The sequence below is a fragment of the Hemitrygon akajei genome, unplaced genomic scaffold, assembly GCF_048418815.1.
Source record: "Hemitrygon akajei unplaced genomic scaffold, sHemAka1.3 Scf000096, whole genome shotgun sequence".
In the NCBI taxonomy this organism is placed as follows: domain Eukaryota; kingdom Metazoa; phylum Chordata; class Chondrichthyes; order Myliobatiformes; family Dasyatidae; genus Hemitrygon; species Hemitrygon akajei.
This window is the reverse complement of record NW_027331982.1, coordinates 2734944-2846164: the sequence shown is the minus strand read 5'-3', so window position 1 is coordinate 2846164 and position 111221 is coordinate 2734944. Positions and strand designations below refer to the sequence as shown.

The 111221-nt window shown below is 44.8% G+C and overlaps 1 protein-coding gene across 1 annotated transcript; it reads left to right on the top strand.

Annotated features, from left to right (window-relative positions):
• The first annotated feature begins 31050 nt into the window (after positions 1–31050).
• On the top strand, positions 31051–97087 carry LOC140722974 (NACHT, LRR and PYD domains-containing protein 3-like). Its single transcript, XM_073037597.1, has 14 exons — positions 31051–31147; positions 36840–37007; positions 41474–41660; positions 73171–73339; positions 74637–74735; positions 77669–78010; positions 78568–78734; positions 82245–82416; positions 82512–82577; positions 90315–92052; positions 95460–95546; positions 95702–95872; positions 96028–96195; positions 96360–97087. Exons 5-14 carry the CDS (start codon positions 74726–74728, stop codon positions 96460–96462), a joined length of 3024 nt encoding a protein of 1007 aa, XP_072893698.1. The 5' UTR covers positions 31051–31147; positions 36840–37007; positions 41474–41660; positions 73171–73339; positions 74637–74725; the 3' UTR covers positions 96463–97087.
• The last annotated feature ends 14134 nt before the right edge of the window (positions 97088–111221 follow it).

Below are 111221 nucleotides of genomic sequence, written 5' to 3'. Positions count from 1 at the left end.
GCAAAACTGGTATGGTGTGTTTTAGATTCCCGTAGAGAAATTTCTTGTCATTTGTAACCTGTAAAAAGATTAACAAAATGCATCAGTGGGTGAAGGACAACATTTCAGATGAGATCACAGGAGTTGTCAAGCTGTGAACTGGCATCACACAGTTACAGTGAAGTTCAACACATGTTGGAGAGAGAAATCATCATCTAACTGGGCACAGTGCTGGTATCTGGAATGACCATCAAACTCTCTGATGTTCTTCCTATCTCTATAAGAGAGGAGCATTTCTGCCATCTCCAATCTGTGACCTGGTTCAGTTTGGAGAGACATTGGTATTATCCCTGTTCCCACTGAGCTGCATGGGTTCCTGGCCCCACAGTAACTGAAACACTCTCAGTCAAATAGCCGGCAGTGCATTCCACACACCCACCACTCTTTGTGTAAAAAACTTACCCCTGACATCCCCTTGGTATCTATTTCCTTGCACTTAAAACTCTGCTCCCTCGTGTTAGACATTTCAGCCCTGGGAAAACAAACCTCTGGCTATGAAGACGATCAATGTCCCTCATCATCTTATACACCTAAAAAAGGCTCTAAACATAAACAAGGAAATTATACATTGCTTTGGGAAATTGTTATAAGTATACAAGATTATGAGGGCATAGATAGGGTAAATGCAAGCAGCTTTTTCCACTGAGGTTGGGTGGGATAATAACCAGAGGTCATGGGTAAGTGGGGAATGTGAAAATTTAACGCAAACATTTGGAAAAGGTCTTTACTGAAATGACCGTGAGAGTGTGGAATCAGATGCCAACACAAGTGGTGAATATGAGCTCAGTTTCACCATTTAATAGATGTTTGGATGGGAGCCTGGATGGTAGGCATATGGATTTGTATAAAAGGGGAACAAAGGTTATCGGGAACCAAATTCACCACAACCACAAACTGTTCCTGCTGCTACCATCCAGGACACAGTACCACAGCAGAAGGACCAACAGGCTGCGGGACATCATCTTCCACCAGGCCATCAGACTGAATAATTGATTTCTCTGCTTCCTTGATTGTCCTATATACAAACTAATTATTATAAAACAATTTAAATTACACATTGCACATTTAGATGGTAACGTAATGTAAATATTTCTACTCCTCATCTATATGAAGGATGTATATAATAAAGTCAATTCAATTCAATTCACCATCTCCACGATCTGTTCTGTCATTCTGGCTCCCATTCCCCCTGCAACTTATTTTAACCACATCACCCCCTCCCCTGTTCACTACCGCTAGCAAGCCTTACCACTAGGATATTCGTCCCCTCTTGTTCTGCTCCTCTAACTAACAAATCCCCTATCAGTCTTTTGACTTTCCTCTGCCAGGTAATCCCTCCCTCCCCAACAGCTTCTAAAGTGGTCCAGCTGTTGTTGTTGGGGATGGCCACGAGAGTACTCTGTGATGCCTATTTAACCTCATTCCCCTTCCTGACTCTCACCCAGTTTCCTGTGCCCTGCACCTTGGGTGTAATTCACCTCTCTGCATGTGATATCTATCAACACCTCCAACTCCTGGATGATCTGGAATTCATCCATTTCAAGTTCCAGCTCATTCAAGTGCAGGGTTACAAGCTGCAGCTGGATGCACACGCTGTAGGTGAGGGCATCAGGGCCACTGGAGGTCACCCCTCCTTCCCTCCAATATTCCTTCTAATTTGTAATAATCAGTCTGCAGATACTGTGCATTTTTTACTCAGTGACAAGATGTGCACAGTGAATTTTATATAGAGATGTATTCATTTTCACAGCTGGCAAATCACTGTCAATAGGAACTTTGATCTCCTCTGGGTTCAATCCAGTTCATCTGCACTCTCACACAACCTATGTAGCAGGCCTGGAACGGGTAATGAAGGATTTTCTCACCAAAGCTTTTGCATATTGTCCATATGTGGTTTGCTTGCTAAATTACACTTTAAAAAGTCAGATTTCCAAATATCACTCCACTTCTTCCCACTTGCAAATTCTCCAGCAACTTTAGCACCACCACATGCACACAGGCATCACTAGTTTCTGTATTCTACATAAATATTCCCTCTGAACCCTCCCCCAATGACTGACGGTGGTGAACTCAGTGAATGAAATCCCAATGTATATGAAGGGAAGGGCAGTAGTCTGTCTCACTGGAGTCTGGCACATTTGTGATCTGAAAGCTGCTTGTTGCCCAGGACAAAGGTGTTTGATATCATTATATGCCCAGAGAGAATGGGTCAAAACATGTTCTCACCGGTAGGAAAGTCCAGAGCAAGAGGAGGTAGAACAAGCAACACACACAAAATGCTGGAGGAACTCAGCAGGCCAGGCAGTATCTGTGGAAAAGAGTACTAATGCTGAGTTCCTCCGGCATTTTGTGTGTGTTGCTTGGAATTCCAGCATCAGCAGATTTTCACTTATTAGTGATTGGAGGTAGAACAAAGGCAATTTTCTCAACTGGTGATGTAAAAGATTTTGTTCCCTTTCTCCGAGTTCCTAATCCTTCAACTTATATAGCTGGAGCTCAGCTCTGTCTGAGAGATCCATCCGTTCCGATTATCTCATCAGCCGGAAGCTCCCCGGAGCCCGCTTACGGATCGTGGGCTGAGAGTGAGGGACGAGAGCAGGACTATCCCGGGATTGCGGACTACGGTGTCCGGATTTCACAGGAATTGTCCTGAAGTCGGTGTTTAAGATAAAAATACAGAGAAACGTTCTTACCTGCTCCCGATATTTACAAGGCCTTCAGTGTACTGCGCGCATGCGTGATACTCGGAGATGTCATCAGCGTTGACGCCTGCGCATTTTATCGGTGCTTCAGCGCCGGAGAAATTTTTAACGCAGCGCCTTATGGGAAATCACGGTGCCATTAAACATTTTTGCAACCACCGGTTCAATGTCGAAACTTCATTTTTTTTTCGTGTATATAGAAAAATCAGCAGCTGTTTTAACGCAGATAGCGGCTCCCATAAACAATATACTCAATATCAAAGTGTATCTAATGCCAAAGTAAAATGCAGGTGTAAAACACAGGAGATTCTGTAGTTGCTGGAAATACATGGACGCACACATACAAAATGCTGGAGGAACTCTGCAGTTCAGGCAGCAAATAAGCAGAGGGGTACACACTCGGCATGCGGAGCGGGCTCGGTCTAAACTTTGTCTATTCCTCTCCACATCTACTGCCGGATCGGTTGATTTCCAGCAGTATTTTGCAGAAATTAACCACTTTTTTTCTCGGTCAACTAGTTTCCAAATGTTTCTGATCTTTCTTTTGTAGCAATATCCTGCTGGTCTGATTCCTCCTCCGCGTAAACTCAAGACCCCATCTCTCTCTGGAGCCCCAAAGCCTGACTCAATCTGGCAACTCTTTGGTTTCTGATTCTGCACCAACGAAGATTCACTCGCTAGTCTGCTGTCAGACTTTAGAGGTGCATTGTGTTATAAGACCGCAGTTTCGCTTACTGTGAGTGCCGCTTTAAGTGCCTGAGTGAGGCGCGACAGTGACGTCAGACACAAACAGCGGCAGCCTGTTTGAGAGAGAGAGGGAGAGAGAGAGAGAGAGAGAGAGAGAGAGAGAGAGAGAGAGAGAGAGAGAGAGAGAGAGAGAGAGAGAGAGAGAGAGAGAGAGAGAGAGAGAGAGAGAGAGAGAGAGAGAGAGATCAGCTTGTCACTGCTGTGCCCAAAAGATTGGGTTGATCATCGGCACGCAGTGCACAACGGATGTGTGACTGTCACTTCGTATAATTCATTCATGCAGATGTATAAGATGATGAGAGGCGTTGGTCTTGTGGATAGCCAGAGGCTTTCTCCCAGGGCTGAAACAGGTAACACGAGGGGAAATAGGTTTAAGCTGCTTGGAAGTAGGTACAGAGGAGATGTCATTGCTAAGTTTTTTTTTAAGCAAAGAGTGGTGTGTGTGTGGAATGCTCTGCCAGCGACGGTGGTAGAGGCGGATACAATAGGGTCTTTTAAGAGACTCTTAGATAGGTACATGGAGCTTAGGAAAATAGGTGGCTATGCGGTAGGGTAATTCTAAGCAGTTTCTAGTGTAAGTTACATGGTCGGCACAACATTTGTGGGCCAAAGCGTCTGTAATGTATTGTAGATTTCTATGATTCTATGAAATTCAAGAGAAATCTTCTATCCCACGGAGTGGTGACTAGTTGCAACCTGTCATCTCAGGGAGGGTGAGAGGGGAACGGCTGGGGTAGATTTTCATATACTGATATGGAACAGAAACATTGGCAGGAACCAGATGGGCCGAGTGGCCTTTCTATTTGACATTGTGAGTGTGGTAGAGACAGTAAGTACTTGAGACACGGGATTTGATAGAGAACTGTTTTACGTTTCACAGATCCACAATATTAAACGCCAGTCTAGTTTAAGGCTAACATCAGCAGAACAGACTCTTCCAATGCTCAGTGACCAGGATTCAGTCCTGGGTGCGATGAGCAGCCGCAAGAACTGCAGAATCTGACAGTTACAGTCCCTCATGTACCTGCAGCTGCCTTCAGTCACCGTGATGGTTAAACATTTAACACGGAGCTGATTTGAACTTCCTCCCTGATGTGAAGTTGCTGGTGTTGCAGCAGCTGGGATGATTGAGTAAAACTCTTTGCTCACTCCGGGCAGAAATGTGGCCTCTATTTATTGTGAACTCACCGGAGCATCACAAGGTGGGTTAACTGAATGAGTCCCTTCGCACACACGGAGCAGGTGAACGGCCGCTCCCCAGTGCGAAGCTGTTGGTGTATCTGCGATTGTCGACTGAATCCCTTCCAAAATGAGAGGCAGTGATTGACATTTCACTGCTGTTAACGTCATGGCGATGTATCCAATCAGATCACCGATATGGACTTTTCTACACTGTTAAAAGCTTACAAAGCACGTCAGTGGGTAAAGGACAACATTTCAGACTGGAAGGAGGTAGTGTTTGGAGTACCCCAGAGATCAGTCCCTGACCACAGTTGTTCACAGTTTAATGTCCTGGCGGAGGCAGCGAGATGTGAGATGTCCCAGTCTGCTGGTGACGCAGAAAGAGTGGAGTTGGGGGAGGGGAGGCTATTCATATGAAATTTCGTAGCTTTGCAATCAGTACAGAGTGCACTGTGGGGCTGCAGTGGCGGGTTCCATTGCTGGGATCAGTGCACAGTCACTGTGGGCTGTGAGGATTTTGTGAATAAAGCGCCATTCTCCAACTTAGAATCTCAGGCCGCGGAGCAAGCCTATCGTTTGTATATTTAAGTTGTATTTATGCATTGTGATAACCAGATACTGCAGCCCTCCACGACCTCTCTATCCAGTCCTTTCAATATTCGACTTCATTCGTAAATTTGGCCACAGGACCATCAATATTTGTCATCCGATGCATTGACACAGAACGTAAAAAGAAATGTTGCCAACACAGACCCCCGTGGACCTCTGAGGTGGTAACCTCAGGATTGCTGCCTGCGCTACGTGCTAGCGATGAAAGAATAGCATGATCAGGGGTATTAATGTGTGGCTGAGAGACTTGTGTAAGGGGCAGGGCTTCAGATTCCTGGATCACTGGGAACTCTTCCCGGGGAAGTATGACCGGTACAAAAAGAATGGGTTGCACCTGAACCCGTGAGGGGTTCAATATCCTAGCAGGCAGATGTAATAGACTGTTAGTGAGAGTTTAACTGAATTTGGCAGGGGAATGGGAACCGGAGTAATTGGGCTGATGAAGGGGAAAACAGAAATAAATCAAAGATAGCGTGCAACGGACATTATAGAAAGAACAGACAGGAGATAAAGTTTTATCAAAGCTAGTGGCATGAGTTACAGGGCAATAGAGTCATGGGGCAATTAAAACAGAAAGTAACAAATGCTGGACTGAGATTATTGTATTTGAATGCACGCAGCATAAGGAATAAAATGGACTATCTTGCAATTCAGCTACAGATTGGCAAACGTGACGCTGTGAACATCTGTGAAACGTGGCTAAAGAATGGCTGCCATTGGGAGCTGAACTTCCAAGGATTTAAGGTGTATCAGTAAGATAGGTGAGTGGGCACAGGAAGTGGTGTGGCCCTGTGTACAAGAAATAATATTAAATCATTGGAAAGGGATGACATAGGACTGGAAGGTGTAGAGTCTCTACAGGCTGAATTAAGAAATTTACGATGCGTGTGAATGCTTTGGACTACGGCATAAATGGATTTGTGGCTAAATTTGCCAATGATATCAAGATAGGTGGAGGAGCGGGTAGTGTTGAGGAAACAGAGAGCCTGCAGAGAGACTTAGATAGTTTAGGGGAATGGGCAAAGAAGTGGCAAATTGGTGGAAGGAGTAAACGGACAGTCTATTGTTTAGATGGGGAGAGAATTCAAAATGCAGGGATGCAAAAGGACTTGGGAGTCCTTGTGCGGGATGCCCTAAAGGTTACGTTCCACGATGAATCTGTGGTGAAGAAGGCAAATGCAATGTTGGCTTTCATTTCTAGAGGTATAGAATATAAGAGCAGGGATGCGATGGTGAGGCTCTATAAGGCACTCGTGAGATCACACAGAATATTGTGTGCAGTTTTGTGATCCTTATTTTAGAAATGATATACTGACATTAGAGAGGGTTCAGAGAAGATTCACGAGAATGATTCCAGCAATGAAAGGTTTGCCATGTGAGGAACGTCTGGCCGCTCTTGGGCTGTATTCCCTGGAGTTCAGGAGAATAAGGGGGATCTCATAGAAACATTCTGAATACTAAAAGGCCTGAACCGATTATATATGGCAAAGTTAATCTCCCATGGTAGGGGATACTGGGACAGGAAGGCCTGACTTCAGTATTGAAGGACTGTAGTGGTATGCTACACGCAGCGTTAAAATAACGACACGGAGTCGGTAAACTGCAATTAAAGAAGATTTTATTCGAACTTCACAGCCTTGCTTTAAAGCCGCCCTGATCCCGCCCTCCCCGGGCGCGGATGCTGTAAGGGGCACGTACTCACAAACCCCCGCAGGCTTTTCACTTTGTTGCGGACCTGGCCTTTGTGCCGGCGCGCTGGCTATTTGTGAGCCGGTTCGAGTGCGCTAGGAAGTGGGTCGCCACAGGACGTTCATTTAGAACAGAGATGCGGAAAAATTACTTTAGTCAGTGGGTGGTAAATCTGTGGAATTTGTTGTCATGAGCGGCTGTGGAGGCCAAGTCATTGGGTGTATTTAAGGCTGAGATAGATAGGTTCTTGATTAGCCAGGGCATCAAAGGGTACGGGGTGAAGGCAGGGGAGTGGGGATGACTGGAAGAATTGGATCAGCCCATGATTGAACGGCGGAGTAGACTCGATGGGCCGAATAGCCAACTTCTGCTCCAATATTTTGTGGTCTTATAGCCTATTCCACTGTTTCGACCTGACAAAGTGCAGCCAATATTTCTGGGTATATGGCCCATTCATATGGGAATTTAGGCTTTTCTCTTTTTCTGAGCTCCTCATCAACGTGTACACTTTAGTTAAGCTTTGCTCCAGAATTTCCACACAATTAAAAGAGTATATTACAGTTTTTATTTTTATCTTTGCACTACTTACATAATTTAACGATTTAATGTGTATATTTTTAGTAATTCATAATTGTTAAAATTGACTGTTATGAATTAGGTTCTACTGCTACCACAAAGACAAAGAATTTCATGACATATGCTGATGCTATTAAACCTGATTCAGATATTAATATGGAGACCCACCACCGGTTACCTGTTCCCAGTTACCGCGGATCGTAATGCGAGATTGAAGCCTTTGCTATTTATTTGCATTCCTCAGAAATGACAACAGTTCAGTTAAGATTCCTTCTGATGTTCCAAAGCAGATGCTCAGTCTGTCTAATATTTCCACACAATTAGAATGGGCAATTTATTTATTCTCATCATGTACCGAGATACAGTGAAAATCTTGCCTGACATACCATCCACACAGATCGATACATTGCAACAGTACATTGAGCTGATATACGACAGAACAATAACTGTAACAAAGCATTATGGCTGCAGAGAAAGTGCAGTGCAGATAGACATATGGTGCAGGGTCACGTCGAGTTACATTGTGAGGCCGAGTCCATTTTATCATTCATTTGGCTTATAACCACAGACAGGAAGCCATCCTTTAGCCGGGTGTTACGCGCTTTAAGGCTTTTGTATCTCTTCCCCGATGGGGGAGCGGGTTTGCCGCAAGAATGTCCAGGTTGTGAGGATCTTTGAGTACATGGCCTGCTTTTCCGAGGCAGGGGAAGTGTAGGAAGAGTCCATGGAGAGGAGGCTTGTTTCTCTGATGTTCTCTGCTCTCCAAAGTTCTCTGCAGTTCCTTGCAGTCATGGGCAGAGCAGTAGGCATACGAAGGCGTGAAGTATCGACAAGGATAAGTTCCTTGGCCTTCACCCTGCCCTGTGTAGCTGGAATCTGGATTTCCTGTCAGATCGCCGGCAGGTGTTAAGTGTGGGCTCCCTCACCTCTCTCTCTCTGACCCTCAGCACACATACCCTACAGGGTCTTCTCCTTAGACCCCTTCTTTACTCTCTGTGCACCCATGACTGTGTTGCCAGCCACAGCTCCAAGCAGCTAATCAGATTTGCTGACGATAGTACACTGATTGGCCTAAGCTCAGATAACAATAAGGCCCTGTGCAGGGAAGAAGTCATTCACCCTGACACACTGGTGTCAATGAAACAAACTCTCCCTTAATGTAGCAAAAGCAAAGGAGCTGGTTGTGGACTAAAGGAGGAACGGACAGAGGGAAGCCCCAGTTGATATCAATGGATCTGGAGTTGAGAGGGTGTATAGATTTAAGTTCCTTCACACATCACCGAGGATCTCACGTGGTCTGTACATACCGGCTGCGTGGTGAAAAAGGCACAGCAGAGCCTATTTCACCTCAGGCCACTGGGGACCAGAGTCACCCCAAACAGACACTATTCCAGTTACTACCATCCGGGAAACGGTACCGCTGCATAAAAGCCAGGACCAACAGGCTCCGGGACAGCTTCATCCACCAGGCCATCGGACTGATTAATTCATGCTGACAAAATAGTATTTGCATGTTATATTTTTGTACATACTATTTATTATAAATTATGATATTGCACATTGCATATTCAGACGGAAACGTAAAGATTTTTACTCAGGTATATGAAGGATGTAAGTAATAAAGTCAACTCAATTCCCTGCCCATCTGGGATAATCACTGTCCAGCCTGTATCCCATCACCTCAATGATATATATCAACCATCTTATTCAACCTCTGTCCAGTCTGTAACCCACCACCTCAACGATATATATCAACCATCTAGTTCAAACTCTGTTCAGCTTGATTCCCACCACCTGAATGATATATATCAATCGTCTTGTTCCACCTCTGTCCAGTCTGTATCCCATCACTTCACTGATGGGTTACAATATCAACCATATCAACGATCTTGTTCAACTCCTGTCCAGTCTGTATCCCACCACCTCAGTGATATATATCAACCATCTTGTTCAGTCTCTGTCCAGCCTGTATCCCACCACCTCACTGATATATATCAACCATCTTGTTCAGCCTCTTTCCAGCCTGTATCCCATCATCTCAATGATATATATCAAATATCTTGATCATCCACTGTCCAGCCTGTGTCCCACCACCTCAATGATATATATCAACCATCTTGTTCAACCTCTGTCCAGCCTTTATCCCACCACCTCAATGATATATATCAACCACCTTGTCGATACTCTGTCCAGTTGTATCCCACCAATTTATACATCAACAATTTATTTTCTACCGTTGTCTTCATTGTGACGTATTTTGCCTTACTGAGTTATTTCTGAAATCAGTGTTTGTTACCTGGGTCTACCAGAGGATTTATTAAATGAGGCACCAGGTAGTGTAAAGACACCATTACGATTTTAGCTTCAACGTTACCAAGCGGCCGCCGTGTTAATCTTTATCGGGAGGGGGTTTGGAAGCAGAAATAACGGATTGATAGTGGGACGGGGAGGATGTTGCGTGTATTAACTGCTCATCCCTGTATTGGATTGAAGAGAAAATTAATGAATATTGGCATTATATTTGTGCAACTTTGTTCAGGCCATCACAAGTATCTTGTAATCTCTTAATAGTTGTGCATCATATAAAGTGGAAAGTGAAAATGCTATATCCGTTCAGCAGATCGGGCAGCATCTTGGACAGTACCAGTTCCGACACTGGATCTTCCACAGTTTCTTCTTTCCACAGATCCAATCTGATGTACCGAGTTTCCAGCACTTTAATTTCAATTTGATATTAAACTCGTTTTATTCCTGTTAGCCTACAGGAAATGCGATGGTCAATTGTGCTGGGCAGGATCTCATTTAACAATAGGATAATGATAAATTGCGTTCAGTTTAGCTGGTGGAGACAATGTGAAATGTGAAACATGCCTGCTGGTGCCCCGCCCCAGGTTTTCCAGCCCAACATCTGACTCAATCAGAAGATCATCAGGTTCCCGTTCTGCCACAGATTGATGTCGGAGTGTTGGTGTTTGAGCTCCGAATGGCCGAGGCACTTCAGAATATTACTGGCAACAAGGAGTCCTGGGCGAGTTGCTGTTTGGGTTGTAATCCTGGGAAACACTGGGCAGATAGACCTGTCAGTATTTGGGATTTGGCCCAGGACAGTACTTCCACAGATGGGAGTTGAATGTTCCTCCTTTCACAATGAATCAACATTTTTGGGGTGCTGGGCATTGGTTTTGGGGAAATCCCTGATTGAACCACGCACTGTGAGATGTGGGGATGATGTACGAGGATTACAGGTTCGCTGAGTGGCAGATTCAGCTGTGTGACTCTGTGTGGTTGGATCCTGGAATATCGCAGTGTTAGATCCAAGTACAATAGACTCGGGGATAAACTGTCTAGGGTTATGATGTGTGAGCGAGTAATTCTGGTCTGGGTTCAGATATTTGTTTCTGGAGTTCCTTTGGAAACAATAACTGCGATACTGAGGAGTGGATGAGTTCCCATTCCATCCCTCACAGAGAGAGGCTGTGAGTAAATGGGCTGTACCGTGTTTGCAACAGAAACAGACCCGTGAGTTTGGTGTTCAAACTGTGGTTGGAAATCGCCCCTCACTGCCACCTGCCTGTCACTCGGTGGAAAACAGGCAGAATCTGAAGATGCTGGAAATCTTCACTGAAACGGGAAATAGTTGACACCACTCTGAGGAACGGCTGTGAATCCAAATCGCTAACTTTGTTCCTCAGGAAATGGACCTGTGCACAGGCGCCTGTTTAGTGATACTTAGTGGAACAGTAAAGAAACCACAGTTTTCCCCTGTGAATTATCCTGGTACCACTTTCCCTGTTGTTCATGGAAATGTGTTCAGTACAACTGTTGCTCACATGGTTTACAAAAAGTAATCTCAGGAATGAGAGGGTTTATGTCTGACAAGCACTTGATGACTCTGGGCCTGTACTCTATGGATTTCAGAAGTATAGAGGAGGACGGGATCTTAATTAAGCCCACAGCATGCTGAACAGCATTGTGACAGTGGACATGGAGAGGATATTTGCATCAGAAGGAGAGCCTGTTATTTGAGAGGACAGCTGCAAAATAAAGAAGTTTCCCTTTAAATCTGAGATAAGAGAAATTTCCTCAGCCAAAGAGTGTTCGACATGTGGAGTTTGTTGCAACAGATTGTGGTTGAGGCTGTCATTTGGTATATTTATGGCAATATATTATTGATCACTAGAGTAGAAATCATGTTTTATTAGCCAGAACTACTATACAATTAAATCAATACAACACGAGGCATGGTTAAAAGCAGCCTTTACAATTTAGAATCAGCATTTCAAAATGGCTGCCGTGTTAACCTTTGTCACAATGTAACTCATAGGGCGTGATGTTGAGTTTGTTATATCCTTTTTCAGTTACTTTTGTTGAGCCACTTCCTCAGTTTCCATGGTAGCAAACCACTAGCAGTGCAAGAAATGTTACATAATTTCCTCGCTCTGTGTTCACTTCCACGCAGCGTAGAGACAGTAACCTCGGGAGCAAATGCAACAGAATGATAGAGAGAGTAAAGGGTGCTGTGAGCATTGGCTATATGGAATGAACTGAGAATATAGAAATATAGAAAATCTGCAGCATAATACATAGGCCCTTCGGCCAACTGTGTTGTGCGAAACATGTACTTACTTCAGAAATTTCTTAGGGATACCCATAGCCCCCTGCTTTTCTAAGATCCACGTACATATCCAAGATGCTCTTAAAATACCCTACTCTATCCGCCTCCACCACCGTCGGCGGCAGTCCTGTCTACGTACACATAACTGTCTGGGTAAAAGAGAGGACATAAAACTGACATCGCCTGGGTACCTAATTCCAAGGATCTTAAAACTGTGCCCTCTCGTATTAGCGATTTCAGCCCCGGGAAAAAGCGTCTGACTATCCACACGATCAATGTTCATATCATCTTATACACATCTATCAGATCACCTCTCATCCTCCGTCGCTCCATGGAGAAAAGGCCAAGTTAACTCAACTTTCTCCTCAGAAGGCATGCTCCCAAATCCAGGAAACATCCTTGTGAATCTCTTCTGCACACTTGCTATAGTTCCTACATCCTTCGGGTAGTGAGGTAACCAGAACTGAGCACAGTACTCCAGGTTGTGTCTGACCAGGGTCGTATATAGCTGCAACACTAGCACTCAGCTCTTGAACGCAGTCCCTCTGTTGATGAAGGCCAATGCACTGTATGCTTTCTGAACCACACAGTTAACCTTCGCAGTAGTTTTGAGTGTCCTATTTACTCGGACCCCAAGATATCTTAGATCCTACACACTGCCAAGAGTCTGACAACTAATACTATATGCTACCATCATAGATGAACTAGCAAAATGAACCACCTCACACTTTTCTGGATTGAATTCCATCTGCCACTTCTCAGCCCAGTTTTACATCTGATCGACGTCCCGTTGTAACCTCGAAAGCCCTCCACACTATCCACAATACCCCCAACCTAAGTGTCATCAGCAACTTTACTAACCCATCCCTCCACTTCCTCATCCAGGTCATCTCTAAAAATTGCTAAGGGAAGGGTGCCAGATCCCTGAGGCACAGTACTGGTCAGCAACCTCAATGCAGACTACAACAACTCTTTGCCTTCTGTGGACAAGCTAGTTCTGGATCCACAAAGCAAGATCTCCTTGGATCCGCTGCGTCTTTACATTCTCAATAAGCCTTGCATGGGGTACCTTATCAAACGCTTTGCTGAAATCCATATACAATACATGTACTGCTCTAGCTTCATCAAAGTATTCAGTCACATCATTAAAAATCAATGAGGCTCGTAAGGCACGACCCGCCTTTGACATACCCATGCCGATTATTCCTAATCATATTATGCCTCTCCAAATGTTCAGAAATCCTGCCTCTCAGGATCTTCTCCACAAATTTACGAACACTGATGTAAATTTCTTTGGTGTATAATTTCCTGAGCTATCTCTACTCCCTTTCTTGAATAAGGGAACAACATCCGCAACCTTCAGATCAGTTAATATCTGTGCATTAAAAATCAACAAAAACAGTTGTTACAGCTGGAAACATTCAGCAGATCGGCAGGATCTCGGACAGTCCCAGTTCTGAAACTGGGTCGTCCACCATTTCTCCTTCACTGATGTACCCTGATGTACTGAGTTCCCAGCATTTTCTATTTTATAATTTTACAATGTGTTTCGGCTACCCTGAGGTTACCTTGCATGTTCTCCAGGCTTACATGTTAAAAATCCACAACTATTATCATAACATTGCCCTTCCTACAGGCGTTTTCTATTTCCTGCTCTAATTTCTAATCCACATTCCGGCTGTTGTTTCGAGGCCTTTATAAAAATGCCATTAGGGTCCTTTTATTCTTGCCATTTCTTAACTCAACCCATAAAGACTCTACCTTCCGATACTATGTCATACCTTTCACATGATTTAATACTAACCATATAACCATATAACAATCACAGCACGGAAACAGGGCATCTCGGCCCTCCTAGTCCGTGCCGAACTCTTAATCTCACCTAGTCCCACCTACCCGCACTCAGCCCATAACCCTCCACTCGTTTCCTGTCCATATACATATCCAATTTTACCTTAAATGACACAACTGAACTGGCCTCTACTACTTCTACAGGAAGCTCATTCCACACAGCTATCACTCTCTGAGTAAAGAAATACCCCCTCGTGTTTCCGTTAAACTTTTGCCCCCTAACTCTCAAATCATGTCCTCTCGTTTGAATCTCCCCTACTCTCAATGGAAACAGCCTATTCATGTCAACTCTATCTATCCCTCTCAAAATTTTAAATACCTCGATCAAATCCCCCCTCAACCTTCTAAGCTCCAATGAATAGAGACCTAACTTGTTCAACCTTTCTCTGTAACTTAAGTGCTGAAACCCAGGTAACATCCTAGTAAATCGTCTCTGCACTCTCTCTAATTTATTGATATCTTTCCTATAATTCGGTGACCAGAACTGTACACAATATTCAAAATTTGGCCTTACCAATGCCTTGTACAATTTTAACATTACATCCCAACTTCTGTACTCAATGATCTGATTTATAAAGGCCAGCGTTCCAAAAGCCTTCTTCACCACCCTATCTACATGAGACTCCACCTTCAGGGAACTATGCACTGTTTTTCCTAGATCTCTCTGTTCCACTGCATTCCTCAATGCCCTACCATTTACCCTGTATGTTCTATTTGGATTATTCCTGCCAAAATGTAGAACCTCACACTTCTCAGCATTAAACTCCATCTGCCAACGTTCAGCCCACTCTTCTAACTGGCATAAATCTCCCTGCAAGCTTTGAAAACCCACCTCATTATCCACAACACCTCCTACCTTAGTATCATCGGCATACTTACTAATCCAATTTACCACCCCATCATCCAGATCATTTATGTATATTACAAACAACATTGGGCCCAAAACAGATCCCTGGGGCACCCTGCTAGTCACCGGCCTCCATCCCGATAAACAATTATCCACCACTACTCTCTGGCACCTCCCATCTAGCCACTGCTGAATCCATTTTATTACTCCAGCATTAATACCTAACGACTGAACCTTCTTAACTAACCTTCCATGTGGAACTTTGTCAAACGCCTTGCTGAAGTCCATATAGACTACATCCACTGCCTTACCCTCGTCAACATTCCTCGTAACTTCTTCAAAAAATTCAATAAGGTTTGTCAAACCTTATTTCTTAAATATTATTTCTTATATACAGGCCACACCTTCCCCTCTACTGACTAACATATCTTTCCGACACACCGTATATCTTTGGAGGGATTGCCTACTGAATCTCTGTGGTTGGATGTTAGGAACAGGAAGTGGTCAATAACTCTACTGTGTGTGTTTTTGTGGACAACTTAATAGTAACAGGGATATCGAGGAGCAGACAGGGAGACAGATTCTGGAAAGGTGTAATAATAACAGGGTCGTCGTCGTGGGAGATTTTAATTTCCCAAGTATTGATTGGCAACTCCCTAGAGCAAGGGGATTATATGGGGTGGAGTTTGTTAGATGTGTTCAGGAAGGTTTCTTGTCATAATATGTAGATAGGCCGACAAGAGGAGAGACTGTACTTGACCTGTTATATAGAAATGAACCTGGTCTGGTGTCAGAACTCTCAGTGTGAGAGCATTTTGGAAATAGTGATCACAATTCTATCTCCTTTACCATAGTATTGGAGAGGGATAGAAGAGACAGGTTAGGACAGCATTTATTTGGAGTAAGGGGAAAAATGAGTCTACCAGGTGGAAACATGGAAGCGTAAATTGGGAGCAGGTGTACTCAGGGAAATGTACGGAAGAAATGTGGCAAATATTGAGGGGATATCTGCATGGGATTCTGCGTAAGTACGTTCCAATGAGACAGGGAAAGAATGGTAGGGTACAGGAACCGTGGTGGACAAATTCTGTTGAGAAACTAGTCAAGAAGAAAAGAAAAGCGGACGAAAGGTTCAAAAACTTGGTAAAGATGGAGATCCAGAAGATTATAAGGCTAGCAGGCAAGAGCTGAAGAATGAAATTAGGAGAGCCAAAAGGGGCCATGAAAAGGCATTTAGGGCAGGATTAAGGCATTAATAAAGTATGTGAAGAGCAAAACCATAAGACATGAGAGAATAGGAACAATCATGTATGACAGTGGAAAAAAATGAGTCTGGAACCGAAGGAGATAGCAGAGGTATTTAATGAATACTTTCCTTCAGTATTCACTGCAGAAAAGGATCTTGGCGATTGTAAGGATGACTTGCAGCTGACTGAAAAGCTTGAGCATATAGCTATTAAGAAAGAGGATGTGCTGGAGCTTTTGGAAAACATCAAGTTGGATAAGTAACCGGGACCGGACGAGATGTACCAAGGCTATTGTGGGAGGCGAGGAAGGAGATTGCTGGGCCTCAGGCGATTATCTTTGCATTATCAGTGCGGACGGGAGAGGTTCCCGGTAATGGGAGGGTTGCGGATGTCGTTCCCTTATTCAAGAAAGGGAGTAGAGATAGCTCAGGAAAGTATAAACCAGTGAAATTTACCTCATTGGTTTGTAAGTTGATGGAAGATATCCTGAGGGGCAGAATTTATGAACAATTGGAGGGGCATAACATGATTCGGAATAGCCAACATTGCTTTGTCAAAGGCTATCTGCATAATTGAATTGTTTGACGATATGACTAAACGCATTGATGAAGGTAGAGCAATAGGTTTAGTGTGTATGGATTTCAACTAGGCATTTGATAAGGCACCCCATGCAAGGCTTATTGAGAAAGTAAGAAGGCATGAGATCCAAGGGGATATTGCTTTGTAGATCCAAAAATTGGCTTGCCTACAGAAGGCAAAATGTGGTTGTAGACGGGTCATATTCTGCATCGAGGTCGGTGACCAGTGGCGTGTCTCAAGGATCTGTTTTGGGACCCTTTCTCTTCGTGATTTATATAAACGACCTGGATGAGGAAGTGGAGGGATAGGTCAGTAAATTTGCTGATGGGTCAGTAAATTTGCTGTGTATAATCTGTTGGGGTTTTGTGGATATTGTGGAGGGATGTCGGACGTTACAGCGGGATATCGATAGGATGCAAATCTGGGCTGAGCGGTGCCAAATACAGTTCAACCCAAATAAGTGTGAGGTGGTTCATTTTGGTAGGACAAATATGATGGCAGAATATCGAATTAATGTTAAGACCCTTGGCAGTGTGGATGATCAGAGGGATCTCGGTGTCCGAGTCCATAGGACACCTAAAGCTGCTACACAGCTGTTCAAAGTTTGACTCTGTGGTTGAGCAGACATATGGTGCATTGGCCTTCAGCAATTGGGACCTGATAGAGGTGTATGTGATGATGAGAGGCATTGATCGCGTGGATATTCAGAAGCTTTTTGCCACAGCTGAAATGGCTAACTGTCACGGTCCGGTCACTGAAGACCGCATTCCGCTTCACAGTCCGGTCCGTGGATTCCGAATTGCGGCTATTCTTTTTCTCCCTTGTTCCGTAGGGCGCCTTAATTGAGGCACCCGTTTCTCGTTTTGGGCTGGCAGCATAAATTGCTGTGTGGTCCAGTGATTCCTTGCTGGACCGTCCTCGTCAGTAACCGCGTCGGAATTCCTGTCAAGTTAACCTGCCGGAGTGAGACTGGAGCCGCTGTCTGTGGTAACTGGGCGGCGTCAGCGGCTTGTAGTCACTTGGATCATCTTTTTGTTTTAAGTTAAAGAAAAGTCTATCTTTGTGTGGTTTTGTCTTTCCGTGTTCTCTCCTCCGCTGGGTAGGTCCGGCCGTTTTCCGCTACCCTGAGTGTTGCATGCCCTGTGTCTAATAAGAGTCTCTGCTCTATGTCCTGTGTCCAAAGAGGAGCCCCGGATCAGTGTTCCGTGCCCTGTGTCTAAGAGGAGTCCCGGCTCTATGTCCAAGGCGAAGCATCGGCTCAGTGTTCTGCGCCCTGTGTCTCAGTCACGTCTAAGCCTAGTCCAAGTCAAAAGTCAAGGTCCAAGTCCAAATCGAGAATCAAGTTCCAAGCCGCAGTCGAGAGTCAAGTTCCAAGTCCAATTCGACAGCCAAATCCGAGTCTAGTCCGAGTCAAGTCCAAGCGACGTCCGAGTCAAACCCAAGCCAAGACCGAGTCAAGATGTGGCAGGCTGAAACTATGAGTCTGCCGCCCTGAGTCTCGAGTTACGACCTGAGTTCCCTGTCAACATTTAGTCCCAAGTCCAAGTCCATGTTTCCAGTTTGTCACTCTTCGTGTACCTTCGTGCTATCATTTTGTCCACGCTTCTTGGCTTCACTAGCATTCTTAATAAATATAGTTTAGTTCCCAGTATTTCAGTGTCTGTGTCTTCTATTTGGGTTCGTTTCCATCGGCCCCGTATAACACGAACAAAAGAGTTTTAATGTGCTCGGAAGTAGATTGAGAGGAGTAGTCAGGGGTAATGTTTTTACGCAGAGAGTGGTGAGTGTATGGAATGGGCTGCCGGCGACGGTGGTGGAAGCGGATAATATAGGGCCTTTGAAGAGACTCGTGGATAGAGGCATGGAGCTTAGACAAATAGAGGTCTATGGTTAACCCTCAGTAATTTCTAAAGGAAGTAGAGATTCGGCACAGAACTGTTGGCCTGAGATATCACCGAGTCCTGGGATATCACAGTTTTAGATCCAAGTACAATGGACCCGGGGATCAAGCTGTGCAGATATATGTGGTATTGAGTGAGTATCTATTTTCTAAGCTCAGATGTTTATATCTGGGGTTCCTTTGGGAGCAATGACTGCTATAATGAGGAGAGGATGAGTTTCCATTTCATCTATCACAGAAAGAGTATGTGAGTAAATGGGTTGTTCCGTGTTCACAACAGTAGAAATAGATCTGTGAGTTTGGTGTTCAAACTGTGTGTGGAAATCCACCCTCACTGTCATCTGTCTCTCGTCGGTGGAAAACAGGCAGAAACTTAAGATGCTGGAAGTCTTCACTAAAAACATGAAATAGTTGAAGCTATTCTGACGTACCGTTGTGAACCGAAATCGCTAACTTTGTTCCTCTGGAAATGGACCTGTGCACAAGCGCTTGTTTTGTGATACACACTGGAACAGTAAAGAAGACACAGTTTTCCCCTGTGAATTTTCCTGGTACCACTTAACCTGTTGTTCCGGGAAATGTGTTCAGTACAACTGTTGCTCACATGGTTTACAAGAATAATCTCCGGAATGAGAGGGTTTATGTCTGACAAACATTTGATGACTCTGGGCCTGTACTCTATGGATTTCAGAAGTATAGAGGTGGACGGAATCTTATTTAAACCCACAGAATACTGAACAGCATGGTGACAGTGGACATGGAGAGGATGTTTGCATCAGACGGAGAGTTTATGATCTGAGAGGACAGCCTCAGAATCAAGAAGTTTCCCTTTAAACCTGAGATGAGAGTAACGTCGTCAGCCAAAGAGTGTTCGACATGTGGAGTTTGTTGCAACAGATGGTGGTTGAGGCTGTCATTTGGTATATTGGTGGCAATATATTATTGATTACTAGAGTAGGAATCATGTTTTGTTAGCCAGAACTACTAGACGATTAATCCAATACAGCACGAGGCATGGTTAAAAGCAACCTTTCCGATTTTAGATTCATCATTTCAAAATGGCTGCCGTGTTAACCTTTGTCACAATGTAACTCATAGCGTGTGATGTTGAGTTTGTTATTTCCTTTTTCAGTTACCTTTGTTGAGCCACTTCCTCCGTTTCCTTTGGAACAAACCAGTATAACTGCAAAATCTGTTGCCCAATTTCATCACTCTGTGTTCACTTCCTCCCAGCGTAGAGACAGTAACCTCGGGAGCAAATGCAACAGTATGATAGTGGGAGGAAAGGCTGCTGTGATCATTGGCTGTATGGAATGAACTGAGAACATAGAGATATTGAAAATCTGCAGCAGAATACACAGGTCCTTCGACCAAACGTGCTGTCCGAAACATGTACTCACTTCAGAAATTTCCTAGGGATACACAGAGCCCTCTATTTGCCAAAGATCTATGTACGTATCAAAAAACACTTTAAAGACCCTACCCTATCCGCCTCCACCACCGTCGCCGGCAGCCCTAACCACGTAAACAACACTGTCTGCGTAAAAGAAAAAAAAATCATACCCCTGACATCGCCTCGGTACCTACTTCCAAGGACCTTAAAACTGTGCCCTCTCGTGCTAGCCATTTCGGCCCTGAGAAAAAGCCTCACACGATCAATTCCTCTCAACATGTTATACACGTCTATCAGGTCACCTCTCATCCTCCATCTCTCCAAGGAGAAAAGGCCAAGCTCACTCAACCTATTCTCAGAAAGCATGCTCCCCAGTCCAGGAAACATCCTTGTAAATCTCCTCTGCACACTTTCTATAGTTTCCACATTCTTCGGGTAGTGAGGTAACCGAACTGAGCACAGTACTCCAAGTTGTGTCTGACCAAGGCCGTATATAGCTGTAACATTACCTCTCTGTTCTTGAACTTAGTCCCAGGGTTGATGAAGCCCAATGCACCGTATGCATTCCGAACCTCACAGTTAACATACTTTGTGTGTCCTATGGACTCGGACCCCAAGATCACTCAGATCCTCCACACTGTCAAGAGTGTGACAACTAATACTATATTCAACTATCATTGTGAGGTGGTTTACTTTGGTAGGGCAAAGAGATCATGGCTGATCATCTACTATCAATACCCGGATCCTGCCTTGTCCTCATATCCCTTGATTCCCCTGTCCATAAGATACCTATCTAGCTCCTTCTTGAAAGCATCCAGAGAATTGGCCTCCACGGCCTTCCGAGGCAGTGCATTCCACACCCCCACAACTCTCTGGGAGAAGAAGTTTTTCCTTAACTCTGTCCTAAATGACCTACCCCTTATTCTCAAACCATGCCCTCTGGTACTGGACTCTCCCAGCATCTGGATCATATTTCCTGCCTCTATCTTGTCCAATCCCTTAATAATCTTATATGTTTCAATCAGGTCCCCTCTCAAACTCCTTAATTCCAGCGTGTACAAGCCCAGTCTGTCTAACCTCTCTGCGTAAGACAGTCCAGACATCCCAGAAATTAACCTCGTGAATCTACGTTGCACTTCCTCTACAGCCAGGATGCCCTTCCTTAACCCTGGAGACCAAAACTGTACACAGTACTCCAGCTGTGGTCTAACCAGGGCTCTGTACAAATGCAAGAAAATTTCCTTGCTCTTGTACTCAATTCCCTTTGTAATAAAGGTCAACATTTCATTAGCCTTCTTCACTGCCTGCTGCACTTGCTCATTCACCTTCAGTGACTGATGAACAAGGACTCCTACATCTCTTTGTATTTCTCCCTTATCTAACTCTACACCGTTCAGATAATAATCTGCCTTCCTGTTCTTACTCCCAAAGTGGATAACTTCACACTTGTTCACATTAAACATCATCTGCCAAGTATCTGCCCACTCACCCAGCCTATCCAAGTCACCCTGAATTCTCCTACCATCCTCATTACATGTCACACTGCCACCCAACTTAGTATCATCAGCAAATTTGCTTATGTTATTCTCAATGCCTTCATCTAAATTGTTGACGTAAATCGTAAACAGCTGTGGTCCCAATACCGAGCCCTGTGGCACCCCATTAGTCACCACCTGCCATTCCGAGAAACACCCATTCACCGCTACCCTTTGCTTTCTATCTGCCAACCAGTTTTCTATCCATGTCAATGTCTTCCCCCCAATGCCATGAGCTTTGATTTTACCCACCAATCTCCTATGTGGGATCTTATCAAATGCCTTCTGAAAATCGAGGTATACTACATCCACTAGATCTCCCCCTTCTAACTTCGTGGTTGCATCCTCGAAAAACTCCAACAAATTAGTCAAGCATGATTTACCCTTGGTAAATCCATGCTGGCTCGGCCCAATCCTATCACTGCTATCTAGATATGTCACTATTTCATCCTTAATAATGGACTCTATCGTTTTCCCAGCACCGACGTCAGGCTGACAGGTCGATAGTTCTCTGTTTTCTCCCTCCCTCCTTTCTTAAAACGTGGGATAACATTAGCCATTCTCCAATCCTCAGGAACTGATCCTGAATGTAAGGAACATTGGAAAATGATTGCCAATGCGTCCGCAATTTCCAGGGCCACCTCCTTTAGTACCCTAGGATGCAGACCATCTGGACCTGGGGATTTTTCAACCTTCAGTCCAATCAGTCTACTCATCACCGTTTCCTTCCTAATGTCAATCTGTTTCATTTCCTCTGTTACCCTATGTCCTTGGCCCATCAATACATCTGGGAGATTGCTTGTGTCTTCCTTAGTGAAAACAGTTCTAAAGTACTTATTAAACACAGACAGCGGCTCCAGTCTCACTCCGGTGGGTAAACTTGACTAGAATTTTGATGCGTTTGCTGACGAGGACGGCCCAGCAAGGAATCACTTGACCACACAGCAATTTAAGTTGCGTGCCGGAAAAGAGAGTTGTTTGGGTTCGGCAGCGTGCCTTATGGGAATTTGTTAAGTGAATTCGTTCTTTTCTCCTTGGAGCACCGGAGGATGAGAGGTGACCTGATAGAGGTGTATGTGATGATGAGAGGCATTGATCATGTGGATAGTCAGAGGCTTTTTCCCAAGGCTGAAATAGCTAGATAAATCTGACGGTCCGGTCCGTGAAGACCGCATTTCGCTTCACAGTCCGGTCCGTGGATCCCGTATTCCGGTTATTCCTTTTCTCCCTTGTTCCGTTCGGCGCCTTAATTGAGGCACCCGATTCTCTTTTCGGGCTGGCAACTTAAATTGCTATGTTGTCCAGTGATTCATTGCTGGGCCGTCCTCGTCAGTAACCTCTTCTGAATTCCCGTCAAGTTTACCCACCGGAGTGAGACTGGAGCCGCTGTCTGTGTTTCCTGGGCCACGTCGGGGGATTGCGGTTATATGGAGCCTTTTCGTGTCAAGTTAAAGAACAGTCTATCATTGTGTGGTTTTCTTCCCCATGTTCTCTCCTCCGCTGGGTAGGTCTGGCCGTTTGCCGCTACCCTGAGTGGGAAACGGTCACAGTGTTTTGTGCCCTGTGTCTAAGAATAGTCGCGGCCCTATGTCCTATGTCCAAGGAGGAGCCCCGGATCTGTTTTCCATGTCCTTTGTCGAAGTCAAGTCTAAGCCTAGTCCAAGTGAAGAGTCAAGTTCCAAGTCCAAGTCCAGAGCCCAGATTCAAGTCCAAGTCGAGAGCTCAGTTCCAAGCCAATGCGATAGCTAAGTCCAAGTCTAGTCCGAGTCAACTCCTAGTCAAGTCCAGGCCATGTCCGAGCCAAATCCATGCCAGGACGTGAGTAGCGAGTCATGATCTAAGTTCCCTGTCAAGTTCTGGTCCCAACTGCAAGTCCAGGTCTCTGGTTTGTCACTCTTCGTCTACCATCTTGTTATCATTTTGTCCTCGCTGATTGGCATTCCCAGCATTCTTACAAAACATAGTTTAGTTCCTTGTGTTTCAGTGCTTGTGTCTTGCATTTGGGTCCGCTTCCATCGCCCCCGTATGTCACTAACATGAGAGGGCACAGTTTTAAGTTGCAGGGAAGTAGATACAGAGATGTCAGGGGTAATACGTTTACGCAGGGGGTGGAGTGGCATGGAATGGGCTGCCGGCGACAGTGTTGGAGGAGGAAACGATAGGCATTTTGAAGAGATTCTTGAATAGGGACATAGACCTCAGAAAAATAGAGAGCTACTGGTTACTAAGTAATTTCTGAAGGAAGTAAGAGTCTAAAGGACAGCCTCAGAATCAAGAAGTTTCCCTTTAAACCTGAGATGAGAGGAACTTCGTCAGCCAAAGAGTGGTGGAACTGTGGAGTTTGTTGTAACGATGGTGGTTGAGGCTGTCATTTGGTATATTTATGGCAACATATTATTGATCACTAGCGTAGGAATCATGTTTTATTAGCCAGAACTACTGTACGATTAATTCAATACAGCACGAGACATGGTTAAAAGCAGCCTTTACAATTTTAGATCAATCATTTCAAAATGGCTGTCGTGTTAACTTTTGTTACAATGTAACTCATAGCATGTGATGTTGTGTTTGTTATTTCCTTTTTCAGTTACCGTTGTTGAGCCACTTCCCCCGTTTCCATGGTAACAAACCACTAGAACTGCAAGAGGTGTTGCACAATTTCATCGCGCTGTGTTCACTTCCTCTCAGCGTAGAGACAGTAACCTCGGGAGCAAATGGAAAAGAATGATAGTGGGAGGAAAGGGTGCTGAGAGCATTGGCTGTATGGAATGAGCTGGGAATATAGAAAACCTGCAGCATGATACACAGGCAATTCGGCCAAAAGTGCTGTCCCAACCATTTACTTACTTTATTAATTTCCTAGGGATACTCGTAGCCCTCTATTTTTCCAAGCTACATGTAGGTGATTGATATGTTCCTTCTAAGTTAGGCCACAAACTTATCAATCACTCGTACTGGCGACCACTCTGGAAGTCCAAGACGCTGACTTCTACAATGAAAGGAACCGTATGCTCCACGACCGCTGGACTAAGTGTTTACATGTAGGATGGGACTATGTTGAAAAGTAAATTTGCTAGGTTTTCTAAAAATGACTTCTACTTTAGGCCACGAACATATCAATTACCCCTCTTACGTATCCAAGTTTCTCTTAATAGACCCTACTCTATCCATCTCCACCACCGTTGCCGGCAGCCCATGGAACGTACACTCCACTGTCTGCGTAAAGGAAAACCTCACCCTTGACATCGCCTCTGTACCTACTTCCAAGCACCTTAAAACTGTGATCTCTCGTATTAGCCATTTCAGCCCTGAGAACAGTCTCTGCCTATCCACAGGATCATTGCCTCTCATCATCTTATACACCTCTATCAGGTCACCTCTTATCCTCTATCGCTCCAAGGAGAAACGGCCAAGTTAACTCAACCTGTTCTCAGAAGACATGCTCCCCACTCCAGGAAACATCCTTGTAAATCTCTTCTGCACACTTTCTATGGCTTCCACATCCTTCGAATAGTGAGGTAACCAGAAATGAGCACAGTACTCCAAGTGGGGTCTGGCCAGGTTCCTATATAGCTGTAACATTACCTCTCGTCTCTTGAACTCAGTCTCGCGGTTAATGAAGGCCAATGCACCGCATGCCTCCTGAACCACACTTAGCATACGCAGCAGCTTTGAGTGTCCTATAGACTCGAGCCCCAAGATCACACATATCCTCCACACTGCCAAGAGTCTGACAATTAATAGTATATTCTACTATCATAGATCACCTAGCAAAATGAACCACCTCAGACTCATCTGGGTTGAACTCCATCTGCCACTTCTCAGCCCAGTTTTTCAGCCAGTCGATGTTCCGCAGTAAACTCGACAGTCCTCCACACTATCCACAATACCCCCATCCTAGCAAATTTACTAACCTCTCCCTCCACTTCGTCATCCAGGTCATTTCTGAAAATTGCGAGGAGAATTGTTGCAATAACAGATCCCTGAGGCACTCCACTGGTGACAGACATCCACTTTGCCTTCTGTGGACAAGCCAATTCTGGATCCAGAAAGCAAGGTCTCATTGGGTCCAATGCCTCCTTACTTGCTCAATAAGCCTTGCATAGGTGTACCTTATCAACTGTCTTGCTGAAATCCATACACACGACAACTTCTGCTCTACTTTCATCAATGTGCTCAGTCACATCCCCAATAAAATCATTCAGGCTCATAAGGCACGACCTGCCTTTGACAAAGCCATGCTGACTATTCCTAATCATATCTTGCCTCTCCAGATGTTCATAACTCCTGCTTCTCAGGATCTTCTCGATCAGCTTCCCAACCTCTGAAGTAAGTCCCATTGGTGTATAATTTCCTGGACTATCTCTATCCACCTTCATGAATAAGGGAAAAATATCCGCAACCCTCCAGTCAGTTAATATCTGCGCATTAAAAATAAACAGAAACCGCACTTGCAGGAAATTTAAAGTAGAAAAGAGAGAATGCTGGAAACATTCAGCAGATCTGCAGCATCTCGGACAGTCCCAGTTCTGGAACTGGGTCTCCCACCATTTCTCCTTTCACAGATGTACCCTGATGTACTGAGTTCTCAGCATTTCCTATTTTATTATTTTACATTGTGTTTCTGATACCCTGAGGGAAATATCGCAGCCAACTATGCTGGGCATGACCCCACACAGCAAGAAGACAGTGATCAAAGACAGATACGGGAGAGAAGCTGGTGTATCCGTATGCTCTCACAATCGACAGCCTGATAAACCAGTCTGAGCAACAGTGCAGGCAGAAGATTCTTAGTTTCCCGTCCCACCTTAGTTTGTGAATCGAAAATGGTAAATCTCCGCAAACAAATTTTCTGTGTGTCACTTATAATATAGATGGAGTCTCTCAGAATACAGAACTAGCAGTGTTCGCGCTTCAATCCTGGTTGTTAATTTTACAGCTGGGACTGGAATTTATTCTGTCTGTAGTGAGGCTGAAGTCTCGGGTGGTTAGACATGGGTTATGGAGAAATCGCCATCTGCTCCACCCAGTGGATCAACACACCTGTCAAGTATTCTGGAGACTTTTGAAGAGGTCACTGTGGAGATAGATGAAGTAGGACAGTGATTTCGTCCACAATAATAATTAAACACACACACACACACACACACACACACACACACACACACACACACACACACACACACACACACACACACACACACACACACACACACACACACACACACACACACACACTACATATGATAGCTTAATACATTGACTGTATGTCCACGAAATGACGCTAGGCAGAGAAGTGTCTGGACATAGAACATAGACCATAGAACGTAGAATAGTACAACACATTACAGGCCCTTCGGCACACAAAGTTGTGCTGACCCTCAAACCCTGCCTCCCATATAACCCCCCCCCCCCCACACCTTAAATTCCTCCATATACCTGTCTAGTAGTCTCTTAAACTTCACTATTGTATCTGCCTCCACCTCTGACTCTGGCAGTGCATTCCACGCACCAACCACTCTCTGAGTGAAAAACCTTCCTCTAATATTCCCCTTGAACATCCCTCCACTTACTTTAAAGCCATGCAGTGACTGAAAGGAACTGTTAAACTAGTGGTGATGGAGGTTGCATAGGGTGGGTTAGATATATATATCCTTGATGGGGGTTCGGCTGGAGCCGGTGATGTGTTGGGAAATTTCACTACCCATTGTCCAGCCTTCCTGGCCGCCACAGTGCCGTTCCCGTACCATGCAGTGATGCAGCATGTTAAGATGCACTCGACCGTACATGTGTTATAAGACATGAGTACATGTGTGCAATACATGGTCCATCTGCTTTCCGCCTCCTCGGAAAGTCGAGATGTTGGTGAGTTTTCCTGATTGTGTGGAATGTGCTCTGGGCCCATGACAGGTTGTGTGAGATGGAGTTTGAAACTGCTTCCAGCTTCGACAGCTATGCTGCTGATGTAAAGATGTGTGTGAGTGATGCAAGTTCTCCCGAAGTTGATAACCAGCCTTTTGTCTCGTTGACATTGAAGAAGAGGCTAGTCCGTAGTCATTTGCTACTGAAAGAATGGATTTGATGCCTGCATGAGTGAATTATTGCCGATGGCCGTGAAGTCATCAGTGAGCTGGTGTCCACACTGCTCGAATATTCGGCCTGGGGTGTTTTCTGGCCCGGCAGCCTCACAGGGGTTGAATCTCTGCAGAGTCCTTTCATCTGCTGTTGTTACATTGTGTGGCTGTTCTCCTCAGAGAGGGTAGCTTTCGTGACTTGCTCGAGTTGCGGGCCTCGAAGCATTGATTAGAGCGCCAGGGAGAGGAACGTGACTGACCAGTCAGAGCTATTTTTCGTAACGTAGTCTGCAAAGCCGTTGATGCCCAGTCAAATATACTCGGCCCGAAAAGTTGACAGCGCGCCTCCCTATAGATGCTGCCTGTCCTGCTGTGTTCCAGCAGCATTTTGTGTGTGTTCCTTGAATTTCCAGCATCTGCAGATTTCCTCGTGTTCAGCTGTCTATGACAACTGGAAATTAAAGAAACACTCAAGTTGTTGGAGACATGAATTCAAATCAGAAAATGTTTGAAGCCATTCCGACACAGGTTGCCGGAGCTGAAGCATTAACTTTGTTTCTCTCTCCGTAGATATTCTTCATCTGTTGAGTGTTTCTCGTATTTGCGGTTTTTTAGAACATTGCGTTGGAATGGTTTAAGTCTCCTGGGAAATGGAATTGTATAGGACACACAATATAATTCATTCTCTTACAGAAACAGGGCTTTCAGCCAATCTAGTCTGTGCCATTCTCTGCTCAGTCCCATCCACGTGCACCCAGACCACAGCCCTCACTACCTCCTTTATCCGTGAACCCGTAGAAAATTCTCTTAAATTTTGCAATTGAACCTGAATCTGCATTCGTACCAGCCTCTGAGTGAAGCAGTTCCTCCTCAGATTCCCCTTAAATATTTCACTTTTTGCCCTAAACACATGACCTCACCCAAACTGAGTGGCAAAACCTTACATGAATTCACCCTATTTATACCATCATTGTTTGTATACCTCTAGCAGGGGTATCCTTTGTAAACCTCTGGCAGGGTTTCGCATTCTGGGGGCCACGGACACCACTGTTAATGGTAGGGGTCCGTGGCATAAAAAAAGTTTGGGAACCTCTGCTTGCATCACAATCTCTTGTGCTTCACGGAATCAATTTCTAACTTGATCAATCTTCCCCTGTTACTCAGTTCTTTAAATACCAGCAACATCCGTTTCTGCCAGGGCTCCTGCCGTCTCTACACTAGCCTGCCAAGAGCTATTTAGTGTAAGCTGTTCCATCTCTGACACATCCGTGCCCTTTCCTGATCTCTCCATCTCTGCAGACAGGTTGTCAACCAAGATCTTTTATAAACTTACTGATTTCCATGATAATCTCGACCATACCTCTTCCCAGCCTATCACCTGTAAAATGCTCTACCCTTTTCTCAGTTTTATTACCTCTGCTGCATCTGTTCCCGGATGTGGCTGTCCTCCCTCCGTTATTGATATTCTCCTCACTCACATTTACCGTACTCCGTGCTCACCCCATCTTCCATCCACCGTAATAGTGATAGAGTTCCTCATGTCCTTACCTACCACCCCTTCAGCCTCTGCAACTTCCACCATCTCCAAAGAGATCTTACAACTAAACATGTTTTAACCTTCCTCGTCCATCCCACCCTCTTCTTTCAACAGGGATCACTCCCTCCACAATGGCCTTGTTCATTCATCCCTCCTCACTAATCTCCCTCCCGCCACTTATCCCTGCAAGCGGCCCAAGTACTACACCTACCCGTACACCTCCTCCCTCATCTCCATTCAGACGCAAAACAGTCCTTCCAGATGAGGCGACACTTCACCTGCGAACCTGCTGGTGTCATCTATTTTGTTGTGAGCTCCCCATGCGGCCTCATTTACATTGGTGAGACCCGCCATAAATTAGGAGACCATTTTGTTGAGCATCTCTCTATCATCTGCCACCAGGGAGACTTTGCAGCGGCCAAACATTTTAATTCTGATTCCCATTCCGACGTCGCGATCAATGGCCTCCTCTTGTGACAAGATGAGATCGCCCTCAGGGTGGCGGAACAACATCTTATATTCCATCTGGCTACCCTCCAACCTGATTGTATGAATATTGAATTCTCCTTCCAGTAAACAAATCCCACCCCTCCCCCCCATTCTGAACTTTCATTTCTCCCTGGGTCCCCTCATTCCCTTTCTCCTATTGACAACCCTCTGATTCTTTCCTCTCCAGCCCTTGAACAGACCATCACTTGACTTCACCTATCACCTTCCAGCTCCCCTCTTTATCCCCACCCCCGACCTTTGTATTCGGATCACTTCCCCCTCCTCCTCAGGAATGAAAAAGGCTCGTGGTCCAAAATGTGGACAGATTACTCTTTTCCATACTCACTGCCTGCTGCGCTGAAATCCTCCAGAATTTTGTGTGTGTTTCTCTGGATTTCCAGCATTTACAAGCTTTCTCGTGTTTACCGTAAAAATTATTTGGGCTTTGGTAAGATTGTACCAGGAATATGGTGTAAAATCCCGCTCCCCATACTAACATGGGTTATACAGACCAAAGAACAAACTGCCGGAGGAACTCAATGGTTCGGGCAGCATCTGTGGAGGGAAATGGACCGTCAACATTTCAGGCCGAGACCGTCCCTCTGGACTGAGAGTGGACGGGAAATAATCAGAGAAAAGAGGTGAGGGGTGGGGATGGGGCAAGAGCTGGGGAGTGAGAGGTGGATCCAGGTGAGGGGGGGGGAGGTTTAAATAGCGACGGGGTGGGAGGTGAGTGATTGGGACAACACGGGGCTGCAGAAATGGAATTCAATTCTATGGAGGATTATCTGACAAGTAAGAGAGAGTTTGTTTTAGAGATTGACCAGACTGATTCCTGAAGGACGATGAAGTCTCAGGGATGGTCTTCACATAAATCAGAGGCCGGCAGATGTGTGGAGACCGAAGGGATCGAGGAAATGAGGATAAGGCAGAAACATGTGGCTGAGATGGGACAGCAGCCGCCATCTTGTTGATGGTTAGAGGGGCTGAATGGCCACCTCCTCCTGTTTCTCACTAGATGTTTCAGTGTTCCTGTCCAGTGAGGCTCCGGAGGAATGTGAATAGAAATTAGTGTTTATTAACGTAGAAGTGATTTCAATGAAACCTGCACAATTCTTCTTCGGGTGGGAATTCAGTGTCGGACCGGGATGAGAATTGATCCAGTAACTCTGAGAACCGGGTGGTGGAGCGATGGGGGCCGGGAAGATGCAGAGGGAGAGATTAAAAGTGTAGCTGGGCTAAATATGAAATAATATGTAAAATGCGGCTTGTAGGTCGGGCAGTGTGTGAGGAGCGAGGAGCAGAGTCACCGGTTCAGGTGGGAAACCCTCCACTCGTCACGTGATCCAGGTCCTCACTCCCATTTCAAACGCAGATCGGCAGCATCCCAGGTTTTCGCTTCCGAGGCCCCGCCCCCGCTCTCACAGTCTCCGGAAGGGCGATGGTTTTCGTTCCGTTCTCTGTAGAAGCGGGTCGTCGGCTGGGAGCCGAAGGACCGATCGCTGTCTGCGGGAATAATTGATCAAGTTCTCATCGGTGAGTATTGATAACCGGTCACTAGGGGTAAACGCGACCGACATTTTCCTATCGGTGTGTACTGAAGCCGATCCCGGGGGAAGGGGGGCATCTGATGATGGGCAGGGAGTCCCGTTAACATCCTCGAACCGCTGGTCTCGTACCGCTTCCTGGACACAACCTGTCGTGGTCGGTCCGGTTTATGGGACCTTCACACCGAACCGCCTGAGATGAGCCGCCGCTCAGCCCCCGGAGTTCTGGTCCCAGGAGCGGGAGGAGGTGGTGATGCCGAGACTGAACACATCCATTAAGATGTACCTGGTGAACTTTACCTCCATCACCCGGCCCGGTATCGGATCCAAACTTCAACTGGATCGATGCCTGGGGTCGATGATTATTTTACATATTTCCAGCACATTGGAAGCGGCCGTTCGGCCTGATGTGTTCTTGCAGACAGAGAGGGTTAAACAGAGTAATCGCACCCTCGGGACACTCCTCCACGTGTATGAGTAGTTCCATCTTTCCCAGTTCAGACAGGACAGTGAGATCCAGATATCTCATGTCCTCTCGGGGGACTGGGAAGTTTATTTCCATCTTCTTTCCATTACCACAACTTGCCGAAATGCTGACAGTGTTTCCCGATATCTGGCCCTATTAATGAGAGAATTAAGTCTTGTTCATTTATCTGGGTTTCTCGGAAATGTGTACACTCCCTCCGGAATTTCCAAAGGAGCAACCCAGGCTGTCTAATATTCCCACACGATTGAAATGGGGAATGTTTTCCATGTACAGAGGTAAAGTAAAAATCATGTATTTGGAATCATCCATACAAATCAATACATTGCAGCAGTACATTGAGGTAAAACAAATCATTCTGGTTACAGAGAAAGTGCAGTGCAGGTAGATATGTGGTGCAAGGTCACATCGATTTAGACTGTGAGGTCAGGAGTCCACTCATCACGCTGTTCGCTTCTAACAGCAGAATGGACACCGTCCTTGAGCCCGGTGGCACGTTTCTGTTCTATTTTAACTTCGCCCCTATGGAGCATTAGAAGTGAGAACGTTCAGGGTTGTGGGGATCTTTCATTATGTTGGCTGTTTTACTGAGGCAGTGGGAAGAATAGACAGAGTCCATGGAGAGGAGGTTGGTTTCTATTACGTACTCAGCTCTATCACTGTTCTCCACTATTTCATTCAATTAAAGGAAGAGCAGTAGCCATATGAAGATGTGAAGTTTCGGATGGGATACTTTCTGCGGTGAATTGATAAAGTGTGTCGAGTAGAAAATGACATATACCAAAATTCTTATTGTTTGTTCTGGTTTTGTTATATTGGAATCTGTTACCTACTAGTGCGTACTATTATTTCAGGATCTGTGTATTGCGGGAGGAACATCAGAGATCGCCCTTGATCCCATTCTCCCATATGGCTCCATCTGCTCATCCGCTGCCGATCTGGGTCAACCTCTGTCCAGCCTCTGTCCCACCAACTCAGTGATATATATCAACCATCTTGTTCAACCTCTGTCCAGCCTGTATCCCATCACCTCAATGATATATATCAACCATCTTGTTCAACCTCTGTCCAGCCTGTATCCCATCACCTCAATGATATATATCAACCATCTTGTTCAACCTCTGTCCAGCCTGTATCCCACCACCTCAATGATATATATCAACCATCTTGTTCAACCTCTGTCCATCCTGTATCCCACCACCTCAATGATATATATCAACCATCTTGTTCAAACTCTGTCCAACCTGTATCCCATCAGTATATATCAACCATCTTGTTCAACCTCTGTCCAGCCTGTATCCCATCACCTCAATGATATATATCAACCATCTTGTTCAACCTCTGCCCAGGCTGTTCCCATTGCTGCAATGATATATTTCAGCAATCTCTCTTTCAAACTTCGTCTTCATTGTGAAGTTTTGCTTTGCATCTTTTCCAGAATTGTTTTTTTGACAGTTAGGACTACCAGAGGTTTAATTGAACACAGCACGTGGCAGGGTAAAAAGCAGCCATTTCAATTTTAGTTTCACCGTTACAAAATGGCTACAGTGTTATCCTTTGCCATAATGGAACCCATAGCATCTGATGTAGAGTTTGTTATTTCCTTTTCCTCTGTTTCCAGGGTAACGGCCCGTCAGAGCTGCAGCAAGTGTTGCAGTTTTTATCGCTCTGTGGTCACCGCCTCTCAGGGTACAGACAGTGGCCCCAGGAGCAAATGTAACAGAATGATAGTGGGAGGAAAGGATGCTGTGAGCATTGACTGCATGGGATGTGTTACACCAGGGTCAGAATGAACTCAGAACTAACAAATTGGTTGGGGTGGGGGTGGCATTTACAGTTTAGGGTGGCAATCAATTACTATCTGTGCATTAAAATGAAGAGGGAGAAAATACTACAGTTGCTGGAAATTTAAATTTAGAAGGAGAAAATATTGGAAACGCCCAGCAATACGGTAGCAGCTTTAACAGTCACAGTTCTGTGTTCTAGTTCACCGTTTACTTCATTGAACTTTTCTATGCCATTTGCCCCTACAATTAAAGAAAGGGTCCATAGACCCCAGGTTGGAAACCCCCCTAGAGATATAGAAATCTATGATGGTATAAATAGGGTGAATGTAGGTGGGCATTTTCCCCTAAGGTTGGGTAAGATCATGGATTTAGGGCAAAAAGTGACACATTTAAGGACAATCTGAGGGGGAACTACTTCACTCAGAGGGTGGTACGAATCCGGAACCAGCACCCAGCAGAAGTGTGAGATGAAAGTTCGATTGTAGTATTTGAGAGTTGTTTGGGTAGGTACATGGATGAGGGAGGTATAGAGGGCTATGGTCTGCGTGCAGGGGGATGGGACCAGACCGAACATGGCATGTACTTGATGGCCTAACAGTCCTGTGTCTGTGCTCTAAGGGCTCTGTGAATCACCATTGAAACTTCTACACATAATCGACATTTGTTGCAGACAGGTCGTATCCGACAATGTGTTTTTATTTTGGACCAGTGTCTACATTGCTGTAAGTTCCGTAGAGCTGGAACTACCAGGAGATTTACTGAATGCACCTCGAAAGGGTAAATACAGCCACTGGAATTTTAATATCACCATTACTAAATGCTGCGGAGAGAGAGTGGCATCAGATACGAGGATGCCTTGAGCATTTACTGTACGGGATGGAATTAAGAAGATTGTAAGGATTGCACCTATGCAATTCTGTTCTGAGTGTCAAACATCTTGCAGTCAGTCAATCGTTTCTGCATTAAAAGAACAAAATGAAATCTCCTGTAGTGAGTTTCCAATGCTATATCATTTCCTGTTACACAACGGGGAAAGTGGCTGCTAATTGACCTGGGCTACACCGCACTCAACAATAAAATAATGAACCACTGTGTTCAATGTAACTGTGGAGGCAAGTTGAAATGTATCAGCACCCTATTTGTGACCCAGTGTTCATGTTTCCCAGCTGATCCCCGTCCAGACAAAGGATCATCAGGCTCCAGTTCTGTCACGGGTTGGTGTGGGAGTGTAAATTTTTGAATTGGGATTAGCTGAGACGCTGCCGCATATTACCGGCAGCAAAGAGCCCTGGGAGAGCTGGTGCTTGAGATACAATCTTGGGATGGGGGCTCCAGGAATATGGAACTGTCAGAGTTTGGGCTTCGGCCCACGTTGGTGCTTTTAAAGATGCGGCTGGATGTTCCTCCTTCCGCAATGAAACAGACGTCTCCGGTGGCTGGATGTTGGTGGCGTGAATCTCTCAGTGTGAGATGTGGAAAAGATGTGCGAGGCTCTCGGTGTGGGCTGTGACCCTCTGAGGTTGGATCCTGGGATACCACACTTGTTTTGACCCAGATAAAATGAATCAGGGGATCAAGTTGTCCGGGTTTATGAGATGTTGAGCGAGTATTTCTGTTCTGTGTTCACATGTTTGGCTCTGAAGTCTCTTTAGAAGCAAAGCAGAGAATGAGTTTCCATTCCATCCCTCACAGGGAGAGGCTGTGATTAAATACGCTATTTTGTGTTTGCACCAATAGAAATAGACCGGGGCTTCAGAATTCAATTCACTCAACATCCATGTTTGGAAATTCCCCCTCACTGACACTTGTCTATCTGCCAGTGGGAGTCAAAGAGAAACTCAAGATGCTGAAGATAGAACAGAACATGGAACAGTACATCACAGAAACAGGCCCTTCGGTCACAATGGTGTGCTAAACCAGTTGAAAAGTAAATCAACGCTCCCCCGCAAAAAAACTAATGACTCCTACCTGCACAATGTCCATATCTTCTCAATATTCCTCACACCCTGTGCCTATCTAAACGTGTCTCAAATGCCTCCAATGTATTTGCTTCCACCACCATAACAGACAGCGCATTCCAGGCATCCACACCTCTCTGAGTAAAACAACTTACCCTCACATTTCCTTTGCATCTACTCTCTCACACCTTCATTGCATGCCCTCTGGTATTAGACATTTCAAAACATGGAAAAGATACTCCCCGTCTACTCTATCTATGTCTTTCATAATCTTATAAACCTCTATCAGATCTTCCCTCAGTCCACACCGCTCGATGGAGAACAACCCAAGATTTTCCACTAAAACCTGGATGATGTTTGAATCCATTCTGACGAAAGGTCAGGAAACCGAATCGCTAACATTTTCCTCTCCCCACAGCTGTTCCTTACCTGCTGAGCGTTTCCAGTGATTCCAGTTTCTCTTTATTACATTCACCTGGAGCATTTTAAATCTCCTACGAATCGACCAGTGCACCAGCGCTCGTTTGACATGATTGAAGAGTAAAGAAACCAAAGCTTTTCCCAGTACATTATCCTGGTCCCAATTGTCCCGTTTTTCCCGGAAATGTATTCAGTACAGTTTTTGCTAACAAGGTTCACAAAATAATCTGAGGAATGAAAAGCATTATGCATGAGGAGCACTTGATGGCCCTGGGACTGTGTTCAGTGGAGTTCAGAGGGATGGTGGTTGGGGGTTGGTGGTGGTGGGTGTGGAGTTAGGGCGGGGATGATTATTTACACCAACTGAATAACAACAATGTAGAGGATGCCTTCATTAGACGGAGAGTCTGGGATCTGACAGTATTGCCGCAGAATAAAGAAGCTTCACTTTAAAAGTGAGATGAGAGATATTACTTCAGCCAAAGGTTGATTGATCTGTGGAATTTGTTATCACAAAGGGTGATGGAGACGATCGCTGGGTATATTAATGTTCTAAATAGGCTGAGAATTATAGCAGGGAAGCCAGAATACAGTGTTGGAAAATAATCCACCGTGATTGATTATGGAGCAGACTAGAATGACCGAATCACCTAATTCTACTCCTATATATTATGACTTGTATCTTATACCATGACTAAGTGATGACTTCTTTGTATCCCATCACAAACAATAGAAAATCTTCAGATGCTGGAAATCCAAGCAGTACATACAAAATGCTGGAGGAACTCAGCAGGCATGGCAGAATCTATGGAAGAGAGTAGTGTCGACATAGAGATGCTGCCTGGCCTGATGAGTTCCTCCAGCATTTCGTGTGTGTTCCTTTGCATCCCATGTCAGGCTTTGTAAAGTGTGAGGGATAGTTCCAGATTTCTTCACTCGCATCATGATATATGCGTTCAAGATTTAAATGTCAGGTTCATGCTTTGTTCTCGTTTGTATTAGTAACATACTTCATTATCTGTCTGGTTAAAGTTAGATCTGCAGTGAGAGGTTTATTGGAAGAAAACTCCACGACTGGAAGCAAACCACAACTGAAGACGAGGGAACAGTAACAATGAACCAACCCGAGGACTGAGAGCACCAACTGGAGAGAACCCTTCTGACTCGGAGATTCCAGTGATTCAGTCAGGAGAAAGTTTAGTGAGTCTAATTTACTCTAACACTGGTCCTTTAGACATTACATTTCTGTACCAAGGAAAATAGGAAATAGCTGGATCGGGACTGAAAAAATGTAGAACTGACAGTTATGCCAGTTGCAATCATTCTAGATCTGCTAATGTGCTGTCAGCATCCCAGCTCCGTGAAGCAACGCACATTCCCTCATATTGTTTGCTCATTTCAAACGTGTCACTCCTGATGTTTCCTTGCTTGGCTGTGTTAGGTCATAATAATCTCAAAATGCGTTGACAATTTCCTCCCTTTATTAGATGCCGCGGTTGTTTCCAGCTCGAGTGATTGTAGAAGTGTGGAATTACCATGAACTACAGCAACATGTCATTGACTCCTCTGTCTATTGCAAGCTGCAATGATATACTTGTCCTCGAGTATATCGTCGTGCAAGCCTCTGCTAAGAGCAAACCCTCTTGAAACCAAATGTCCCGGCACCACATTTCATTCAGTCCTAACTAGCAAATGTCAACGAATAATTTTGATTTACATACCCTCTAGTCATCAAGTATTTTTCTACAAATAAATTGTCAGAACCTATGAATATGTGATTAAGCAGCAATAGGTTTTGCAATGTTCCCATCTTACCATGGATCAAAGGCACGGGTTATATCTGTACTTGAGATGAACGAACGTCCTTGCAGCCAGGACTGCTGGAGCTGCCGGGGTCGATTTAAACTCAGTGATTTCGGGATGGGAAGCAGCGTGTTCGGTCAGGTGATGGAGGAGTTGATGTTAAGGTAGATGCAATGTTAAGAGACACTTTGGAAGGGTTGGCTGTGGACAGGGCATCATGTAGTGAAATGCAGCAACAGTTTCCCCTTCCTCCCTCACTCCCATTCTCACCCTCCTATTTTTTGCCGGTTTTAATTGCGGGAGTTGTGATCTCTTTATACTCACTGACCAGGGAAAGTAAAGCCTGTGATTCCATTCAAAGCCCAGTTTCTTTATAAAGAGTGGGGTTGAAGTTTATCGAGATGAACATGGGGGAATGCGTAAAGAAAGTTTAAATCAGATCAGTAGTAGTTTCTGAGGGCCGAGTGGTCCAGTTATGCATTTGTTGTGTTGATTAGAAAAGTTCTGACAGTTTAATTAGTGCAAGCCAATACAACTTCTGCATATCAATTATATTGTGTAACTGAAAAGAAATATTACCTTGATTAAGTATATACATCGAGATTTGTGCGTTAATGTTGTACCCCAGCGGGTTGCAGATCGACCATAACTCATTCGGTGAGCTGGCCAGCGCGGTACGGGACCGAGGGACGCGCTTCCCGTTCCCTGTTACTGACTCTACAGTCTCCCCATCTACCGCGCGCTCCAGCTCACCGCCCCGCCCACTGCCCCACGCGCGCCCTCTTGCAGAGCTTCGTCTCCCTCGCTCTCCCGGGCTGACGTTGAGACGATTCAAGCATGCTGAGTGTGCCCGGTATGTCTCGTGAAGTGACGTGAAATTTACTTGTCTCTCATTGGTGATAGCAAATGCCAAATTAGTATACCAACCAATGGGGATATGGGCATTCCTAACCCGACTCCCGGGAAAGATACAACGAGCTCGTTTATTTAATGTCACTTTTCCTCGCCAAGGAGTTGGCGGAGCTGCAAGGGTGACGCATTGAAGTGGGAGTGCAGGGGGGTTATCTCCTCTGAAGTGGCGAGGACGAAGAAGGCTTCAGTATATTTGCAGCGGACACTGGTAAAGTGTTGCCCTGCAAGTGCGCTGTGGGGGTGATTTTGAGAGCAAGTCACGATCATAATATATGACACAATGGGCTGGGGGGACCCAGTGGCTGTCTTTTGTTTAACGTATCTGGGTTTAAACAACGGAGTAAACAGACCCACCTTAGGCCAGCAGGCTGTCCCAGTGGGTGCTGTGTGGACAGACACCTGGAGCATGGCTGATCCTTGTCTGCATTAGCAATTTATCTGAGGGACAAAATGCAATATTTACTAGTCTGATATTGACTGAAAACATCTATATTTATCATGTATTCTGTTTATGATATAATCATTGTCCACTTTATGTTCAAATTTAATAACCCCGCCACATGCTTGATGTCATGTGTGGCTTCCCCACAACGGGATCTGACGTCACGTGTGCAGTTCCGTACGTCACACTGGCGTTGAGACGGTCGAACTTTACCGCCTAAGGTAACAATTACCTGACCCACCCACCCCACCCCACCCTGCAATCAACAGAGGAGTTACACTCTTCACATAGGTGTGAAGCCATGTTTATCACTGGTTACACCCAATATCAGAGACAGAGCAGCTGAGAGGGCGTTACCTCAGCTGCCTTCATCTCCTGCTCCCGCATCGAACTCCCCGTCAAAGCGGAACAAACCTCAAGTAAATGTCCTGCTTATTGATTTATTTCCACTTCCCTTCCGAGGGAAGTTGGGGGCGTTTGTGAAGCGTCTCCTGCGGCCGGAGTCTGATGTATTGCTGAGAGGTAGGAGGATACCGCTCGGTTCATCGGCTTGATGCTAGCCCCATATGGAGGGATCTCGGCAGAAGGGCGAGTGTGAGGGATTTTACTGAGAGGATAAAGAAGGTGTGTGAGGGGGTGGACAGGGTGGAGTCTGAGAGGATGTTTATTCCAGTGGTGGATCCAGGCGGAGGATGGGGGAAGGAGCCCATTGACAGTGGGAAAGGGACATGAGTGGCTCGTCTGTGGAAATGTCTGAGTCCACGGTGGTGGCGAGCAGAGATGTTCACCACTTCGGGGGGGGGGGGGATGGGGCAAGCACCGGCAGACTGAGCTGCAAGTGGGTCTAATGGTCTGGGCAAAGTGAATTGGAGTGGTGTTGGGGGCAAGGAAGGACTGGTCTTGGGTCCTATTGAATGACAGGATGGACTGGATGGGCTGAGTGGCCTGTTCCTATTCTTGTTGTCTGTGTATTTAATGAGAAGGAATAACCAGACTCTTCTTGGGTCTGCAGGATATCCCAGTGGGTGTAGTAGGGACCGCTGCTTGGAGCCCAGTTTTTCCCAAACTGTGTCAACAATTTGGCTGAGGGACCAAATTCAACATTTCCAAGTCTGTTCTTGAATAAAATGTATATTTGTACATTGTTAATGACAGAGAATGTATATTTATGATTATTGACACAAAATATATATTTGTATATTGTTAATGATATAAAACTTGTATTACTATATTGATAATGACATAGAATTGTATAAATTATGTTCCACGTGTTATCTGAATGTACTTGCCTGTGATGTTGCTGCAAGTCAGTGTTATTCTGTACCTGCATCTTCCTGTACATGCACACTTGTCAATAATTTCAACAGTCCCTGCGAAAACTCTGAGATTTGAATAGTGAAGATCATCTTGGCATCTCGGTAGATCAATTATAAAGAGATAATATACTGTTAAGTACAAGACCCTTAACAGTGTCAATGAGCAGAGGGATCTTGGAGACCCAAGTTCATCGCTCCCTCAAAGTGGCTACACCGATTGACACGGTGGTTACGAAGGCAAATGGAATGCTTGCCTCTATTAGTGAAGGTATTGCATTCAAAATTCAGGAAGTTATGTTGCAGCTTCATAAAACTTGAGTTAGGCCACATCTGAAGTGTTTCATACAGTTCTGGTTGCCCCCATTCTCGGAAGGATGTCGGGGCTTTGGAGAGGGTGCAGAAGAGGTTTACCAGGATACTGCCTGGATTAGAGGGCATGAGCTATAACGAGAGGCTGGACAAACTAGTGTTGTTTTCTCCTGAGCGGCGCAGGAATAAGAGGATGGAGGTGTATAAGATTATGAGATTTCTTCGACAGTTTTCTCTGGACCCACGCAGGCTAGGGTGAGACGATGGAGGTTTATAAGGTTACGAGACACATAGATAGAGTAGACAGAGAATAACTATTTACCCGGGGTAGAAATGTCAAGATCAAGATGCATGCATTTAAGATGAGGGGGGTTGTTTGAAAGGAGATGTGAGGGGAAAGTGTTTTTTTTACACAGAGGGGTGGTTTGGTGGAATGTGCTGCCTGGTGTGATGACAGCGGCAGGTATATCGGGGACTTTTCAGAGATGTTTAGATAGACACATGAATGTGAGGGGAAATTGTGCAGGCAGAAGGGATTAGTTTAGTTGGCAATTTGATTAACTGAATAGTTTGAATACAACATTGTGGGCCGAAGGGCCTGTTCCTGTGCTGTACTGTTCTATGCTCTGTGTCTTTTGTCGAAAGGTTTCGCGATTATGGAGGCAAAATAAGTGAATGGGAACAACAGGTCAGCTGGAGCCCAATGTGGGAAATGTGAAATCACACACTTCTGTAGGACAGACCGCAATCCTGAGTGTGATTCAATGGGGATGGACTGATGTGCAGTTGGTAGGGAGGGAGGACAAAGGTGCATTGTATTTATTGCAAGAGTTACTGGGTATAAGAATGAAAATAACTTTAACAATTATTTGTGCTTTGTTGAGATTGTACCTGGAATATGGTGTAAAATCCCGCTCCCCATACTAACACGGGTTATACAGAGCAAAGAACAAACTGCCGGAGGAACTCAGTGGGTCGGGCAGCATCTGTGGAGGGAAATGGACCGTCAACATTTCGGGCCGAGACCCTCCCTCTGGACTGAGAGAGACGGGAAATAATCAGAGAAAAGAGGTGAGGGGTGGGGATGGGGCAAGAGCTGGGGAGTGAGAGGCAGATCCAGGTGAAGGGGGAGGTGGGAAGGTGGACAGGAGTGGGAGGTGAGTGATTCGGACTGCAGTCCATGGAACTTAATTCCACAGAGGATTAACAAAGACGTCAGAGAGTATTTGTTATAGAGAGTGCAATGAAGATTCACCAGACTGATCCCTGGAGTGGTGGGGACATCATATGAAGAAAGATCAAATGTAATAACCCTTTTATTTAGAGAATCGAGGACTGAGAGGTGAACTCATTGAAATGCACAACATCATTATCGGTTGAATCAGGGATCCCAGTCTCAGAAAAAGGGGGTGGACTGTCCCGGACTGAGATGAGGGGAAATGTCTCCACTCCAGGGTTAGTGAATGTTTGTAAATCCCCACCACAGAGGCGGTGAAGACTCAATGATCACCCTCACTGAATAAAGAGGCTGGGAGATGGGTGGAGACTGAAGGGATCGAGTCAATGAGGATTGGGAAGAAATGTGGCTGAGATGGGAGAGCTGCTATCATATTGTCATTGGTTAAAGGGGCTGAATGGCCTCTTCCTGCCGTTTCTCACTTGATGTTTCAGTGTTCCTGTCCAGTGAGCTCAGAGGATGTGAATAGAAATTAGTGTTTGTAAACATAGAAGTGATTTGAATGAAAACTGCACAATTCCTTTTTGGGTCTGAATCATCTGTTAGACAGTAATGGGAATCAAACCCGTATTTCAGTGACCTAGTGGGTACAGGGATGGGATGGGAATGATACAGAGAGAAAAATTAAAAACGTAGCTGGTGTTAATTTGAAAAGTGGAAAATGTGGCGGGTGGATCAGGTAGCGTGTGAGGAGCGAGAAGCAGAGTCACGGGTTTAAATGAGAGAACATGGGTCCATCACACGATCCTGTTTCCCGCTCCCTTTTTACCGCAGATCGGCAGCATCTGCAGGTTTTTTTTTCTGAGGCCCTGCCCCCGCGCTATGAGATACCATCACATTGCGCATGCTCAGTCAGGCGACGGGCAGTGATTTTTTTTTGGATGGATGTGGGGGATCGTGTGGAGTTGGGATCAGGAGAGTGACCTCGCCCCCTGAGGCGGGGAGCCGGGGGAACGATCATTCTCTGTGGGGCGAGACCAACGAGATCCTGCAGGTGAGAACTGAGGCCGGTCCCGAGCTACATTGGGCAGTAATCCCTGTTATGTCCCTGAAAAGCCGGCTTCCCACCGCTTCCCGGCCAGAATCTGCTGGGTGGGTCCGGGTTGTGGGACTTTCACACCGAAGCTCCTGAGTTGAGCCGCCGCTCAGCCCCTGGTGCTGTGGTCCTAGTAGCGGGATGAGGTGGTGAGGCTGGGACTGAACCCATCCATTGAGATGTATCCTGGGAACTTTATCTCCATCACCTGCCCCAGTAGTGGATCCAAACTTCACCTGGATTGATGCCTGGGTTCGATAATCGTTTCCATGTATCTGGGCTCCTAGAAAAAAATATTCCATACTTCACTTAACTCTCCCTGGAGAAGATCCAACCCGGCAACGCAGGTTGTCTGATAATATCCACCGCATGAAAATGGGAAATCTGTTTATTATTGTCATGTATAGAAGTTCAGTGGAAAATGTGGCAGGTGGATCAGGCAGCGTGTGAGGAGCGAGAAGCAGGGACACTGTTTTAAATGAGAGACCCTGCACCCATCACACGATCCTGTTCCAGCTCCCTTTTCACTGCAGATCGGCAGCATCTGCAGGTTTGTTTCTGAGGCCCTGCCCCCGCGCTATGACGCACGATCACATTGCAACACGCTCAGTCCCGGGATGGGCAGTGATTTCTTGTGGATGGATGCGGCGGATCATTTGTGGGGTTGCGATCAGGAGTGACCTCGCCTCCTGGGGCGTGAAGCCGGGGGAAAGATCATTCCCTGTGGGGCGAGAGCAAAGAGATCCCGTAGGTGAGAATTGAGCGGACCCAAGCGACATTGGGCAGTGATTCCCGTTATTTCCCTGAACAGCCGGCTTCCACCGCTTCCCGGGCAGAACCTGCTGGGTGGGTCCGGGTTGTGGGACCTTCACACCGAAGCTCCCAAGGTGAGCTGCCACTCAGCTCTTGGTGCTGTGGTTCTAGGGGTGGGTTAAGGTGCTGAGGCCGGGACTGAACCCATCCATTGTGATGTATCCCGGGAACTTTATCCCCATCATCTGAACCTGTAGCAGATCCAAACTTCACCTGGATCGATACCTGCGTTCGATAATTGCTTCCATGTGTCCGGGCTCCAAAAATAATTTCTACACTTCAGTTAACTCTCCCTGGAGAAGATCCAACCCGGCAACCCGGGCTGTCTAATAATTTCCACTCCATGAAAATGGGAAATCTGTTTATTATTGTCACGTATAGAGGTTCAGTGGAAATCTTGTCTTGTGTAGCAACCACACAATTCATTAAACAGTACATTGAGGTGATAGAAGGTAAAACAATAAGTATTACAAATCATTATGGTTCCAGAGAAAGTGCCATGCAGAAAGTGTAAGGTCACTTCAAGTAACAGTGAGGTCAGCTGTCCATCGTATCACACTGGGGACATTCAGTTTGCTTATAACAGCAGAATGGAAACCGTCCTTGAGCCTGGTGGTACATGGTTTCAGGTTTTTGCAGCTTCTCCCCGATGCGGAATGGGTGAGAAGTGAGAATGTCCCAGGTTGTGGGGATCTTTGAAGTACAAGGTCTGCTTTACTGAGGCGGTGGGAAGTGTAGACAGAGTCCATGGAGGGGAGGTTAATTTCTATGATGTGCTCAGCTGTGTCCACAGGTCTCTGCAGTTCCTTGCACTCTTGGGCAGAGCAGTGGCCAGACAAAGGTGTCAAGTCTGGATGGGATCCTTTCCATGGTGCGTTGATAACATTTGGTTCGGGGAGATGTCAAGTATCCAGTTGTTCTGTTTTGGTCATTTTAGAATCTTTCATACAGTAGTATCTACTATTAATTCAGTAACTGTGTATTGCTGGAGTACCATCAGCGACCGTCCTTGATTCCTTCTCCTATCTGGTTCCATCTCCACATCCCCTGCCCATCTGGTTCAAGCTCTGTCCAGCCTGTACCACACCATCTCACAGATATATATCAACCATCTTGTTCAACCTCTGTCCAGTCTGTATCCCACCACCTCAATGATATATATCAACCATCTTGTTTAAACTCTGTCCAGTCTGTATCCCACCACCTCAATGACATATATCAACCATCTTGTTCAACCTCTGTCCAGTCTGTATTCCACCACCTCAATGATATATATCAAACATCTTGTTCAGCGTCTGTCCAGTCTGTATCCCACCACCTCAATGATATATATCAACCATCTTGTTCAACCTCTGTCCAGCCTGTATCCCACCAGCTCAATGATATATATCAACCATCTTGTTCAACCTCTGTCCAGTCTGTATTCCACCACCTCAATGATATATATCAACCATCTTGTTCAACCTCTGTCCAGTCTGTATCCCACCACCTCAATGATATATATCAGCCATCTTGTTCAACCTCTGTCCAGTCTGTATCCCACTACCTCAATGATATATATCAACCATCTTGTTCAACCTCTGTCCAGTCTGTATCCCACCAACGCACTGATATATATCAACCATCTTGTTCAACCTCTGTCCAGTCTGTATCCCACCACCTCAATGATATATATCAACCATCTTGTTCAACCTCTGTCCAGTCTGTATCCCACCACCTCAATGATATATATCAACCATCTTGTTCAACCTCTGTCCAGTCTGTATCCCACCACCTCAATGATATATATCAACCATCTTGTTCAACCTCTGTCCAGTCTGTATCCCACCACCTCAATGATATATATCAACCATCTTGTTCAACCTCTGTCCAGTCTGTATCCCACCACCTCAATGATATATATCAACCATCTTGTTCAACCTCTGTCCAGTCTGTATCCCACCACCTCAATGATATATATCAACCATCTTGTTCAACCTCTGTCCAGTCTGTATTCCACCACCTCAATGATACATATATCAACCATCTTGTTCAACCTCTGTCCAGTCTGTATCCCACCACCTCAATGATATATATCAACCATCTTGTTCAACCTCTGTCCAGTCTGTATCCCATCACCTCAATGATATATATGAACCATCTTGTTCAACCTCTGTCCAGTCTGTATCCCACCACCTCAACGATATGTATCAACCATCTTGTTCAACCTCTGTCCAGTCTTCATTGTGAGGTATTTTGTCTCACTGAGTTATTTCTGAAATCGGTGTTTGTTACCTGGAAGTACAAGAGGATTTATTGAATAGAGCATGAGCTAGGGTAAAGACAGCCACTACAATTTTAGTTTCAAGGGTACCAAATGGCCGCTGAGTTAATCTTTATCAGACGGAGACTCTCAGCTTTTAAAGTTGAGTCTGTTATTTCCTGTTTTGGTCATGTTTGGAGAGTCACTTTCTCTGTTGCCAGGAACAGCCCACAGGATCTGCAGGGAGTGGTGCTCATTTTTCTTTCTCTGGTCACTGCCCCCCACTGAGAGTTAGTGGCCTTGGGAGCAGATGTAACTGACTGATAGTGGGGCAGGAAGGATGTTGTGTTCATCAGATCGGGGAGCAACTTCGACAGTCCCAGTTCTGATACCGGGTCTCTTTCCACAAATCTAATCTGGTGAAACAAGAGTCCAGCACTATTACTTCAATTTTATATTAAAAGCGTTTTATTCCCGTTAGCCTACAGGAAATGTGATGGCCAATTGTGCTGGCCAAGACCTCATTTAACAATAAGATAATGATAAATTGAGTTCAGTTTCGCTGCTGGAGAATATGTAAAACGTATCCACGGTATCTGTTGACTCTCGCCCTGGTTTTACAGCCCGATCATTGGTCCAGTCAGATGATTATGAGGCTCCTGTTCTTCAATGGGTTGATGGAGTGTTAGTTTTTGAACTCTGATTGGCCGAAACACTGCATCATATTACCGGAGCAAGGAGTCCTGGGAGAGTTGCTGTTTAGGCTGTAATCTTTGGAAACTACTTCCGTGTCCTCATTCTCAAGTATTTTGCCTCACGATCGGTGTTTGCTACCAGATGATTTGTTTAATGCAGGAAAAGGTAAGGTAAAGACAAACATTACAAATTTAGTTCAACGTTATAAAATAACAGTTGTTTTAATTTTATATTAAGACACTTTACAATAGACTCTCAGGGTAGCAGTCTGTCAACTGAAGTTTTATTCAAGTTGGATAATGCAACAACACAATGTTTCGAAAGACAAGAGTAAATCGATGGGAGAATGATTTCAAAAGAGAATTTCGTTGTTGGAATGTCCAAGTCAAAATCCTGTTGTTAATCCCATAGGAATGTTGTGGAATGGCCTGAAACAGCAGTTCAGGCAAGGAGTCCCAGCAACATGCCAGAGTTGAAGCAGTTTTGTAAGGCGGAATGGCCTAAAATTCCTCCAAGCCGATGTGCAGGAAGATCAGCAGTTACCAGAAGCACTTAGTTGAAGTTATTGCTGTACGGGGTGTGTGTCGTGGGGGAGGGGGGTGGTGGTCACACCCATTATTTAAAACCAAGGTTCACAGACTTATTTTGAACAAGTACATGTAATATTGAATCATGTTAATCTTGACATAACGAGACTCAGAGCATTTCAAATTGAGCCCGTTTCTGACTTTTTCGGTCATATTTGGATGGCCTCTTTCTGCATGCCAGAATAACAGCCCATGTGATCGGTAGGGAGTGGTAAACATTTTTATCGCTCTCTGGTCTCCATTGCTCAGTGAGAGTTAGTGGCCTCAGGACCAGATGTAACAGACGGATAAAGGGGTGGGGAGGATGTTGTGAGCATTGACTGTGTGTACTGAATTATTCCTGTGTTGGAATGTAGAGAAAACTAATGATGATCCCTTTTCCCATCTGGTTCCATCTGCGCATTCCCCGCGCATCTTGTTTAAACTCTGTCCAGCCTGTAACCCACCAACTCAATGATATATATATCAACCATTCAGTTCAACCTCTGTCCAGTCTGTATCCCACCAGTACAATGATATATATCAACCATCTTGTTCAACCTCTGTCCAGTCTGTATCCCACCACCTCAATGATATATATCAACCATCTTGTTCAACCTCTGTCCAGTCTGTATTCCACCACCTCAATGATATATATCAAACATCTTGTTCAGCGTCTGTCCAGTCTGTATCCCACCACCTCAATGATATATATCAAACATCTTGTTCAATCTCTGTCCAGCCTGTATCCCACCAGCTCAATGATATATATCAACCATCTTGTTCAACCTCTGTCCAGCCTGTATCCCACCAGCTCAATGATATATATCAACCATCTTGTTCAACCTCTGTCCAGTCTGTATTCCACCACCTCAATGATATATATCAACCATCTTGTTCAACCTCTGTCCAGTCTGTATCCCACCACCTCAATGATATATATCAGCCATCTTGTTCAACCTCTGTCCAGTCTGTATCCCACTACCTCAATGATATATATCAACCATCTTGTTCAACCTCTGTCCAGTCTGTATCCCACCAACGCACTGATATATATCAACCATCTTGTTCAACCTCTGTCCAGTCTGTATCCCACCACCTCAATGATATATATCAACCATCTTGTTCAACCTCTGTCCAGTCTGTATCCCACCACCTCAATGATATATATCAACCATCTTGTTCAACCTCTGTCCAGTCTGTATCCCACCACCTCAATGATATATATCAACCATCTTGTTCAACCTCTGTCCAGTCTGTATCCCACCACCTCAATGATATATATCAACCATCTTGTTCAACCTCTGTCCAGTCTGTATCCCACCACCTCAATGATATATGTCAACCATCTTGTTCAACCTCTGTCCAGTCTGTATTCCACCACCTCAATGATACATATATCAACCATCTTGTTCAACCTCTGTCCAGTCTGTATCCCACCACCTCAATGATATATATCAACCATCTTGTTCAACCTCTGTCCAGTCTGTATCCCATCACCTCAATGATATATATGAACCATCTTGTTCAACCTCTGTCCAGTCTGTATCCCACCACCTCAACGATATGTATCAACCATCTTGTTCAACCTCTGTCCAGTCTTCATTGTGAGGTATTTTGTCTCACTGAGTTATTTCTGAAATCGGTGTTTGTTACCTGGAAGTACAAGAGGATTTATTGAATAGAGCATGAGCTAGGGTAAAGACAGCCACTACAATTTTAGTTTCAAGGGTACCAAATGGCCGCTGAGTTAATCTTTATCAGACGGAGACTCTCAGCTTTTAAAGTTGAGTCTGTTATTTCCTGTTTTGGTCATGTTTGGAGAGTCACTTTCTCTGTTGCCAGGAACAGCCCACAGGATCTGCAGGGAGTGGTGCTCATTTTTCTTTCTCTGGTCACTGCCCCCCACTGAGAGTTAGTGGCCTTGGGAGCAGATGTAACTGACTGATAGTGGGGCAGGAAGGATGTTGTGTTCATCAGATCGGGGAGCAACTTCGACAGTCCCAGTTCTGATACCGGGTCTCTTTCCACAAATCTAATCTGGTGAAACAAGAGTCCAGCACTATTACTTCAATTTTATATTAAAAGCGTTTTATTCCCGTTAGCCTACAGGAAATGTGATGGCCAATTGTGCTGGCCAAGACCTCATTTAACAATAAGATAATGATAAATTGAGTTCAGTTTCGCTGCTGGAGAATATGTAAAACGTATCCACGGTATCTGTTGACTCTCGCCCTGGTTTTACAGCCCGATCATTGGTCCAGTCAGATGATTATGAGGCTCCTGTTCTTCAATGGGTTGATGGAGTGTTAGTTTTTGAACTCTGATTGGCCGAAACACTGCATCATATTACCGGAGCAAGGAGTCCTGGGAGAGTTGCTGTTTAGGCTGTAATCTTTGGAAACTACTTCCGTGTCCTCATTCTCAAGTATTTTGCCTCACGATCGGTGTTTGCTACCAGATGATTTGTTTAATGCAGGAAAAGGTAAGGTAAAGACAAACATTACAAATTTAGTTCAACGTTATAAAATAACAGTTGTTTTAATTTTATATTAAGACACTTTACAATAGACTCTCAGGGTAGCAGTCTGTCAACTGAAGTTTTATTCAAGTTGGATAATGCAACAACACAATGTTTCGAAAGACAAGAGTAAATCGATGGGAGAATGATTTCAAAAGAGAATTTCGTTGTTGGAATGTCCAAGTCAAAATCCTGTTGTTAATCCCATAGGAATGTTGTGGAATGGCCTGAAACAGCAGTTCAGGCAAGGAGTCCCAGCAACATCCCAGAGTTGAAGCAGTTTTGTAAGGCGGAATGGCCTAAAATTCCTCCAAGCCGATGTGCAGGAAGATCAGCAGTTACCAGAAGCACTTAGTTGAAGTTATTGCTGTACGGGGTGTGTGTCGTGGGAGAGGGGGGTGGTGGTCACACCCATTATTTAAAACCAAGGTTCACAGACTTATTTTGAACAAGTACATGTAATATTGAATCATGTTAATCTTGACATAACGAGACTCAGAGCATTTCAAATTGAGCCCGTTTCTGACTTTTTCGGTCATATTTGGATGGCCTCTTTCTGCATGCCAGAATAACAGCCCATGTGATCGGTAGGGAGTGGTAAACATTTTTATCGCTCTCTGGTCTCCATTGCTCAGTGAGAGTTAGTGGCCTCAGGACCAGATGTAACGGACGGATAAAGGGGTGGGGAGGATGTTGTGAGCATTGACTGTGTGTACTGAATTATTCCTGTGTTGGAATGTAGAGAAAACTAATGATGATCCCTTTTCCCTTCTGGTTCCATCTGCGCATTCCCCGCGCATCTTGTTTAAACTCTGTCCAGCCTGTAACCCACCAACTCAATGATATATATATCAACCATTCAGTTCAACCTCTGTCCAGTCTGTATCCCACCAGTACAATGATATATATAAACCATCTTGTTTAACCTCTGTCCAACCTGTATCCCACCACCTCAATGATATATATCAACCATCTTGTTGAATCTCTGTCCAACCTGTACCCCACCACCTCAATGATATATATCAACCATCTTGTTCAACCTCTATCCAGTCTGTATCCCACCACCTCAGTGATACATATCAACCATCTTGTTCAATCTATGTCCAGCCTGTATCACACCACCTCAATATTATATATCAACTATCTTGTTCAACCTCTATCTAGTCTGTATCCCACCAACTCAGTGATACAGATCAACCATCTTGTTCAATCTCTGTCCAGCCTCTATCACACCACCTCAATGATATATATCAATCATCTTGTTCAATCTCTGTCCAGCCTGTGTCACACCAACTCAATGATATATATCAACCATCTTGTTCAGCCTCTGTCCAGCCTGTATCACACCACCTCAAAGATATATATCAACCATCTTGTTCACCCTCTATCCAGTCTGTATCGCACCACCTCAATGATATATATCAACCATCATTTTCAACATTTGTCCAGTTTGTACGCCCCCACCTCAATGATATATATCAAACATCTTGTTAATTTCTTGTCAGTCTGTATTGCTTCAATAATTACAATCTTAGTTTCCACGATACAAAATGGCAAAATGTTAATCTTGACAGCATTTATATTTGAGTCAGTTACTTTATTTTTTGTCATTTTTGGAGAGCCACTTTCTCTGTTGCCAGGGTAACAGCCCATGTGACTTGCAGGGAGTGGTGCTCATTTTTATCGCTCTCTGGTCACTGTCACTCAGTGAGAGACAACGGCCTCGGGAGCAGATGTAACAGACTGATAGTAGGGTGGGGAGGATGTTGTAAACCTCGACTGTATTAACCCTGTGTTGGAAAGCAGAGAAAACTAACGAATGTGGGCATTGCATTTGTGCAACTTCGTTCAGGCCGTCGCAAACGTCCTTTAATCAGTCAAAAGTTGTGCATCATTTAAAGTAAAAGGAGAAAAAGCTGGAAACGTTCAGCAGATCGGGGAGAAACTTGGACCGTCCCAGTTCTGATACCGTGTCTTGCACAGTTTCGCTTTCCACAAATCTAATCAAATGCAACAAGAGTCCAGCACTATTATTTCAATTTTATATTAAAAGCGTTTTATTCCTGTTAGCCTACAGGAAATGTGATGGCCAATTGTGCTGGGCAAGACCTCATTTAACAATAAGATAATGATAAATTGAGTTCAGTTTAGCTGCTGCAGACGATGTAAAACGTATCCTCGGTATCTGTTGACTCACGCCCTGGTTTTACAGCCCGATCATTGGTCCAGTCAGATGATCATGAGGCTCCTGTTCTTCCATGGGTTGATGGAGTGCTAGTTTTTGAACGCTGATTGGCCGAAACACTGCATCATATTACCGGAGCAAGGAGTGCTGGGAGAGTTACTGTTTAGGCTGTAATCCTTGAAACTACTACTGCCTCCTCATTGTCAAGTATTTTGCTTCACTATCGGTGTTTGTTACCTAGAAATAGCAGAGGATTTGTTTAATGCAGGATAAGGTAAGGTAAAGACAAACATTACAGTTTTAGTTTCAACGTTATAAAATAGCCGTTGTGTTAATTATATATTAAGTCACTTTACCAGAGAATGTCAGGGTAGCAGTCTGTCAACTTGTTTAATTCAAGTTGGATAATGCAACAAGACAATGATCCGAAAAACAAGAGTAAATCGATGGGAGTATGATTTCAAAAGAGAATTTCGGTTTTGGAATGTCCAAGTCAAAATCCTGTTGTTAATCCCATAGGAATGTTGTGGAATGGCCTGAAGCAGCAGTTCAGGCAAGGAGTCCCAGCAACATGCCAGAGTTGAAGCAGTTTTGTAAGGCGGAATGGCCTAAAAGTCCTCCAAGCCGATGTGCAGGAAGATCAGCAGTTACCAGAAGCACTTAGTTGAAGTTATTGCTGTACGGGCTGTGTGTAGTGGGGGGTGGGTGGGGTGGTGGTGGTCACACCAATTATTCAAAACCAAGGTTCACAGACTTATTTTGTACAAGTACATGTAATATTGAATCATCTTATTCTTGACGCAACGAGACTCAGAGCGTTTAAAATTGAGCCATTTTCTTACTTTTTCAGTCATATTTGGATGGCCTCTTTCTGCATGCCAGAATAACAGCCCATGTGACCGGTAGGGAGTGATAAATATTTTTATCGCTCTCTGGTCACCGTTGCTCAGTGAGAGTTAGTGGCCTCAGGACCAGATGTAACGGACTGATAAAGGGGTGTGGAGGATGTTGTGAGCATTGACTGTGTGTACTGAATAATTCCTGTGTTGGAATGAAGAGAAAAATAATGATGATCTCTTTTCCCATCTGTTTCCATCTGTTCATTCCCGGCGCAACTTGTTTAAACTCTGTCCAGCCGGTAACCCACCACCGCAATGATATATATCAACTATCTTCTTCAATCTCTGTCCAGCCTAGATCCCACCACCTGAATGATATATACCAACAATCTTGTTCAACCTCTGTCCAGTCTGTATCCTACCATCTCAATGATATATATCAACCATCTTGTTCAACCTCTGTCCAGCCTGTATCCCACCACCTCAATGATATATATCAACTATCTTGTTCAGACACTGTCCAGCCTGTATCCCACCAACTCAAAGATATATATCAACCATCTTGTTAATTTCTGGCCATTCTGTATCGCATCAATAATTACAATTTTAATTTCAACTGTACAAAATGGCAAAGTGTTAATCTTGACAGCATTTAAAGTGAGTCTGTTCCTCATTGTCATTTTTGGAGAGCCACTTTCTCTGTTGCCAGGGTAACAGCCCATGTAACTTGCAGGGAGTGGTGCTCATTTTTATCGCTCTCTGGTCACGGTCACTCAGTGAGAGACAGCGGCCTCGGGAGTAGATGTAACAGACTGATAGTGGGGTGTGGAGGATGTTGTGAGCATTGACTGTATCGACTGTATTAGCCCAGTGTCAGAATGAAGAGAAAACTAATGAATGTGGGCATTACATTTGTGCAACTTTGTTCAGGCCGTCACAATGATCTTGTAATCAGTCAATAGTTGTGCATTATTTAAAGTACAAATAGAAAATGCTGGAAACGTTCAGAAGATCGGGCAGCATCTTGGACAGTCCCAGTTCTGATACTGAATCTTCCACAGTTTCTCCTTCCACGCATCCAATCTGATGAAACGAGTAAAAGTTTTATATTAAAAACATTTTATTCCTGTTATCCTACAAGAAATGTGATGGCCAATTGTGCTCGGCAAGACCTCGTTTAATAATAAAATAATGATAAATTGAGTTCAGTTTAGCTGCAGGAGACAATTTTAAACGTATCGCCGGTATGTGGTGACACACGCCCAGGTTTTCCAGCCCGATGATTGGTCCAGTCAGATGATCATCAGGTTCCCGTTCTGTCATAGGTTGATGGAGTGTTGGTTTTTGAACTCTGATTGGCCGAAACACTGCATCATATTATCGGAGAAAGGACTCCTGGTAGAGTTACTGTTTGGGATGTAATCCTTGGAAACTCCGGCCTATGGAGATCTCAGTATTTGGGCTTTGGCCAAGGCAAATACAGATTGGACACAATGTTTCTCCTTTCAAATGACTCAGTTGTCTCGGGCATCCGGACATTGGTTGTGGGTATATCCCTGAATACACCACTTGCTGTGAGATGTGAGGACGATGTGCGAGGCTTTTAGCGTCGGGAAGTGACACGTTCAGCTGTGTGACACTGTGAGGGTGGGTCATGGGATATCATAGTTTTAGATCCTAGTAAAATGGACCCGGGGATCAACCGGCCCAGGTTTATGAGGTGTTGAGCGAGTATTTCTGGTCTGGGGGTTCAGTGTTCAAACCGTGTATGGAAACTCCCCCTCACTGTCACCTGTCTGTCAGGCAGTGGAAATCTAACGGATTTTAATGATGGATGTCTGCGGTAAAAACTTAAAATGTTTGAAGTAATTCTAACGAAATGTGTGAACCTGAATCGTCAAATTTGTTCCTCTCCCCACAGCTGTTCCTTACCTGCTGAGTGTTTCTGGTAATTCCAGTTTTGTTTTTATTACATTCACCCTGGAATGGTTTAAATTTCCTTAAATGGGCCTGATTTAACCTGGGAATGGAAATGGCTCGTTCAGTGATAGAACTGTAAAGAAAGCACAACTTTTCACACTAAGTTATCCTGGTACCAATTTGCCTGTTATTTCTTGGAATGTGTTCAGTGCAGTTGTTGCTAACAAGGTTCACATGAATAATCTCAGGAATGATCGGCTTTATGTAGGAGGAGCATTTGATGAGTCTGGACGTGCTCAGTGGAGTTCAGACGGTGGGAGTGGTGTGGGGAGGTGAAGTAAACCTACTGAATGCTGAAACGCCTCGATACAGTGGACATGGAGAGTCTGCAATCTGAGAGCACAGTCTCAGAGTAAAGACGCTTCCCTAAACATTGAGATGAGAAAAATCTCTTCAGCCAAAGGATGGCTGCTGTGTGGAAATTGTACCCGCAGAGGGTGGTGGAGACTGCGATTTGCATATATTTATGGCAGATTTAAATATGATCTTGATTGATCAGTAGCTTCAGAGTTAAAGGATGAAGGCCGGAATATGGTGGTGGAATAAAACTTATGGTTTAATGGGTAGCAGACTCGTTGGACGGAATCATCTCATTCTCCTCCTACACCTTGTGTCTGACCATAACTGAACGATAAGTCCTTTGTATCCCATATCAGGCTTTGTGACGTTCGAGGGGCAATTTCAGATTTGTTCATTGAGATCGTTATATTTGTCTTCAACATTTAAACATCGTTAAGTGGACATATTTTGCTCTCCTTTGTATTGTTAATGTGTTTTATTATCTGTCTGGTTGAAGTTAGACCTGCGGTGAGAGGTTCATTGGAAGAAAAACCCACAACTGGAAGCAAACCACGGCTGAAAACCAGGGTACAGCAACAAGTGAACCAGCCCGAGGACTGAGAGCACCGACTGAAGAGAACCCATCTGACACGGAGTTCCCATTGATTCAGTCAGCAGAAAGTTTGATGAGTCTCATTTACTCAAACACTGGTCCTTTAGACATTACATTCCTGTACAAAGGAGTGTAGGAAACAGTTGGAGTGAGACTGAATATGCCCAGAAGTACCAGTTATGCCTCTGTCAGACCCCGTTGCAATCAGTCTAGGTGTCGTAATGTGCTGTCAGCAGCACATCTCTTTAAAGCCACTCGCTTTACCTCATTTCAAGGTCTTGCATTTTCTGAAGCAGTTTTTGGTCAGTTCTGAGTGGGGAGAGGGAATCAGAGTGAATTATTTATACTTCCTATCTTTCAAAAATGTAATTACTTGAATTTATTTGCTGCAAACTTACTACCTATACCCTTTAAATTCTCAACCCAATTATTGAACGTCACTAAGCACTGGACTCGAGTTAAGAAACAGCCCGTCACCGTCACGCAATCATCTGTTTGCAGCCTCTGAGGCTTTGTAACAAACTCAATGCTAACAGCAAGATTAGAGAGTAACTAATGCAAAAGATTTCTTGCTTCCTGAAAGAACACGTATCCTGCCTGATCCAAAGGGAAAGATCCTCCGTTGTTTACAACTTGATTTGACCCGGCACCCGTCATCCCCGGTGAAGCTGTGTCCACTAACCCACACGACCCACGCTAACCCACACGAAGCATGTTCCCGCTGATGGGTGAGTCAACTAGAGACCACAGTTTAAGAATAAGGGGTAGGCCATTTAGAACTGAGATGCGGAAAAACTTTTTCTCCCAGAGAGTGGTGGATATGTGGAATGCTCTGCCCCAGAAGGCAGTGGAGGCCAAGTCTCTGGATGCATTCAAGGGAGATTTAGATAGAGTTCTTATAGATAGCGGGGTCAAAGGATATGGGGAGTGTGCAGGAACGGGGTACTGATTGTGTATGATCAGCCATGATCACAGTGAATGGCGGTGCTGGATAGAAGGGCCGAGTGGCCTACTCCTGCTCCAATTGTCTATTCTCTATTGACTATTGACCCCAATCTCCCTCCACCCCGCCGATAGGCCCACATCGTTCCCATCGTTCACCCCACTATCGCACACGTGGACAGATCCCCTTCACCAACATCCACCCTCTCAGCTTGGGTGTCATAACTAACTGATCATACATTCCCGGCTCGGGCGCAAAAATAAAATCAGGCCTGCAGCACAGGAGACCCCTGACCCCCCAGATGCCTAGCTCCGTCCCGGCCCTTACCCACTGCAACCGACCTTCGAATTACACAAACCCGAGATCAGCCCCTTCCTCACCGCCGCCCGATCAGTAGAACCGCCGGCATCTGCTGGGTTCGGCACTGTGCTCTGATCTGCAGGAGGTCCCCGCAGTGCCACCTGTGGCAGGACGTCGGAGGGACAACACAGAGCGTTCGGGTGTGGGTTCATTCACTGTGACACCCTCCAAACCTCGCAACAACTCCATCCAACCGACTCTGGGCGAATAATTCCCGTCAGCGATCAGCTGTCTGAATGATTCGTTCACTGTCGGGGTGTTTAGATTGCCGGGAGACAAGGACTGCAGGGATGAGAGTTCTTCTGTTAATTAATACTAATCTCTGTTTCCCCGCTGGCAATTCCGGTTTACAGTAGTAAAACTGTTGTTTATGAAAATACTAAACAACGAGACACTGCACTGACTGAGTCACCTCAAATCAGATCACCCTGGAAACTCTTCCCCAGAAACATTCTGGGTTTTGCGACCCAACTCTAGACAAGCACCACACCGCCCACTCTACGGACAACATGGCAGAGCAGGGCACCTGGCAAGGGACTTTACATCACACAGCATCGGATTCAGTGATGGAACCCGTTAAGTACCTTCGTTCTCCTCCTGAAATCATTAAAACCTCCGCTAACTTGCCTCACCCACACGTGGCGTCACTCTGGCGCCCCCACATAAAACCATAAAATATTGGAGCAGAGTTAGGCTGCTTGGCCATCTGACGTCACGTGCGCGGTTCCTTACGTCTGTGGGTTTGTTTCTCACTCACCGACGACTGGAAGCAAATCACAACCGAAGACAAGGGAACAGCAACAAGTGAACCAGCCCGAGGACTGAGAGCACCAACTGGAGAGAACCCTTCTGACTCAGAGTTTCTGCTCATTCATTCAGGAGAAAATTGGTGAGTCTCATTTATTCAAACACTGGTCCTTTAGACATTAGATTTCTGCACCAAGGAAGGTGGGAAATAGCTGGAGCGGGACTGAGTAAACCTAGAAGTGCCAATTATGCCAGTTGCAATCACTCCAGGTTTGTTAATTGCTGTCAGCATCCCAGACCCCAGAACGCACATTCCCTCACATTGTTTGCTCATTTCAAACTCTTATCAGTTCTGATGTTTTCTTGCTTGTCTGTGTTAGGTCGCAATCATCTCAGAATGCATTGAGAATTTCCTCTCTTTAGAAAACGCCGCACTTGTTTCCTGAAATGTGGAATTACCCTGAACTACAGCAACATGTCATTGACTCCTCTGTCTATTGCAATCTGCAACGATATACTTGCCCTCGAGCATATCTTCGTGAAAGCCTCTGCTAAGAGCAAACCCTCTTGAAGCCAAATGTCCCAGCACCACATTTCATTCAGTCCTAACTAGCAAATGCCAACCAATAATTTACATTTACATACACTGTCGTCCTCAAGTACTTTTCTACCAATAAATTGCCAGAACCTACGAATCCGTGATTAAGCAGAAATAGGTTTTGCAATGTTCCCATCTGACCATGGATTAAAGGCACGGGTTATACCTGTACTTGAGATGAACGACTGTCCTTGCAGCCAGGACTGCTACAGCTGCCGGAATCGGTTTAAACTCAGTGCTTTCGGATGGGAAGCAGCGTGTTTGGTCAGATGGTGAAGCCGTTGATATTAAGGTAGATGCAATGTTCAGAGAGACTGTGGAAGGATTGACTGTGGACAGGGCATCATGCAGTGAAAAGCAGCAACAGTTTCACACCTCCCCCTGAACTCCCCCTCTCAGCCTCCCATTTTTTTGCCGCTGTTAATCACGAGAGTTACAAACTCTTTCTACTCACGGACCAGTGAAAATAAAGCCTGCGATTCCATTCAAATCCCAGTTTCTTTATAAAGAGTGGAGCTGAAGTGTTATCAAGATGAACATGGGGGAATGCGTAACGAAAGTTTAAATCAGATCAGCAGCAGTTTCGGAGGACCGAGTGGTCCACTTATGCATTTGGTGTGTTGATTAGAAAAGTTCTGACAGTTTAATTAGTGTAAGCCAGTATAACTTCTGAATATTAATTATATTGTGGAACTGAAAAGAAACACTACATTGATTAAGTATATACATCGAGATTTGTGCGTTAATGTTGTACCCCAGCGGTTTGCGGATCGACCATATCTCATTCGGTGATCTGGCCAGCGCGGTACGGGACCGAGGGACGCGCTACCCGTTCTCTGTTACTGACTCTACAGTCTCCCCATCTACCGCGCGCACCAGCTCATCACCCCGCCCAATGGCCCACTCGCCCCCCCCCCCCCCCCCGCGGAGTATCGCCACGCTTGCGCTCCCGGGTTGGGATGACTTAAGCATGCTGCGCGTGCCCGATATCCATCGTGAAGTAACGTGAGATTAACCTGTCTCTGATTGGTGATAGCAAATACTAATTTAGTATACCAACCAATGGGGATATGGTCATTGTCATTCAGGAGTTACCTCCGTAGACCGCATGACGTGTTTCCGAAACTGACTCCCAGGAGCGATCCGACAAGCTCGTTTTTTAAGGCCACTCTTCCTCGCCAAGGAGTTGGCGGAGCTGCAAGGGTGACGGATTGAAGTGGGAGAATAAAAGGTTTATCTCCTCTGAAGTGGCGAGGACGAGGAAGGCTTCAGTATATCTGTACCGGACACTGGTAAAGTGTTGCCCTGCAAGTGCGGTGTGGGGAGGGGAGTGATTTTGAGAGCAAACCTCGATCTTTCTATATGATACAAAGGGACCCGGTGGCTTCCATTTTTAAGATGTCTGGGTATAAAAGAAGGAGTAAACAGACTCACCTTAGGCCAGCAGGCTGTCCCAGTGGGTGTTGTGGGGACAGATGCTCGGAGTATGGTTGCTCCTTGCCTGCATTAGCAATTTATCTGAGGGACAAAATGCAAAATTTACAAGTCTGATATTGACTGAAAAATCTATATTTGTCATGTATTTGGTTTATGAAACATTCATTGTGCAATTTATGTTCACGTTTGATAACCCTGCCACATGCCTAATGACCCGTGTTGGTTCTCCACAACGGGATCTGACATCACTCTGCGGCCCCACATGCCTGATGTCACGTGTACAGTTCCTTAGGTCACACTGGCGTTGAGACGGTCGAACAGTACCGGCTAAGGTGACAATTACCTCACCCACCAACCCCACCCTACAATCAACAGAGGAGTTACATTCTTCACATAGGTGTGAAGCCATGTTTATCACTGGTTACGCCCAATAGAGGAGGCAGAGCAGCTGAGAGGGCGTTACCTCAGCGGTCTTCATCTCCCGCTCTCGCATCGAACTCCCCATCAAAGCGGAACAGACCTCAAGTAAATGTCCTGCTTTTTGATTTATTTCCACTTCCCTCCGAGGGAAGTTGGGGGCATTTGTGAAGCGTCTCCTGCGGCCGGAGTCTGATGTATTGCTGAAAGGTAGGAGGATACCACTCGGCCCGTCGGTTTGATGCCGGCCCCATGGGGAGAGATCTCGGCAGAAGGGGGAGGGTGAGAGATTTCACTGAGAGGATAAAGATGGTGTGAGAGGGGGTGGACAGAGTCTGATAGGATGTTTATTCCAGTGGGGGATCAAGGAGCAGGATGGGAGAAGGAGTCCAATCACAGTGGGGAAGGGACATGAGGGGCTCGTCTATGGAAACGTCTGAGCCCAGAGTGGTGTCGAGCAGAGATGTTCACCACTTTGCGGGTCAAACACTGGCAGACTGTTGACCTGCCAGTTGTGCCAATGGTCTGGGCAAAGTGGGATAGAGTGGTGTTGGGGGGCAAGGATGGAACAATGTTGGGTCTGATTGAATGACAGGATAGACTAGACTTCTTGGACCTGCAGGATGTCCCAGTCGGTGTTGTAGCGACCAGTGCTTGGAGCCCAGTTGTTCCCAAACTGTGTCAACAACTTGGCTGAGGGACCAAATCAACATTTCCAATCAGCCCTTGAAAAAAATATACACATATTGTTAATGACTCAAAAGCAGTATTTATGATTATTGATACAACTTATATATTTGTATAATGGTAATGACATAAAACTTGTATTCTATATTGATAATGATACAGAATTGTATAATTTGCGTTCCGTGTGTTATCTGAATGTACTTGCCTGTGATGCTGCCACAAGTCAGTGTTTCTCTGTACCTGTACCTTCCCGTACTTGTGCACTTGACATAAACTCAACAGTACGTGAGAAAACTCAGTGAGATTTGAATAGTGATGATTATCTTGGCACCTTTGTAGCTCAATTATAAAAAGATAACACACCTAAATGCAAGACAACAGTGTCGATGAGCAGAGGGATTTTAGAGTCCCAAGTTCATCGCTCCCTCAAAGTGACTACACTGATTGACAGGGTGGTTAAGAAGGAAAATGACATGCTTGCCTTTATTATTCATATATTGCATTCACAATTCAGGAAGTTATATTGCAGATTCAAGAACCGTGAGTTTGGCCACATCTGAAGTATTTCATACAGTTCTGGTTGCCTCATTTGCGGAAGGATGTCAATGCAGGAGACGGTGCAGAAGAGATTTACCAGGACACTGCCTGAATTAGAGGGCATGAGCTATAACGAGAGGCTGGACAAACTTGTGTTGTTTTCTCTAGAGCGGCACAGGCTGGGGAGAGACGATGGAGGTTCATAAGGTTACGAGACGCATAGATAGAGTAGACCGGGAATAACTTTTTACCCAGGGTAGAAATGCATTTAAAGTGAGAGGGGTAGTTTGAACGGAGATGAGAGGGGCAAGTGTTTTTTTTTTACACAGAGTGGTGGGTTGCTGGAATGTGCTGCCAGGTGTAATGGTAGCGGCAGATACATTGGGGACTTGTTTAGATAGAAGGGATTAGTTTAGTTGGCAATTTGATTAATTGAAGTTTCAGCTCAACATTTTAGGCCGAATGGTCTGTTCTTGTGCTTTACTGTTCTATGTTCTGTGTCTCTTGTCGAAAGGTTTCGGGGTTACGGAGGCAAAAATAAGTGAGTGGGAACAACAGGTCAGCGGGAGCCCAATGTTGGAAATGTGAGATCACCCACTTCTGAAGGAAAAACCGAAATCCTGAATGTGATTAAGTGAAGATAGACTGAGGTTCAGTGGGTAGGGATGGAGGTCAAAGGTACTTTGTGTTTATTGCAAGAGTTGCTGGGTAGAAGAATGAAACTGACTTTAACAATTGTTTGGGCTTTGTTGAGATTGTACCTAGACTATGGTGTAAAATCCCGCTCCCCATACTAACACGGGTTATACAGACCAAAGAACAAACTGCTGAAGGAATTCAATGGGCCAGGCAGCGTCTGTGGATCCAGACTTCACCTGGATCGATACCTGGGTTCGATAATTTTTTCCTTGCGTCTGGGCTCCTAAAAGAATTTCTACACTTCACTTAACTCTCCCTGCAGAAGATCCAACCTGAAAGCCCAGACTGTCTAATAATTTTCAAACATTAAAATGGGAAATCTGTTTATTACTGTCACGTATAGAGGTTCACTGAAAATGTTGCCTTGCATAACAACCACACACATCAATTCATTAAACAGTACACTGAAGTGATACATGGTAAAACAATAACAGTGTTACAAAGCATTATGGTTCCAGGGAAAGTGCAGTGCCGAAAGTGTAAGGTCACTTCAAGTAACACATGTGGTCAGCAGTCCATCTTATCACACTGGGGACATTCAGTTTGCCTATATCAGCAGAATGGAAACCGTCCCTGAGCCTGGAGGTACATGGTTTCAGGTTTTTGTAGCTTCTCCCCGATGGGGAATGGGTGAGAAGTGAGAATGTCCCAGGTTGTGGGGATCTTTGTGTACACGGCCTGCTTTACTGAGGCAGTGGGAAGTGAAGACAGAGTCCATGGAGGGGAGGTTGGTTTCTGTGATGTGCTGCGCTGTGTCCACAGCTGTCCACAGTTCCTTGCAGTCATGGGCAGAGCTGTAGCGAGAAGAAGGTGTCAAGTATCTGGGTGGGATACTTCTATGGTGCGTTGATGACATTTGGTTAGGAAGAAGGGTATATGCCAAATTTCCTGTTATTCTATCTCGGTCATTCTAGAATCTTTGTACAGTAATATGTATTTTTAATTCAGTATCTGTGTATTGCTGGAGGACCATCAGTGACAGTCTTTTGTCCCTTCTCCCATCTAGTTCAATCTCCTCATCCCCACCCACCTCATTCAACCTCTGTCCAGTCTGTATCTCACCACCTCAGTGATATATATCAACCATCTTGTTCAATCTCTGTCCAGCCTGTATCCCACCACCTCAATGATATATATCAACCATCTTGTTCAACCTCTGTCCAGTCTGTATCCCATCACCTCAATGATATATATCAACCATCTTGTTCAACCTCTGTCCAGCCTGTATCACACCAATGATTATGCCAACAATCTCTCTTCCCTCGCTGTCTTCATTGTGAAGTATTTTGCCTCACTGAGTTATTTCTGAAATCGGTGTTTGTTACGTGGATTACCAGAGGATTTATTCAATACAGAACGTGGTAGGGTAATGACAGCCATTCCGATTTTAGTTTCAATGTTACTAAATGTCCACGGTGTTATTCTTTGTCAGGAAACTTGGAAGTAGGTGTAACAGACTGATAGTGGGGTGGGGAGGATGTTGTGAGCATTGACTATATCGAGTGTATAATCTCTGTGTTGGAATGAAGGCAAAACTAATGAATGTGGCCATTACATTTGTGCAGCTTCTTTCAGGCCGTCACAAACATCTTGTAATCAGTCAATAGTTGTGCATCATTTGAAGTAAAAAGAGAAAATGCTGGAACTGTTCAGCAGATCGGGCAGCATCAGTTCTGATACTGGGTCTTCCACAGTTTCTCTTTCCACAGATCCAATTGATGTACCGAGTTTCCAGCACTTTTATTTCAATTTTATATTAAAAACATTTTATTCCTGTTAGCTGGTAAGTCATGTAATGATTGTGTTGTGCAATATCCCATTTTCGTAACTTCAGATATGCCACCAGTTCTGATCCCACTGTGAGAACATTTATATCTGACAAACGGCTGTACGAACCCATGTCCTTCTCTGATGCAGAGGTCACTGACACCCCCTCTCCATTCCCAATCTGTACTCGCAGCCCATGACGGTGATGGCTGTCTAGGTTCTGGGACTCAGTAACAAACACAATGTTAACAGCAAGATTAGACAGTAATTAATATGCATGAAGAGAAAATTCTTGCTTCCTGACATATCCTGTCAGATCCAATGGACCTGACAGATCCAATGTTTCTCGGAATGGCAGGTGGTGACTAGTGGGGTGCCACAGGGCTCGGTATTGGGACCACAGCTGTTTACCATTTACGTTAACGATTTGGATGAAGGCACAGAAAATAACATCAGCAAATTTGCTGATGATACTAAGCTGGGTGGCAGTGTGACATGTGATGAGGATGTTAGGAGAATTCAGGGTGACTTGGATAGGCTGGGTGAGTGGGCAGATACTTGGCAGATGGAGTTTAATGTGAATAAGTGTGAGGTTATCCACTTTGGGAGTAAGAACAGGAAGGCAGATTATTTTCTGAACGGTGTAGAGTTGGGTAAGAGAGAAATACAAAGAGATCTCGGAGTCCTTGTTCATCAGTCATTGAAGGTGAAACAAGTGCAGCAGGCAGTGAAGAAGGCTAATGGTACGTTGGCCTTTATTACAAAGAGAATTGAGTACAAGAGCAAGGAAATCCTCTTGCATTTGTACAGAGCCCTGGTGAGACCACACCTGGAGTATTGTGTACAGTTTTGGTCTCCAGGGTTAAGGAAGGACATCCTGGCTCTAGAGGAAGTGCAGCGTAGATTCACGAGGTTAATTCCTGGGATGTCTGGACTGTCTTACGCAGAGACGATAGAGAGACTGGGCTTGTACACGCTGGAATTAAGGAGATTGAGAGGGGATCTGATTGAAACATATAAGATTATTAAGGGATTGGACAAGATAGAGGCAGGAAACATGTTCCAGATGCTGGGAGAGTCCAGTACCAGAGGGCGTGGTTTGAGAAGAAGGGGTAGGTCATTTAGGACAGAGTTAAGGAAAAACTTCTCCCAGAGAGTTGTGGGGGTCTGGAATGCACTGCCTCGGAAGGTAGTGGAGGCCAATTCTCTGGATGCTTTCAAGAAGGAGCTAGATAGGTATTTTATGGATAGGGGAATCAAGGAATATGGGGACAAGGCAGGAACCGGGTATTGATAGTATTGATCAGCCATGATCTCAAAATGGCGGTGCAGGCTCGAAGCGCCGAATGGTCCACTTCTGCACCTATTGTCTATTGTCTATTGTCTATCCTCCCTAGTTTACTACTTAATTTGCCCCATGTCCGTCCTGCAGGAGTCATGCTGCATACGATAACGCTCAATATCCCACCCTCCCTATACTGTGCAAATCGCCCCAAATCCTTCCCAGCATTCAGCCCACACCGGCACACATAGACAGAACCTCTTCACGCACGTCCACGCTCCGAGCAAGGGGACCCGCATCTAACTGATCCTACAATCCCGTCTCAGGCGCAAAACCGGGACTGAAAGACTGGAGAGCCCGGAGCCTCTGGTTGTCCGGCAGAGCTGGAAACCAGACATTTCCCACTGCAACCCACCCTCGATTTATACAAACCCGAGATCAGACCCTTCCTCACCGCCGCTCGATCAGGAGTACCGCCGGCGTCAGCTGGAGTCGGCACCGCACCTGAGCTTTGCAGGAGGTTCTCCGTGGCTGGAGGTCACTAGGTCAGAGCGTTTGGCTGTCCGTTTCTTTCACTGTGACACCACGAACTCCACATCAACTCCATCCAAACCACCCAGTGCAAACTTTAATGACGAACAAACCATAATTGCTCTCATTGATCAGCGATCTGAATGATTCTGTCGCTTTTAGAGGAAGGGATACCTAAGGTCGACATGGTGAAAGTGTTTAGTTTCCCAGGAGACAAGACTAGGTACGAGAGGTGTTCTGTTACCTGATGCAATCTGTGTTTTCCCTGCTGGCAATTCCAGTTAACATCAATAAAACTGCCAGTTTATTAAAGTTCTAAACAACGGGACTCTGCACTGAGTGCAGCCTCTCCATCCCAAAGCAGATCACCCTGGACAGTCCTCCCCTCTGATAATGCATTGATCACACTGCACATGCCCACATTCCCAGATGGGAGGTGTTTTCCTTTGCATTCTTGGTTGAATCAGTTTCGGGATCGGGAAAATGTCCTCGGGCGGGGAGCCACGGGATGGATCACTGACTTCGAGGTGAAGACATAAAGTTCTAATCGGTGAGTATTGAGACCAGTCCCGAGTGAGGAGATCTGATGCTGGACAGTGAGTCCCGTTAACTCACTCGAACTGGCGGCCTTCACCCCGCTTCCTGGACAGAACCTGCTAGGGTCAGTCCGGGTTGTGAGACCTTCACACCAAACCGCCTAAGATGAACTGCTGCTCAGTCCCTGTTGCCTGCTCCGCGGGAGTGATGGGGATGAGGCGGTGGTGCTGGGACCACACCCATCTTTCGCCCATTTGGTCAAGGCTGTGAAATCTACATCTGTGACATCCTTTCATTGTGGGTCGGGAATATGTTTTTCCTGACTCCATTCTACTCTTCCAACCTGCCGAAATGCAACCAGTGTTTCCGGATATATTATCTATTTGTGTGAGAATTTTATCTTTTCTATTTTTCTGGGCTACTCAAAAATGTGCACATTTCAATTAAGCCTCCCTCCAGAATTCTCAGTCTATCTGATATTTCGCCATAATTAAAATGAGGATCCGGTTTATTGCCACGGGAGACCCTCCACCAGTCACAGGATCCTGTGTCCCCCTCTCATTTTACCACAGATCTGCAGCATCTGCGGGTTTCATTTCAGCCCCGCCACCCCCTGTACTGATGATGCAACAATCACTTTGCGCATGCTCACTGTTCCAATGCGGGCGGTGGCTTCCTTTCCATTTTGTGTTGGGATAGTCTGCGGGGTCGGGATTGGGAGAGGACCCTCGCTCCCTGGGGAAGTGAGCCGGGGGAAGTATCGCTAGCGCAGGTTGAATTAAATGCAGAATGAGGCAGGGTAAAAGGAGCCATTACGACTTTAATTTCATTGTTACCGAATGTTGCTGCGTTACTCTTGGTCATAATTAAACTCACAGTACATGATGTACAGCTTTGTTATTCGCTTTTTCGGTTATCTTTGGTGAGCCATCATTCAGTAACAGCCCAAGAAGGAGTGCTGCATGTTTGTTTGTTTTTTAATTCTCTGATCACTGCCCCTCAGTGAAAGAGACTGTTCCTGTGCTATACTGTTCTATGTTCTGTGTCTGTTGTCGAGAGATTTCAGCGGAACGGAGGCAAAGGGTGTGAGTGGGAACAGCAGGTCAGCTGGAGTCCAGTTTTTGGAAATGTGAGATCACCGACTTCTGTAGGAGAAACAGAAGCAATGGGTGTGTTTAAATGGTGAGAGAATGAGGTGCAATGGGTAGGGAAAGAAGTCAAAAGTACATTGTATTGATTGTAAGGCTCATTGGTATAAGACTGAAAATTACTTGAACAATTATTTGTGCTTTGGTGAGCTTGTACCTAGAATATTATGTAAATTCCCGCTCCCCATACAAGCACGGGTTATACAGACCAAAGAGGAACTCAATGGGTCGGGCAGCATCTGTGGAGGGAAATGGACTGTCAACATTTTGGACCGAGACCCTCCCTCTGGACCAGGGGTGTCAAACTCATTTTAGGCCGGGGGAACGATCATTCTCTGTGGGGCGAGACCAACGAGATCCCGCAGGTGAGAATTGAGGCCGGTCCCGAGCGATGTTGGGCAGTCATTCCCGTTATTTCCCTGAACAACCGGCCTCTCCCTGCTTCCCAGACAGAACCTTCTGGGTGGGTCCGGATTGTGGGACTTTCACACCGAACCGCCTAAGATGAGCCGCCGCTCAGCCCCTGGTGCTGTGGTCCTAGGAGAGGGATGAGGTGGTGAGGCCGGGAGTGAACCCATCCATTGAGATGTATCCGGGAAATTTATCTCCATCACCTGGCCCGGTAGCGGATCCAAACTTCACCTGGATTGATGCCTGAGGTCGATAATTGTTTCCGTGTGTCTGGGCTCCTAAAAATCTTCAACACTTCACTTAACTCTCCCTGGAAAGATCCAACACGGCAACCCCGGCTGTCTATTAATTTCCACGCAATTAAAATGGGAAATCTGTTTATGATCGTCATGTATAGAGGTTCACTGAAAATCTTGTCTTGCACACCAACCACACACATCAATTCATTAAACAGTACACTAAGATGATACAAGGTAAAATAATAACAGTGTTACAAAGCATTATGGTTCCAGAGAAAGTGCAGTGCCGAAAGTGTAAGGTCACTTCAAGTAACACAGTGTGGTCAGCTGTCCATCTTATCACACTGGGGACATTCAGTTTGCCTATATCAGCAGAATGGAAACCGTCCTTGAGCCTGGTGGTACATGGTTTCAGGGATTTGTAGCTTCTCCCCGATTGGGAATGGGTGAGAAGTGAGAATGTCCCAGATCGTGTGGATCTTTGAGTACACGGCCAGCTTTACTGAGGCAGTGGGAAGTGTAGACAGAGTCCATGGAGGGGAGGTTGGTTTCTATGATGTGCTCAGCTCTGTCCACAGCTCTCTGCAGTTCCCTGCGGTCATGGGCGGAGCAGTAGCCAGATGAAGGTGTCAGGTATCTGGATGGGATACTTTCCATGGTTGATAACATTTGGTTCGGGGAGAAGGGTAGATGCCAAATTTCCTGTTGATCTATCTAGGTCAATTTAGAATGTTTTATACAGTAGTGTCTACTATTAATTCAGTATCTGTGTATTCCTGGAGTACCATCAGTGACCGTCCTTGATTCCTTCTCCCATCTGGTTCCATCTTCTTATCCCCTGCCCATCTTATTCAACCTCTGTCCAGTCTGTATCCCACCACCTCAATGATATATATCAACCATCTTGTTCAACCTCTGTCCATTCTGTATCCCACCACCTCAATGATATATATCAACCATCTTGTTCAACCTCTGTCCAGCCTGTATCCCACCACCTCAATGATATATATCAACCATCTTGTTCAACCTCTGTCCAGTCTGTATCCCACCACCTCAATGATATATATCAACCATCTTGTTCAACCTCTGTTCAGTCTGTATCCCACCACCTCAATGATATATATCAGTAATCTCTTCCATCGTTGTCTTCATTGTGAAGTATTTTGTCTCACTGAGTTATTTCTGAAATCGGCGTTTGTTACCTGGAAGTACCAAAGGATTTATTGAATGCATCATGAGTTAAGGTAAGGGCAGCCATTACAATTTTAGTTGCAAGGTTACCAAATGGCCACTGTGTTAATCTTTATCAGACGGAGACTCTCAGTGTTTAAAGCTGAGTCTGTTATTTCCTTTTTTGATCATGTTTGGAGAGGCAGTTTCCCTGTTGCCAGGAACAACCCACATAATCTGTAGGGAGTGGTGCAAATTTTTCTCTGGTCACTTCCCCTCATTGACAGTTAGTGGCCTCGGGAGCAGATGTAACTGACTGATAGTGGGGTGGGAAGGATGTTGTGAGCATTAACTGTATCGACTGTATTAACCCTGTGTCAGAATGCAGACAAAACCAATGAATGTGGCCATTACATTTGTGCAACTTTGTTAAGGCCGTCACAAATACCTTGTAATCAGTCAATCGTTGTGCGTCATTTGAAGTAAAAAGAGAAAATGCTGGAACTGTTCAGCAGATCGGGCAGCATCAGTTCTGATACTGGGTCTTCCACAGTTTCTCTTTCCACAGATCCAATTGATGTACCGAGTTTCCAGCACTTTTATTTCAATTTTATATTAAAAACATTTTATTCCTGTTAGCTGGTAAGTCATGTAATGATTGTGTTGTGCAATATCCCATTTTCGTAACTTCAGATATGCCACCAGTTCTGATCCCACTGTGAGAACATTTATATCTGACAAACGGCTGTACGAACCCATGTCCTTCTCTGATGCAGAGGTCACTGACACCCCCTCTCCATTCCCAATCTGTACTCGCAGCCCATGACGGTGATGGCTGTCTAGGTTCTGGGACTCAGTAACAAACACAATGTTAACAGCAAGATTAGACAGTAATTAATATGCATGAAGAGAAAATTCTTGCTTCCTGACATATCCTGTCAGATCCAATGGACCTGACAGATCCAATGTTTCTCGGAATGGCAGGTGGTGACTAGTGGGGTGCCACAGGGCTCGGTATTGGGACCACAGCTGTTTACCATTTACGTTAACGATTTGGATGAAGGCACAGAAAATAACATCAGCAAATTTGCTGATGATACTAAGCTGGGTGGCAGTGTGACATGTGATGAGGATGTTAGGAGAATTCAGGGTGACTTGGATAGGCTGGGTGAGTGGGCAGATACTTGGCAGATGGAGTTTAATGTGAATAAGTGTGAGGTTATCCACTTTGGGAGTAAGAACAGGAAGGCAGATTATTTTCTGAACGGTGTAGAGTTGGGTAAGAGAGAAATACAAAGAGATCTCGGAGTCCTTGTTCATCAGTCATTGAAGGTGAAACAAGTGCAGCAGGCAGTGAAGAAGGCTAATGGTACGTTGGCCTTTATTACAAAGAGAATTGAGTACAAGAGCAAGGAAATCCTCTTGCATTTGTACAGAGCCCTGGTGAGACCACACCTGGAGTATTGTGTACAGTTTTGGTCTCCAGGGTTAAGGAAGGACATCCTGGCTCTAGAGGAAGTGCAGCGTAGATTCACGAGGTTAATTCCTGGGATGTCTGGACTGTCTTACGCAGAGACGATAGAGAGACTGGGCTTGTACACGCTGGAATTAAGGAGATTGAGAGGGGATCTGATTGAAAAATATAAGATTATTAAGGGATTGGACAAGATAGAGGCAGGAAACATGTTCCAGATGCTGGGAGAGAAAATGCTGGAAACGTTCAGCAGATCGGGCAGCATCTTGGACAGTTCTGATACTGTGTCTACCACAAATCTTTCCACAAATCTAATCGGACGAAACAAGTTTCCAGCACTATTATTTCAATTTCATATTAAAACATTTTATTCCTGTTAGCATACAGGAAATGTGAGGGCCAATTGTGCTGGGCAAGACCTCATTTACAATAAGATAATGATAAATTAATTTCGGTTTAGTTGCAGGAGACAATGTGAAATGTATCCCCGGTATCTGGTGACTCACGCCCACGTTTTCCAGCCCGATCATTGGTCCAGTCAGATGATCATCAGTTTCCCGTTCTGTCATAGGTGGATAGAGTGTTAGTTTTTGAACTCTGATTGTCCGAAACACTGCATCATATTACCGGTATCAAGGAGTCCTGGAAGAGTTGCTGTTTGGGCTGTAATCGTTGGAAATTCCGGGCGTAAGGAGCTCTTAGTATGGAGCTCTTGGATTTGGCCAAGGTCAGTACTTCTACATATGGGAAGTACTTCTACATTCCTCCTACCAAATGAATCAGAATTCTCGGTAATCTGGACATCGGTTGTGGGTATATCCCTAAATGCACCACTTGCTGTGAGATGTGTGGACGATGTGCGAGGCTTCAGGCGTCGGTAAGTGACAGGTTCAGCTGTGTAACACTGTGAGGGTGGGTGATGGGATATCATGGTTTTAGATCCTAGTAAAATGGACCCGGGGATGAACCGGCCCAGGTTTATGAGGTGTTGAGCGAGTATTTCTGGTCTGGGGGTTCAGTGTTCAAACCGTGTATGGAAACTCCCCCTCACTGTCACCTGTCTGTCAGGCAGTGGAAATCTAACAGACTTTGATGCTGAAGTTCTGCAGTAAAAACTGGAAATGTTTAAAGTCATTCTGACGAAAGATGTGAACCTGAATCGTCAAATTTGTTCCTCTCCCCACAGCTGTTCCTTGCCTGCTGAGTGTTTCTGCTAATTCCAGTTTGTTTTTATCACATTCAAACTAGAATAGTTTATATTTCCTGAAATGGACCTGATTTAATCTGGGAATGGAAATGGCTCGTTTTGTGAGAGTAGAACAGTAAAGAAACCACAGCTTTTTCCCATTAAATTATCCTGGTGCAATTTGCCTGTTATTCCTGGGAATGTTTTCAGTGCAGTTGTCGCTAACAAGGTCCACATGAATAATCTCAGGAATTATCGGCTTTATGTACGAGGAGCATTTGATGTCTCTGGACGTGTTCAGTGGAGTTCAGACTGGGTGCTGGGGATGGTTTGGGGAGGTAAAGTAAACATACTGAATGCTGAAAATCCTGGATACAGTGGACATGCGGAATCTGCAATCTGAGAGCACAGTCTCAGAGTAAAGATGCTTCCCTTTAAAACTGAGATGAGAAAAATCTCTTCAGCCGAAGGATGGTTGCTGTGTGGAAATTGTTGCCGCAGCAGGTGGTGGAGGCTACCCTTTGCGTATTTTTATAGCAGATTTAAATCTTTTCGTGATTGCTCAATAGCTTCAGGTTTACAGGATGAAGACAGGAATATGGTGTTGGAATAAAAATCATGGTTGAATGGTGGAGCAGACTCAATGGACCGAATCATCTAATTCTCCTCCTACACCTTGTGTCTGACCATAACTGAACGATGACTCCTTCGTAATCCATATCAGGCTTTGTGACGTGTGAAGGGCAATTTCAGATTTGTTCATTGAGATCGTTATATTTGTCTTCAATATTTAAAATTCGTTGACCAGATGGTGGGGTTTGGGCTGGGTAATGTATGGTTATGTAAACCTATTGAATGCTGAAAAGCCTGGATACAGTGGTCATCGAGAGGATGTTTCCATTAGACGCAGAGTCTGTGATCTGACAGCACAGTCACAGAATAAAGCTGCTTCTCTATAAAACTGGGATGAGAAAGATTTTTTGGCCAAAAGATGTCTGATCTGTGGAGTTTGTTGCCGCAGAGCTTGTTTGAGGCAGCCATTTGGGTATATTTATGACAGAGATTAATATATTCATGATTGCTAAGTAGTTTCAAGGTAACAGGAGGAAGGCAGGAATATGGTGTTGGAATAAAAATCAGCCATGGTTGAGTGGTGGGGCAGACCAGATGGATCGAATCACCTAATTCTGTTCCTGCCTTATGTCTTACTGTGACTGATTGATGGCTCCTTCGTATCCCATATCGTTTGTGACGTGTGAGGGACAATAAAAGATTGTTCATAGAGATCATTAAATCTGCCTTCAGTGTTTAAATTTCTGTGAGTTTTGTTCTTAGTAACATTAAGAAGACATGTTTGGTTCTCCTTTTCATTGTTAATGTGCTTTATTATCTGTCTGGTTATAGTTAGACCTGCGGTGAGAGATTTATTGGAAGAAAAACCGACAACTGGAAGCAAACCACGACTGAAAACGAGGGAAAAGCAACAAGTGAACCAGCCGTAGGACGGAGAGCACCAACTGGAGAGAACACCTCTGACTCAGAGATTCCATTGATTCAGTCAGGAGAAAGTTTGGTGAGTCTCATTTACTCAAACACTGGCCCTTTAGACATTACATATCTGTACATAATAAGGTCGGAATCAGTTGGAGTGAGACTGAATGTGCCCAGAAGTACCAGTTATGTCTCTCTCAGACCCAGTTGCAATCACTCCAGGTCTGGTAATTTGCTGTCAGCAGCCCAGCTCTTTAAAACCACACATATTCTTTCAGTGTTTGTTTATTTCAACGTCTTGAAAGTTCTGAAGTAGCGTTTGGTCAGTTCTGAGTATGGAGAGGAAATTAGAGGGGTTTGTTTATACTTACTATCTTTCAAAAATTTATTTGCTTGAATTTACTTGCTGCAAACTTGCTACTCATACCTTGTACAGTCTAGGTGTTTATATTGTCGTGAGACAAGGACTTCAGGGACGAGAGGTCTTCTTTAACTGATATGAATCTGTGCTTCCTCCGCTGGCAATTCCGGTTTACAGTAGAAAAACTGTTGTTTATGAAAATACTAAAAAACGAGACATTGCGCTGACTGAGCCATCTGAAATCAAATCACCCTGGAAACTCTTCTCCAGAAACATTCCCCAGAAAAAGGCTTTGCTTGGAGTAGCTCCTGTAGATGACATCGTTCTGTTATAGAAAATGAGTCGTTGACTGGAAAGAGTGTAGAAAAAATTATATTGATGTTGCCAACACTAAATGCCCAAGTTACACGGAAAGGATGTTCAGGCTACATATTTTATTCTTTGGAATGAAGGAGAATGAGTAGCGTCTTTATAGAAATGTTTAAAATTATGAGAATCTGAGATAAGGTCACTGTTAAGCCTTTTCCCGACATCACTGGTAATGGAGACTAGGGCAACAGAGTTTGGATGTGAGGACAAAAATTAAAAGGGACACGAGCAGCAGTTTTTTCACGCTGAGGTTGGTGATTATGTGGAGTGAACTGCAAGAGGAAGTGGATGAGGCAGGTACAATAGTATCATGAAAAGAGAAGTTGGGATGGATAGATGGTGTGAAGGGGCCTGGAGAGATATGGGCCCATCAGAGGATCTTGGACCATCTTGTTGGTCATGGTCGTATACATGGTCTCGTTGGTCTGAATAGTCTCTATCCCTAGTCTATTAATTTGTGACTCCATCAGGAGGATCGCCGGATATCATGGGCAAACATACCGATCAGACTTGGAAGATAATGTTAACTGGGGATGCTTGGTCGCTTAGTCAACAGCTGTTCTGATATACTGTAAGAGATGGAGATACTGTCATATTTGCAAATGCATCATACTCTCTCCGACTCGCTGTTTGTTTGTGTGCAATACAGAGCATCACCATCAGGCGGAGGTTTCGTGCACCGGGGCCTGAGTGTTACAAGAAGACGACGACAATCAACAATCGTCAGTCACCGGCAAAATGGACACAGGTATGATCACTGGGATCTTTATTATTAAAATTCTACACTGTTAGTGCATAATAGTTCAGATGGAGACAGATACACAGGCGCCAACAGGGCAGAGAAAAATGTCATCAGACAGGATCATTGACCCCACGGATAAAGAGGCCTTGATTAATGGATTGATCCAACAGGGACCTGACGCTGGTAATGGTGGAATCACTCCGCTCCCCGTGCAAAGCTTCACTTGAATGAAAGGGGCAGAAGGTTGAAATCCATGTGCTTGTGAAACACAGACATGAATGTGACGGCAGTCGTGTGAGTGATGTAACAATTCAGGGAAAACTCAGGTTCTCTTTTACCTCTATACAGTCCCTGAGGTTGAAGACACCTCCAAAGTTCATTGATAAAAATACTGGGACATTACCAGATTTCATAGATTGCGAGATAGCACAACATTTCAGCTTTTAGAAGGGCAACTTTGTAAAATTAAACCAAGGCAAGTCTTGAATATAATTAGTAGAGCCCTGAAAAGTGTTGTTGAACAGGGGGAGCAGGGGTAGAGATGCACAGTGCCCTGAAACTGTTTGCACACGGTACATATGACACGGGAGGGGGTTCATTAAGATAGGAAGCGTACAGAAAGCATTCATGAGGATATCGCCAAGAGTGGAGGGCTTGAGCTTTAAGGAGAGGACGGGCAGACTGGGAATTTTCTCACAGCAGCAGTGTCAAACGGCCACTTACCCTTTGCTGAATCCTCGATCTGTCTTTTACTATCTTGGGAAAGGAACAGGAATATTTAGCTCCCCTTCGAAATTCCCATCACCGGCGATAGAGGGTATTGGTAGTGTTTGCTGTCTTGGTGGTTGAAACAAGCGTATGAGCAAGTGAAGGCATAATGTGTGCCCGTGGAGACAAACTTCTAAAGCGGCACAGCAGAGAGTATCCTGACAGGTGACATCAGGTCTGGTATGGGAACACCAATGCCCATGAATTGAAAAGCGGACAAGAAGTGTTGGATACAGCTCAGTCCATGAAAGGGAAAGGTTTCTCCACCTTTCGGTCCATAAACTCTCCTCAATGCTGCCATCTGGAAGGAGGGAAAGGAACCTTTGGTCTCACACTGTCAGGATCAGGAACAGTTGATACCATTTCTCCAAATGGATCCTGAAACTTCACTCACCTCAACACTAAACTGAACATTGAACACAACCTACCAAAGATCAAAGAGTCTTGTTCTGACTTCCGTTATTTATCGACTTATCTGCCGATTTATCTGTTTGTTTGTTTGCTCTATTTGCAAAGTTGTCATTTGAGTATTGATTGCCTGTCAGTCTTTTCCCGTAATCTTTCATGGATTCGATTGTATATCTTTGTTCTATTGTGAATAAGAGCATATTGCACGACCATTCGTAATAATTTTAATTTTAACCCTGACGATGGTAGTGGAGAAATGATTGCAGCTGTCTGCCCTCAATCGTAATGCACGGTGGACTTTAAAACAGTGGAGGAAAGCTGAGTAAATTTTACAAATCCCTATTATGGTGCAGTGTGAATGTTTGCAACTGAAGATGTAAAAATAAGTAGGATTTGTAATTTGATGAGATGAGAGTGCCTCCTTGAGGAGGATGAAGTAGGTTTTGAGAGTATAGTGCCATAATTCTGGACACTACAGGTACCAGAATTTTCCCAAGATTTCGCTATTGAGCTGATCTGCTACATGACTTTAAATTCCAAGGAGCTCTGATGAGAAACACGGTATAATGAGTGACCATCTGTCTCTGCCTCTTGTCGGCATTGGGATTGTGTTCAACTCTGTGTTTCTAGCTAGAATAACACAGAAATGATAGCATGGAAACATACGCGTCGGCCCACCAAATTCATACTGATCTACATATCTTTGAGCTTGCTCCATTTTTCTGCTGCTTTGTCCAACTTTCCCTCGTAGCCTACTTCCATCTTTTTCCCAGCACACAGCTTCTCAACATTGTAACTTTATTTGTGTTTGCATCCTCCTCTGGCTGCACGGAATTTATACCCATCACCTTCCACGTGAAAAAATGTACTATCTGTCGCTCGAGTTTTTAGACTCCCTCACCCCGCAAAGTATCTACCCTATATACCTTCCTGGTTATTTTATGTACATGTGTAAGGTCACACTTCAAGCCGACATGGTCCATGGCAAACTATCCAAGCCTATCTATATAACACAAAACCCAACATGCCCCGTCCAGTGACAGTTATCATTATCCACTGGACTCTTTTTGGCCTAAATACATCCTTTGAATAGTTTAGTAACTGGAACTCATTGAAGTTCTCGAAAGTTCTCTAAAACTCTCTAAGCGAGACTTTGCCAATGACTCATAGCTGTTACATGACGATCATCATTCAGGGGACGTAACGGGACCCAGGTGACTGGGCACCATCGATCTCAAAGTAATGGACTGACTGTGACCCAGGGGACTCGACAGTGTGCACCTCAACGCGGTGATCAGTGTGTGACCCAGAGATAGTTTATGCCACAGCGGGCGGAGAATGTGTGATCTAGGGTACGGAATTGGGTGTAATCCAATGTCTGATATGTGTGACGCAGTGTACTAGGGAATTTGTGTCCCAGAGAGATTTTCGCTTGTGGGAGATAATCCCAGAGATATTTTCCGGTATCACTTGACACTGCTCCATTAAGATACCATGATCATCAGTGTGTTCAACTTCTGTGTAGCCAGTGATCAGTATTACTGTGTCTATTTTCTGTTCTATTTCTGGGAGTGGATGTGTCCAGCCACCGGCTTATCGGGATGGTCACCCTGCAGGAAGTGTGGTTCACATTCACTAGCATAGTCCCACTTCAAATCTCTTCAGACGCAGTCTCGGCTCCTTTATAATCACCCATTGTGAATCCTTGTTCTGATCAGCTGTAAATCACTCTGTTATAATCTGCAATTCATCATTTGTTTCAGGAAAGCGCTCAAATTGGATACTAAATGTACTCAAGAGACTTCTTCCAGCCAGCTCTTCGAGGGAAGATGATCGGGTTACGGGAAGCAAGGTACCAAGGCAGGCACCAATAGAAAGCGGTCCGGCCGCAGAGGAAGGGGAGCAAAGTCAGCCCAGAGACAGTGACGTCAGAGACACCGGTCAGGACCCTGGAACCGGCACAAGTGAGGCGACTGTCTGTCAGCCCAGAGACAGTGACGTCAGAGACACCGATCAGGACCCTGGAACCGGCACAAGTGAGGCGACTGTCTGTCAGCTCGGAAGCTCATTAAACATGGAATGGTCAAGTCCCCAAGAAAGAGCGGGTGGGTAAAATATGAGGGTGATTTGTTCGCAGAATCCGGTAGCGAGGAGGGAAAATACGAGGCCTTGTTGTGGGGTTTGGTCAGAGGACAGGGGTAAATTGTGTATTTGTGTTACATGTGTTGTAATCGGGCACTTGTTACCCAGTACAGGAAATGTATTACCTGCTCCGATGACTTCCAGTGTGTGCATTATGAGGAAATGCAGCTGTATGGGTGAAGAGAGCATTTCCAGAGGAGAGTTAAAGGAAATGTATTTACCTGGGAGAGAGTCTCTGGGAAGAGCATATCATTGACAGCCCCAGCATTAGCTGCCTATCCTAAATTGAAGTGGGTGGAGCGCTGGGGTGGGGTGAGCTCGTTTTAGATAATGTAATGATGAGAGCACTGTTGGGTAGGTTTTTAAGGCTCCTGCTGGAGCTTGGGACGAAATATGTGTTTGCAGCTGAATGCAGGTGAACTCTGAGATTGGAGACATGATGAGTTTACTGAGTGGCTTGAGAGCACTGAGACGAGGGATACTTGAGTTGTTGTCTACCTTCTCTTTTTTATATTCGTAGAGCCAGAGACTACAATGTCTGACCGCCTGGCGCAGGGGGACGAATATCAACTGTACCAACTGACAAATTTCTACAGGGACAGACTGGAACAAGCGATTGAAGAAAGGGTTGAAAGACTCAGCAGGATGTTGAAAATGGAGGGACATTTCAGTGCACAAGAAAATGAGGTGAGTGTATGTAGTGTATTGTCACAGAACTGCAGCTTTCTCAGGGAATTGTGAACAAAATTAATCTCCTACATATTTTAGGAGCTCAATTTGGTAATGGAGACTCTCATATCTGAATTGTCTCCAGCATATCGGGCTACTGCTGTAAAAGCTTGTTCAGGTGGGAAGCACTAGGAAATATAGGCTGAACGTCGGCTTTCCTATTCGCACCTGCTGTATTTGTGCGATATAAGAGCAGTGACTGCATGTCTGGGCTGTTGAACAGGGATAAAATCTAAAATGAATTTTTCATCTTATCGGAACAGTCGGTCAAACTCATCTGATGAATATCTCAGATTGTAAACTGGGCCAATTGGCAACACTGCAATTACTAAGGGAGCGAAACTTGTTAACCACACCAGCTCTGGTTTCCAAATGAGATCCTAAACAAATGCCTGGCTGAATGTTCTAGTGTTATAGGAAAGTACAGCATAGAAATAGGCTCTTTGGCCCATCTAGTTCACGCTGGACAATTTAAACAGCCTGCTGTCTTCGGACTGTACAAGGACTGTAGCCCTCTGTATCCCTGCCTTTCATATATCTATCAAAACCTCTCTCAACAATTGTAATCGAACTTGCTTGCAGTACTTGCACTGTAGGCTTTTTCCACACACTTACAAATCCCACAATGAAGATCATACCCTTCATGTTCTCCTTAAGCTTTTCATCTTTCACTTTAAACGATGACTTCTTGTTTTAGTGCCCGCAATCTAAGTGAAGAAAAACTGCAAGTATTTACCCGATCTCTCCCCTTCATGATTTTGCGTGCCTCTATCAAATCTCCACTCAATCTTCTACGTACCAAGGAATAAAGTCGTAATCTATTCAATATTTCCTTATAACTCAGATCACGGTGTCACCGAGCAAAGTCCTTGTAAATTGTTTCTGTACTCTTTCAACCATATTTACACCTTTCCTGTCGGTAAGTGATCACAACTGCACACAAAATCCCATACTAGGCGTCACCAACTTCTTACACAACTTCAAGTTGACATCCCAGCTACTGTACACAATATTTTCATTTCTGGAGGCTAATGTGCCAAAAACATTCTCATCGATTCTTTATGAGCTGCCACTTTCGATGAATTATGGAGATGCATTCATAATTTCCTTTGTACCATCACACTCTTCGTAGTCCAACCAGTCACTGTGCAAGACCTAGTATAGATGGTTCTACCGAAGTGCAACACATCGCAATTTTGCCATTAATTTGCATCTGCCCATTTTCAGCACATACCCCGCTGCAAGCAATGATAGAATTCCTCGCAGTCCACTGCACCCATCCCCAATCAATGTGTCATCCTCAAAGTCGCTCATTCAGGTAACCACATTATTATCCAGTTCGTTGATACAGATGAGAAACAACAGACCAAGCACCGATCCCTGCGGCACACCACTAGTCAGAGGCCGCCAGTCAGAGATGCAACCATATGCTGCCACTCGCTGGCTTCTCAAATGCCGTGCAAAGGTCCATGTAGACAACATCCACTGTCTCGTCTTCAGCAGCCTTCCTGATAACTGCCTCGAAATACTGTATAGCATTGGTTAGACACGAGCTATCACGCAGAAAGCTGAAATTTCATGACCGCAGGAATCACGATTCTTTCCTAAAAGTGCAGAAAACGGAAAAAAGGGGAAATAGAAATCTGCTGACAAGCTGAATATCTAATTACAGAGAGACTGGCGCACTCCATTTCAGATCCCTCTCCATGGACCTCACAAGCAGTGATGGTAAAGTCCTAGATCTGACCTATACAGCCAAAAGTCGCATGAGATAATTACATGTGTTACGCACGCCAGTCACACTGCTCTCAATGAGATTCATTGGCGCTGTCTGTAATATCTCACACTGGCATTATGCAGAGGCCTCTGCTCCGGCAAGAGAAGTAATAAGTAAATATAAATAAGACCGAAAGATATATGGGCAGAATTAGGCCACTTGGCCCATCGAATCTGCTACTCCTTTTCATCATGGCTGATCTAATTTTACTCCACCCCAGTCTCCAGCCATCTTTAACATTATTAGCTAGATTATTTACTTAATCCATCTTTACCGACCGAGTCGTATCTTACAACCGGTTCTCTCCACTGTCTTCTCTCTTCCTCTCACGCCGAAGAAAGGACCCATGACATTCCAAAGCATCTGTCATCTCTCTCCATAACCATAACTCTGCTTCTACCGAAAGGCCAGTACGTTAGCAGTGAATCCTTTCCCAGGGTGTTACATATTTCTGAAGAAACTTTCTGTTAATGTCCTTTACATTATTAGTTAGCTTACCTTCATATTTCATATTCCTGTCTTTACAGCTTTGTAGTTGTCTTCTGATGGTTTGTAAAAGCTTCGCAGTTCTCTAGTTTTCCTCTGGTTCTCCTTTGCTTTAGCGCTGGCTTTGGCTTCCGCGTCAGCTCATCCTCCGTTTAGATTAATTCTTCATCTTTGGGATAATCTATCCTATGCTTCCAAGGCGATCTCAGAAACTCCAGCCATTCCACCTCTGCTGCCATCCCTTCTGGTTTCCTCTTCTAATTTAACTTTTGTCCGATCCTCTCTCATGCCTTTGTAATTCCATTCATTCCACTGTAAAACCGATGCATCAATCTCTACCGTCTCCCCCTCAATCTGCACGATGAGATCTATCATATTATGATCAATGACACTTCATGGTTCCTTTAAATTAAACTCCAAAGTCAAATCTGTCCCAATACAAAACTTCTTTCCGATACAGGGCTCAACCGCATGCTGCTGTCTAAAGCCACCTCGTAGGCATTCTACAAATTTTCTCTATTGGGATACAGCAACAACCTGATTCTCAAAACTACCTGCATAATGAAATACTTCATAATTATTTTAAAACTGATCTTTTATTTGCATGTCATTTCTATCTCCCATTGTAATTTGTAGCTCACATCTTATCTACTGTTCGGACCACAGTACATAATTTCCATCAGCGTCATTTTACCTTTCCCGTTTCTACTCACAGGGTTCTCCATCATCCTATTCAATGTCACCTCTTTCTAGGATTTGTTTACCAACGGAGTCCAACTTATCGCTCCGCCTAACTAGCTGTTCTTTTGATACAATATTCATCCTTGGATGTATGCACCCAAATATGATCTCCTTTCAGTGATGCCCGCCGTCCAGATTTTTCTCTCTCGGTCTACCCAGCCTTCTGTCCTGGTTCTCACATCTTGTTGATGTAATATTGCACATTGACAGTCGAGGAAATTAATCAAGTTGCATCTACTGCTGGGTGTCATTTAATCCTAATTCATACACAATATTGATTTGGAATTTCCTTCAGTTTTTGTTTCCCTGTTAATGACAATCCAGAGATTTACTGAGAGGATGAGGCGTCAGCCCAGTAACTGCCGCTGTTCTAAAGCCACCGGGACAATGACCACATATTTTCCTCCACATTCCCCATGTTTTTCTGTCTGCCACGCAATAAAGCCATTGTTTCTATATTATAGAATGTCACTGAACTGACAGAGAAGGGAAAGCGGGCGGAGAGTTCCGCACTCTTCCTCAGTTTGGTGATGGGCAAAGGATGCCGAATCCAGAGGGCGCTGTGGGACTCCTTTGTGAAAATGAGGACCGAGTTACCGAAGTTGGACAAAATACTAAAGGAAATACAGAAGTTCGGTATGTTAACTTCACGCACTGAGCACAAAGTCTCATTGAAAGGAAGAGTTTTTCTTATGTTAGCATAGTTCTCATTTTTCTTTTGATTTAACCAGGGCTTGATCCGCAGAAATACATGGACATCACCCAAGGGTTACCTGAGTTACCTCCTCAACTGAGAGGTGAGTGATAAATGCACAGTTCAAACCACATCTCAAAAGTTTGACTGTGCCTTGGCAGAAATTACAACCGTAGAACCATAGAACACTACAGCACAGTACAGGCCCTTCAGCCCTCCATGTTGTGCCGACCCACATAATCCTTAAAAAAGTACTAAATCCACACTACCAGATAACTCTCCATTTTCTTTCATCCATGTGCTGTCCAAGAGCCTATTAAATATCCCTAATATTTTAGCCTCCACCACCATCCCTGGCAAGTCATTCCAGGCACTCACAACCCTCTGTGTAAAAAAACTTACCCCTGATGTCTCCCCTAAACTTCCCTCCCTTAATTTTGTTCATATGTCCTCTAGTGTTTGCTATTGGTGCCCTAGGAAACAGGTACTGACTATCCACCCTATCTATGCCTGTCATAATCTTGTAGATCTCTACCAAGTCCCCTCTCATTCTTCTACGCTCCAAAGAGAAAAGTCCCAGCTCTGCTAACCTTGCGTCATAAGACTTGTTCTCCAAACCAGGCATCATCCTGGTAAATCTCCTCTGCACCCTCTCCATAGCTTCCTAAAACGAGGTGACCAGAATTAAACACAATATTCTAAGATGGTTTCACCAGTGATTTGTAGAGTTGTAACATGACCCCTCTACTCTTGAACTCAGTCCCCCTGTTAATGAAGCCTAGCATCGCATAGGTCTTCTTAACTACCCTAGCAACCTGTGCAGCGACCTTGAGGGATGTATGGATTTGAACCCCAAGGTCCCTTTGGTCATCCACACTCTTAAGTAACTGACCATTAATCCTGTACTCAGTCTTCTGGTTTGTTCTTCCAAAATGCATCACCTCACACTTGTCCGGATTGAACTGCATCTGGCAATCCATCTGGAACTCCAATTTGGTAATCAAAATTCGGCATAAATTATTTGCGGGTCTCTGCATACAGTTACAATTCAGAGAATCTCTCGTTGGAGCCAAAATGTTGCAATCTATTTTTCCACTAATCCAGTTGTTCCAGTTCGTGAAGCCATTCCTCCTGATCCAACGCACTGGGAATCCCCACACTCCCCAGGCGGCTCTTGGTAGATTGGATCATCCAATGCAGGTGTCTTACCTGACGGTAGACCTTTTAGATTCGAAAACACCATGTCTTCATAATAGCACTCAATTCTGCACCTGATATGCTTGATAATTAGGCATACTGCTGGACTCTTCCATGTTAACATTGACAGAAATTATCTGTTGAGTTTGCCCACATTTTCGTTCGTTCCTGTTACTACATCTCCTTGATCACTTTCCAGCAGACTGATATCCATCGTCTCCTTATTTTACTATTCATATAACTTTTGGCGTTTTCTTTGATATTATTGAACATATCCTTCTATTTCCTGCGCATTTATGTGTACATCTCGGAGCATAGTTTATAGGCCTATCACAGTAGCCTCCAGACAGTATATTCGAGGCACGAGTCTGTGGTTTGAAAAATAACCGCACCCACATTTTCTATGAATTTACCCCTTCTCAACTTATCTAAGTGACCTCTGGTATTAGATATTTCAGTCCTGGGTAAAAACATACTGACTGTCTACTCTAAGTTGGCCGCCATAAACTTTATACTCCTCCATTGTATCTCTCCTCAACGTCCAGAGTAAACAAGATACTTGAATCCAGCAGCATCCTGATGAATAAACCCTGCGCCCTCTCCAACCCTTTCAAAGGTCCGACTAAAGGACTGAATGCAAGACTCCAGATGCGGGCTAAGAACTTAAGACCCAGTAGCGGGATCAGCCCAAGCGGCCCATCAAATTTGTTCCGCAAATCCTCTAATACCCACTGTCCTGCCCTCTCACAGTACATTTTGAAGCCTTCACCAGTTAGGAACTATCAAACTGCATTTTAAATATACCCAAACGACTTGTTCTTCAGAGGCGCTCTATGAGAACAATTTCACACAAATTCACCTCCTCTTCTCTCATAAAAAGGGGCAAGGAGGTGGATCTGTGAAATTCTGCGGCTTTCTCCTTTGGCCGCAGACTCCTCCACTATAGGACACACCCTCTGCATACCCACTCTATATGGGCCTTTAAGATTCGATCGGTTTCAATGAGAAGCACTTCATTCCAAACCCCACCATTTCCTACCTACCACCCTACCTTAGTCTGCTAAACTCCAGCAACAAAACGCTCTTCATACGATAAGACTTTCATTCTCTGGATAATTTTTGTGAACGTCCGCTCCAAAAGCAGTACAGCATTCTTTAAAAAATCTGAACTTGATCCCAGTTTTTAAAATAGTTTACACCTCATTCCTTTTACCAAATTGCATGACTGTACACCTTCCTATGCTGTATTTCACCCGCCACTTCCTTGTCCATTCTCTGAATCGGTCTAATTCCTCCTACAGTCTGAACTACAAACTGGACCACACGGGCCTGACATTGAAAGGCGGATTCTCTGCTTGACATGAGTTTTGTACAGCTGCAAAACAACTTCCCAACTGAGATCCTGAACTAATACAGACAAGCACGTGACTTGTCTTCCTATCCACTCTATCTGTCTATCCATATCGATACAGGTGCGTGTATGCGTGTGCGCATGCGTACATGCATCAGATCCCACAGTGGATCGCCGTGGAACATCACTGGTCAAGGAACAAGGAATCCTGCCAGAATAAATTATAATTAGCATTAGTATCTGTCTTCCACAGAGAAGACAATAATGAATCCAATAAGCCAATCCTACACAGTTCCCAAGCGTGTTATTTTCTGAATGCGACTCCCAGGCTTGACATTCTCAAACGCACTAACAAAATCGCAATAGACAATACCGACTTTGTCGCCTCATAGAAGAACCCGAACAAGTTACCAAGACCCTGCATTCACCCCGCCTGAAACCGTGCTATTTAATCCAAACGCAGGTCAAACATTCGCTTTCCACGTACTCTCATGAGTCTAAAAATAGAAAAGTCTGAAAATATGTACACCAGTCTCAAGAGCAGCTTTTATTCTGCATTCCTTACACTAATGAATAGCCACATATTATTTTATAATGGGCTGTTCAATATAATAAAATTATGTTATATATACAATTATAACGTCATGCATCTCGGCAATAATAAACACTCACTAGATAACTGCCATATACCTACAGATTGAGCAGTAAGGATGCTGAAAGGGTATGAAAGGATTTAAAGAACATCTGACAATAGATGCTATAACTGTAAATTAATCTCAGAGGAGAATCACAAAAAATCATGTTGTTATATTGACTAGGAAAAAAATTGGTTCTATCTCACATTTAAACTTAATGGAATATGTGTAAGGTAGAGATAATACGTGTGAAATTTCGATCCTATCGGCTGAGGCATTGGCGTACTGTAATCACGTTATCAATTAAGACAGAACAAACACCGGCGTCAAAATACACCAAAATATGTTCCAAGGTGACCAACTAAACCCACAATAGTTTTGTCTAACTTTAATCCCGCTCTCTTTACTGAGCAGGACAAAAATAGGGTCTCAAGTTAAAAAATAAATAGATAAGTTACCCCTTGACAAACGTGCCAGGCATGGCTGATTTGAAATTATACGCTCCTTCTTCAGTAAAGCTGAAAGAATTAATTCCAATAATAGCAGCACCCACAAAATGTTGCAGGAACCCAATAGGCCAGACATCATCTATGGAAGCGAGTAAACAGTTGGCTTTTCGACCGAGACCCTTCATCAGGACTAGAAAAGAAGTGGGAAAAGTAGGATACGAAGTTGAGAGAACCGGAGGAAGAAGTTGAAGTTGGCAGATGGTAGATGAAAATGGGAAAGGAAAAGATGATGAAGCGAAAAGCTAGGAACTTGTGTTTGTGGACTGGAAAAGGGAAAACCTGATGGGAGAGGACAGAAGAAAGGGAATAGGGAGGAGCACCAGAGGGATATGATGGACGGGTCATGAGATACGGTGAGATAGGGAAACAGGACTGGGGAATAGTGAAGGAAAGGAGGGAAGCAATTACCGGAAGTTTGAGAAATAAGTATTCATGCCTTCAGGACGAACGCCAGCCGACGTAAACTAAGGTTTTGCTCCTCCACCATAAGGCATGGCTTCAGCGTAGCAGTAGTGGAGGACGGAAATGGGAAGCGGAATTGAAATGGTTGGCTACAGGGAGATCCCGCTTTTTCTAGTGGACGGACTTAGGTGCTTGGTGAAACGGTGTATAAAAGGCCACACCAGGAGCATTGGATACCCCAAAAGACTCGCAGCAAAGGGGCGCCTCACCTGGAAGAACAAGTTGGGACCCAGAATGTTAATGAGAGAGGAGATGCGGCAGTAGGTGTGTCACTTGTTCCATTGTAAGGTTAATTACCGGGAGGTTAATCAGTGAGGAAGGACGAGTGGACAAGGAAGTCGCATAGGGCGCAATCTCTGCAGAAAGTGGAAATTGGGGGCGGGGCCTGGTGTAGGGAAAAAACGTGCTTCGTGGTGGTAACACGTTCGAGACAGCGGATCTTACAGAGAATTATGTGATGGATGTGAAGACTGCTGAGGTGGTAGGTGAGGACAAGAAGACGTCTATCCCTGATGTGGCAGTGTCAGGATGGAGTGAGGCCAGTTGAGCGCGACTTGGTAGAGATGCGGGTTAGGGCCCCCTTTAAATGGGAAGAAGGAAAGCCCCTTTCTTTAATGAAGGATCCTCGTGTTCGGCACTGTAAATAGTAGAACTATTTTCCGAAGATACAAACATAAACTTCGGACTAGATAGGTGGAGAATATTAAACATAAGGGAAGGTGCAACTGACCTGTTAGAACATAATACCGAGCTTCAGGATGCAACAAAACCGATTGGTGAATATGAAATATGTAAATATTTGGGATATCAACAAGCAGAGATTGTCGTGTGGCAAAGGGAAATCTTGCGACATAATTTACTTCAACGCAGAAGAAAATCTGTCAAAGAGAGTTCAATGGTGAAAATATAACGAATCCAGTAAACACTTCAGCTGTACCCTTATTAACGCATTGTGTTAATAGTGCGGGTCTGTGGTGGCCAGTACTGTCATGTTTGCTGTTGTCTGCTGGGGCAGCAGGCTGAGGGTAGCAGACATCAACAGAATCAACAAGCTCATTCGTAAGGCCAGTGATGTTGTGGGGGTGGAACTGGACTCTCTGACGGTGGTGTCTGAAAAGAGGATTCTGTTTTAGGCACAGGAGTACATTCAGACAGAGACTCATTCCACCGAGATGTAACACTGAGCGTCATAGGAAGTCATTGCTTCCTGTGGCCATCAAACTTTACAACTCCTCCCTCGGAGTGTCAGACACCCTGAGCCAATAGCTGGTCCTGGACTTATTTTTCCACTTGGCATAATTTAGCTATTATTATTTAATTATTTATGGTTTTATATTGCTATAATTCTACACTATTCTTGGTTGGTGCGACTGTAACGAAACCCAATTTCCCTCGGGATCAATAAAGTATGTATGTCTGTCTGTCTGTCTGTCTGTCTATGTAGACAGAATATCCATGTCCAAAATCGATCTGGAACATTTCCGAAGTAAGATAAGAACAGAAGTAACACAATTTAGAAACCACCATGCGCACACGTACTAACGTAGATTAACACGGGCTAGGACAGTATGAGGCAGAAGAGGAACCGACAGAAAAACACAGTTAGATAAAAAAAAATTGAGAATCAGAATCCGGTTCAATATCATCAGCATATTTTGTGAAGCACTCCATACAAGTGCGTGCAATTCTGTTAAGAAGTACACATCACTGATCGTAAATGAAAGCACGCCCATAAAAGTGAATAAATTACCTCTGTCGAAGTGAGAGTTAATCAATGAATCTCCATGGAAACATTCCCACGATCTGAACATACGAGTTATCGACAAGGAAGCACTGAAGGCCCATCTCAGAGTTGGAGGCATTTTCTGAGAAACAGAGGGGATCGCTGTTGGCAATACATTACCAGGTGGTTAACAGAAATAAGTTTCATAAGTAATTGATAAAAGACCATCAAGTTCAAAATGATAAATGTCGGAAATTCCAGAAAAAAACAGAAACAATCCAACAGATTACACTATGCTGCAGCAGTATTATTAACAACAACAACAACAACAACAACAACAACAACAACAACAACAACAAATTATGGTGATAATAATAATGACAATAATAACAAAACAGAAACGGAAATCAATGAGTGAGAAACACCATAAATGTGCTGAGTTAAAAGGAGAAATTGAAAGACTATGGAACATGAACAGTGTATACAGAGTCCAGATGCCGATAACTTTATCTAGTATCGTCCAAAGTTACGACAACATAGTTTTAAACAATCAGGCATGCATAGCAATAACTATGTACATCTCCAGAAAGCGCCAATAGTAAACATCACTAAAATAGTCCAAAGGTTCTTTACGATTGATAAATGAGCCTAATTGGCTATGCCCACACCCCAGATTTTACTAGGGTGAGCCACGAAAATAAAAATTATATTAAGAGCAATGATAACAATAATGACATAAATAATAATAATGTTATTATTATAATCATTATTATTAATTTTAAGCACTTTCCATACACACTTTGTAGTTGAAACTGAATTACAATGGAATACAGTACAAACAAGAAAATAAAAGGAAAAATTTTGTTAGTGTGAAAAATAAACGTTTGGAGCTGGTGTTTAAAAGTGACAGCTGTGTCAGCATCCCTCACACATCAAGTGCAAATGTTTTAGGTGCTCGAGTTGTATACATGCTTTGAAGTGTCTTACTACTTTTAAGTGTTGAATTCTACAGCTCAGGAGCTTAGTTCAAAAAAATGAAAACTGTCCTGTCGATTATTCTTCTGCTTTGTGCCTTATTGTCTGCCTGCACTGCATTGTATTGCCAACTGCAACACTGTTTCCCTGAACTTTTCCGTTTCGTTCTTCCTTGTACAGCCTCAATACACAGCTGTGATGAACTGATCGCTATGGATGACAGACAAAAATCTTTTACATTATATCTTGGTGCATGTGCCAATAATAAACCGATTTAGAGTTTGATAGTTGTCAATATAGACCGCCTCAGATGCCTGTTGCCAGACCGATCAGTAGCAGTTGCCAAGACTTCACCGCAAACATGACGTACATCACTGAGATACTTGTTGACATTCCCATTTCCGCAGATTCTCTTCCATATTTCTTCTCTTCCTCCGTCTCTGCAAGTGAAAACGGCTGATTTTCTGACTTGTAATTCAGATGGATTTTCGATTCAAAACTTCCCTGTGATTCTCTCCACAGATGCTGCCCTAAGAGTATTTCCCGCATATTTTGCTCCTGTTTTAATGTAAGAGCGGTGAACACCTGTGACTCCCCAGTGTGCAACTTTGCTAAATACAGACTGTCCATACGACATCAACATTAACATCAGCTGTCAACATTGAATACAATGTTTTGCATTTTGTGAGATCTTACTGTAATGGTAAACGTGCTTGGAAGCTCAGTCAGGATTGCAAGAGCAAAATCAGGGGAATGTACACCTTCAGCAGTAATTGGTGCCAGAATATGAGCATTGGGTGTTCTCTGGGACATACAGTACTATCAGTTCCAGTGCCTGTGAACAGAATTCTACTTTCTGTCCTAAGAGCCATGGAAACATTGAATTAATTCATGTAATCTCAAACAATGAATTATGAAATGCAGTTATAAAGTTCTTTGTTGGTTAGGAAATTTAACATTTTGACGATGTTCTCTATTCCTTTTAAAGATGTTCAACAGAAACACAAGGAGACCCTGCGAGGACAAACTGAAACACTGCGAGTGAACACGATCTTGATGACAGAGAAAGTGAAGATTTTCCAGCTGGTTGATCGATACGCTGAGCTCACGGTCATTTCTACTGTTCGAGGTCGGAGACTGGTGGAACATGAGCTGCTGGCAAGAGGCAGAGACCATGAACAATTGAGAGATAAACATCTCCGCGGAGAGCTGGAAAAAATCCGGACTGATCAATTATTCCAGAGCAGCTTTTCCCGGAGTAACTCCAAATCTGGGAGCTCGGCAGCGGTGGCCGGAGTACCAGGGATCGGGAAAACAACAATGGTACAAAAGATTGTTTATGACTGGGCCATGGGGAAAATATACCAACAATTTCAATTTGTTTTCAGTTTCAAATTCCGGGATTTTAACTCCATTAACTGTAGAATAAACCTGAGGAAACTGATTCTGGATCAATATCCTTACTTTGGGAATTTGCTGAGAGAGGTCTGGAAGAACCCACAGGGATTGCTTTTTATAATTGATGGCTTGGATGAATTCAAACACAAAATTGATTTTACCGATAGTCGGGGATGTGCAGAATCTCAGGACTCATGCATAGATCCTAAATTCAAGTGCAAGGTGTCTGACATTGTGTGCAGTTTAATCCAGGGCAAGCTGCTCCCAGGATGTTCAGTGCTGGTGACAACTCGTCCCACTGCGTTACATTTATTGGAAAAAGCAGACATCAGTGTCGCTGCTGAAATCCTGGGATTTGTTGGTGAGGAACGGAAGGAATACTTCAATAGACATTTTGAAGATCAGACAGTGGCAGCAGCTGTTTTTAAACACGTGAAGGAGAACGAGATACTGTACACCATGAGCTACAACCCCTCCTACTGCTGGATCCTCGCTCTGGCACTGGGCCCCTTCTTCACACAAAGAGTCAGGGACCCGCAGCGAGTTCCCAAGACAATTACCCAACTGTATTCCTACTATATTTACAACATCCTGAAAAACCACGGCCGTGAGGTTGAGAACCCCCGTGATGTGTTACTCAGGGTTGGTCAGATGGCCTTCAGAGGAGTGTTTGAGAAGAAGATTGTGTTTACAGATGGAGATTTGACCAACTACAATCTGCAGCCTTCCCAGTTCCTGACTGGGTTTCTGATGGAGCTCTTGGAGAGAGAGGATTCTGCCCGGAGCGTGTTGTACACATTCCCACACCTCACCATCCAAGAGTTTGTAGCTGCACTTGCAAAATTCCTGAATCCACATCCCGGGGATATCCAGAAATTTCTCACTGAAGCCCACAACACGACAGATGGACGATTTGAGGTATTTCTCCGTTTTGTTGCTGGTCTCTCCTCCCCAATGACAGCTGGGTGCCTGCAGGATTTTCTGGGTCCATTTCCTCATGAAACAACCTGCCGGGTGATTGACTGGGTGAAGGAGGAGGTTACACGCCAGAGTGGAAACACGAGGAGTGAAGCTGGTAAAAGGAGGCTCCTGAACACATTGCACTACCTGTTTGAGTCAAATAATCCTGGACTGGCTCAGGCCCCACTGGAATCTTTGGAAACACTTTCACTCCGTGGAGTGACACTGACCCCGGTTGACTGCGCGGTCCTGTCTCACGTCATCGGATTTTGTGAGACAATAAAACACCTCGACCTGGTTCGCTGCCACATTCAGTGTGAAGGAATCCAACGGCTGGGACCCGGGCTGCACAAATGCCAGAACTTGGAGTAACTTGATTTATCTCTCATTCCCAACTGGGAAACTGATCTATTGTGTTGTTTGAATGTGAAAGTATTTGTGGTTATATTTACAGATGGGGTTTTGGTCAACTGTGATCTGAAGTCTTCCCAGATCCTCTCCGGGTTCCTGTTGGACAGATTAGGAGAATGGGCAAGAAAGTGGCAAATGGAATACAATATAGGAAAATGTATGGCCGTGCATTTCGGAAGTAGAAATAAATATGCGCACTATTTTCTAAACGGGGAGAACATCCAGGAACCTGAGAGTCAGAGGGACTTGGGAGTTCTAGTGCAGAACACCCTGAAGTGTAACTTGCAGGTTAAGTCGGTGGTCAGAAAGGCAAATGCCATGTTTGCATTAATTTCAAGATGTCTAGAATACAATAACAAAGATGTGATGCTGAGGCTTTAAGGCACTGGCGAGGTCTCACTTTGAGTATAGTGAACAGGTTTCGTCCCCTCATCTGAGAAAAGGAGAAGGTCCAGAAGAGGTTCACAACGATGATTCCAGGAATGAAAGGGTTATACTGAGAACGTTTAATCGCTCTGGGTTTGTACTCTCTGGAACTGAGAAGGATGAGCAGGAATCTCATTGAAACCTTTTGAATGTTGAGAGGCCTAGACGGACTAGATGTTTCTCATGGCTGGAGAGTCTAGAAAAGAGGGCGCCATTTCAGAACAGAGATGCGGCGAAATTTCTGTAGCCGAAGGGTGGTGAATTTGTGCAATTTGTTGCCACAGGCAGCTTTGAAGAGCAGGTTGTTGGGGGTATTTAAGGCAAAGGTTGATAGGTTCTTGATTGGGCATGGCATCAATGGTTGCGGGGAGAAGGCCGGGAACTGGGGTTGAGGAGGTTATGAGCCAGAGGGCCTAATTCTGCTCCCATGTTCTTATAGTCTTATAGTGTTAAAGTGTAGTGAATCCGATTGTGGAGAATCGTCGCAAATAACCAGGACATCGGCCAGTAATTTCCCAAGGACAAGAGGGTTCCATAGTTCCTTGTAAATCGATGTTGGAGACTTCATCAGATCCATTAACAACAGCTATTGGTTTGATTGTAGTAAATCACTGTCTGTTTCTCGCTGTCATTTTCCATTGACAGTATTCTTTCTCATTGTTACTGACACCCAGACCGAGACTGACTGCAGCTGGTGGATCAGAGCCTCACACCTCCTTCCCAGTGAGGGTCAAGAGACCTTCAGCAGAATGACAGCTATAGAGATACCTCTGAGACTGTCCTTCACCTGCCCTATCCCGCGTGTGACTGTGCTCACTGCCATTTATGCAGCCCCCATGTGGGTATGTTTTCTCCTGACAGCGGGACTCAGTTCAGATTAACTCTTCCCACCCGATCGACCTCTTCAACCCCTTGCACCTATGGGGATCTTTTTCCCTATCCCTATTTCCACTGTGGGATCTTTCTTCCCCAAACTTCTTCCAGCCTTCGGGATCATTCTTCCCCATCCCGCTTCCCTCAATGGGGCCTCTCTTACACATTCCCTCTTCATCCTTTGGGATCTCTCTCCCCCAGCCCCATTCCTCATGTCGGATCACCACTCTCCATCTCCCTTCCTCATAGAAATATATAAAACCTGCGGCACAATACAGGCCCCTCCGCCCATAAAGTTTTGCCGAAAACATCCCCGCCTTAGAAATTGTTAGGCTTACCTATAGCCCTCTATTTTTATATGCTCCACGTAGCTATCCAAAAGCCTCTCAAAAGCCCCTATCGTATCTGCCTCCACCACCGTTGCCGGCGGCCCATTTCACGCACTTGCCACTCCGAGTAAAAAAAAACTTACACCGATATCTCCTCTCGTGGCAACAATTTCAGTCCTGGGGAAAAAACTGACTATCCACACGATCAATGTCTCTTACCATCTGTATACCTCTATCAGGTCACCTCGCATCCTCCTTCGCTTTAAGGAGAAAAGGCCGAGTTCACTCAAACTATTCTCATACGGCATGCTCCCAATCCAGGCAACAACCTTGTCAATCGCCTCTGCACCCTTTCTATGGTTTCCACGTACTTCCTGTATTGAGGTAGCCAGAACTGACCGCAGTAATCCCAGTGGGATCTGACAAGCATCCTATATAAATGCAACATTACCTCTCGGCTCCTAAATTCAATTCCATGATTGATGAAGGCCAATACACCATACGCCTTCTTTACTGCAGAGTCAACCTGCGCAGCTGCTTTGAGCGTCCTATGGACTCGGACACCAAGATCTCTCCGATTTTCCACACTACCAAGAGTCTTACCATGAATACTATATTCTGTCATCTTATTTGACCTACCAAAATGAACAACTTCACACTCATCGGGGTTGAACTCCATCTGCCTCTTCTCAGCCCAGTTCTGCATCCTATCAATGTCCCGCTGTAACCTCTGACAGCCTTCCACACTATACACAACACCCCCAACCTTTGTGTCATCAGCAAACTTACTAACGCATCCATCCACTTCCTCCTCCAGGTCATTTATAAAAATCACGAAGAGTAAGGGTCCTTGAACTGATTCCTAAGGCACTCCACTGGTGACTGACCTCCATGCAGAATATGACCCGTCAACAACCAATCTTTTCCTTCTGTGGGCAAGCCAGTTCTGGATCCACAAAGCAATGTCCCCTTGGATCCCATGTCTCCTTACTTTCTAAATAAGCCTTGCATGGAGTACCTTATCAAATGCCTTACTGAAATCCATATACACCACATCTACTGCTCTACCTTCTTCAAAGTGATCAGTCACATCCTCAAAAAATTCAGTCAGGCTGGTAAGGCACGACCTGCCCTTTACAAAGCCATGTTGACTAGATAGATAGATAGATAGATAGATAGATAGATAGATAGATAGATAGATAGATAGATAGATAGATAGATAGATAGATAGATAGATAGATAGATAGATAGATAGATAGATACTTTATATCTATAAATATAAATATAAATATAAAAGGATAGATAGACTATTCCTAATCATGTTATACATCTCCAATTGTTCATAAATCCTCAGGTGGGATCTTTTTCCTGTCTCGCTTTTCCTCTGTTCCGCAATCTCCCGTGGTCATTTTCCCATCCACAACTCCTCAACACTTTTCTATCTTTCACCCCTGTCCTTCCGACGCTGTTTCTTCAGGAACTCAATTTCTCACCGTCAGTGAATGAGAGAATTTGGGATGTTTACAAGATCACACCGATAATCTCAATTACCGACAGGGATCTTACCCTGGAGCTGGGCAGTGAGGGACATTGTCAGTGATGGGAATTCCGATCTGTGATTTACTGAAGGATTTAATGTTTCCTGAAATATCCGAGTGAGAGAAACTCCCACAGACCCACGGTTTGAATCATTTGGTTCGTCAATTTTATTCATAATTTTTTCTGTTTGTGTTTAGACTTGGAACGAATGAACTGGGCGATTCAGGAATGAAACTGGTTTCTGCGGCTCTGAGGAACCCGAAATGTAAAATACAGAAACTGTGGTAAGTACCAGACTGTGGGAGATTGTTTATAGTCACGGGCTCTCTGTTACTGAACAATAATGTGATCAGTAATTGTGTCACTGATAAACATTGGGGATTTGTACCGTCTCCTGTCTCTCTGTGTCCTTCACCCTCACTCTCTCTCTCATCGCCAGGCTGTGGGATGTCGGTCTTACAGATTCTGGTGCCAAGGATTTTGCCTCCGCACTCGGTATAAACCGGTCAGTGACGGTGCTGAACCTGAATGATAATAAACTGGGAGATTCAGGAGTGAAACTAGTGTCTGCGGCTCTGAGGAACCCGGAGTGTAAAATACAGAAACTGTGGTAAGTACCAGACTGTGGGAGATTGTGCTTGCAGTCACTGGGTGTCTGACACTGAGCATTAATGTGATCAGTAATTGTGTTACTGATAAACACTGGGGATTTGTCCTGTGTCCTGTCTCTCTGTGTCCTTCACCCTCACGCTCTCTCATCTCCAGGTTGGACAATGCCGGTCTCACAGATTCTGGTGCCGAGGATGTCGTCTCCGCTCTCAGTACAATCCCATCACTGACCGAGCTGTATCTGGCATTAAATTCGCTCACAGACCGTTCTGTACCCGCTCTCCGCCGCCTCATACTGAGCCTCCCGAGTCTGAAGCGATTCCGGTGAGTATTTGTGTTAATATCCAATATGATAAAATATCACCCGTTTCGGGGGTTTTCTGGTGATAGCTGTCTGTGAGTGTTGTTGAAACATTAACCCTAGTCCCCTGTTACTGACACTGTTGTGTAATCTGTTTATTTCATCTTTATTCTTCCATCTCTTTCAGGCTGTGGAGCAATGATTTCAGTCCGACCGGGGAGAAAGAAATGAGATCTCTGCAGGAATCCAGACCCGAACTGAGAGTGTTCCTGACTGAGAGCGATCAGTGAACATCTGAAAGCGTCAGCATTTCCACCCGCGGGATGGCGACAATTTGACTGATTTCCCGCCCTCCCACTTAACGGCCTCCGTCCCCAGTAATGGCCAGGCGCGAGGTTTAATTCTGACGGACCGGGTAGCGGCCGTGAGCTGTGTAACGTCAGAGGCGATCCCGCAGCCTCTTGTCCAGCAGCGCTGCTTCCGCTGAATGTCCGGGTCCACGTGTCTCCAGAGGGACCCTGGGGAATTGCACAGACAGGAAGAGCCCGGTGTCGGGACTTGTCTGAGACACTAGAGTCCAGCGGTGATTATCCAGGGAGGGAATCCTTCTGCTGACTTTGCAGAGGACGGTGCATACTGCCGGCTAGCTGATGTCAAATTGATAAATACCTCTGCAGTGACCCTGGATCTGCAACGATCTCGGACATGGCTCTGAAGTGTCATTTAAAAACGATTGGTTTTTCGATTCAGGTGACGGTGAGAACGGGACCGATTACTGAATCTGATAATCGTGGTCAGTTAATTGTGTGTGGCTGTGGGTGAATCGGGAGCAGCTCATTTATTCCAGCACGTGGGTGGTCACATGCTATTTAAATTATATTTCTCATGATGTAACCAATAAACGGCTGCAAGTTCTGTCTGGTTGTCAGAGTTGATTCTTATTTGAGGTTAATATGGCCCCACGCACTCTGTGCACTGCAACAGTGGGTCTAAGATCCTCACGCTGACACAGTAGCATTTCATCATCAGGCAGAGGGATGTCGGTTCCACACAGTCTGGTGCACACGATCTCGCCCCCCACCCAGGACCAACGCCGACACAGCGCTATTCTTGCTCCCCACACATGGGAATTTCCACCAGGTACGGTTTTCTCCTGCCTCGTCCACATGCGCACTTTTTTGACCCAGCAGAACTGAGTTAAAAGAAGACAAAAGAGATTAGAAGTGTGTCGACTAATGTCCCGAGTACGAGAGGAATGCGGGATAGAACACCGGCATTAAACCAGGGGTGACTCTCCCTCTGCACCGCCTTATCGGTGACTCCCGGGGTCAGACACAAGGTGAAGCTCCTTCGAACCTTTCCGTCAAACAATCCCTGGATCAAACACAAAGTGAAACTTTTTACCACACTATCTCATCAAACATTCCTGGGCAGACAAAGATCGAAGCTCCCTTCATACCTCTCATCTCTACCATTGGGACCCCATACGGCGCGTATCCTTGCCCCCTCGCGTAGTCTTTGCACTGTCCCGCGCGCTCTCCTTGCCCCGCCCCACTCCCCCCACCCGGCGCTCTTCATAGTATTCGACCAGAAACCTATTAGAAAAGAGACTCTCATTGCATTCGGCAATTTAGCTTGAAACTAATGCTCAGGGATATGCCCCCCACCCCCACGCACACAGACGGAATGAATCTCTGTAGGAGAAGTCACAGCGACGGGGAGAGAATTAGAGAGCGAAGCTACTGCACAGACGACGTGGGAGGAATGGCGGGATCGGAATGTCGTAGGAGAGAGGGTGGGCACGGAGAATGTGAGGGTCGCAGGTGACCCAGAACGAGGGAGAGAGTGAGGAGAGGGGCAGGGGTGAAAAGGGGCGCTCAGGTAGAAATGAAAACCATAGCTACTAACTATCACTTTTAATTTCTAGGATCGACAAGTGGCCCAAAATGAAATCAAAGATGGGGATACTGTTGCAATATAGGACCCCATCCCTTCTAGTCCTCCACCACTCTTCCCCATTCGTTTATAAGATCCGCACTGAAAACAACACCACATCCTTACCATTCGCCCCCGTTGTCCGAAATACAATTGGGACAGGACCCGTTCCCAATTAATTCCGCCGTCTGCCTCCCAATGACGCCCATCCCTTCCCATTCACTGCTATCATCTGATCCCCCAATGGATCCGACACTTTCCCATTTACTGCGATCCTCTGCATTCCCAATGAGGCCAAGCCTGTCACCATACTGAGAGTTTTAACGTGCAACGTCTCCGGGGGGCGGGGGGGGGGGTGGAGGGAGAGAGAGAGAGAGAGAGAGAGAGAGAGAGAGAGAGAGAGAGAGAGAGAGAGAGAGAGAGAGAGAGAGAGAGAGAGAGAGAGAGAGAGAGAGAGAGAGAGAGAGAGAGAGAGAGAGAAATGTGATTTAAAATGGCCTATTCTTGATAGGAAATAGCTGCTGGGTAGTGACGCTTGGTAGAAGTGGGCACAGGAGAGGGTGTATATATATCTTTATGTATAGTTTATCTATACAGACACACACATAATGCATATAAAAATTATTCACCACCCTTGGAATTTTTCATGTTTTATTAATTTACAACAATGATTCACAGTGGATTTTTGGGCACTGTTCAACAGAAAAGACCCTTTAGTATCAAATTGGAAAATATGTACACATTTATCTAGGCTTATTACAATTAATAAACGCAAAATAGTAGGTTGCATAATTATTAATTTCCCTAAACACACTGGGAAAACTGCGAAAAGAAAGTTCGAGTCATTTTACGGTCTGTAGATTTCAGGGAGGAGATATGTTGGGAATTATGAACAATCTAACTTTGCTTCCAACTTATTTCTGGAACCCGTGCATGCTAGGGGAAAGGATACGGTACTCGGCAGTAGAAGCAAGGGCGTGTTTGGGAACGAAGCTTGTAAACTCATCGCCGAGAGTGCTCTGGAAAAATTAATATAAATCGCCCACCATCAAGCCTGGAACTCTTCTCAGCGATGGTGATTGTCGCATTCACGTCACCTATTTTCTGGCACTCTCTCCATACAGCGAAGCTCTGCTCACTCGGCCTTTGTCCATTTAAGCGCATGCATTTGTTTCCTTCTCGACTTCCCGGTTGTCACCCACCCACAGGGAACTCGCTTGCCTCACACCTTTTAAATTCTACGTCTACTCTTGGCCAGGTTGCTTCACACTATATCAAAGTATCGGATTAAAAGTTCCAATTATCCCTTTAAATATTTTGACTGACCCGCTGAACGATTTATGTATTTTGCACATTAGTGTAAAGGGCAGACAGTATAGGTATTTCAAAACGTCTGTATCTCCAAATGACCGCAGCATTATTCTAAATGCTACTGTGGCGATTGTTCCAGAGCGGAGTATGGTAGGAACTTTACCCCGTCTGACCTCCAACTGACACCGCTGGGTTTTCTATTAAATCCCGCTTCATTTCATGGATAATAGGACGTAGAAATAAACCCTGGTGCACCTAAACGCACGGAACAACCCTTATTTGAATTGTCCAAACGCCCGATGGTTCGGAGTTCAACTACCGTCCTGCCCTCAGTCTCGCTTTCAGCGTTCCACTAAAACTTGCAGCAATTTCTTTTTTTTTTAAAAAGGCGCGATATCTTTAAATCGGAATGCAATACATGTTACGCTATTGATGCGGAATAACACCAAGTATCCCGTAAAGATACCGAGCACTGGAATATGGGAGTTTACTTTGACAGCAGGTTTCTATGGATAAATCAAACCGCCTGTCATGAATTCACAAAATGAATCCATCTCCCCGATCCTGCACTATACATCTGTTTCGGACTGCAGCTGATAAGTTGGACCAACAGAAGCTGTGGCCGCTGGTGTAGGCTGCTAGAAAAGTTGGGAAGCGTGCTGATAGCGAGGTCAAGGGACATGGGGAGAGGGCAGGAACGGGGTACTGATTGTGTATGATCAGCCATGATCACAGTGAATGGCGGTGCTGGCTAGAAGGGCCGAATGGCCTACTCCTGCACCTACTGTCTATTGTCTATTGTCTTTGCTGGGATTCGAGCTTTCATTGATGGGAAAAAAGATACGAGCAGAACGGCAACATGTTGGTGTGGCAACTGGTCTAATACCTCTACTAATATTCGTGTCTGGCCTTTGTTTATGTAGGACTGGGGTAGATTTTTTAACTTTTATTATTAAGAGATTAAGAATTATTTTTCTGTATACATATAGTCTCTCATAAGGCTGTCTTTTCACTTCTTTTCTTTTAATGCCAGGGGTCTTAGACGCATGTTAAACGAAAGGCTTTATTCTTGTTTTTAAAGCAGCATAAACATGTGGATTTCTTTTTAATCCAAGAGTCACACTCTGTGACTGAAGACATTAAACTATGGAAATCCCAGTGGGGGAACAATGTTTGGTTTTCATATGGTTCTGAACATTCTTCAGGTGTTCTTAGTCTCATGTTTAACTTTAAAGGAGATGTTTTGCACTCTGAGGCGGATACGAATGAACATTTTTGGTTCATATTGTGTAATATTGTTGTAAAATGTTTCTTATTGCTAATATTTATGGTTATAATATTAGAAATGATAATGATAGATTACTTGAGATTTTGGAAAAACGTTTCCATTATTGACTCTCTAAATTTCCTGATCTATTTATTGTTATGGGAGGAGGCTTTAATATGTTATTAGATGAAAATATTGATCGATGTCCAACAAGGCAACACTCTACTTATAATAACGTTACTAGCTTTATTCAGAAAATTAATATCACAGATATTTGGAGAGAGCACTTTCCTGGAGTTAGAAATTATACTTGGACTAATAAATCTATTACATGCATGTCTAGGCTAGATTACTGGTTACTATCCAATACCTTAAGAAATAATAATGTTACTTTTATTTTTTCCCTCACCTTTAACATATCATAAAGCTATCCATATACAAATTGCAGTACCTTCAGATGAATCCAATTTTAAATATTATTGGAAATTAAATAATTCCAGTTTGGGGCATGATGTTGTCTCTTTTCACATTGAAAAGCTGGCAACCTGCTTTTTGCATAAAGCGATGGGAGAGAATAATTTCTCTACAAATTGGGAACGTTTAAAATTTGAATCTGCCAATTTCTTTTAGAAATACAGTAGTGATGTAGTAAAAACAACTGGAAGAACAATCATTGATACCAAAGATTGCAAATTTATGTGAATTGTATCATAATTACCTTTCAGGGAAAGATAAAGAGGAGCTGGCTTTGATAAAGGATAAGTTAAACCATCTTTATCTTATAAAGGCAGAAGGTGCATATGTGAGATCTAGAAAACAGTGGTTGGAAGAGGATGAAGAGAGTACAGCTTAGTTCTTTTGTTTAGAAAAGCAGCGTGCCAAATTCAATTCCATTCATCAGCTTAATATTGATGGTGTGATTACAGAGAACTCTAAAAACAGCAAAATATTGTTCTGCTTTTTATAGTAAACTGTATAAGTCAAAACATTGTGAAGCATCTACACTACATTTCATGAATGATATTAATATTGTTAGGAACCTGTCCAATGATCAGAAAAACCTGTGTGATGCTCTTATTACCTTGGGAGAGGTTAAGGCTGGAATTTCAAATTTTGAAAAATAATAAGAACGCCGGGTGTCGACGGCCTGACTGCAGAATTCCGTAAGATGTTTTCTGACACCCGAGCTGCTTTTTTACTAAAATTGTTTTTAGAATGTATTGAATTTCTTCCCACTTCTTTAACACAGGGCCTTGATACTTTAATTCCGAAACCATGAAAAGAAAAAATATTTATCGACAATGGGCGTCCTATTTGCCTTCTCAATAGTGATTATAAAATTCTGGCCCAAATCTTTGCTAACAGAGTGTAAGTAGTTTTACCATTTATTATTGATGAAACAGTCAGATTTCATGGTCTTCATATTTCTAATAATGTCAGATTAGCTTTAGATCTTATTGATTATTCTCATCCTGTTCAAAATGATAGTTTCATACTGCTTTTATATTTCTTCAAAGCTTTTGATACTACTGATCAAAGGTTCATCTTCTCTGCTGTTGGTAAATTTGGATTTGGTCCATTATCTTGTAAGGCTGTTAAGGCTTTGTACACAAACGCAAATAGCTCTGTAAAGTTGAAGTTGGGGACTTCACGGAAGTTTGATATGAATGGGGGGGGGGGCGGTGATACAAGGTTGTCCTATCTCACCTTCTTTATTCCTTTTATGTGCTCGGCTGCTCACCTATTCCATCAAGTCTAGTCCTCTAAAAGGGATTTCCTGTGCAGATTACTATACTCAGATTAGTCAGTTTACAGATGATACGATTCTTTTCTTAAATGATGTTTCGGAAATCTCATTGGCTTTAAACTGTATTCCAGTTTTTTTTTTCCAAAGCCTCGGGCCTCCGTCTGAATATTCACAAATGTGAATTGTTTCCTCTTAAAGGTTGCACTCAATCTATAATTAATAATATTCCAGTAAAAGACAAAATTACATATTTGGGGATAGCTGTTGCTAAAAACGAACACTTAAAGTTTGTGAATAATTTTAAAACTCTTATAGACAAAACCAAAAACAGAAAAAAATTAAACAAGTGGCTTCAAAGGGACATCATTGAAAGGCTGGGTTTTGCTTTGTAAAGTAGAAGGTCTTTCTAGGAGTATATATGTAGCTCTCCCCTTATACGTCAATAAAAAATCTATAAATTGATAGACGCTATGTTGTTTAACGTTTAATGGAAAAACAAATTTCATTATATAAAAATATCTGCTGTCATGAATAGTTATGACAAGGGGGTCTAAATTTTATTGATTTTGACAGTCTTAATAATACTTCTAAAATCAATTGGATTAAACAATGTTTACGTAATCCTACTTCTATATGGAATTGCATTCCTTCTTTCGTCTTCTCCAACCAATGTTTATTTGAGAAGGTGTAATTCTGGTATTGAAACTGAGGAAGAAAGGCTCTTTCATCAAGTAAACCGACATTAAAGCAGACTTCCTGCGGATGATATTTGGACCTTGTGGAGACAGTCAAATGCAGGTAAAGATATCACAGACCAAAACACTGGACACGGGTGCACTCAGATCTATGTACACGCGGGAGTTGTCCGCTCAACGCCTGTTGAATGCGATCAGCAAAATCTTTTACTTGCGTTGCCTGATCTCTCAAAGCATGGACCATACCCGATCTGATCCCCGGGGTGCTCAGTGTGAATTCCTGATCTCTCAGTGCATGGACCATACCCGATCTGATCCCGGGCTGCTCAGTGTGAATTCCTGATCTCTCAGTGCATGGACCATACCCGATCTGATCCCCGGGGTGCTCAGTGTGAATTCCTGATCACTCAGACCATGGACCAGACCCGATCTGATCCCGGGCTGCTCAGTGTGAATTCCTGATCTCTCAGTGCATGGACCATACCCGATCTGACCCCGGGGTGCTCAGTGTGAATTCCTGATCACTCAGAGCATGGACCATACCCGATCTGATCCCGTGGTGCTCAGTGTGAATTCCTGATCACTCTGAGCATGGACCATACCCGATCTGATCCCGGGCTGCTCAGTGTGAATTCCTGATCACTCTGAGCATGGACCATACCCGATCTGATCCTGGGGTGCTCAGTGTGAATTCCTGATCACTCAGAGCATGGACCATACCCGATCTGATCCCGTGGTGCTCAGTGTGAATTCCTGATCACTCTGAGCATGGACCATACCCGATCTGATCCCGGGGTGCTCAGTGTGAATTCCTGATCACTCAGAGCATGGACCATACCCGATCTGACCCGGGGGTGCTCAGTGTGAATTCCTGAACTCTTGGAGCATGGACCATACCCGATCTGATCCTGGGGGTCCTCAGTGTGAATTCCTGATAACTCAGACCATGGACCATACCCGATCTGATCCCGGGGTGCTCAGTGTGAATTCCTGATCACTCAGACCATGGACCATACCCGATCTGACCCCGCGGTGCTCAGTGTGAATTCCTGATCACTCAGACCATGGACCATACCCGATCTGATCCCCGGGGTGCTCAGTGTGAATTCCTGATCACTCAGACCATGGACCATACCCGATCTGACCCCGGGGTGCTCATTGATAATTCCTGATCACTCAGAGCATGGACCAGACCCGATCTGACCCCGGGGTGCTCAGGGTGAATTCCTGATCACTCAGAGCATGGACCATACCCGATCTGACCCCGGGGTGCTCAGTGTGAATTCCTGATCTCTCAGTGCATGGACCATACCCGATCTGATCCCCGGGGTGCTCAGTGTGAATTCCTGATCTCTCAGTGCATGGACCATACCCGATCTGACCCCGGGGTGCTCACTGTGAATTCCTGATCTCTCAGTGCATGGACCATACCCGATCTGATCCCCGGGGTGCTCAGTGTGAATTCCTGATCACTCAGTGCATGGACCATGCCCGATCTGATCCCCGGGGTGCTCAGTGTGAATTCCTGATCACTCAGACCATGGACCATACCCGATCTGACCCCGGGGTGCTCATTGATAATTCCTGATCACTCAGAGCATGGACCAGACCCGATCTGACCCCGGGGTGCTCAGGGTGAATTCCTGATCACTCAGAGCATTGACCATACCCGATCTGACCCCGGGGTGCTCAGTGTGAATTCCTGATCTCTCAGTGCATGGACCATACCCGATCTGATCCCCGGGGTGCTCAGTGTGAATTCCTGATCTCTCAGTGCATGGACCATACCCGATCTGACCCCGGGGTGCTCACTGTGAATTCCTGATCTCTCAGTGCATGGACCATACCCGATCTGATCCCCGGGGTGCTCAGTGTGAATTCCTGATCTCTCAGTGCATGGACCATACCCGATCTGATCCCGGGCTGCTCAGTGTGAATTCCTGATCTCTCAGTGCATGGACCATACCCGATCTGATCCCCGGGGTGCTCAGTGTGAATTCCTGATCACTCAGACCATGGACCAGACCCGATCTGATCCCGGGCTGCTCAGTGTGAATTCCTGATCTCTCAGTGCATGGACCATACCCGATCTGACCCCGGGGTGCTCAGTGTGAATTCCTGATCACTCAGAGCATGGACCATACCCGATCTGATCCCGTGGTGCTCAGTGTGAATTCCTGATCACTCTGAGCATGGACCATACCCGATCTGATCCCGGGCTGCTCAGTGTGAATTCCTGATCACTCTGAGCATGGACCATACCCGATCTGATCCTGGGGTGCTCAGTGTGAATTCCTGATCACTCAGAGCATGGACCATACCCGATCTGATCCCGTGGTGCTCAGTGTGAATTCCTGATCACTCTGAGCATGGACCATACCCGATCTGATCCCGGGGTGCTCAGTGTGAATTCCTGATCACTCAGAGCATGGACCATACCCGATCTGACCCGGGGGTGCTCAGTGTGAATTCCTGAACTCTTGGAGCATGGACCATACCCGATCTGATCCTGGGGGTCCTCAGTGTGAATTCCTGATAACTCAGACCATGGACCATACCCGATCTGATCCCGGGGTGCTCAGTGTGAATTCCTGATCACTCAGACCATGGACCATACCCGATCTGACCCCGCGGTGCTCAGTGTGAATTCCTGATCACTCAGACCATGGACCATACCCGATCTGATCCCCGGGGTGCTCAGTGTGAATTCCTGATCACTCAGACCATGGACCATACCCGATCTGACCCCGGGGTGCTCATTGATAATTCCTGATCACTCAGAGCATGGACCAGACCCGATCTGACCCCGGGGTGCTCAGGGTGAATTCCTGATCACTCAGAGCATGGACCATACCCGATCAGACCCCGGGGTGCTCAGTGTGAATTCCTGATCTCTCAGTGCATGGACCATACCCGATCTGATCCCCGGGGTGCTCAGTGTGAATTCCTGATCTCTCAGTGCATGGACCATACCCGATCTGACCCCGGGGTGCTCACTGTGAATTCCTGATCTCTCAGTGCATGGACCATACCCGATCTGATCCCCGGGGTGCTCAGTGTGAATTCCTGATCACTCAGTGCATGGACCATGCCCGATCTGATCCCCGGGGTGCTCAGTGTGAATTCCTGATCACTCAGACCATGGACCATACCCGATCTGACCCCGGGGTGCTCATTGATAATTCCTGATCACTCAGAGCATGGACCAGACCCGATCTGACCCCGGGGTGCTCAGTGTGAATTCCTGATCACTCAGAGCATGGACCATACCCGATCTGACCCGGGGTGCTCAGTGTGAATTCCTGATCTCTCAGTGCATGGACCATACCCGATCTGATCCCCGGGGTGCTCAGTGTGAATTCCTGATCTCTCAGTGCATGGACCATACCCGATCTGATCCCCGGGGTGCTCAGTGTGAATTCCTGATCACTCAGTGCATGGACCATGCCCGATCTGATCCCCGGGGTGCTCAGTGTGAATTCCTGATCACTCAGACCATGGACCATACCCGATCTGACCCCGGGGTGCTCATTGATAATTCCTGATCACTCAGAGCATGGACCAGACCCGATCTGACCCCGGGGTGCTCAGTGTGAATTCCTGATCACTCAGAGCATGGACCATACCCGATCTGACCCGGGGTGCTCAGTGTGAATTCCTGATCTCTCAGTGCATGGACCATACCCGATCTGATCCCCGGGGTGCTCAGTGTGAATTCCTGATCTCTCAGTGCATGGACCATACCCGATCTGACCCCGGGGTGCTCACTGTGAATTCCTGATCTCTCAGTGCATGGACCATACCCGATCTGATCCCCGGGGTGCTCAGTGTGAATTCCTGATCTGTCAGTGCATGGACCATACCCGATCTGATCCCACGGGTGCTCAGTGTGAATTCCTGATCTGTCAGTGCATGGACCATACCCGATCTGATCCCCGGGCTGCTCAGTGTGAATTCCTGATCACTCAGAGCTTGGACCATACCCGATCTGATCCCGGGCTGCTCAGTGTGAATTCCTGATCTCTCAGTGCATGGACCATACCCGATCTGATCCCCGGGGTGCTCAGTGTGAATTCCTGATAACTCAGACCATGGACCAGACCCGATCTGATCACGGGCTGCTCAGTGTGAATTCCTGATCTCTCAGTGCATGGACCATACCCGATCTGACCCCGGGGTGCTCAGTGTGAATTCCTGATCGCTCTGAGCATGGACCATACCCGATCTGACCCCGTGGTGCTCAGTGTGAATTCCTGATCGCTCTGAGCATGGACCATACCCGATCTGATCCCGGGCTGCTCAGTGTGAATTCCTGATCTCTCAGTGCATGGACCATACCCGATCTGACCCCCGGGTGCGCAGTGTGAATTCCTGATCTCTCAGTGCATGGACCATACCCGATCTGACCCTGGGGTGCTCAGTGTGAATTCCACTCGTTCTGCTAGTGACGACATTATTTCCGCTCGGTGCTCCAATTTTTTCTCCGTCACGGAGAGGAAACGGAATTTTAGGCCACTTAAATGGTTGGGATTTACGTTGCAGTGCGAGATTTATGACCGAAAAGGGTGCGGCTGTGACGAGAGTTGCAATATGGTGAAAGATATTAAGTATGAAAGGTAAGGTGAGTTTAATAATTGGTCGGTGGTGGTTGTTGCGACCTTCCGCTGCCGAGCTTTTCCGGAGCGGTGCCTCTCTCGGACACTAAACCGAGTTTATTCTACCCGCTGCCACGTTCAACGATGACCGCAGTTCTGTAATGTCAAAATAAAAAGCACTGCGACCGCCTCCGAGCAGAGCTTAAATATTTTGTTTATTAGTTATATATTTTTAAAAACTGTCCCGAAAGGAAACTTCGCTGCGCTGATGAACTGCTCTCTGAACTTGGACTGAGTTACCCCATAAATAAACGTGTTTGTGCAGCAGCTTAATATCACTAGCATGTCTGCAGTGTGTCCAAATATGTATTCCGAATAGTTGTAATTATTTTGGTTCAATCCGGCAATGGTGTAATAAACAAATTTAGCAACATTCACCAACCACAGGATGATGAAGCTCCCGGAGATGGAGAGAAGTAAGATCACAGACCTCCTTCTGCTCTCCATCTCCGGGTCACTGCGGTTCTCCGCCTTGTTCTGTCCTCTCAGCCCCTTACGAACGCGACTGGTCACTAAAATGTGTCTGACTGTCAGAGCGTTGAAGAATAATATTAGCACGAACGGGAGTAATGGCGTTAGGATCGTGGAAAACCATCTGTATCCCACCCACCCAGGATCCGTGTAGTAGCTTGGGTTTCGAATACAGTCCCAGGGTATATTGTCGATCACTTTAGCAGGATGATATATGAAAAAGCAGGGCACATTTTTAAAACAGAGCAGAACGCCAGTTGTAGTCAGAACTACAGCTGCAGTTTTTCCGGTACAATAACTTGTTTTCAGTTTGTGACAACAGATGGCAACGGACCGATCAAATGTAAAAGTGACAGTGAACCAGACAGAACAGTCTGTAGCTGCCAGTCCCAGTGCAGAGATCACACTACACACGGGGGTGATGTCTATGAAAGTCCCGGGGAAGTAGTAATAACTGAGCCGCCACAATATGACTTGAAGGATGATGGTTAGTAGATCCGCCGTTGCCATGGCCACCAGGTAGCGAGTCGTGCAGGTGGAGAGGCCGCACTTTCCCCGGGACAGGATCGCAATCGCCGCTAAATTCACTGGGGAGAAAGCAAAAAGAATGAGGGAATTAGTCTCTCGCCGCTCCCTGGATCTCAGGGAAGAGATAAGCTGGAAATTGAGAACAATTAAGCTTGGCAAACAAATTATTTCTGGAATTGCAAACGGTGTAAAACGGCACGGTACTCGGCACTGGAAGAGGAGCAGGATTTGGAAAGGAGGCATTGTCAGCTGATCACTGACAGTACCTTGGAGAAGTCTTCCACAATCAGGTCCTCGTCTCAAGTGTAATCCTTGGTAGCGTCAGTGATGCTCTCAGCCATGATAATTGCTGCGTTCACCTATTATCCGCATGCCTCTAATGCCGATCTCCCTACTACCGCCTATTTACAAATTTCAAAGCAAATCTATTTCTCTCGTTAGGTTATCTTCGTCTCCTCCTCGGCTCCCATTTGTAACTCGCCAACAGGGGCCTTGACTGTCTCGTTTCTTTTGAATTCTGCAACTACTCTTCGTCGGGGACCTTTCACACTACGTTAATTTACCGGATCAGAAAGGTCCTATTCTTCCATTAACATATTCTCACTGACTCGATGAACGTTGTAGATATTTTGCACGACAGTGCTGAAAAAATCAGATTTTCAAAAGCTGTACTTCAGAACATCAGCCGCTTTGAGAGATTGTGCAAATTACTGTAGCGTTACTCTAAATGCTCCTTGTTCAAGAGCGGGAAATCAAATGTACTTTACCCCTTCTCACCTCCAACGCAAACCGCTGTGATATATCTTAACTCCAGCTTCACTTATCTGATAACGGAACGTGGAAACAAACCCTGGATCACTAAAACGCACACAGACACTGACTTGAATTTTCGGAACTCCCGATGGTGTGAAGTCCAACTTATAATGATGTCCACAGCTCTCACTGGAATCTCACCGGCTATTCCCTTGACGACTTCCCTTCAAACTTGCAACAACGTCTTTAAACACATTGAAATACCTTTAAATTTAACTTTGAAGCATATTACGCTATTGATGCGGAATAACATCAACCAGCCCACAGAGCTCTGTATTATCGGATTCACTTTAACAGCGGTTTTGCATTGATAAATCAAAACTGCTTGCCATTAATCAGGGAAATTAATTCTTGTCTCCGATGTGCCACACTACCCGTGTTTGAACTGCCAATTTATGTTCAGCCGAGGTCACGGATTAAACTGCAAGGGAACTTCTGAACGAACACACAGTATTGACACCACGTCTGCACCGCACTTCCTGATACACCGGCATCACAACGCTGTCGGTAACAGAATGAGTCCAAAGACCGCGCACATAAAACTGCAAACGTTAGTTCGCCGATGCTCTTACCAGGAACACCAATAGCGGCAATGATCAAGTAACATATCTTTCTCACACGGTAAAACGTTTCAAGCATGCTGTATGATATCCAACCTGTCTTCCAGCTGCCCGCGATCTCGCTGAAGAAACTCTGAGCTGATGAATCTCCACGGTCATTCATTTATACTCGCTCCAGCACGCTGAATATTCAATACTACGCAAGGCTGACGTGTCTTCCAACAGCTGGAGTAAAAATAAACAAGATGTCATTCAGGTTAAATCCCACTTGTGATGTGGTATGGTTAATTTGACAAGAAATTGCAAAATCTCAAAGACAAAGAACTGACGTTGCGAGAAGTCAGTGAGTGTTGTTGCGAAATATTTTCAGGTTCACCTCTGAGTTTCGTGATCATTATTGATGAAACATCCGCCATGAAGTTTCAAACAAGTTTGAAACAATGTAATTCAATTACCGTACACATGACCATCAAATTGGTGCAAATGCTTAAACCGACAGAGCATCAGCATTCATCATATTTGTACCGACAATAGCAATTGTTTTGCAGATGCACTGGATTGGTAGCGTTGTTGTCACTGAGGCAGAGAGTCATATTTACTTGTGTGAGAATCTGAACAGCACTTCCGTTGTAAATATAACACAACGTTGTATATCCTGATTACTCTGTTTCCTGACGTGCTACCTCGATGTAATGGTGTCTTGAATGGACTGAAATGAATGGCTCATAAGAAGAACCTTTCGCTGTGTCCAGATACTCGGTTGTCAGTTTTGAGATGAAGTTGGTCAGTTTGTGAGATGGACGGCGAAGGGCAGGTCGGAGTGAATATTGATGTAGTGCTGGTTACCTTACATGGACGAGTAGGGCTTGGATATTCAGAAAGAGTGACGGGGTTCTCGAGGGTGCTGATGCAGAGACGGAGAAGGAAATAGAAGTTCAAATATCAGTGGAGTTCTGAATGTGGATTGATAATGTGGTGTTGAATACATTCCGAATACCTGCCTCCATTGACGGGAAAGATCATGATGCAATAATATATAATATCGGTCAGATCAGAGTATCGTAACC

Bases quoted from the DNA above. Each gene is read 5' to 3' on its own strand.
- LOC140722974 (XM_073037597.1), top strand. The intron at 92,053-95,459 runs GTAACTTGATTT...GTTTGTGTTTAG, and splicing joins CACAAATGCCAGAACTTGGA to ACTTGGAACGAATGAACTGG. The intron at 95,547-95,701 runs GTAAGTACCAGA...TCTCATCGCCAG, and splicing joins TGTAAAATACAGAAACTGTG to GCTGTGGGATGTCGGTCTTA.